Below are 140,368 nucleotides of genomic sequence, written 5' to 3' on the forward strand. Positions count from 1 at the left end.
CTGAACCTCTCATTGTTTTGGACAGAATTTACTTTTATCAATTCAGCCCGATTTACAGCGTATACATACAATTAATCTGTATCCATTCATACGACAAAGTGACCAACTAAAAGATTGATACGTTATGTAAATACTTTGACTTTAGCATCGAATCATAGTTGTAAAATATCTTATACACGTTTTCGTTTCTTACCCACTCTTCCTGGATTTTTTTTATCAAGAAAACGTATTTTCCTATGAAAAGTTCCTAAATGCAGTTCGCGTGTTAATGTTATGAAGGGAAACATCCAGTCAATTGAGGGCAATTGTGACATAGACATGTTACAGGTAATGACCTCAAAACATGTCGGAATTTATATCGTCAAGATGAATTTGACGTCATTCATGCATATAATAAATATATTTGTGTTCCTGCTCCGAAATATAATACTGTTTGATAAAATGAAGACAAGATGCTTCTACAAAATGAGACCACGAGAACAGTAATGAAGTTACATGAAGACTTTGTTATAAAAAATGTCCATAGTTTCAACAACATAAATGCTGCTGGCAAGTGATGGTCACAAGGTCACCCTGTGGCCTTAAATAAGAAAAAAAACAAGGTTAAAGTCCATGAAGTAAAACCACATGCAAAGAACGCAGCCGCCCATACAGCCATACATCCCTCCACTGGACATAGAGATACGTGTACACCCATACAGCCATACAACCCTCCACCGGACATAGAGATACGTGTACACCCATACAGCCATACAACCCTCCACCGGACATAGAGATACGTGTACCCTCAGATACACCCCATTTACACACGCCATACAACCCTCCACGGACATAGAGATACGTGTACACCCATACAGCCATACATCCCTCAACCGGACATAGAGATACGTGTACACCCATACAGCCATACAACCCTCCACCGGACATAGAGATACGTGTACACCCATACAGCCATACAACCCTCCACCGGACATAGAGATACGTGTACACCCATACAGCCATACAACCCTCCACCGGACATAGAGATACGTGTACACCCATACAGCCATATATCCCTCAACCGGACATAGAGATACGTTTACACCCATACAGCCATACATCCCTCAACCGGACATAGAGATACGTGTACACCCATACAGCCATACATCCCTCAACCGGACATAGAGATACGTGTACACCCATACAGCCATACATCCCTCAACCGGACATAGAGATACGTGTACATCCATACAGCCATACAACCCTCCACCGGACATAGAGATACGTGTACACCCATACAGCCATACAACCCTCCACCGGACATAGAGATACGTGTACACCCATACAGCGATACAACCCTCCACCGGACATAGAGATACGTGTACACCCATAAAGCCATACATCCCTCCACCGGACATAGAGATACGTGTACATCCATACAGCCATACAACCCTCCACCGGACATAGAGATACGTGTACACCAATACAGCGATACAACCCTCCACCGGACATAGAGATACGTGTACACCCATACAGCGATACAACCCTCCACCGGACATAGAGATACGTGTACACCCATACAGCCATACATCCCTCAACCGGACATAGAGATACGTGTACACCCATACAGCCCTCAACCGGACATAGAGATACGTGTACACCCATACAGCCATACAACCCTCCACCGGACATAGAGATACGTGTACACCCATACAGCCATACATCCCTCAACCGGACATAGAGATACGTGTACACCCATACAGCCATACAACCCTCCACCGGACATAGAGATACGTGTACACCCATACAGCCATACAACCCTCCACCGGACATAGAGATACGTGTACACCCATACAGCCATACAACCCTCCACCGGACATAGAGATACGTGTACACCCATACAGCCGTACATCCCTCAACCGGACATAGAGATACGTGTACACCTATACAGCCGTACAACCCTCCACCGGACATAGAGATACGTGTACACCCATACAGCCGTATATCCCTCAACCGGACAAAGAGATACGTGTACACCCATAGAGCCGTACAACCCTCAACCGGACATAGAGATACGTGTACACCCACACAGCCGTACAACCCTCCACCGGACATAGAGATACGTGTACAGCCATACAGCCGTACAACCCTCCACCGGACATAGAGATACGTGTACACCCATACAGCCGTACAACCCTCCACCGGACATAGAGATACGTGTACACCCATACAGCCGTACAACCCTCCACCGGACATAGAGATACGTGTACACCCATACAGCCGTACAACCCTCCACCGAACATAGAGATACGTGTACATGTATTCGCTTACACAATGGCTGAGGACTTGTACCATTAACATAAATATGCCAGCGTCTAATGTGACAATGGTAAGTCTTGCAACTTTGCTTGTCAGTACGTTTGCAAAAATCTTTCCCTTACATTGACTGTGCATCTAGTAATAATACGTTTGTTCACAAAAAGCAAGCTCAATATCACGCGGGAAATGCGGTAACGATTTGATGTAATAATTTATATGCAATTTATGTCTAAGTTTGAATAATAACAATTTTGATATTAATCTGCGAATTTGCTATTTTCAGGCTTTGACATGGGTTTCAAGTTCTTTAAAACTGCAATGTAAACCCCAACTGCTGAAGGCATGTCCCTTAATTGGACGAAATGAAAATTTATCCAAGAATATTGCATGTGCTTGAAAGATTTAATTTACAAGCTTTGAGTATGAAGAAAATGTTTCTTTCAAGACTAACGCTTTTCCTCGGTCACACATTAAACCGGAATCCACCTAAAAACCGGAATACACCGGAATACACTTTCCATAACCGGAATAAACCTGTATTTTTTAAGTTAAAGGTATTTTTGAAGGTTTTTTGATATAATTCAATCATATATATCATAAATAATTATCATATGGAAGAAAAATAAAATACGTTCACGCAAAATGATTTTATACGAGATTGAAGTTCGGCGACCGCGCGAGAAATTTCAATAACCGAAATACACCTGAATTTGAAATGTTCCTGTTAAAACACATAACAAATTACCATCATGGGCACATCTCGAATCTAATGATCGGAATTTATAAGCTCGATCGGGATATAACGAGCATGATTCGGATAGCTAAAAATACTACTTTGTTTGATAAAGCATATGGTGTACGTAATGTGTCAGTATTCTGTGCCGTACTGCAGCGGAATGTCGCGTGTCGTATTGTACCAGACACTAACCGAATTCCGTATTGTTGCAAATATATATCTTTATTATAGAGGTAAAGGTAACGCAATTTTCTAATTATGTTGTTTGTTTTTTTAATTCGAAAAATGAAACCACGCTTGGCATTAAAAGTAATTGTAATTTTTAATTGTCATATATTATAGCTTTCTCCAAGAAGAATATATAGAGAAAAAAATGTATTCCTAGTGCCACATATAAAAAATTCGACCTTTAAACGAATTCGAGCAAAATATGCCCGCTTGGCTTGAGGAATATGTCGAACCTGATTATTTCATAACTTTTCAGCCGATTGACTGATTGATAGATAAATTTATCTTGCCTCCTACAAGATTCTTGCATTTCTATTGGTCAATAGACGTCAAGTGGAGACAGGATATATTCCATATCCTGCAGGTACATTTCAGATATGAATTTTGATTAAAAACAAAATGGCTGCCGCATCGCTAGCATAATTGAATCACGTCAGGTAGCCTAGTGGTAGAGCGTCCGCTTCGAGTGCGGGAGGTCGTTGGTTCGATTCCCGGCCGCGTCATACCAAAAACGTAAAAAATGGTACTAGTAGCTTCCTCGCTTGGCGCTCAGCATTAGGAGGATAGTGCTAGGACTGGTCAGCCCGGTGTCAGTATAATGTGACTGGGTGGGGTATCATGCCACGAGTCTACGGCGTGATATTCCAGTGAGGCAGCACTATAAAGTTTGGCATTGTGCTCACTGCTACAAGGAGACACCGTCGTTTATATGACTGAAACATTGTTGAAAAAGACGTTAAACCCGAACACACACACACACACACACATATATATCGTTTCCGAGATAAAAATTTAGTGTTTTCTTGCCGTTCTATTTTTTCCTATCTAAATTAGGTTCGTGAAGTTAGTGGAAATAGAAGAACAGTAACTCTGTATTGGACGGCGGCGATTGCCAGGTTGAAATGTTGTGTTAGTTAAATCATCGTAAAGCAAAGGAATTAAGTATGACTACCCGTAATAGACCTCAATTTCACCAAAAGCGTACATACAACTTGATAATGTAAGCTTTGAAAATGTCAAACGATAGAAAAAAGGTGCATATTGACAAGTTGTATAGTGACAGAAGTTCTCAAAAATTTCCTTTAGATTACCTCCCCTTATAATTTTGGTTTTTCTCCCCTGAAAACTAGAAAAAAATAATTTTCTCCTTTTCCCGACGGGGAATTTTAGATTTCTTTTTGATATTTGTATCAGAATCACATAATGCAGCTTTCTACCGCAATATTTTCTCGAAACTCAAGTTCAGATTATCATAATCAAATAAATTATATATTTCCAATAGGCATCAATGTTAACTTCAATACCGATTATCTCCCCAAACAATGATATAATTTGAAAAATCTCTCGGTGAAACGTTTTTAAATTTGAATGTCTTTAAAGTGACAAAATGTCATTTAAATATTACCATCCAGTTACAAGATATGAAATATGGCTATAACACCATGTTATCCTTAACACATTTGTAAGACAGCAGTTTGTTGTAGGATCATTTAATCTACCTGCAAGATAAAGGAATTAACAGGAAACAGGACGAAAGCCGAAGTTTTAAGACATTTCTGACATCGTGTAATCTAATGATTTTTCGAAAGGATGGAACATAAAAGTTTTTCAAATCCAGTTCATAACCTGTATAAATGAGCTTCTGTGTTTTGTGATTCAGTCAAAATACAGTTCATTTTGCATTTTATGGCTGTGTTAATCAACTATAATCAAAGCATGGTGACCAGAGAAGATTGCAGGATTCCAGTCTGCACTGTAACTGTAAGTAGCTTTATTAATATAAAAATTAAGGCCAATTACAGCGAGACTGTAAAAGGTAGTCGGCAAGATAAAATCGTCGCTCGAGCCTGATATGGATTTCCTCGACAGCGTATATCCCGTATCCTGTCACCAACAAGCAGTGTAACTAATAATATCTCAAACATTATCGCAGGTATACAATGGACAGCCAATTAAAAATAGTGTCTGTTCATACTTATTCTATACATATTACTCACAAATGATCAGTGTATTACATAGGTGGTGGACAAATGACACACTGTCTTCTGCTTAATCGCAAGGCGACCGTGCATCGAACACGCGGCCTATGTGCTCTACCTACTAAACTAAAGGACATACTTGCTGTACCACTGGGGTTTACTTTGTTCTACATAGTTTTAATTTAAAACGAATATTTGGGGACGACCATTTAATATACGATAAAATGTATAAACATTTTGCATTAGAGAATAAAAAAGTTTATTTTTAATCAATTCTCTAGTCTGAATATTTTCTTTTTAGCGAAGATGGTTGTTTACCTGAATGATTAAGGTTTCGATGGAGGCCTTGAGAAACAAAAATCAAACAACACCAAATCATAGAAAGAAAGAGTTGTTTGACATGAAAATTGAACAGCATGTAAAACATGTATATTACTTTACGAAACAAGTGTCAGTATACTGATATAAACATTGAATTCCGGAAAAGGGCTGCCTAAAGGGGCTCCACTTCCGGACAGTTAAACGCCTTTAAAAACTCACCATTTTCAAAGAACTGTTACACATGTTTGTTTTGATGCATTTGCAATAGCGTGCGAGTGGTGAAATTTCACGTAACAAGGTGGAACATAGTTTTCAGCAATTGTTTATCTTTTTTTCTTTACAAATGGCATTCATTTTCAAAGGGAGACAACTTTTTCTCAAAGATTACTTAAAATAATCGGAAAAAGTTGTTTCCCTTTGAAAATGAATGCCATTTGTACTTAAAATAATCGGGAACAGTTGTTGTTTCATTTTTGTTTCTCAAGGCCTCCATCGAAACCTTAATGTTTATGCAATATTTTCAGCTGTAACGGATATGGAATGGTGACCATTCACCCTTACACATGTTTATGGATTCTGCACCAGTGTTGGCTTGTTCTCTGCATGCAACTGGCAACTCCTCCACTCGACAGATAGATGGAGAACAACTGACTTCAAACACAATTGTTTTCTGTCAAATTATCACAGTCTTTTAATCAACAGGCGAACTGGCTGGTCGAACGCTTGAAGTTGCATTACATTCATATAGTTTTTAATAACATTTTGTATGGATCTGCATTGTTAAAGAACTGTTTGTTCGTTCGTTTCGGGTTTAATGCCGTTTTTCAACAGTATTTCATTTAGTAACGGCGGGTTTAAAGAACTGTACAAGAAAATATGGAATAGTTGCAATTACAACTGATAAAAATTCAGCATGTACAGCAATGATAATATTCAAACCTGTTTAACTTCTGAATGTCACAACCTCCGACGGCCCTTCTATATTATACTTGAGTGTACTGTACACGGCCATGCGGTAAATCAGATACTGAGCCTTAGTGTCGGTATACATAGCTATACTAACCTGAGCCCGTGCAAAGTGTAAATATCTCGCCACTTCGCGGCTCGGTATTCACACATTGCACGGGCGCAGGTTAGTATAGCGATGCATATCTCCACTACGGTCGGTATGTATTACATACTATGAGTGGGGTAAGGTACCCATTATAATCTGAGTGGAGCTCCCGACTGGTTTTTATGCTACAGGCCGCCACTGAGCGGTACCCCATTGTGTTGTTTTGTCCTACTTGTCTTGCTTTGCCTATGAATGTGCCTGTGTGCGTATGTGTGTGTAAAGCTGTATGTTAGTCTTGTATGCGTCCTCTATTTTACGGTGTTAGGAGAATGCGCTTTCGGAGCGTCCCTTTTTAATATCACTCTTGCTTTTCTCCAGTTGCCCGAACACTCCACCCATTTCTTTACACAATGCCCATTTTTGCATTTTGAGTATAATTAAATGTACTTCTTGTTGGATTTCTGAAGCAACCCTTCTGCTTTTTCTTTCTACTTCAGTTTCTATCTATTGCGGCCTAGTTTGCGATGCATGGCTCTGGCCGTGTTTGCTGTGCTCTGTGCTTGCAGGTGACCTACTCTTACCTTTTATGACATGCCGTCCTTAACGTTAATCGTAATACATTTAAATTCAATATCTCTTTGTCCTAAACTTAAACAAAACGAGGGGAATACAAAAAGTAGGAACACAGTTGGATACCGTCTTGAAATCGTGGCAAGTAGTTTAAACCTGCTAATTGTTCTATTAACCCAACCAACATCCAAAAGTATGGACAACATCTATTAAAATCCCCGCCGGATTAATCCACGGTAGCAGCAAGCACGACGAGAAATTCACAAAACTGCTAATGTAGTTATTTGTTATACCTTACAATCTCTATACATACGTATTGAATCAGCGCAACATGAACAATATCGTTAGGAGCTCGAGAAAACAGGACTGAAGACAAAGATCAAAGCAGCTCAGTCCCTACCGATTTCGGAGTCTATACAAACTGTCGTCCCGCCAGATACAGTCAAACAGAAAGCTAGTTTTAAAACTGTTAAAGGCCTAACACCAACCACGCGGTGTGTCTTTAAAGTATCATGATAAAGAACTACTGGTAATTGTAAAACAAGCTATATTTACAGGGCATATAAAGTATAATAACATCTTATTTGTTATCCCCGTAATGTTTATAGTGTCTCTGTAACGTAATACTTAAGGGACTAACCCTTCGTGTGAGTTCGAAGCATACCAGAAACAACTATTAATTAATCGTTATTTTATTTTATCATAGTAAACGCAGTTATTCTAATACTTGGTATATTTTGCTATGTAGTTTGTATCTTATTCAACAATCATAGCACTTTGCCTCTAACTATATCAATGCAGTCGACTATGTTTCAAACCGGTAAATTGTAAATGCTGTGATACAACAATAAAAATCTATGACCAAGGAATGAAGTTAGGATTTGCGACGTGTTCACGGGATTGATTAACCAATACAGGGTTCCTCCTTGACCGCGGACATCAAATCGCTTGTCCTCTACTCAGTGTTATAGCCCTGCGCGGGTCGTCATACGGGAAGCCATTCAGCTGATATGGACCACCATAAGAAAACATGAAAGTCGAAGTATGACATCAGTTATGTCGATATGATGGAATTCTCAACAGAAACGTTATATCCAAGACAAATGCTCAACACTAAACATTCCTAATTCTGAAACTCGTGATCGTGACGGGATTGCTATAAATGAATATTTCTATAATGGGGCAAATGCTCCTTTTAGTATTAAAGTATGAGGAATTGTTGGTGACCGAGACCATTTCATGTACGAACAATTCCTCGGAGTTCTGCAGACGTAACTGCTAAAAACAAATATGTATTGTCGCTATTCTTGCATAAAAATATGACACGAAAACAAAAGCATTGTTTTTATACGTGATGACTTAACGATTTTTAATTAAAATTTTGTTTTCTTGGTAATGGTCAAAATGTTTTAAATAACCAGAAACCGTGACGCACAAATTAAAATCACTTACAAAAGCATGTATATAAACGATCAGTTTTATTTCTCGTTATTACAAACATGAGATTTCCATATTTTTGCATATCATTTAGAGTTTGGTAAACAAGAACCCAAGAATCCAATTTTAAGAATGATAACTTTACGTATGAGTACGAACACTTATTTTGAGTAAGAACGTGTTGTGCTGCTTCAAAGCTTTATATGCATTATGTAAGAAATTAAATCAAAACTTATAGATTGATAATTCTTACATTCGTTGATATGAATCCTAAAATAAACAATCGTAAAATTATCAAAAAAAATTAACAGTCTTCTTTTCCCTAACGCTGAATTCGTTGGTGTTTAATATGGATCTCTTAGGAGGTGGGATGTAGGGTTGGTAACTAATACAACAAGACATTCTATGGATGGGATTGCATCTATTATGCTACAAAAGAGGTTATAATGACAGAAACAAGACTAAGATGCCAGATGTACATCTTCGCAAATATGAATATTCGGCACTGGTAAAGCATTTCTAAAATAAATGTCATTTATTAACAACACTTGAATTGACTTAACACATGATTTGCGACCTGTTAATATACTAAGAGTAAGCTCGGATCAAGTGAAAACGAAGTTTTTATGCAAGAATATTACGAAAATCCGTTATTGGAAATTAAACTACTTGCCTCCAAACACCCTCAATTCAGAAAGCTATCTTAGACCACTCACTCACGGCCATAATATTAGTAATCATTATGATGGCATTGGCCGTATTGGGCTTAAATGGCTCGTTTCTTTTACACCAATCACAAATCGCAAATTTTAAAAAAAGACAATACATCAACGCTTTATATCACTCGGTGACGTTAGAACTTTGATGTAAGTATGAAAATATAGTGCAGTGTGTAGTGATAACGAGCTTATTCTTAAAATAAAATTACTCAATATGCAGTCCCAACCTTGCTTGCTTTTATAAAACATGCCTCCCGTTACATCAATCCAGACTATAGTTATGCAGCGATCAATGTCTATTTTTTAAATTTCAGTAACGGTGACCCCGATGTTGAGCAATTGCACTTGAGATATAGGATCTGCACGTCGTCTCATTGATGACCAAAATGAGCATTAAAAATAAGTTTCATAATGTCATTCAAGGGATAAAACGGACTGACAAGGACGAACGAGGGAATATATATTTATTTCATATCAGTAGGGGATAATAAAAACAGGAAACTTATGCGCAGAGTTTATTGTATATACTACAGCAGTTACATGAAATAAAGATTTTGTTGTAGATATATTGATCAAAGAAACTATTTGGCAAAATTACGTATCAATGTTTGACGACATTACCAATATATTTGTATGAAGGATCTAATGACGCAATTCTAGTCAGTCAACACAACGTTGATAACATTTCAAAACATTAAACTCAGTTGTAATTCCGCAAATGTTGTTAAGAACAAATAAATGAAGTAGCAGAATCGGCACTTTTCAAGCTTTTTCACTTACAAAACAATCATACAAATACAGTAAAAGTTATTCATGGTATCTGGTATTTAGGCAAATAATTCTTGCTTTTCGCCCTTGTAAAAGAATTCATATTTTGCCCAAGATGTAATAAGCACTTTTCTTGTCATTTTAATTAATTCTATAAGAAATTGCAGAATCTCCTTATATTTGACTGTGTCGTTTTTCATAACCGAATGATACCCAATATAGAACCAGTGACATGTAAAGTAAAACAAGCTAAAGTCAGTCGGACCAGTCAGATTGTTTGCTTTGTCATATTACAAGAGTTGCAATAAAAGAGTAGAAAAAAGCCCTAAGAAAAAAGCCCTTAGACAGAGAAACTATATCTGAAACAGAAACATCGAAAGTATTCAATTAATGGTAGACATTTTAAATCAAAACACACTGTCCTCTTGTATATATCGTGTTAATAATTTAACGTTGCCGGATGAACACGTGATGACCTCTTTGGGCGAGGTGTTGGTTTATTTCTGCTCCGCGGCTTCCTTATGGCATTCACTACTGCATACACAATCATGCCAACCGCCAGAGTTCCAACCATACCGCCGGCTCCAAACCCTGCAGCTTTAAACATGTTCTTTTTCTCTGCAACTGGTCGTTTCTTTATAACGTACACCTTCTTCCCTTTTACCATACAGAAGCAACTAGCATAACCAGTGGCTACCATACTTCGCTGAAAATAAATGCATATTTGTTAAAGGATCAAGCATATTTATAAATGTATGAAGGAATGATAAAAACATACATTGTTAGTTTTATTAAGGTACAAACTCTAATAACGAGACCTTTGTAAACAACACTCAAACGGAAAAATATCCACTCGTGAACAACACGATAAACCTATAATAAGAAAATAAATGAGGAGAATGGAATGAATAACATAGCAATGGAAAGCATGTAAATATACATATGAATATATGATACCAATTCCCTACTGAATTCCCACTTCTACATGAATTATCACAGACTCGAGTAATACCACTTTTGAATCGCGAACCTAATGTTTAATAATATCATACTTACAGCATGCTGTTTAGCTGAAATATAATTAAAATATCATGTTTGAAAAAGGAAACTAAAATGTAAACTACTGCCAAAAGTAATTTAGAATGATGAAGCAGTTAAAAATTCCTAAGTCCTCAACTGGAAAAAAAATCTCTAATACTTGTCAAAGATTTGAATATTGATGAATACAGTAGATAGTTTAATTGAATTTATTGTTTTTGTATACCACCCTTTATGGTTCTAGCTCAGAATCGCATTCAAAGTAACACTTTTCTGACTATGTTATTATGCATATCATCTATTTTGACATCTGTTTCATTTGTTTTCAACATAGATTATAAATCTTTATGGAACTTTAAATTGTATACATATGATAGAGACTTTGAAGTGAAATCTTTTGAATTAAAAAAACGAAAGAGAGGATTATCGCTGTTTCTTAATGTTGCAATATTCTTTTATAGACTCTATCCTACTTAGTATTTTCCCTATGTTTCTATGAAGCTTTAAACAAATCAACCACTTCACAACACCACTTTTTGAAGAGGCTAATATACTACCCTGCATAAATGCAAACTGGAAATAAGAGATCAGTATCGGCCTAAGTATGGTTCTAAAGGTAGAGTAAACTCGGCCTAAGTATGGTTCTAAAGGTAGGGTAAACTCGGCCTAAGTATGGTTCTAAAGGTAGGGTAAACTCGGCCTAAGTATGGTTCTAAAGGTAGGGTAAACTCGGCCTAAGTATGGTTCTAAAGGTAGGGTAAACTCGGCCTAAGTATGGTTCTAAAGGTAGGGTAAACTCGGCCTAAGTATGGTTCTAAAGGTAGGGTAAACACTATATTTTGGAAGGTTTGAAATAAAAGCATATCTTGTATCCAAGAGTCGAGTTTAATTTCAACTATATGGGTCTCAGTTATATACATCTTATGATAGAAACAGGCGTAGTTATGTAGGTAATAGTGCTGTAATATTATGTGGATATATCATTTAGAATATGCACTTGCAACAAAGTTGGTGGATACATTAATACACATGAAAAATACAACTTAGGATTAGTGAGGATATTTGTCATCGATCTGAGGGGTCAAGAGTCACAGCTACACGATTTTAACACTTGTATATATTATTTTCCAGCTAATATGAGATATATCTAAGACATACTAATGCAGAATCTTCGACCATCCAAAAGCCACCTGGATGGCTTCATCACATGAAGAATTTCGATTGCCAAGCGCGGTATCGAAACAACACTAATGTATCGAAGTTGCAAAGAACATAGGTGTCATTTCTGGACTATATGATATGTGTAGTTCTCCAGAAGACGACTGCACACGTGGTCTACAAAGACTCTTCAACAAAATTGACTATGAGGACGAGTTTAAAAAACTGGTTCACTAAGCTATTAATACAATTTGGGGTCTTGGTTTAAGCTTTGCAAAATTATTGATTACTGTCATGGATGTCATGTCAAATCGAACAATTGTTACAAAAATATAGATCAATGGACATTTAATTATTATTATTTTGTTCCAATATAACTTGAACAGCTCTCGTAGGTCTTCATGTGCTTTAAATTTTAATGTCGCAAAGAGTATCATTTAACATGAGAAATAGAAAATAAACCTATATATTAACGTATTTGTATAAGCATGAAATAGCAACCACGCTAATAATGTTAGCTTGTGCACATGTTACATATTAAATTAATAGTCTCTTCATTCGTTCAAAATAGACCAGATGTTATAGACCTGATGTCAATATTAAGTTATTGATTGTTTTTCTGTTTTAAACAAATTCTATCACCTTTTATTACCGTACTTACCTTTCTTGTTGTCACAATTATCTGAAACGGGAACATTGGTAATATAACAATGTTTTATTTACAAACGCTATTGATCAGACTAGCCAATGTATCAAAATAATATTACCTATTTATCGAAACCTGGACATTATTTCCTCTTCACTACTCGTTTATTTGTGTTTATTATAACCATCAATTTCCTGAATGCAATGTCACTGATTATGTATGATTCGTATAAAGACTGGTTTTACATTATTGTTTAATATAAACGCATTAATTATAAGTACAATTCGAAAGAGTGTCAAATAATTATATATCGCAAACCTGTCGTGTTTGATGTGCCAGCACTCTTCGCAAATGAAGACGCAGTAGGAACAGTTTTCATAATAGTTGGAGAATATGATGAATGTGTTGCAGTAGCTTTATTTGTTTTAACAGCTGAAGGTGTTGTAGCTTTAGTTATTGTAGCAGTTGATGGAGCTGTAGCAGCTTTAGCTATTGTAGCAGCTGAAAGTGCTGTACGAGAATCAGTTGTTGTAACAGCTGAAGGTGATGTAGGAGCTTTATTTGTTTTAACAGCTGAAGGTGTTGTAGCTTTAGTTATTGTAGCAGTTGATGGAGCTGTAGCAGCTTTAGCTATTGTAGCAGCTGAAAGTGCTGTACGAGAATCAGTTGTTGTAACAGCTGAATGTGTTGCAGGAGCTTTATTTGTTTTAACAGCTGAAGGTGTTGTAGCTTTAGTTATTGTAGCAGTTGATGGAGCTGTAGCAGCTTTAGCTATTGTAGCAGCTGAAAGTGCTGTACGAGAATCAGTTGTTGTAACAGCTGAATGTGTTGCAGGAGCTTTATTTGTTTTAACAGCTGAAGGTGTTGTAGCTTTAGTTATTGTAGCAGTTGATGGAGCTGTAGCAGCTTTAGCTATTGTAGCAGCTGAAAGTGCTGTACGAGAATCAGTTGTTGTAACAGCTGAAGGTGATGTAGGAGCTTTATTTGTTTTAACAGCTGAAGGTGTTGTAGCTTTAGTTATTGTAGCAGTTGATGGAGCTGTAGCAGCTTTAGCTATTGTAGCAGCTGAAAGTGCTGTACGAGAATCAGTTGTTGTAACAGCTGAAGGTGATGTAGGAGCTTTATTTGTTTTAACAGCTGACGGTGTTGTAGCTTTAGTTATTGTAGCAGTTGATGGAGCTGTAGCAGCTTTAGCTATTGTAGCAGCTGAAAGTGCTGTACGAGAATCAGTTGTTGTAACAGCTAAATGTGTTGCAGGAGCTTTATTTGTTTTAACAGCTGAAGGTGTTGTAGCTTTAGTTATTGTAGCAGTTGATGGAGCTGTAGCAGCTTTAGCTATTGTAGCAGCTGAAGGTGCTGTACGAGAATCAGTTGTTGTAACAGCTGAAGATGGTGTAGGAGCTTTAATTTTTGTAGCAGTTGTGGGTTTTGTAGAAGCTTTTGTTGTTGTAGTAGTTATAGGTGTTGTAGCAGCTGAAGGTGTTGTACTAGCATCAGTTGCTGTTTTAGCAGTTGTAGCAGCTGCAGGTGTTGTAGAATCTGTTAGTGTTGTAGTAGCTTTAGTTGCTGTAGGGGTTTCAATTGTTGTAGAAGCTTGTGTCGAGGTAGTTGTAGTTGTTTTCAGTTCTTAAATTATGAAAATCGGGACCATTTATTTTTTTTAAAAATCAGTTTACATTCTATAGCTCTGTCTTATTTTAAAATGATGCATTTTATCATATGGATAATGTACTCGACATAAGTGCAGTCGTTGTTATTTATGGAAACACACACAGTTTAGATATTTTATAAAATCATCTTTTCATCTTAAATTATGCGATACATATGCAAAAGTCAAACGGCAGAGATCAGAGCGCATTTTTAATCGAGTATATCATACGTTTTCGGCGAATGAAAATGACAGCCATGTAAATGTTTAAGTAACCCGCATTATGTTCTTGTTTTTTGGGCAGATGTGTTTATTGAAGATTGGGGTGGGGATAACCAGACTGAATGCCACGTCTGGAGTTGTCTGTTAACTGTTAACTGTAGCAACATTCCATGTCAAAGTGAGCAAGCGGAGCCGCCCTTACTATATCGATATATTGTATACCTGCTGACAGATTTGATTAACTTTTACACTATGTCTTAAAGATTGTGTTGCGTCCATAAAATTAATCGCCCGGACTTGGCGTTGCAAAAAGTTTTGGTCTATTGAGATTATAAAGTTGATTCAGTATTATTGTGTAATCAAGGCCCATTCAAGTCGGTACTACTGGAACCTGCGGATATGCAAAATTCATATCAAGTATATGTTCAATCAAATCAAGTCTTGCCTTTATTTTGCTTGGTTGCGTTCTATGTTTACAAAGGATCTTCTTACAGACTCGGAGAAATGACATAATCTGTTGACATTGAATATTAGACACTTTTTATATCTTTTATAAGGATTTGATACATATAGAATTACAACTGATTTGAAATTAGTTCTCACGATTTGACTTAAGTGCTTTCTGTCACTTGATACAATTTATTAATTATTTACATTACAGGGCATTTACACTGGACGTCTGGTAAGCAGGCCAAAGACGTCACACTATATAACAATTACATGCTAATAAGAAGAAGTATTGATGTCTCAGTTCCTGCAGTAAATAACCGGATGCTGAATATACATATACGAAATACATGTAATACAAAAATACAGATCATTTCTATAAGTCCATAACTTCTGCCGAGTCCAATTAACTGTTTGAAAATGTCAGTGTTAACGATGGTAATGATATGAGCTTGTAATCCGAGTCAAACTACACAAATCACTTGATAATGATGATAATTGCAGCAATAAAGATTTTAGTCTTTAGTCTTGGCATACATATTGTCTACATTCTTTATTTACCTGTTTCACAAACAACACCAGAGTAATGAAGAGGACATTCACATACAGCTGATGTTTCAGTTGTAGAGTTACACCGGCCTCCGTTTAAACAGTGCTTCTGCTGGCATGGACCGAACTCTGGAAATAGAATCAGTGTTTAATTATATTTTTATGTAAGCTTCTTCGTTTTAAATATTTTTTATACATGTCGCAAAAAACATATGATAAATATGTATTGTGAAAGATGTATGGAAACAGATAAACACAATTTATGCTGAGATGTAACAGCAAACCTACATTTAAGTTATGATAAATAGAACGTGAGCTGCAACCCATATGCAAAATGGATTGTCAATATAAAAAAAAAACCTTTTAAGAGCTATATCGGTTGACAATGATTCTTTGACCATAACACATGTTTATAATGTAGCAGACTATATATTGTCTTTTTAGATCCTGCAGAGAGCCTCATTTCTACAGTTCACAGACTGTTGGGAACAAACTTATGATTATCAGGGATGTTATTTATTATTTTTTGTTAGTTTGAATTCATTGGGTTGCACAAGCAGGTACGGAAACACCAGTCACTAACTACCCGAAAGAAACAATACTACATTTGCCATTACCTATACACAACAGTAACGTCGTAACTGAGGCAACTCGTAACACAATGATAGTGGTATTTAAAGTTCGTTAATCTTATCTAATCGGCAAAACATAAATCAATATCACCGGGAGTGATAATCAGTAATAAGAGTTAGAAAATACGACATACAATGTTTGATGAGACCGCCAGTATCACAATTAGGATAATATCTTAATAGTATTATGAGGTTTCAATATGTGACTGTAGCGAGGCTAAAATAAGAATACCGGCGATATCCGTGTTAACGAGGTTTTGATCCCCAGTGCCGTGTAACGAGACGGTTAGACACGTGTGATTAGTATACCATTTAAGGTAAGACTTTTTCGTACGATTTTCTCATGTTAAAACAATTGTTTCAGTTCAAAAGTACTGACAAATAGATTAATTAAAGAGAGTGGTTTAAATATAAATGTTTGGTCGAAGAATCCGTACATCTCGGCTTTTATATCCAAATAAGTCAAAACTTCGATTCATTCTTAGGGAAGTTGTATATTTCTGACTATTTCTGATAACACTTTTTTTTTTCTTTTTTTTTAAACTACTAAATGATATATAAAAGGAGATGAAAATGCAAATTACAAATAATGTCGACATTGTATAACATTCTAAACTGACATGTAACACTGATGATTAGTTTATGTGTTCTTATATTTTAGACTGGATAATTATTGTTTTTGACAACTTTTTTGCTAGAAAAATAAAGAGCTCCGAGTTGAAACTTTCTTGGTTTTCTATGAAGAAAGAAGTTAAAAAGGAAGTGGTGTTTTCTTCTGTAAGAAACTAATTTCTGCTTAGAAATAAAGAGCTCTGAATTTAAACTTTGCTGGTTTTCTATGTAGAAAGAAGTTTAAACGGAAGAGGCGTTTCCTTCTGTAAGAACTTAACTTTACTCATTAGAAATTAACTTTAATTAATAAGGTAAAATATCAATTATTGCCACTTACTATTTGACGTTTTCGTAAGCACTTTTATTTCTCTCTCTTCCCCACCAGGCCTATAAAAAGAAGAAGACACAAGTAGGTTGGCAATGAAGCTTCACAATTAAAGCCATCTTAAAAAGGAGAAAATTTTGCAAGGATGCTACATTTTATGTTTGATTAATATTGATTAGACATTTAAGACATAGAAAAACATGTACATTAGCTGGTAGTTTAGAAACTACTTGAAATGAGCCTACTAACATAATGTTGCCAGCTACTGTACATGTGGTTCTTTTATTATCAATTTCAGACGACTTTAAAATACGGCCCATTTAAATCAAATTTAAACGTTTTAAAGGCAGAAGAGAGTTCCGGTCAAAGTGTCCTCTGTACCGCAAAGGTATGTATTTTTCTTTAAATATTTTTTCTAAATCTTGAGACACTCCGTGGCAGGGCCTCTTTTCAACCAAGAGGCATAATTTGAACAATTTTTTTAAAGGACCACAAGGCAATGTTACATATAAAATATCAAAAGCCTAGGTCTTGTGGTTTTAAGCAAGAAGATTTTTAAAGTTTTTTCCTATAAACCTGTGACCACGGGGTGGGCCTCTTTTCAACCCAGGGGCACAATTTAGAAATCTTGATAGAGGACCATAAGATGACGCCACATGCCAAATATCAAGGCTCTTTGCCTTGAGCTTTTAGACCAGAAGATATTTTAAGTTTTCCCTTTCGGTGGCCATGGTAACCAGAGTTCTGCATGGAATTCAATTCTTAGAACTATTTTGAAAGGGGGTTACCCAAAATAATTCCTGTGAAATTCGGTGTAATTCTGCCTAGTGGTTTTCTAGGGGAAGACTTTTTCAGAATATGTTGACGGACGCAGTATTGCACGACAGACAACGGACGACAGACATTGAGCGATCACAAAAGCTCACCATGAGCCTTTGGCTCACGGGAGCTAAAAATAGAAATGGACATCCACCGAACGATTAATAAAGAGATGTCCAAATGTAGTGAAGATGTATCAAGATTAATGAGAAGATGTCGCTTGGAATCTGCTTTTTATGTCGGATGGATAATGGAAGACGATGTAATACCAACACATACCTAAGTATAAGACGGCTATTGGTAACTTACGGGATGAATAGATAAAACCCAAGCATGAAATAACTGTGTTTGGAAGAAACAAAATATATCGCATTAAACAGAGAAGCCGACTGTTGTGTACAATATTTGTAATTCCAAATGTTTAAAAATACACAAGAATGTTATTAGTTTAATCATATTTTATTGCTCTCAAGTATGTTATAGTTATATAACGTAAATTGTTGTATTTAAATTTCACTATCAGTAGTCCCCTTCTTTTCGTCAAGCAAATACGTACCCAGCTGATATACAAAGTGTATCTGTATTTCCATCTTCACTGGTTTTGATTGCCACATCTGTCACACATTTATTGCCGACTTCAGTTGTCTTAAAAACATGGATCCCCGTCATACCTGCTCCACATTCCTTTACCTGCTCACTGAATACAAGAAATACTCAGAGTCCTTATTTCTGACATTTATATAAGTTGACAGATCCCATCCAACCAGGATATATACCGTAACTAAATAAATTCTCTATAGCACAATACGCTTCATCTAAATACAATTTAAGTTACAGAAGCTTGTATTTTAATGAAATTTTCTGTTGTTCTGTTCTGCACGTCTGGAAATCTGAAAGATTTCGGAATAAAGCCACTTACCCTGATAACATAAGAGAAAGCATAGTCTTGTATAAAGAAACACAGCTGAATATATCAGAATATAGAAAATCATTTACTAAGACGATGGAGGCGATTTTGAAGATTATTTGGAAACAAACTATGCAACCAAACAAAATAATAACATTTTCACTTTGACTGAGTTTGTTTAGGGAACAAAATGCAACTAAAATCCTGGGTAAAGTGGAACTCTGTTTTAAAGTAATAATGAATGACCTTAATGATTGATAATGATAAGAATGACTTAAAAGTATCTATTGGCTTTTAACGGCCACCACAAGGCACCTAAAACTCTAGGTTAATAATAACTATATAAAGTCCTTTTGGAAACATAGACTCAACTCTGCAAAATTGTAGCAAGTGTAATTAAAATCGAGCCTGTTCATGACATGTGAAAATATATTAAAATGCTGTCTCAATACGTAACGTTGAGTTAATTAAGAAATAATAAGTTCTCAATCGTGGTTTATCGTAGAATAACCCGTGTTTTGAGTTCTTATGCGTAAGAATGTATCACGAAGACCGTAAACCTGAGTGATATATTGTTTCGCATAAGAACGAAAAACTAGGGTTATTCTTAGATAAATCACACTTGGGAACTTGTTATTTCGATTCTAACACGACATACTAGTATCAACAGTGTTAGAAAAAATCGTAACTACTTTTTACCACCGTGCTACGCACCTTGATCGGATGACGTCAATGCACGCGAGTGGTTTATTGCAGAATAACCCGAGATGGATTTTGCTCTACATGTATGTAGGTTATTCGTTGGTCGTGTTAGAATGTCTTGTAAATATACATAAACGCATTAACCGCTAACAACAGCTCCAAAGCAAACAGACTGAGAAAAAGAAATACGAAAAAATGAAAAATGCTAGATAAATTTCAAAGAGTATTACAATGGTGTTTATTAGTTAAAAGTTATTACCAAGATCCAGACTTCTTGTCTGTTATAACTGGAATATGACAGATCGACTTTGTTTGACATAAAACACTCGATCCATTTGACAGACTGCCTCTAAACTTCGGTTCAGTCTGAAATATTTTAATAATTAATCGTAAAGTCCATTTTAATTGACCTGCCGGGGCGTGGTTTCGCGACGGTCTATTGCATTATTGTGTAGGATATGTAGTATATTCGGCCACCTGAATTCACAGATCATCTACCTTACACTGTTACCATCGTAGCTCTACCTACTTTGCTCGTTTTTTTGAGATCACCATTATTTGCATAAGCCAGAGATTAACTCCGCCCCGCCAGGTCAAATTGAACGCACTATAACATGTCTTAAAGTATGTTCAACATGTATATTATATATCCATATAGTGCTATTCGTTTGCAGTTGTTTGTTAAGTACTGTAAATATTTTTAATCAGTTTTTAGATTTCTGCACCATTTTAAACACATCTATTTACAAACACAATATGACTCACGTGATAGTTTACGAAGAATACACGCTTGCAAAATATTCTGTATTATTACTATGTAGATACAGGATAGGCCACATTGAATTTATTGATTTATCGTTGAATAAAATGCAAGACTCTGCCTGGCATTTTATCAATTTTATTTAACGAGTTTAATAAATTCAATATGGAAAGTCACAAATGTAATATTCTTTTTATCACATGTTAGATTTTCCTGCCGAAATATCAAAACTTATACTTTCTTAAGCTATTATAAACAAGTCAACTTGACCAACGTCTCTTATACTATAAACGACGTCGACGTCAAAGTTTTATTATACCAGTGTATTATCAACTACATGTAATGGCTTTATTTCACCCCCTTGACGTCAAATATGTGATAACATTAATTTATTACACCAACAGGACAAAAGTTACGATTTTTTTCTGGAAGAAAAAAATAACAGTAATAATCTTACCGAAGAATGACCTTGACCTAAAATAGAAAACAAAAATTAAAAGTAAGAGGTGTTGTTAAATTGGTTCGAAGAAGTAGTTCATGTGGTTTTTAAAAGCAATCAATTTGGTTTTAAGAAGTATCTGAATCACATATAAAACATTGCACAACACTAAAGAGAAACGTCTATGGCAAGGGAAAATCAGAAAAAAAGGCAAATACCAAAAAAAAATCAAAATAACGTGTTTGATATATTCTTATTTACATAAAATTATTTCTAGGCACTTTAACAATTTAAATTTGCTATTTTTGACTTTCTTTTATCCGTTTTAATTTTCTTGTTTTATAAAAAAATACCTTTACAACTTAACTTTTCAAACACGGCATGGTAGTCAAATGAGGCAATAATTTGTAATTTGCTTTTTAAGCATAGGTTCTTTTATTAATAACTATTATGTATCAACATTTTATATCTCGACAAATGTCGTATTAGAAAAAAATCTTTCAAATTCAATGAAAACATTTGCCAAGCGAGTAAATAATTAAAATTATCCGAAGGAACCTCCATGGCCAGTGTTTAAGTTCGCTGATTTTGAATTGCGTGTACATCTCTCTCCCTCCAAGTAAAGAACTCACTGAGTAAACCTTCCAACTGGCTCGTATATTACTAGGAGTTCACTTGGGTGCCAGCCCGTGCCTAAAATAATTCTCCAAGGGAGCACCTGTGGTGTTCCAGCACAATCAAAGCCAAGCATATCGCCTAATAATCTATAATTGCGTCGGTGCGACGAAAACACAACAAAACATACAGTTTGTGAAATATACTTGTATACATTCACATTTGTCTAGTGCAAGAATTTTATAAACTTTACTTATTATTTTGATAACTTTATATACCGACCTCCACTTTTAAATTCCACTTCGAAACAAATCTCATCAACATTGATTCTGAAAAAAAGGTGTGATTAACATTTTTGATGTAACATCTACATCTTACGTTTGCTGTATTAATTAAGTTCTGTGCATCTGTTAAAGAGAAATTAGTTACAAACGCAGTGTGAAGACTAGCCGTCATGATATATGTCCTATTTTTTAGAAAATTAATATACTATATTTTAGTAAATGAAAACATATACAGATTGGAATACAGTTGTGAAATGTTCTGATAGATATAGGTTTCGTAAAATAATTATGTTTTGAAAGTTTAATAGGGTTTATGTGTAACAACTGAAAGCCAAAAGTATATTATGTACGGTTTTGTTTATGACTAATAATCCGACATAATGTGACTTTTAAATGAATTGTCTAGTTGAAGAGATTGTGCGTACCCTTGTATTGTACCATTCGTTGTTGTCTGTATACACATTCTATGTTGTTTTCCAGGAACACCTTTAACACAGGTTTGGAAATATTGCAAATCATGCTGCGACTTTTCTGTCGTCATGGTTGTTTTCTGTGTAACTGTTAGATCTGAATCTTTGTATCCAAACAGTGGTCTGAATAGTGAAATGTGTATTCATTCTAATATTATTCCAACAAAGTTTTAAAATAAGAACATAATAATAACAATTACAAGGTTCGTGGCGTAAAGTGTAAATGCGACACCCCTATGAAAATGAACATAAATTTACATCTATGAACAAAATTTAATACTATTAATGGAATATATTTTTAAATTAATATATAAATTTATACCAGTCTAACAGTATCAGATACATACGGTTTATTACTGTCTCCTTGGTATGGAACGATGACACAACATGGGTTTACTTCATCGCATTTAACATCTGTTGGTATGGCGCTATTGCCGTCAAAGTGTTGCTTAATGACTGTTGTATTAGGCAAATTCCTTACACCAGGCAAGTTGTTAGTGCTCTCAACAGCTGAAACAAAAGTTTTTTATTAGGGCAGGCAAACAAATTCTCAAAATCACTTTCGAGTATATATTGTTTCTTAGTAAGGCAATTGAACTATTAAATTAATCTTTTCTTTTGCATTTAGCTAAATTTCAATATTGCATATGTCATTGTCAAAAATACCTTTTTTACAATCATTGCCGGTGAATCCTCGCGAACAGATACAATTCGCTTTAACTGGAATGGATTTCAGGTCTTCAATACATTGTCCACCATTATGGCACGTGATTCCCGTGCAAGGTGCAACTATAAATACGAAAATAATGGTTAAAGTGTAGTTCTAGCTGCTTTACTACCTATTACACACAAAACTACGGAATATTCAGATAATGAGTGTCTGCTATCGCTATACAACTGGAGCATTACTTTTAATTATTATTATTATTATTATTATTATTATTATTATACCAGATTTTTATAGCGCTTTACATATAGCGAACGCAGCCACACAGGGCGCGAAATTCATACTCTACTAGTACAGACACAGAGCGATCTGACCAGAGGAACAGAGTGAGATAAAGCCCTCAGAACAGACAGAGAGAACAGAGAGAGATACAGGCTTGTCCGGCTAATTTAGCCTAGCTCTTTGCTAACAGACAGTCTGGTTCTTTAACGTGCCCGATGGGGCCTCCGTGGCCGAGTGGTTAAGGTCGCTGACTTCAAATCACTTGCCCCTCATCGATGTTGGTTCGAGCCTCACTCGGGGCGTTGAATTCTTCAACGTGAGGAAGCCATCCAGCTGGCTTACGGAAGGTCGGTGGTTCTACCCAGGTGCCCGCTCGTGATGAAATAATGCACGGAGGGACACCTGGGGTCTTCCAACACCATTAAAGCTGAAAAGTCGTCATATGACCTATCATGTGTCGGTGCGACGTTAAATAAAAAAATAAAATATAAAAAAATAAATTTAACGTGCCCGGTGTATAACACCGATACACGCGAAGCCGTCTTTCCTGGGAAGAACCAGTACAGGCCTCTTAGTCAGGTGGGAGACACTCAAGAGCATCTCAGAAATTTCCAGTTCCTGGACCGGGATTCGAACCCCGGACCTCTGGATTGGCAGTTAAGCGTGTTACCACTAGACCACCGGCCCACTTAAATATGAATATTATATGCTGAACAAAACAGCTAACCCGCCATTTGGTATTTTCCCAGCATCGTAAACATGACTGACAGTATTATCTTAAAATTTAACATAAAAAGATTTGATAACATCTCAAAAACTCAATGACGTCAAAATCGATCATCCATTTACGACTTCGGCCCATTTTTGAAAAGTCATAAAGAAAACTTTAAATCTTTAGAATCTACAAACTCTCGATAAACGTTATAAAGGAAGAAAACAACTTAAACAACAAAATAATCACTAGGAAAATATATGTAATCATTTGATAAAATGAAATGAAAATCTTCACATTTGTATTCTTATAATTTGTACCAGTAGTCTCACGTTTTCTAAAAACACAAACATTTTTCGATGTATTATAAACAATATATCAATTAAAATGTATGTATAATTCAAAAAGGGTGCATTCAGTAACTTTAAGGATACTGTCAAAATAGCAAACTGTTGATTGGTTTTGTTTATCACTGAAATGTAATTTGACAAGTAATACTGAATTATTTTATATCATATCAGTAAAACACAAAAGATATATCTCAGCAGAGGATGTATATAGTTTGAGATATCTTCGCGGTAGAAACATTAATCCGGTTATTTGACTGCGTAATAATAAACGAGATATCTCCCGAGTAGAAGACTTATCTAGTATTAACTTTTAACTTAATGTGCATTCCATTACATTGAATAAATAATATACAGCCAAATATTGACACAAAAATTAATGTGGTCCTTACCCGCCGATAGGGAAAAGTAAACGGAGATCGAAGATGCCGTGGACTATAACATTAAATTAATTTCTCATTAATGTCCGTTGTAAATTTTGCCTAAGTGTTCACATGGAAATAATATATTAGTGTCAATACAATGTGCTACCTTCACACAAATTTCCAGAATATCCAGGAGGACATTCACACACAGCTGTTGTTTCAGTTGTAGAATTACACCGTCCTCCATTTAAACAATGCTTCTTCTGACAGGGACCGAACTCTGGAAACATATTAAGTTTTAACTCTTTCAATTCAAATCTTGTTTTATCAGTACAGCCTGCATTAAGAGAGTGACCACGTAAGGGAGGGTCAAAATATTCACCCTTAACTCGTATGGTCTTTAATGTAATTTATCATGCAACTACTATACAAAGTGCCTGATATCACTTGCCTGATATCTTATATCATGTCATTGACCTGATATCAAAATTAAGCACCTCCCATATAGACTGACAAATTTTTACATCAGTTTCCTTCCAGATTGAATTTTATTAGTCCAGTTTTAGTTTTACAAGTTTTTTACCTAAACAGATTATATAATCTCAACTAGTAAAGTATGCTGGTCTTCACTTTTATCACACAGACAGTAGTATTTAATGACTTCATTGTGTAACATTCATCATGACATCACAATGTTTACTTGGAAAGGATTATAATACACTTGACACTATACTTATTCTTGATTTATGCCTAATATAAGTCTTCTATTTTTATTAAGTAGAAACAAAAGAGTTTTTTCTTTTAATTATTATTCTCGGAACAGTGTAAATTTAGTGATTTTAAAATCTTTAAATTCTCTGTGACTAAGACTAGATTTTCAGTGCTTGAGGCATGTGATGTTGCCGGAGTCAAATGTTAAAAATGTGGAAATAAAGCATGTTCTGATTTATTCAAGAGTATGATTTTTTTTATCTTTACGCAGGTAAGTGTCTATCTTGTTGTTAGTTTTTATAAGAATATCAGAAAGTCAATAAACATTTTCCAAGTTGAATTCAAGATGACTGCCATATTGCTTCGTTCAAATGTTTCAGAAGCGGACGAATTTTAAATCAAATCGAATGTACTTATTTTTTGCTTCAGAAGTCAATTTTACAAAGTAAGAGATGAGGACTATGTTGCTCTAGGCAGGTTGTATGAGTTTCATGATGAATAGAGTAACAGACAACTGTCTTTTGATATCAGTGTTATGAGGCTCGGCTGATATGGTTCCCTAACACCTTCCAGCCCATATAAACTTCAGCCTGATAACATTCATATCAAAAGACAGGAGCCTGTAATTCTCTATATAAAGAACACTTAAACACACAAGTTCTCCTACGTTTTAGGCTGAATTATCCTTTCCAGTTAAATTTCATCTCCGAGACCTTAAAGAAAGCAAGAAATCCTTTTAAAAAACGTTGCTACTATTTTAGCTGCTAAATCCTTCAAATGAAAGTAGTGATATTCCTTCTGCTATACAATAACAAAACAAAATAAAACTGTTACATACCAGTCATTTCACTTACCATTTGACACTTTTGTAAGTACTTTCATTTCTCTCTCCTCCCCACCAAGCCTGTAAATATAAGATGAAAATTTGAGAGTAAAATGCTTAAAAGAGCCAAACGAACAAATCTTATTAATATTAATCAAAACTCTGGCAATTAACAAAGCAAACAGTACATTATAATTATGATATATGGTACATGTATTGTGTAAACCTTTGAATATCTCCTACTGATAAATACAATTTTTATAAATGTATTCATTGGACAAGACATTTTATTGACATTTATTGAAACACACCATTTGTTTTCTTTTAGGAAACTGTAACCTAATAGTAATATGTTTTAACACGTAATAGCTTTTAAGCACTTGTCAAACAAAACGTTATGCAAATATCATACCCAGCTGATATGCAAAGTGTATCTGTATTTCCATTTTCACGGGTTTTGATAGCTACATCTGTCACACATTTATCGCCGACTTCAGTTGTCTTAAAAACATGGGTCCCCGTCATACCTGCTCCACATTCCTTAACTTGTTCACTGAATACAAGTAGTATACATTGATAATTGAATAACGCTAAGTTAATAAGCTCAACCGAGGTATTTGTGAATGAATTGTATAAACGTTCAGTTGCAAGGGTTTATTCCAGGAAATTGATCAATACCTTCAAAATTATAGCAAAGAATGTCTCAAAACCTACAATGATTTATAATGGTAAAATATAAATATCTAGATGTGGGCATAATTGGAAGAGCTAACAAGAATATTATTACCAGAAAAAAGTGAAGTCATCCATGTTGCCTTATTCTATATAACAATGTAATAGATTTAACGTTGAAGTAAATACATAATTGCACTCTTTCATTCCTAAAATTCCTTTAAATTATGCAAAATTACTTCATTTTAGACAAGAAGTAATGGAAAGGTTGCAAACAGCTAGTTGTAATAGCTGGCATAATTTAGTTACAATGGTGTGCTATTCTATATTACCTTTTACACCACTTGAATTACAACAAACAATTTTGCACTATTGATGATATGTTACGTTAATCAATGGTCTGGTATATGGAAACTTAATTTAATCTATAAGCAATACATTTGAGGTATACAACATAGAACGAACCAAGCAAAATAATAATCCTTCTAATACAGAATTAAGCGCAACTCTGTTATAGAGAGGATCTAAATGGACTCAATTCAATTCAATTCAAATTTATTGAGGCATAAGATCACAAAACATTATATAAAACTAATGAAATAAAAAGACATGTATACAATAGCTAATATAGATTAAAATGCTTTGATTAGAATGTTATAAACATCTTAAAATAGATATGCTAATTAATACATTAATACAAAGATTACGTCAAGTATACGTTAAGATTTATTAAATAGAATAAAGATATGATCTTAATACCTGGGCCGACCAATCAAAGTAAAATAAATCACTTATTTCTTATGGGTCCCAATGGGGACCACCTGATCTCAAACGTTAAGACGTAATAAAACACCAAAGGCCGTTTACACTAGATTCAAATACATTATATCTAGGAAGCACAAAGCTCAGAAGACAAAGAACAGCAGACGACTTGTTTTGTTCATAATGTGCCACACTCTTACCAACAATAATTTGTATGATATATTAAGGAACCCAGCTGCCTTAACAAGAGCGCTGATCTATGGATCCCGGGTCGGAATTTAATTCCTGGTCGAGGCTAAGTTTTCTGTCACGATTTGATGAAAGGCTTTGCGTTCTCCCCCTCTGATTCATGTGGAGAAGTTGGCAGTTACTTGCAAAGAAAAAGTAAGTACTTGTACTAATCCAGCAACACTGGTTGAGTTGCCTGGCCGCCGTTAAAACACGAAATACTGTTGAAAAATGGCATCTATCAAAATCAAAACAAATAAGCTACATGTTATGCTTTTATTAATTCAAGAGCTATTACCAAGATCCAGACTTCTTGTCTGTTATAACTGGAATATGACAGATCGACTTTGGCTGACATAAAACGCTTGATCCATTTGATAGACTACTGGTAAACTTCGGTTCTGTCTGAAATATTTACATACCAAATCTGAATCAAACAGTATATACTATTATACTTCATTCATATAAAGATTGTCTTTGCTTTTTGATAACTGACATTCGTACCAATGACGGGTTAAGTATTCTACCAACTTACTAAACATGGTTAATATTTTTGTAAATATGCTAATGTTCATCATAACTAAAACTGAAAGATCTGAGAAGTACATATACTGGTTAACAATAGACCGGTTACGCCAGAAAGGAACCACTTTCAGTTGTAAAAGTCTCTTTGGGTTTATATATTGCAATGGCTGGTTCTCAGTGCAATTACTCGTACAGAAAGTAACTTAAGGTAACATAACTTCCAAGAGATCCAAAAGTCTCAGTCCTTTCGTAGTTTTTAAACAATAATACTATCGCAATACCAAGTGGAAACTAAAAATAGCTTGTTTGAAATAAATAGTGTGTACAGTATGGCTATGTGAAATGCATTAATTGTACTCATATCTATGCTGTAAAAGTTTATTTCTTACCGAAGAATGGTCCTGGCCTATAAAAATGAAAATGTCTATTATATTATATAATAAGAATTGTTATTCGTGGTTTTATAGTTTCGCAAGTACATAGAAATGTTTGCATATACTAAAAAAGAAAATTGTATTACAAGTTAACAAAATATTTAAAAATCTAAATATAACTGTTTTAATATATTCTTATTTGATCTAGATAAATCTGTTTAGCATTAAAGGTAAACAATTAAAATTTGCTCCGATTTGTTTGAAACTCACAGGTTTATTTTTTGTGAAGTAATAAATCTATATCATTAGCTTTAAAAATGGTACGGGCACAAATCACGAATTTGTGTTTTTGATCATGTAATTTAAAACAAATCCTTTAATACAAGAACTCAAAATTTCAAACTACATCTAGTAAGATTTCAGTGAGAACATCTGTCATGTGGGCATCTATGTAAGCCGGATTGAATATATGTGCATTCAAGCAGTTCTAAAATGTTAAAGATTTTCAAATGTTTATCTTATTAAGTTATTTTTATGTACCAACCTCCACTTTTAAATTCCACTTCAAAACAAATCTCATCAATATTGATTCTGAAACAGAAGTTTTGTTACTTTAACATATTAATGTAGTATGAAAAACGTTTAGTTAAATATTATCATCTAATCAAGAGGAACTTCAAAACGTCAAGACCTTGTTGTATTTTTTTCTTTTGAACATGTTAAATCCTGTTTTAGCAAATGCACGTCGGACCATGTTACATACACAGAAAAGCTTTAAAGATACCGTTATAACATAAAATGGCTTTAGCAATTTAACAAAGTATATCTTTATGCCTTTACTTTACAGAGAAAAAGCTGAGCAGTCTCAGTGGGTACCTGCATAGTATAGTAAAATGGGGGTTAAAATGTGACGTAAGGTAACTTTTAAATTAAAGGAATCGTCTAATTGAAAATAGCATACCCTTCTGTTGTACCATTCGCTGTTGTTTGTATACACATTCTATGTTTCTTTCCCGGAACACTTTTAACGCAAGTTTGGAAATATTGCAAATTCTGCTGCGACTTATCCGCCGCCACTGTTGCGTTCAACGTACTTATAAGATCTGTGTCTTTAAACCCAAAGATGGGCCTGAATAATTAAATGTATCATTTGTATGAATTTTGCTATCAGATCCGAATAATAAAGCTTTTAACAAATACATTTGTAAAGGTAGAACAAAACTAAAACGATCTAAAATCTTCATTGCAGGCTAGAGGGCGTGAGAGGTGTTGCACATCTTATTACCTCTCATGAACAGACTTAATCAAACCGAGTCTGCTATTATTATTCTTCGGTTGCATTCTGTGGTTGCAAGGGATGTTTTCTACAGATTTTATTAACTACCACAACAGCAATCTTTAAGTACCTTATGACGGCTGTAAAATGGCTCCTCGTACTTGGATCTAGTGTTGTTATATTTTCTGGTCCTTTGGGATCATGGAGTCCATTCAATAAATGTGTAATAGAGTTCCGCTTAAGCCGGTGCTAAGGCGCGTGAGAGGTGTTGCACATTTCATTATCTCTCATGAACAGACTCGGTCAAACCGATTCTGCTATTATTCTTTTTTAGTTACAGTCTAGGGTTGCAAGGGCTCCTTTTACAGATTTTATTAACTATCACAATAATAGCAATGAAGTGCCGTGTGGCGGCTGTAAAGTCGCCACGTACTTGGATACAGTGTAATTGTTAGATCTGTATATTTTTATCCAAACAGTGGTCTGAATAGTGAAATATGTCTTCATTCTAATATCATTTCAACAAAGTTCTAAAATAAGAACATAATAAAAAAAGAGCTGTCACTATGGGTGACAAATGCCCCCGAAGTAGGCCCAAGAATGCCACAGTTGTATGCGCAAAAAATCACTTATCATTTTGTGACCTTAGAGGCCTCGGTCATAAGTGTGACACATCTCAATATGGTTAACATCTGTGTCAAATTATTTTCAAATCCCTTGATAAATGGCAGAGTTATGGACCAGACAAGAAACATCTTTGACTTCTTGGAGCTAGGGGTCTGGGTCTTGCACATGTCACCTCATCTCATTATAGGGAACATTTATGCCAAGTATTTTCAAAATCCCCTCATCAATGGCAGAGTTATGGACCGGACAAGAAACAGACCATGTTAACATTTGACCTCTAAGTATGACCTTGACCTTGGAGCTAGGGTTCTGGGTCTTGCTCATGACACGTTGTCTCATTATGAAGAACATTTATGCCAAGTATTTTTAAAATCCCTTCATGAATGGCAGAGCTATGGACCGGACACGAAACATACCCTGTTAACTTTTGACTTGTAAGTGTGACCTTGACCTTGGAGCTAGGGGTCAGAGTCTTGTGCATGACACGTCGTCTCATTATGGTAAACATTTATGCCCAATTGTTTCAAAATCCCTTTATGGATGCTAGAGATATGGACCGGACAGGAAACGGACCATGTTAACCTTTGACCTCTAAGTGTGACCTTGACCTTGGAGCTAGGGATCTGGGTCTTGCGCATGACATGTCGTCTCATTATAGTAAACATTTATGCCAAGTTATTTCAAAATCCCTTTATGGATGGAAGAGTTACAGCCCGGACAAGAATTTACCGGACGCACGGACTCACGCACGCACGGACGGACGGACAGTGCGATTTTAATATGCCCACCTTCGGGGGCAAAACAATTAAAACGTTCGTGACATAAAATATATGTGCCATACCCCTTTAAAAATGAACATAAATTTACATGTCCTTTATGTGGCTATGAACAGACTTCAATGCTATTGATGGCATTTACTTATATGTATAACTTTATACCAATCTAACAGTATCAGTTACATACGGTTTATTACTGTCTCCTTGGTATGGAACGATGACACAACATGGGTTTAATTCATCGCATTTAACATGTGTTGGTATGGCGCTGTTGCTGTCAAAGTGTTGCTTAATGACTGTTGTATTAGGCAAATTCCTTATACCAGGTAAATTGTTAGTGCTCTCAACAACTGAAACAAAATTTTTAATTAGGCAAGGCAAACAAATTCTAAAACTCACCTTCGAGTATACATTGTTTCTCAGTAAGGCAATTAAAATATTAAATCTATCTTTCGCATATAGCTAAATTTCAATATAGCACTTGTCATTGTCAAAAATACCTTTTTTACAATCATTGCCGGTGAATCCTCGCGAACAAATACAATTCGCTTTAACTGGAATGGATGTTAGGTCTGCAATACATTGTCCACCATTATAACACGTGATTCCCATGCAAGGTGTAACTATAAATACGAAAGTAAATGGTCAAATCATTCCATGTTACAAACTACTGTAGTTCAAGCTGCTTTACTACCTATTACACATAAAACTACGGAACATTCAGGTAGTGAGTGTCTGCAATCGCTTTACAACTGGAGCATTACTTTCAATGTAAATATTATATGCTGAACAAAACAGCTAATCCGTCATTTGATATTTTGCAAGCATCGTTAATATGACTGATAGTATTATTCTGAAATTTAGCATAAACAATATTTGATAACATTTCAAAACTCAATGACGTCAAACAGAGTATTCATTCATTTTTGAAAAGTCATAAAGAAAACACTATATAATCCTTAGAATTTACAAACTATCAATAAACGTTATAAAGGAAGAAAACAACTTAACAAAATTAATTCAATAACAAAGGAAAGTATATCTAACCATTTCATAAAATGAAATGAAAATCTACACATTTGCATTCTTATAATTGGTACTAATAGGCACCAGTTTTCTAAAAGTATTTCAACAACAAATCGATCAAAATGTATGTATGATTCCAAAAAGGTACATTCAGTTATTTTAAGGATACTGCCAAAACAGGAAATTGCTAATTAGTTTTGTTCATCACAGAAATGTACTTTGACAAGTATTACTGAATAGTTTATATGATATTAGTAAAAGTATGTAACATATATCTCTCTAGAGGATTATATATTTTTAGAACGCTTTGCGGTTGAAACATTAATCCGGTTATTTGACTGCGTAATAATAAACGAGCTATCTCCCGAGTAGACGACTTATCCCATATTAACTTTTAACTTAATGCGCATTCCATTACATTAAATAAATGATATACAGTGTAATATTGACACAAAAATCAATATGGTCTTTACCCGCCGATATATGATAAAAATGCCTATTCTACAAATATCAGCCCTCCTTTAAGTGCGCGATATATTTTTTCCATGACTCTTGTACCCCATTATAATGGTATATCAGTGTTAATACAATGTGCTATAAAAATTCTAAAACCTTCACAAACACCACCAGAATATCCAGGAGTACATTCGCACACAGCTGTTGTTTCAGTTGTAGAATTACATCTTCCTCCATTTAAACAATGCTTCTTCTGACACGGACCAAACTCTGAAAACATATTAAGTTTGAACTCTTTCAAAATAAATTTTATTACGTCAGTACAACTTGTATTAAGAGAGTGATCACGTGAAGGAAGGTCAAACAGTTGACCCTTAACTTGTATGGTCTTTAATATAAAGAACACTAAAAGAAAATTATCAAAACGTGGTCTCTTAACGCAGTTGTTTTACTCTTGAGCAAATATTACTAAATATACTCCTTTTCAATTTGAACTGATTACAAGAACTGAATGTTACATTTGTTTTCTTTATGAGAAATTCTTGTCTGTATGTCGATTATAGAAAGGCTATGTCAGAAGATCGACTTTCGGAAATATTTAGCAGTCAAATAGTTATATACTTGAATTACTAAGCTTCAAACTAATTCGCCTTATAGACTCGCTTGATAAAAATACACACGTTTTCCTTCGTTTGAGGCTGAATTACCATTTTCAATTAAATATCACCTCTTAAACCTCAAAGAAAGTCAGAGATCTTTATAAAAAATGATGCTATCATTTTAGCTGCTATAGCCTTCAAATGAAAGTAGTGATATTCCCTCTGCTATACAATACGAAATGAAATAAAAATATTGAAGTATAACAGATCAATTATTTCACTTACCATTTGATACTTTTGTAAGCACTTTCATTTCTCTCTCCTCCCCACCAAGCCTATAAACATAAGATGAATATTTGAGTGTACAAAATAAAATAGCAAAACCGAACCAATGTAATTAATGTTGCCCCATAATTTGAACACATTTGAGTTAGGTATCTAACCGAGCATGCAAGATCGCATTTGATTTCACGAAGCGGTTTAAAAACTTTAAATGTACTCTAGTCTAGTTTAGCTCTAACAACCTCTATGTGCATTGAAGCATAACATTTGGGGTTAAGTTCAACGATTTCACAAGTTTGGTGGAGAGCCATCAATTGATTAATGAGAAGTTATCGTTTACATTTTGACGTTTGGTCTCTGTATACAGTAGAGTATGATACATGAATAAACTGGACAGAGGTTCTTGCAGGAAAGCAATACAAATGTAGTTGAATGAAAATCTGTCGAACGGTTCACTAAAGCAAGTCAAAGTGCGATAAAGATTCATCAACCGGTTTGGGAGAAGCCCTTGACGTTTGACAATGAAATAAGGACGCTAAAGGAACCGTATATAATAGATAAATGATAACACTCTGTTTCGTAAAGGGACAAAACTCTGGCAATCAAAAAGGGAAGCACTACATTATAATTATGACACAAGGTACATGTATGATGCAAACTTTTGAAGATCTCCTAATAACAAATACACTTTTACAAATCAATTCATTGGACAGGACATTTAATTGACATGTATTAAAATACAACATTTAATTTCTTTAGGAAACTGTAACCTAATAGTTTATACGTTTCAGCATAAAATAGCTCTCAAGCACTTGTCCAGCAAAACGTTATGCAAATATCATACCCAGCTGATATGCAAAGTGTATCTGCATTTCCATCTTCATCGGTTTTGACAGCCACATCTGTCACACATTTATCGCCGACTTCGGTTGTCTTAAAAACATGTGTCCCCGTCATACCTGCTCCACATTCCTTAACTTGCTCACTGAATACAAGAAGTTTACATTGATAATTAAATAACGCCAAGTTTATAAGATCACACAAGGTATTTGTGAATGAATAAACGTTCAGTTCCAAGGATTTATTCTGAGTTAAATCCAGGAAATTGACCTTCCAAATTATAGCTAACAATGTCTCAAAGTCAACAGTGATTTATAAGACAGATGTTTCGTCAAACCTTCTGATCTAATGTGTGCATAACTGGACTGAGCTGTCAAGAAAATTGTTGCTAGGAAAATAGTGGAGTTATCCATGCTGTATTATTTTATATAACAAGGTAATGAAGTTTACGTTAAGTATATAAATTATTGCACTCTTTTATTTCTATTTTAATCATGTAAAATTATTTCATCTTAGAGAAGAAGTAATGGAAAGGTTGCAAACAATTAGTTATAGCGAGTGGCATCATATACATGTAGTTACAATGATGTGCTATTCTAGATTAACTTTACACCACTTAAATTATAACAAACATATTTTGCACTATTGATGATATTTTCACGTGTTCTACATGTTTCCTTAATCAATCAAATTCTGTTGAAAAACGGAATTAAATCAAAATCTAAATATATAAGCTATAAAGGGTCATGTTTTTATTAATTCAAGAGCTATTACCAAGATCCAGACTTCTTGTCAGTTATAACTGGAATATGACAGATCGACTTTGGCTGACATACAACGCTTGATCCATTTGACAGACTGCCAGTAAACTTCGGTTCTGTCTGAAATGTTTTCATAACAAATCTGAATCTATCAAACAATATATACTATAATAGTTCATTCATATATTCTTTGTTTTTCTTAACTGACATTCGTACCAATGACGGCTTTGATATTCTACCAACTTACAAAACAAGGCTTATTTGTAAAAGTTAGTCTGTCACTCAGCTAGTGTGCTAATAGTCATCATAACTAAAATAGAAAGATCTTAGAAGTACATATACTGGTTAACAATAGATCGGTTACGCAAAAGAGACAATTTTCAGTTCTAAATGTCTCTTTGGGTTTATATATTGCAAATTGCCGATTCTTCCATGGGATTCGAAAGCTCCGGTCCTTTCCTAGTTTTTAAACAATAATCCTATCGCCACACGACCGGAAAAACCAATATTATATCGCAAAACTGGCGGGCTTGAAAAAATTCATTTCCGACCATACAATTGCATGACATTGAAAAAAGGCATGTTTGAAAGATAGTGTGTACAGTATGGCTATGTGGAATACATCGATTGTATGTATGTAATAAAAGTTCATTTCTTACCGAAGAATGGTCCTGACCTATAAAATTGAAAATGTCTATTATATTGAAGTTTACTTGCAAATATGATTTGTTATTCGTGGTTTAAAAGTTTCTCAAGTACATAGATATTTTCGCACGAACTAAAGAAGAAAATATTATTGTAAGTTAAGAGAATCATTTTTTGTCACGTAATGAATCATATCATTACCTTGATAAAAAATGGTACGGGCACAAATCACGAATTTGTGTTTTTGATCATGCATGTAATTTAAAACAAATATTTTATTACTAGAAATCAAAATTCCAAACTACACGATTCCAGTGAGAACACTTGTCTAAAGGGCATCTATGTATGACGGATTGAATTTACGTGCATTCAAGCAGTTCTAAAATGCTAAAGATTTAAAAAAAATAATAGTTTTATAAAGTTTTTTTATATACAAACCTCCACTTTTAAATTCCACTTCAAAACAAATCTCATCAATATTGATTCTGAAACAAAAGTTTTGCTACTTTAACATATTAATGAAGTATGAAACTGTTTATTTTGATATGACAATCTAATCTAGAGGAACTTGAAAACGTCAAGAACTCATTATAATATGTTTTTTTTCTTTTGAACATGTTAAATCCTGTTTTAACAAATGCACGTCGGACCATGTTATATCCAATATGTCGCAGAAAAGCTTTAAAAATACCGTTATAACATAAAATGGCTTTAGCAATTTATGTTTAACGAAATGCACGTCGGACCATGTCATATCCAATATGTAACAGAAAATAAATTCAAAAGTTTTAAAGATTCCGTCGTAACATAAACCGTTCAAAATAAATCTTTATGCGTTTCTGTTATAAAGAAAAATTAAATAGTCTCATTGGGCAACTGTATTGGCATAATGACGCAATTTTGTGGTTGTGGAATATGTATAATAGAATAAATGTTAAAATGTGACGTAATGTAAATTTAAATAAATTGTCTAATTGGATATAGCATACCCTTTTGTTGTACCATCCGCTGTTGTTTGTATACACATTCTATGTTTCTTTCCCGGAACACCTTTAACACAGGTTTGAAAAAATTGCAAATTCTGCTGCGACTTATCTGCTGTCACTGTCGTATTCAATGTAACTGTAAGATCTGTGTCTTTGAATCCGAACAAGGGTCTGAATAATTAAATGTGTCTTTTGTAGAGTATTTCAATGAGATCCGAATAAAACAGTTAATACCAAATACACAAATGTAACTTAAAACGGTTAAATACTTCATTGCAGGCTTAGAATATAAAAAGCAAATAAACGTTGCACTAGGAATAATTGGACATAAATACTTGTCACTTAAATAATTATCCGATTCTAACAGAAAGCTATTGCCAGCTACATACGGTTTATTGATATCGCCATGGTAAGGAACAACTACACAACAAGGGTTTTTTTCGTCACATTCAACATCTGTAGGTACCGCACTGTTGCCGTCAAAATGTTGGTTAATGCCTGATAAATTCTGCAAATTCTTGATCCCCGGCAAATCAGTAATGTTCTTAATAACTGAAATGGAGAAAACAAACACAAAACACTTTGTAACATCACTTTTTAATGTATTTTAGTCTAACATTTTACTTAATTTGCAAGTCTAATCTTGTACACTGCTTAGGTCAAAAAGGTAACTGCCGTGTATACCTGTCTTACAATCCCTGCCGGTGAATCCTAGTGCACAGATGCAGTTGGCTTCTACTGGAATTAATTTTTGGTCTGCAATACATTTTCCACCGTTATCGCAAGTGGTCCCAGTGCAAGGAGAACTAACTGTGAAATATAAGATTGATGTGTGCGTTATTCATTACCCATTCACATCTATTTTATAAAAACACCTTTAAGATTTATGCAATACACATATGGCGTATTATCTAATAATACCGTATCTTTATTAAGGCGCTAATCTATTTACAGCTGCATGAGAGAAGAAGGAAAAACACAATGTCAGATTGTGAAATCTTCAGCATTTAGATTATTCCATCTTTTACAAAAGAAAATCTAGAAAAATGTCAGTAATTCAAATCCTTCCTTCCTTCTTTCTATAAAAAACGGCAACTTTAGGTCTTATTAACATATCTTTACAGAACATCCGTTTTCTATCACTCCACTTTTTCATCAACGAACGAACATATGGAAAGAAAGTAATAGGATGATTAGTTCCTAGTAAAATGCTAGCTATACTACACCCCCCCCCCCCCCCCCCCGAACATTTGCCCTTGTCGACATTTTAATTCGATCTGCAAAAAACATCCCATTGTTTTTTACTGGCGATCTCAAAACTTGCTTGACTGTGTGAATCATTATGCACACCCTATAAACGACTGTAGCGCCCCCCCCCCCCACCCCCCTCTCTTGCGAGTGATCAAAACAATAAACTGACAGCTAAAAGTTGAAAAAACAGCATTTTAAAGTGACTGGTTTGCTTTGAAGGTATGTATATTCATATTTTATTTGAAACTGAACATGATTTTTTTCTGTATTTTATGTGTTAGTCTGGTTACAGGTAGAATTATAGCAAAAAAAAAAACAAAAAAAACTCGATTGATCACTGATTTTGTCCATAAATTGTACATTGTCGGCGTCAAAAGCACATATTTTCTTGCTTGAAGAATTACCTACATGTCAATTCCACTGTTTCATGGATAAAGAAACGGTACTTGTTTGGTAAAATAAAATAAAATCATTGCTAAAATCTCCAGTTTGTTTATAACCGTCAATGAAAGAAGATTCGGTGTGATTATCTGACTGTATGCATGTTGCTTTACTACTGTTCAAGTGCTTGCGACTTTCAGGAAAAGACTGTATGCCTGTTTGCGACTGACTTATATATAAAATATCGTTGTTTCCTAAGCTCCTGTAGTATTTCTTCATAATTATAACCCGCAAACAAAGTCTGAAGGAGAGTGGTATATATTAGTCACCATGCGGTCTGTCTGTTCGGTCTGTTTGTATATGTGTCCTCATAAATTTGGTCGTGCAATTACTTCGATACTATTACACCTACCTCTCTCAAAGTTTACACACAAATATCGGCAATATTTAGTTAATGTCCGTCTTATTCATTTCCTTTTCTTTTTAAAGTAACAATTAAAGGTGAAACAAGTTCACCATCATGAGACTATCATGAGACGATAGGTCGCACACAAGACTATATTTTCTAGAATTTCAACCCATTGAACTAATAAGCTTTGAAAATATGAACAGTAAATGGGGTGATTTGTAGTGAAACGGCGCCAGATTTAATCCATTAACCCTTTGTGGATCGCTTTCTTGACAGCGTCGCACAGTAAACAGCTCTATTTTAGTTTTGTCTTTGTATTTGCCATAAACACACGAAATTTAACATGAAACTTTTCTTATTTTACTGAAAAAAAAAATCTGCGAATGAAATAAGTCTCCATTTTACAAGAAGAAGGGTCATTAGATGAAAAATGAGGGTGTATTAGGTCACCTGAGCATGAAGTGCTCAAGTTGAACTTTTGTGATTACCCTGTCTCCGTCGTCCGTCGTCAACAATTTGACTGTTAACTGTAGATGTCACATTTTTGGTCCAATCTTAATGAAACTTGGTCAGAAAGTTACCCTCAATAGAATCTTGGACGAGTTCGATATTGGGCCATCTGGGCTCAAAACCTAGGTCATCAGGTCAAATCAAAGGAAAAGGTTGTTAACAGTCTAGAGATCACAATTTGGCCCAATCCTAATGACACTTCGTCAGAATATTACCCTAAATAAAATCTTGGACGAGTTCGATTTTGGGTCATCTGGATTCAAAAACCAGGTCACCTGGTCAAATCAAAGGAAAAGCTTGTTAACACTCTAGAGGCCACATTTGTGACCATATATTAATTAAACTTTTTTTCAGAATGTTATTTTTGATGATATTTAGGTCGAATTCAAATCTGGGTCAGATGGGTCAAAAATTTTGCCACCAGGTCAAATCTAAGCAAAAGCTAATTAACACTCTAGAGGACATATTTATGACCATATCGTAATTAAACTTTGTCAGAATATTAATCTTGATAATCTATAGGCGACGTTTAAATCTGCGTCAGGTGGGGTCAAAAACTAGGTCACCAGATAAAATGAAAGGAAAAGCTTGTTAACTCTCGAGAGGCCATAATTATGAAGATATCTCTATGAAACTTGGTCGGAATGTTAATCTTGATAATCTTTAGGCTAAGATCAAATCTGGGTCAAGTGGGATCAAAAACTAGGTAACCAAGTTTAACATCAAAGGAAAATCTTATTAACATTCTAGAGGCCACATTTATGGCTGTATCTTTATGAATCTTGGTCAGAAAGTTAAGCTTGATGATTTTTAGGTCAAGTTTAAATCTAGGTCATGTGGAGCCTAAAACTAGGTCACCAGGTCAAATCAAAGGAAAATCTAGTTAACATACTAGAGGACACATTTATGACCGTATCTTAATGAAACTTGGTCAGAATGTTAATCTTTTATTTTTAGGCCAAGTTAGAATCTGAATCAGACGGGTCAAAAACTAGGTCATCAGGTCAAATCAAAGGGAAAGCTTGTTAACACTCTACAGGTGGTCGCAATTTTGTCCCAATCTTAATGAAAGTTGGTTAGAATGTTACTTCAATAAAATTTTGGATGAGTTTGATATTGGGTGATCTGAGGTCAAAAACTAGGTCATCAGGTCAGTAACTCTATAACCCACGATGAAATCTTCCCAGTTTTCGAAAATAGCCGAGATCTTATTGTGACTTAACTTGTGTGTAATTGTGGTTAAAATCAAATATAAAATGTGACTTCTATCGTGTTCACAAGGTAAAATTACAAAAATTTGCTCTTTCAGGGGTCAATCAGGGGCCATTACTCCGAAACCTATCATTGGATCTGACAGAATCATCATGAAATTCAAGATTTATTGTTGTTGAATATATTTTGCAAGTTTGTATCAAATCAAACCGTAAATGAAGTCCGTATATGGCTGCAAAAGCCAAAATAGAAAATTTTGACCCTTTAAGGGGCCATAACTCTAGATTCCATAATGGGATCTGGCCAGTTTTCGAAAGGAACCTATACATTATGTCAATACTAGTTGTGTGCAAGTTTGATCATAGACGATTGCAAAATGTGGTCTCTAACGTGTTCATAAGCCAGAAATAGCAAAGTTTGGCCCTTTAAGGGGCCTTAACTCTAGAATCCATGAAGCGATATGGCCAGTTTTCGAAAGAAACCAAAATATTATACGAAAACAAATTGCGTGCAAGTTTGATTAAAGTTGGTTGCAAAATGTGGTCTCTGTCGTTTTCACAAGCCAAAACATAGCATTTTTTCCTTTAAGGGACCATACCTCTTGAACCCATTCTCGGATCAGGCTAGTTTAGTTTTCGAAAGGAACCGAGATATTATGCCAATACATGTTAATTTTAATTAAAGTTGATTGTGATTGCAAAATGTGGTTTCACAAGCCAAAGGAATGGCAAATTTCGGCGCTTAAGGGGTCATAACTCTGGGACACATAATGGGATTTGGCCACTTTTCAAAAAGGAACCGAGATATTATGCCCATACAAGTTGTGTGCAACTTTGATAAAGATCACATACAAAATGTGGTCTCTATCGTGTTCACAAGGAAATTGAGGACGGACGACGGATAGACAGACGACGGACGAAAGGTGATCACAAAAGCTCACACTGTCACTACGTGACAGGTGAGCTGAAAATAGTATACGTTCGTTCACTACATATTGCCCTAAATGTGTTTGTGAAGCATCAAGGTAGGTGCAATCACATGTACATTAGCTATGCTTTGACATACAGCCGTCGTGTTGACTACCCGCCGTAGTTTGATAATCATTTCTCATACATTTATACTTACCAAGGCTAAGTTCACGTCGGAGCTCTAGGGAAGTGTATGCTGTTGTGTAAATGATACTTTCTCCCACCTGTAAAGTAACTGACCAATCAGAAATTTGGCCCTGGAAATATGTAAAAAAATTTCCTGCACATTGAGCGCTGTGATGAAAAGCCAGGAACCAATAAACACTTCCTCGTAGCGGAGTTTGAGGAGTTCAGCTCTTCAACAAGGAAGGTACGAATGGTGTACTAACATACACCGTTCAAGTGGGTTATCGATTATAGAGTCGGTCTCTACTCAACCCCAGAGTTCGTCGTGAAGTTATATAACACACAGCTTTCGATTTGAATGTCGGAATTTGCCGATGATATTCAAACAAAGACGAGGTAGAACTCCCGCCATGTTTAAAACAACGGAAGTGGATTGAGCCAGGCTTAGCAATGAAAACGACTAAATCCGCAATGACAGATTTCCGGCGTGTGCAAGCGTTATCACTATCAAATATAAATTATTTCAAACATATACAAACATGAGAAATAACGGTTAAATCTTAACAGGTAGTAAACACGACGGATGTTGGTCCTCCATGTAAGATCAAATCTCATTGGCAAATATATTGATTCTCTATCCGGTCCGCGCAATCCCTATATAAGCAAGTACATTGGCCTACATTCCATCATTCGTTCACAATGGAGTCCATTGCCGAGCAAATTGAGGAGCTGCAACAACTCGAAGCCAGAGCTGCTGTTCTTCAGAACAGTATCCTCAATACGCTTAGGAGGGAAGAAAAGAGGTGGGGGACACCCAACGAAGAACGAATGAGGCGTTAAGGACCATCCGATCCTTAAGAGATAGAGAACAGTGGAGACGGGCAGAAAGACAGAGAATGGAGGAGAGATACATGGGTCGGCGCTACGTCAGTTTTGTTAGGGTTCACCCCTATGTCCATAGGGCTCCTGCTGATAGCACCACTGAGTAGAGATGCTACCCAGAAACACAAGTGAAACCATTATCCGTGACAAAATAGTTGTACTACTTTTGAATCTTGTTGACTGATTTACCATGAAGTAATCCCTGAATTACTAATAAAGACGTAATCGACTTTTCCGAAAATGTTTTCGTTATCGTTTTCTATTTATACGTCCATTCGCAGGATTCTTGCAGTTGCAATAGTTTTTAAAAAATCAAAGGTTCATTTTGTTGGCAGACGGACAGACAGACGGGGGTCGATCTTTAGTCCCCTCCTGTCTCCTCTCATTGATATTTTGAAATCGTCAGGTAACATTTCTTTGCGTGATTTCCATAAGGAATCGACGGTTAATTTCTTGCATGACCTAGTATTAATATACCATCCAGGACAAGTACTACGTGTGATATGTTGGAAGAAGTCAAACTCTTAAGGGTCGAAGATAGGGCTAAACAATTACGACTGAATCATGTTTACAACATTTTTCACGGCATTGCACCAAAATATCTTAATCAAAATTTTTACAGTTTCATCAATTCACAACCGTACCAGATTTAGTAAATTTAACTTTGTTGTTCCAAAAGTAAAAAGTTTTGGTGCTGATACTTTTTATTTCAGCGCAATTCAAGATTGGAATAATCTTCCCGATTTTATTAAGGCGAAGACAAATAAGCATAGCTTTAAACAGGAAGTGAGGAAGAATTTATTCAAGTGTGCACGTTTAAGAGAAACCTCTGATACCATTTCGTACTGAGACATTCCTGAAGATAAATATCTGTATTTTTATCTGTTTTAATTTTTAAATATTGAAATCATTACTGTGATAATATTCAGGTCATAAGTTATTTAGATAACGTTATGTGTTTTAATTATATACGAATATCTTACCAATTTATTTGTAAAGGTCACACATTTTAGTAGTGGACATAATGATTAAAAATATATCTACCTAATGGGACCCCATTGGAAATAAGTAATTAATTTTGCTTTGATGGGTCATCCCGGGTATTAAGATCATATCTTTTTTCTATTTAGTAAATCATAAAATATACTTGACGCAATCTTTCATGTACCAATTATGAATTAGAAATCTGTTTTAACATGTTTTTTATATTCTAATCAAAACATTTTTCAATCTATATGGGCTATTGTCTTCATTAGTTTTATTTAATGTTTTATGATCTTATGCCTGAATAAATTTGAATTGAATTGAAATAGTAGGGACACTGTGTATACATTCATTTCCTAATTCTGTATTTTATGATAGTATATGCATGTAAAACCAACACGGAATACTTGCATGTAAACGATGCTGAAGCATTCAATTCATTATATAATATATATAAGTAGGATAGCGAGTCACAGATCCTCCACCCCCACCCCAATGGATTAGTACAAGCATAGCAGGAGAGATTCGACATTAAATGACAATATATACATGATAACTGATCAATAGAGACAATTTTGTATGCATTTGTATTTCATTTACGCCCTTAAAGGACATAAATCGCCTACTGTAGTCGCAAAATTGAATACAGTGTCACTCGCAAATACGCGTTCAGATCAAATGTCAACATTGGCAAGTCGGTATACAGTGATTTTTTTTCACCGACTAGATAAAAATTGTTTTCATTCAAAAACGCAACAGATATGAAACATTTCATTTACATATATTTATGGAGTATGTATACTTATTTCAGAAAACATCATGGATTACTGGATTATAAACCAATTTGACGTGTTATTCATCAGTTTCGTGACTTGGTCGAGTGAATTTTCATGCAATGAGTGTGATCAGCCAACATTTTGTAAATATTACCTGTCAGTTTCATCTATTATATCACCATATACACATATTTATGTTAGACTTATGTAAAGCAAAATAACTAATTTCAAGACGATTTCTTACCTTCCGCGTGTCTGTTTATTGTTTTGATCACTCGCGAGAGGAAAAAGGGGAATACAGTCGTTTATAGGGTGTGATTATGCGTAATGGTAAAGAATGTCTATAATACAACACTTTCAGTAGCCAATAGATAAATTTCGACGAAAGTCTGCGTCAAAGCAAAGGAGCTATAATAGGTTTCATGATTTTTCAAGGTATATCATGGTATTGTTTTGTAATTGGCATTTCAGTAATAGTTTTAACCACCGTAACTGAATTGTCGAGCTCTGATATCACCTTAACTAGATGGTTCAGTTAAAATGTCCTACCTTCCTTAGTTATATCTGCTACAGACTTTACTGTGTAGCATCGGGTTTCTCCCTTTTTTCTAGAAACAAAATTCACAGAATGTGAATTGAAAAGACAAAAACAACAACAATGGCATCATTAAAACAACGCGTTTACTTCTGCACAAATTGTATTCAAACTAAATCTTATCGAAAGTTTACGGAATACTACGACAACTTAACTAGATCAGTATTTGTAAATGCAGAATTAATGTAATATCAAACATTTCTCGTTTTGATTTGCAGAGTAAGAGGTAGGGCATATGGCAAAAATATATTTTTATACACGACATTGTTAATATAATTTGATAAAGAATGAAACAAAGTTCAAGCCGAATCCCATTTAAGAGTTTGCAGAACTTGCCCTGGGAGTGTAGCTTGAAAACACAAAGTTCTTGTCTCCTCAACAGCTGCTGTGTATGTCACGTCACTCATACAACTTCTCGACTGGTACTCTGGTGTAAAAATCAGGATTCCAGTATCGTGACTCATACTTGTTTCTATTACCTTTGGGCTGTAAAGCAAAACAAAACCCCGAAATGAGATGTAAATTGTGTTTAGTTGGAAACATAATTTTTTTTATTATTTAATTACATTGCATGACAGATTCGTTCCTATTGGATTTTTATCATTTGTTAACACATTTAAGACCATATTTCGCTGTGTTCCTGGATATCATGTGCCTTTACGCACATACGTTAAAACCAGTAAATTGTATAATAATAATACAATGAACAATTTATAATTATTCAATATATTTATAATTAACGCGTAAACAAAAAAATATGGTCTGAGAACTGTTTTTATTTACGGCTATACAGTTATTTGTTTATATGATATTTGCCATTTTTCTACTATTTTCTTGTCTAAGCGAACACAGTAGTATCTTAAGCTACAATTATAGTAATAAAATGAAAATTATGCTCCACAAGGTTTCACTTTAAGCGTCTTTAAGATAGCACTATCAGAATACATAGATTTTTACCATTTTCCTGGAACGCCAAAGTCGTCTCCTTTTGTAGAATATAAATCAAGATGGCACGGCTTCTTTATTGTGCAAAGTAACGTTGAATCTTTAGGAAGTGTTGGATTGATAAAATGTGGTTTGGACTGTATAAAAAACAGAATTTAACTTTTCCTAACCATTAAAAAAGTTTGAAGTAATTCATTATATAAACGTCTTATATGTTTTTGCCAATACCTTACCTCTTAGGTTTTTACTCCAGCGCATTTTAATCAGGTCTACATTGATAAGCCACCGCTTTCTAGTTTCATTGCGTAGATGTATATCTTGATATGTTGTTTTTGAAGTGAATGTTTTAATGAACTCTTGTAGAAAAAAGGGTATGAGCATATTACTGTGATATCTTCGTTATCTATAACGTATGTAAATAGATGAGAGGAATATATTCAATCTAAGCCTCCGATGGTTAAGGTTTTAGCATATGCAATATAACCACCAGTCTGTTTGTCACTTTACTCGTTGTCTATTGCTTTTCTCTTCCGTCAATAGTATGCCTTTATTTGTTAGACGTAAAATAAGTAATTGTCTGTTTCAGGATGCACATACTAGTAGTGTAGATATTTTATCGACCTTAAAATGTGTACGTTTCTTGTTACCTACTCATCATTTCAGTACATCTTTAGATTTATCAAATATATACAAGATATCATGCAACTGTTTATAATCGAATGCAGTAAAAGAAATTTTATAAGATATCATGTTGTATAAGCACACGCCTACCTAACTTACCAAAACACTTGTTTGAACCAAAAACAATGAAGACAAACAGGCTGTTGCTATAGAGTTAATAATAAATATTTTTTCGACGCATTATTGGTTTGGTGCTGGCTTGAACCCCAGATATAACCAATTTTGTCATCTTTTTTTCGTAGTAACCAAAATTTCTTAATGCACTACAAATTTTTCTAAACATTCTAACATGTTCATAAATCAACGTTTTGATTGTTTGTTATCAGACTATATTTATTAGAAAATTAACCTTTGCAATAGGTTAACTTTAAAATCAGTGTTATCACAAAACATTTTAATCACCTTATCACAGCTAGCATTTTATAATTCACTTACCATATCTATGTGTACTTCGGCATCATCTACAAAATAGGAAATCAGAATTATAAATTACGAAAACGAAACGTTTGAATAAAGAATCAAAATACATGTATGCCGCTAAACCTCAGAAATGCTACAATACGCGGGCATCCGTGGCCGAGTAGTTAAGGTCGCTGACTCCGTATCATGTGTCCCCTCACCGCTATAAGGTCACAACCTCTCGCAGAATACTTCCGCTCGCGGAAGCTAACAACTTGCTTATGAAAGGCCGATTTTTCTACTTAGTACTTGTCTACCTATCATTAAATAGGGTCCGGAGTGACACCTTTGGGTTTTTCTCAAACGCCAAAAACTAGAAAGTCGCAATTATGGTAATATTGTGTCGGTGTGACGCTACAATCATCAAAAACAAACAAAAATGCTCCAATTCTGCCTAATCGAGGACTGCAAATTAAAACCTTAAAGCATTTAGATGATTCACACTATTTCAATATAATGACAACATTTAAGGATTGTTTTAAGTATACATACCGGAAACTTTAACTGCTACACATAACTCCTCCTCCGTTTTACTAAAATATTTAGAAAATAAATCATACAGGAAAATATAGAAAAAATATCCAACAGCAAAAAGCCAAGACATTTATCGTCAATATCACGTCCTGAACCGCACGTTTGTAAAATATTTTATCTAGTATAGGCTTAACCAAACTTCTACCAATCCACATTCTGCTACATTCTGCTACATAATTATTTCTTAAATAGCAGTTTTATTCAGTTTATATAAAACAGATGTTGGGCTCTTCAAATAAAACTTTCTCAAAACGTGTTGGGATTAGAACATTTTCAACTCAAAAGGGGTTTCTCAACCATTGATAGTTCCAAAGCGGTGTCCCTCTGCTTTCCTTGATCATTGATAATTATCGTACTGTATGCATTTTGTGCAAATGTCTATAGGCTGCACAGTTTTACATCACCACAACCTTTTTTTTTAATGATGCGATAATCATTCATGTGCAAGACGCCATGATGTTTGATTCCCAAATTCTACACAGACCGGATAGAGCTAGTTGATTAATGATTACCAAAGGATATTCTTAATGTATTTTATAACATACTGAATAGTCGTACCCTTAAAAGCTTGGCTTTTGATGCTCAAATTTCAAATTCCATATTAAAAATGTTAGTGTACTGACACCTCAGATAGCTGTTTTGTTGGGAATTTGTTCATTATTAATATTTCAAGTCAAACAAGTCAAAATTATGGTAAATGCAAGCTATCCTTACACAAGCCTTTCTCCCCTCCACCCTTCCTATCGCACCAGTGTCTGACAACATGTACACAAGTCCCTACTCACTTTCTTCCGTACCGATTTTTATTGCTAAACACTTAAATAACTTCGCATTTGTACCGTATTTCATTTCATATGTACGAAATAATGTAATATATTCGAATACTGTTAATGGATTTTGAAATACTCGAGTTGTTACATCAATATACATTACGTATGTTCTTTGTATTTAATAATTTACAGCAAAAGAGTGCTTTAACACTTTATGCACGATGGGCGGTTATACGTCGGGCGTAATAATTTCACAAGGGCTATGCCCTCGTGAAATTATTTATACGACGTATTACCGCCCGAGTGTATAAATAGTGTTAAAACACGGGTTTGCTATAAATTATTTCAATTCTATGCCTTTAATCTAAAACAGTAGATGAAATATAGTAGCGCTCTTTCTTGGTCGCAACAAAAACTTTGACGTCACTTCATTTTAACGTAATCGTGATTTAACAGAGACAAACATATTACAGTAAATAATACCAGATTTGATCTTACATGTATTATGTGCGTTTGCGCAGTAATTATCAATATGTTAAAGTACATGGCTGATCAGAGTTCACTACCGTGGAAAATGTATTTGATATTTACCACATATTATTATAATGGTCACTCGGTGGAAGATAGAGAATAATAGGTTAGTGCCGTAGATGAGAAAGTTTATCTGGCGAGGTGGAGGAGGTTATCGGGTGAGCCGAAGGCGAACCTGATAACGTCCGGAGCCGAGCCAGATAAACTTTCTCCATCTTAGGCACTAACCTATTATTCTATTTATCTTGTCATTACTTCATTTTCCGATATTTGGCAATTTATTTTACAAAAAAGTGTGCGACAACCGCTTTAATGACGTCATATTCGTAATGACGTCACTTATATAATGACGTGATTACCGGCAAAATCGCAATAACTTCTTCGTTTTTGAATAAAAACTCATTATTTGACCATTCATTTTCTTAGTTCGGACATTTCCAACACAATGATGATGGTTTCGTTGCAAAATTTCTTATGACAACAATATCGATCATAAGGTCACATGATCAACTGACCGTATATCACTGGTCACATGATCAACTGACTGTATATCAAAAAAGATATACGGCACCCTGATATCGGGTCGAAAATACTGCAAGTGACAGGATAAATTATCATATCTTGTACTGAAACAATCTAATATCCTACTTATCATTTCTTTCAAAATGTATTACCTGTTTACGTTTGTCTGCAGGCACAGTCGAAATGTTCCTACTTCCGACGGATTTATGTCAACTGTTCCCGTGTTTACTGCGTTCGTACTTCCAAATGGAGTATACGTCGGTTCACCCGGCATTAATCTTGGATCAGCATAACCCAAGGAAACATCTGGTCTAATTTAAAAAAAAAAGGAATATATCATTGCTTATCATATTGTAACTTTTTAGATGAGGTATTGCGTAATGTTATTTTCTTCTTCCTCTTAATTCTAATACAAGATTCTATTCTATCACCACTAAGAGTAAATGTTGACGCAAGACAAACGTCTAGACACATGTTGCACAGGTTCTAAATTGTAGTGATTGTGTTACGGCTATAATTTGGATTATTTAAAAGCTTTGCGTCATGATCAAAAGCAAATTTATCCAAGTAATTTGTGACATATTCATAAATATTTTGTTAACTGATCATTCCATAGCAATCAGTTGATCTGATTTCTTAAACTCTGGAAATTAAGTGAGCGTCACAAAAATCTTTCACCTATAGAATTTTAAGTTGGTTTTAAAATGAGCTTACTGTTGTCCAATGGCTGTTACTACCTCAAACGGAATGGCACAGGTCTGACCAACATTACATTTAATTTCTGACGGAATACTCAGATCTCCAATGAAACTCTGTAAGAAATACATATAAACTATAACTGTGATAAAAATAGTCTAACGTTGTCCTAAACTATTTAGCATAATATTCACATATTCGGACAAAGCCATAAATCTCTGACGTTTACCAAATCGATCGCTATACGTGAATGAATTATTTACCTCGTTTATTTATCGTCGATTACGATTTAAAGATATTTTTATTTGTACAATACATAATTGAAAATTCCCTGATAATGTAGCAAGTACGAATGCCCCTCGGAGAGCTCAGTAGGTAGAGAACACGGCTACGTATCGGGTAATTACGAGTTGTGCAAAGAAAGATTCTTCCAAAAACTTTTGTTCATTACTGGCAGAGAACATGCCAGTACTGCTACAATATACAGTTAACTGCCCGCTCTGAACTCGGATAATTCGATCACCAACGTTCGCTTAAGGTCACTGTCCGGTACCGGCAAAATCAATCCCTATATATAGTAAACTGTTTGACCACGGAAAATTCTACCATCGATAACTCGATTAACGGTCCCGGTAGACGTTTTGCAGAGCATTTCACACTTTTCCCTCGAACTGAGATATGATGCTTAAAGGTAGCGTTGTTTGTGCTAATTATTTAATCTTTTGATCGCATGATTAATAATTTGACCTAGCTTATGATTGATAATGAAGTAATTAAAATTTCTAATTATAGAATAGGTTACGACGCACTAAAATCAGAACCAAAGACTGGGTCATAAATACTAAATTTGATAAAATGTAATAAATTACCGTATAGATCATGCAACTTAAACGCCGATTCCTTCACTTTTTTTAATAAGAGTTGTCCTCTGCTGATCATGTGTCTTTATTATTATTATTATTATTATTATTATTATTATTATTATTAGAATATGAATCTCATGTTTATGTTCTGTACATACTGAGAATTTATTAATAAACTTGGAACTTGGATCGTCGTTCACTGTGTTGTTTTAATCATGAATGAAAATTATAGTTTGCAGCAAAGGAATGTTTAAATTAATACACTTAAAAAAAACGTAAAACCTGCGTGTAAATTAGGTTATATTATGCCAGGTATTATCTCAAAACTTTAGCGAGTATATAAGATGCCTTGCATATATTAGTGCCTGAGTAACAATGGCATAGCGTAATTGTCCGAGTAAAATAATGTAAAATATTTCGTTTACGTCGATTTCTTATCAATTGAGCTAAAATAGATTTCGTATTGTACTGAGAAATAATATAGTTATCATCTTTCAATATAGTTTATACTTGTAATACTTGTAGCATTTTACTGTTTTGATTTGAAGAAGGTTAATACCCATGCGGAATACAGATGTCTTTAGTCAAGTAACCAGGCACAAATTTTGGTGAAATGACACAAAACCTCGATAGCTCGAACTTAGATAATTTGAGCAAATAAATAGAATTGACGCCATTGCGTTTTAAAGGCAAATCTCTACAGAGAGTTCCAGTTTAGTTTTGTTACATGTAGCGTATTGTAATGATTGTGTTTTCATATTGTTTTTAATCGAGAAATACTATTATACGGATAATAAAATTAATTGAGAAACATGCAACGAATGACTACAGGGAATTATAGATGAAACATCTGCTTGACGACAACATGTTGGTGTTGAAACAAACGGAATGGATAACCAAGTATATATCTTACAGCAAATACCAAATTAGAAATGATGACACTTGTAAATGTGAATGTCATATTCACTGTCAAATAAAAATCAACAAATATACAATCCAAATAATTGTTTAGCGCTAAAACAAGTTACGATCAAGACTAATATCAACATCATGTGTACAAGAACTTACTTGTGAATGCGTACTGGTCACTGGTGATGTTCCTCCTGTTGAAAAAAAAACGGAGTTAATTATTTGCTATAATAAACTCTAATATACTTTGTAAAAATGAAAATTTACTTTAAAGTTCATTATCTTCAAATATTAATTACCATTTTTATTTAGTTTAAATTAATTCATTTAAACTCGACTGTAATGAAAATGTCAGTCTTATTTGAAGCACTCGTGACTCCGCTTCCTCGGAAACAATAGTTATGTCATATGAGGTATGGTCGTGATCAAAGTGGGACCCGAAACCACGACGTCTGGCTTGAGCGGCCTTCATCTTAACCTAGAGATCACTTATCGAAGTTATCATTTCATAAAATAGAAATCGTCTAGACAAATTTAGATTATTTGTGTAAAAGTGACAATCTCGCAAAAACAAATCTTACCTCCATCACATTTTTCGCCAAAATAGCCTTTCTTACAAAAGCAGACAGGTTGTTTTGGAATATGGCCGTCACAAAATCCGCCGTTTTTGCATTCTATCAACTGGCAACCCTTCTTTTCTGTAAAATTGTTAAAGCTAGTTCTGTTTATGAGTGCTTAAAGAACAGTCAAAACTACTGCCGGAGGTACCAGGTGGCTATTTTATCACTATTGCGTAAGGTAACATGCCGAGAACAACGTATTTGGATGTTGTCCCCAATACTGAGGGACAATGCTCTTGTAATTAATTTCAGAATTTCCACAAAATACTAACTATCTTTTTGCCTTATATTTATTCAAAAAATGAAAAAAAGAAAATAATGAAATAAAGCGACTTCCAGTCAACAAGGGTTAAGACCAAATGTTCCGTATATTTCAGTCGTGTGAGGGCACCTAGGTAGAACAACCGTCCTAGTGCAAATCAGCACCAATGCTCAAAGAACAGAGGTACAGTACAAAAGATTTAAACCATTCGATCAAAGAGACCTTGCCGCCAAGATACAGGCTGATGAAGAGAGCCTTTGTTGAATGTGTCGAGAGTCTTTCCGTGCACAACTTCTGAACATGTCGAAATAACATTGCTAATATGCATGAAGAAAAACGAGCCTGTAGTGTTTATAAAAAGATAAAGGCTTTCTGTTCAATATCAGTTTAACCTTAACCAACCGCGAGTCTTTGTCGTAAATTAATAAACATTTCTAAGACACGACACACTAATAACAAACCTTCTCCTTTTGCCTTCGATACCACACTGACATCAAAACAACGACTTTCTCCGGTCACTGAGGTCCTAAAATGATCCAATTTATTATCTAATTATGAAGTAGCAACATGCACAAGGACGAGTTATTGAAAAGAATTCATCAATGATGTCTTATGTAAATAATCTTAAATACTGTCCAAAAGGTAAAAGAAATAGCCTTTTTCTTGTCTACCCCCTATTTATTTAATAATGGTCTTTGTTAAGTCTCTTTGTTAAGTCTTCATCAAAATACGCATTGTGTGTATTTGAAGCTTATATAAGATATATACTATATGGTAGTCGTACATGAGACGCCATAGATCTGACAATGAAAAGTGAACAAGCAGCAATAATAGTACAATTCGACTGTTCACAGTGCAATACAGACAATGTGATAAAAGACATATAAGTGACGTATATCAGCTAACAATTCAGAAATTTTATTAGGTCTAATGCATATAGGTAAGGCGTAAAAAATTGTTTGTTTTCGGAAACAAGCTAAAAATATTAGGGTAAGTAGGTCGGTAATTTTTTTTATTGTGTGATTTTTTTCCGAAATTATGTTTGTGTCAAAAATGAATACAAGTAAGGAGGTTATGCTCTTAGAGCATCAGTAAGTTGAATTCTAACACCACTGACCACGCTTGCAACTTTTTGTTAAGTAGTTGAAAAAAAATCTCCAAGGCCCTAAAACATTTAGGGAAGGTCGAAATACCAGAAACAAACAATTTTACGTCTTCTATATCAATGTGATATTACATTAAGAAAAACGACTTCCTACTATAATAACAATGTACTGAAGTGTTCAATACTCGTAACGCACCCTAGCATCGGCCTAAGTGGAATTCTGTTATAACAAAACAGAATGTACGCCAAGACCCAAAATGATCAGAAAATATAACACAATGAGCCAAAGTACGGGGACGTCACATGGCACTGTCTGGCATTCATTGAAATCTACATGAAAATTCTTTTGAAGCATAGAATGCGACTAAGCAAACTCCTAGCAGACTCGATTTTATTAAGTCATGAAATGTTAATGAAATGTGCAACACCCCTCACAACCCTAGCACCTGATTAAGCGAAAATCCACAATCCCAAAGGACCGAAAATATAACAACACTGCGTCAAAGTACGTGGAGAACTTTTACAACCGCCATCTGTCACTAAACGACTGCTGTTGTGATAAAACACTTACCAGGAGAAAACGAGCCTTTACAAACTGGATAAAAGAGACACAAAATAACCCCTAAAAAGTATTCACCTTGGAACTGGCCTTTACAATATGGCGAAAAACCCGATGCTCGTGTACAAATATCTACAACATCTATTTACGAATGTTCTATGGAACGCACGCACAGCAGTGTAATATACTTCTCTATTCACGTTCGTAAATGAAGTAATTTACAAGTCATTGAGTCAAATGAAAAATGGATGTATTGTTTTTTGAAATCAATTATAATTTTCTCGATTCTGTGTTGTTATATGTTCGTTATCAATTCATTCACTGTTTCTGTAAAAATAGTTCCACTTAAGTCGGTGTTGGAGGGCGTTTAACGATCTCTCGGATATTGAGTCTGCTATTATTTTATTTTGTTTTGTTCTATGCATCTAAATGATTTATTGATATATTGTTTATTTACCATCAAATAAACCTTCAAGTTATTTAGGTCACCAATAATTGACTTATATTATCGGAAATAGTTCCATTAGCGTATCCATTTCCTCCTGGAGCACAACTGTACATGATACAGTTTATTGTTCGACAAGACACAAAAATAAGTTACCCAGTTAGACTTTGTGTATTGGACTAGATACAAGATACAGAAATTAAAAGCCCAGTAAGAGTATGTTAGATTAGATACGGAAATTACTTGTCCGGTAAGATAAAGTGTGTTAGACTAGATACAGAAATTAGTTACCCAGTAAGACTAAGTGCGACACAAAATGTTTTGTGCTGTCCGACATCAGCCGCATTAGTTTGCATGGAAATATCAAGAGAGCAATTTCCGGTGTTCGACTGGCCTGGTGTACAAGACTCACATGACGTAAACAAATGATAAGTTTGAACTTCAACCTTTCCTGTTGGTTTCGCAGAAACACTGAAATGATTTTCCAAAAATAACAGTTTGTCACTAAAATGTTGAGGTTGGGAATTCATTCGTCTTTCAATCCGATTTCTTACAAGATACACAAAGACCATTTCAATATTAAATAATCAAATCAATTCAAAAAAATAAATGATAAAACATAGTTGTCATATATTTTTGGGGGTGGTATGTGGCATCTTTAAGCTCTATCACAATTACTACTGATGCTGTTTAGACGATAGGCAACATTAACATTTTGCATTATCATTTTGTTGTTGTTTTTGTTTGTTTGTTTGTTTTTTTTCGTCAAGAAGATGCAGCTGGATAAAATCTGTACTATATTCAGTTATCTACCCTTGACAATAATATTTGATTATGAAAGAGCGATGTATTACTAGTTTTTCTAGTTAATATGTTTTTGGAAAGAGTTAGATATAACAAACTTTCCGTACACAGCCATACTTTTATGATGAATTTAAGTTTTAGTTGATACTATTATTCATAAAAACAAACACATTTATATCTACTACCTTTTCGAAAAATCATGGAAATGGAAAAGCGTGCTTATAATGTGTGTTCCTTTATAGAGATCTATAATGATTGCCTAACTACCTTGACACTTGTATACATTGCAAAATAGAAATAGCATAACCAAATGAAATGTAGTCAGGCTTAACCTCCTTAACTAAGTGAACAATTCATACCTGATTGATGCAACTTAAACAGTCCTCATTTAAATTATCCTTTCTTTGACTTTTTCCAAATATTATTCCTCATTTAGTTACCAATCGATACCTATAGCAATCGTCTTTTTAGATTTGATTTCGATTGATAACACTATGGCGTGAATTATGTAAGTTTAAAGGCTGCCCTTTAATAAAAAATGCATCTTGGATAAGAAAGAATACTTAAATCGCAATACAGTCATTATTTGTTTAAATACATAATTTTATATATAATGCCTTACCATTGCTTTTCATTTCCGTCTCCAGGGGTAATTTCGTACAGCACGTGGCAAAGTTCGTTTTCCTGACATTCAACTTTAGCATTGTTGGGCAGACTTGGATAGACGAAATGGGGGCGGTCCTTTCAAATATTTGAATAAATATATCACCGGGTAGAATATGACAGTATAAACATTTTACAATTAATACTTTTTAACTTTAGAAATCAGTGCTTATGTACTTGAATTGTTAACATTGGAAAAATTATATATTAGATATTTATTCATTTATTCATAGGATAAAAAAACAGCTTACCTCGAATCCATAAAGAGCAGATACTTCTGTAAAAACAATAATATAAATATTAAATATTATGAAACAGTATCGCTTCTTATAAATCAATAACAATATAAAGATAAAACATAAAGACACTGCACAATTTCTCATGAATCGACAACGACATGAATATAAAATATGAAACAACATGACTACATCTGCGGATGTCTCTAAATTGCTTTTTGTACTTTCAGCATGTGTAAATGTTGAGTTCTGCTCAACCCGGGGCTAGAGGGCGTGAACGGTAGCATGCATTTCCACTACCGTCCATGAACAGGCTCAATCAAACCGGGCCTGCAACATTTTCGTTTTTGTCGTGTTGAGCGACCTGTGAAGTTTCCACTTTTCTCTATTTTCTCATACATACAACAATGGGCAAACATAAGTGTGCGTGTGTTTTGTTTGTAAGCTTAATTTCCCATATAGGCCACTGGTCCAGAATACTGGTTTTAGTTAAAGGAAAGTGCAAGATACATAAGACGTTCAATTCCAAAATCTTCCCTCAAGCTGGTTCTTTTGTGTGTCAGGTATAAAGCAGCATCTGAAGGACTTATCCCAATGTTTGTAATTTTACTTTAAATAACAATCCCTGTTTTTGTATTCAAACCGTTTAAAAATACTTTTACCACCGAACAGTTTATTTATACTGCATTCGGATAATTTACCTGTACTATACCATGACATGATATTCAAGAGTATGACCAGTGCAACTGAAATTATTGACTTGAGCTCTACTTCATGTAGTTGAGATCTATTACCCTATTAATTCACATATATTTCAATTCAATCAACTTTCTAAATGTCCAAATGTAACTTCAACAAAGGAGATAATTCGACAACTGTTCCAGATAGAAATATTATACTTTTTCAATTCACTCCCTCTCTGTTATTCCCTTCTGTAGATGCCGGAAAGTTTGACTAAAACATATGTACAAAAAGAGAGATCATTTCAATATTATTCAGGACAATGTTTCAATAGTTATTCTGCTTTACACTTTCTGTGGTTATCATACTGTATTGTATCAATTAACTATAAATTTTGTTAGCGGAGTCCAAAAAATGTTTAATGTTAACAGTCAAGTACATGCAGGGAGATAATTCTAAAGGCGTTCAGGAGTAATGGTGCAGACATTTCCATTTCCTGACAAAGATTTCTTCAAAAATATACAGTTATTTCTTAAAATGGGAAAAATAAAGTATACGAGGGGACTCATGGGACGGGAAAACGCGATACTAAAGTAGGTCATAGAAAAAAGTAAAAGAAAGAAAAACTTGTTGTTTGGAGCGGGTATACTAAAAACATGTACACCATATTCATTCGCGTTACTGCAACTTTCTGACTTATCAATATAGAAAGATGTGTTTAAAAGTATCAATGTATTGGACATACCCGTGATCACATTGACTTTGAAGCACAGTTCATCCTTATTTGTACTGAAAATAAACAGTTATATCAAAGTTTAGTAGAATTCAAGGTATAGCAGAAGATAACCAAACAACAGAAGCTAAGATATATGTTTTACAAATAAAATATGTATGTTAAGGTACTTAAACATGAACTTGTATTGACGTATGACTTGGGATAAAGAAAATGGTCACACATCTGGATAGATCAAAGTTTTGTTATGATACTATACTAAATCCTGTGCGTTCTTATGTCCGAAACCCTACAACTGAAAAATAAGTAAGTCTTTTGTTGTTTTATTCAGTTTGTTTTTCTACTGGTCAGTCATATGCAATTGTTGAAATACTGCCATCATAAGTTGCAATTAAAGGCAAAGGAAACAACAATGCAAATCAATTAGTTACTTTCATTAAAAATGGACTAAAATGGACATAATTTATCTATAAAAAGACTTTAAACGGTAAAATTAAACTTCTCAGAATGGTAAGGTATCTCATTTCGACATGCATTTTTCTGCTCGTCTCTCGGTTTTGCTATTTGTAGTTTGCTTACTTTCTTCTTGTTATTTGCATCTTGTTAATTGCATTTTGCTACTTTGCATTTTAAAAACCCATCTACATATCAGCATATAGCTGTCTAAAGATCAAAACCAGGTTTAAGTATATAATATCGTTGATATTCTATTTTTTAGCAGTAGACTTGGTTGCATTTTATGAAATCCCGAAACGATATGTTTCAATCTTTTAGCGTTCTGCTTTTTACTACTTTCTTTTTACGGCTTGATTCTTAAATTTTCTATTTGCATTTTGATTTATGGCTTTTCCATTTTGCTTTGTTTGCATGTTGTTTTGTTTTGTATTTTGCATTTAGCGTTTTTTTTAAGTACACATCTGCTTAAATAGAACAGTTCACGTAAAGCAAGTTTTAAAGATTAAATATCAGGCAATAAAATCTGTAAGTAGAGCCTGCAAAGAACGCAGCTAAACAAAATAATACAACCTCAAAACAAACAAAACGTGATGCGCTAAAGGCAAGGCAAGCAAAACAAATAGTACCAAGAAATTAGCTAGAACCATTTCGCACCGGGATTCCATATAGCTGTTGGTATACGAACACCATCTTTACCAACAATCTGCCTGTCCAATAAAATGTAATACTGCACTGTACTAGATCTACTGAATGCTAAAAGAATTTCAAACAGGTCTTTCTCTTTAGAATAAAATGGAAGTTGTTGTATTTGGAAAGAAATAAAAATAAACAATTTTCAAAATTGCTTATAACGATGTAACACAGGGACTGACATTACTGCAAATACATCAAAACGAATATTTGAAAATGGTGTTTTAAATCTTCCGGAAGTGTAGCTTACCCAGTACTATCGAGTGACTGTATACAAACGTCTTTTATTCCCACTTTCTTAGCTTTCAATTTGATGTTGACTTGGTAACTCCCGGATAAATGTCGGTCTACTGTTTGAATATCGTCAAGAAGGATAGTCGGACTTACGTAACCAGTAGATACTTTTGGTCTAAATAAAACACACAATTTACATCTTCATCGTTTCTTAATATGTGCAAACTATTAAATAATGGTATATATCAATAAATTAAATCAAATGAAGTGGTATTTCAACAGAGGATTTCTAAAATCATTTTGTTCTTGTGTTTATATATGAATTCAGTCTCTATAACTACGTTTTAAATGTTCTACACATACGTATTATTTAGAATATTTCATTGTAACGTCATCATTATGCTTTCCAGGCCTTGTCCAAAATTTACTATTTTCTGCTGTGTACGAGTTCAAAAATATCCATATATTAATTGACAATTTTCTTTATACTAGTTTGCTAATTGATAAAGTAGATAGTGACAGTATTATAAGTTTGTGGTGTATAAACATTGCGTCTAAATTTTAGTCCCTTACTTCCCTCCAATTTGTCCTGTTAACAGTAAAGATATGCTGCATGGCTGATATATCACACACTCAAATAGCTTTGGTTTAGCTGCATCTGTGAAAGTCATCTGAAATAAACACAAAATATACTGACATTATCTCAGTTAATCATAACAAAGTATCAAATTATGACATTATGTGTACTAGTATTTAAATATAAATTTTTACTTGTTAAGTGACCATAATCAACAAAGAGTATAACTTCAGTTTTAGAAGTATTCAATTTCATTATAATAAAATTGCACTTCAGAGGACTATAGGGGTGTTGTACACTGCATTATCTCTCATCAACAGACTCCTTAAAACATATGGTATAATTCTTTGGTTGCGTTGTAGCTTTTACAGATTTTTCAACATTTATAAGTGCTGAATGGCGGCTATTTTATTATTTTCGTACCTGGACTGATGTTATTATATTTTAGTTAGTATCATGAAGTCCATTTTATTTCATTTTAACAATTATAGCCGGAGCTAGGGGGTATTTAGGGCAGGGGTTAGCTCTCATGAACATGCTTAAACAAACACATGCTATTGTTACTTTTCCTGGCTGCGTTATTGCCTTTCAAAGGATATTTTTACTACCATATTAATTTATTTAGAAGTATAAAAGTAGTTTTATTTAAACTATTAAGTACATAATTAAAAAACACATGTATAGCATCTTACCTCGGGTTTATTTTGCGAACTCTGAACTTCTGCAATCGAAAGAAAACGTTAAGAATCAGTGCTTTGCCGCTAAGTTAACATTTATATTATCATAAATATATTCGTAGTTACCTGCTTAAAAATAAAGTTCATTAATTGCAATGTTAAAGTTCTAAACTGTTAAACAGAAACAGCTAACGTAAAGTACTCAAAATGGAACAATACTAACCGCATTTTGGACCTTTAGAACCTGCTTTGCAAATGCATGTCTTGTTCCCATCGTTTATTTTGCAATATGCATCATTTTGACAGTCGCCAATTGGACAAGGACCTGCAATATCGCGCAAGAGCAAATTTACACATGTTTTAATATTCTAATATCTAAAAAAAGAAGTCAGCGTCAGTTAGACTGTAGTCTATAGCATATGAAATGTGTAGACGCATTGGTCGGGAAGGCTAAGACGCTTTCTTACGGAGGTGAATGCCCTTGTTCGAATCCTGGCGATGTGTCCTTGGGCAATGCGCTTTATCATGATTGCCTCAGTCGACCCAGCTGTAAATGGGTACCAGCAAATAGGTAAGGTATAATTGGTTTTAACTGTTCTTAATGTAGGGTCGCTAAAATGCTCTACAGAGCTAAGGTTAATTGTTTCACAACGCGACGGTAAATAAAATTTACCTTTACCTTTTAAAATAAAGTTAGTATACATGCTATAAATACAAGACCTGAGATAAATAATTACATTCAACAATCCAGGAAAAAGATCTTTGATCTATGTAACAACACGTTTATTCTTGTAACTTTTAAAAATCTCACCCATAATAGGACTACAACTACTACGGCAAAAGTAGGCATGCTGTCATTGTTTCTTTCAAATTTTTATAAAAATAAAGTCTTTGTTCGCAGGGTATACCTTCCTGACACTGTTGCCCAACATAATTTACTTGACAAATACACTGAAACCCAGATGTTCCGTTTGGAAAGCAGTGACCATTGTTCTGGCAAGGTGAGCTCAAGCAGGGATCTTCAAACAAAAAAAAGCACATAAAACAGCCTTGATGTCGATAGAAAAAGAAAAATACTTTGTTACTTATTAACACAATGAAATATTCTGAAAAATCATTTATTTGTATTTTTTAATCATCAAAACATTCTATTACTTTTTCTATTTTACTGTAGTAAGAGTACTGAATTTATCAATCATATTTTGCGATGACCGTGAATATCAATTCGCTTGAAATTGAAAATCATAGAAATAATCAAAACTACAAAACAACAATATAAATGTGATGATCTGACGTATCAAAGTCACGTGCTTGGTTGTAAAACTCATGAGTTTACGCGTTTGTGAAATCTCAAAAGACACGGACCTCTTAAGTATCAAACCTTAGAGTTTTATGCGTTTGTTAAGTACAAAGACAAAGACATCAGTTATTAAAACTCACGAGTTTTATGCGTTTGTGGATCAATTTAAGATACGCATTCTACGCATAAATGCAGCATTTGCTTCCGTTTTGAGAAAAAAAAAACTTTAAAGCTTTTGAATTAACAGGACACGAATTTGTTCCTAGAGAATATGGATAGGTTCCTACTGCCTGAATCCTTAGTTAATCCTTCGGCAATGAAGCAGCGTTTCTGAAAGCTTGTCTTCCTGTAATAGATGTTACAACGAGTATGTTATATTTAAAGAAATATAATCTAACCAAAACTTCCCACTAACAGAATTTACTCAAACACTTTAATTATTAGCTGAAAAAGGGTTATCATGACAAAGTTAGTCAAAGGTGATATAAAACTACTAAACGCTAGGTCTTGGTTCATATATTTGTCTAAGATCAAATGTATAAAGGTAAGTAACCATGTTAAAATACATACGCTGACTGAAAGCAAACATCAAAAGTTCCCACATTACTAAATACAAAAGAAGCCTCTGTCACGCATGCGCTAACTCCATCATACACAGGTGCAAATACTGTAACACCTTCAGTTGTTGAAATGACATTTTCACTGAAATGTTTAAAATTTTGAATGTATTCTGTTAAAAGACTCGTGTGTTAGACTTTATAGCATTTATTTGTGATTGATAAGTATATGGCAATTCACTGACAAAGAAAAGAGTCCATTGGATAACCGTGATTTAGGTTTATGCCTCGGTAACAAAACCGTGCGATGTCCGTACGGTTTTCGAAAATCGTACGAGTTCACCAATTTTAGAATCCTTACGGTCTCTGTATAATCGTATCATCTGGTCAAAGTACCTGCGTGCCCCGTGCGATCTTAAAAGGATGCAATCGTAGGATATCGGTACGGACATCGCAGACAAGGCGTGCGGAACTCGCAAGAAGACCGGTCGTACCTCGTACGGTGCTAGGTACGGTGCTCGTGGGATCGTACGGCTCTCGCACGGCACTCGTGCGGTGTCCGCACGATGTCCATGCGATAAGAATCAGTTCGATTCGACTTTGTACGATGCCCGTTGGCTCGTGCAGCGTTCGTAAGGTGTCCGTACGGTGTCCCTGCGACAAGAATAAACCAGTTTGGCGACGTCTGAAAAAATGTCCATGGGATCGTAGCGCCCTGCGAGCTCAGTGCGAACATTGCACGTTCTCCGCACAGTGTCCTTAATATCATAAGGACATCCTACGTTGACCGTGCTAGTCTCCTGCGATTGCCGTGCGAGCATCATCAAGCTTCTCAGTTTTCCAAACCCTTACAGTTCCCATGCGTGACTCTTGCGAGCTGCTTCCGACTTCAAAACTGTTTACGAGCTCGTAAAGATCTCGGGAGCTCGGTGAAACATTTTCACCGAGTTCCTGAGTCCTCTACGAGTTCAAAAAATCCGTACGACGCTTGTACGAGTCAACGATGTCCGTACGGATTCAATACGAATTTGCCAGAATTCGACTGAAAACCTACTCGTACGGAGCTCGTAGCGTTCTTGTGACCAAGGTTTTACTTAGAACACAAGACTTTAATCAGGTGGTCAGACGTTCGCATTCCTGGTGAGGCAAATATATCTCTTATGTTTGCCTGACGACAAATTTCTAAGGCTTTATAACCACCTTTGATTAATGTTGGAAAGTTGTCAGATAGTTACTAGGTAAAGAATCCAGCAGGACTACGTGTCATATCAAACGTAAATACTGTTAAAAATAACATTAAACCAAAATTAACCAACAATCATAAAGAGCACAAGGACAATACAAAATGTAGATTTAGTCTTTACCAGAAAGTTTCATCAGGATAGATTTTAATATGACAGCAAAATTTGAATTTGCCTCAATGACTAGTAAATATAGTGGATTACGAAAACATACAGTTACCTATATGAATGTATTGGCCATATAGCTTACCAGGTCGATGTGTATGTAGTGAACAACATGACTGTATAGGTCTCATTCACATAACTAACAAGTCTACTACCTTCAACTTGTGTTGGGTCAACAAATTTGATTGTTGCCTGTAAAAACATGATAAATACATTCAGATGTAGTACGTGTTCTTTGCATTTTTAAATATACATATATTTACATGTATATAAACGAAGCTATATATATAGCTATTGGCATTTTAAGTACTTTTAAGGTTACAGTGAACTCTCTGGCGAGAGTTAGTTATAATACCGGTTAGTGCGATAAGCACTTTTAGGCTGTTTAAATTGATGACACAGTAGAGAGCCGTGTTAACTTGCCACTAATTGCCCATATGGCCAAAAAGTGCAGATTATTTTAGGTAATTGGAATACAGTGCAAACTTCTCCTAGTTCGTAAACGCTCAAGTTTTACGATCACTTCAGAATTCATATGGAAAGTCCAGTCAACTATGGCGATGTATGCACTCTAGCGATTCATCGATTAATACGGCTTGCCAACGGAAATAATCGAATATTAAAAATGTCATCTATTAAAATTTAAAATGTTTGGTTGATCTCATCTTGAATACAACTATGTATAGCTATGTATATGTGTACACAATATTCTAAATTAACAAGGACTTGAAGTCATTGGTTTACTTACAAATGGCTTGGTACTCATAAAGGAGTATAAGTTAGAACGGCATAAACTACATTATGCGTCACACTTCTAACCAAAAGCTAAATGATCTGAAAATTACTCAAATGATTTTCTAGATTACTATAATCATATCGCATTTGGTAGCTTGCAATATTCGAAAGCCACATACATAACTAAAGCATTGTCATAACTGATTACATAGTAAAACAAACTGGAGTACTCACATTCTTCTGGAGTGGATCAAGTTGTGCTGAAACGAAAACAAAAGGAAACTACATTTTTACATTTAAAACCTTTAATTATACCCCAAGCACATGTGTCAGTACGAGATTTATCATTGGTCACGTGACATCTTAAAATTACATATTTGGTGGTTAAAATAACGACATTCTATTTTACAGTTTTTATTCAAAATTTGAATAACTTCTTGCGTATTAGCCATCTATTAGCTGTAACTTGTCATGATGTAAGTTATTTAGCTCTTGTATTTATTGAAATACTCAACCGAAAATAATCGAAAACAATCGTTTAATCTTCTTTAAAGCCGAGGTATTTTTGTAATAAAACATGCTTACCTGGAATATTTACACATGCTAATACTTACGGGCAATTATGAACTTTAACTCCAAGCATAATTCCGCTTCTGACGACCTGAGTGTACAGATGTATTTTAACTTTGACATGTATATAGATACAACTATACAACTGTAACGTAGCTCTTTAGTGACGACATAGCTAATATCTGTTTCTTTGAGTGGACTATATGAATGCTTTTTATCAATATCTTAATCATAAGAAAAACTTAACTATACAAATTTTAAATTTCGTTCCAGAGTCATATGGTATTATATAAATATTGCATGCCTGGATGTATGAATACCGACCGAGGCACCTGCACTCATTTTCATTTAGATCATTTCCTATCCGATAGTCAAACTTTCATAAAATTTGTTTTTCGAAGTTCTTGGCAAGGAGTGTAAATCATCAAAAAAGAATAATCGACAGAGTTCACACATGCATCATAGAAAATATAATTGAATCCTATCGTATATATGAGCCGTGCCATGAGAAAACCAACATAGTGGGTTGGCGACCAGCATGGATCCAGACCAGCCTGCGCATCCGCGCAGTCTGGTCAGGATCCATGCTGTTCGCTAACAGTTTCTCCAATTCCAATAGGCTTTAAAAGCGAACAGCATGGAGCCTGACCAGACTGCGCGGATGCGCAGGCTGGTCTGGATCCATGCTGGTCGCAAACCCACTATGTTGGTTTTCTCATGGCACGGCTCATATATGCTCTTAGACAAAAATGATCGGTGCAGTCTTTCAGTCAGTGCGGGAGATATGAAATATAATATCGCACATGCATAAAAACTAAAATAGCGCTGTTGTACATGTGATATTAAATTACGGACAATACCAAATGTGCAGAGAAAGAAAATAACGATTTTGCGTCGTTACATATTAATTTTCTTTCAAAGGATCTTTGCGTCAAAGGTAATTTTAATACCATAAGTGTTACCATAAGAAGAAAGAGAAATAAAAGTGTTTTTATAAACAGGTTATTATGTCGTACAAATCTTGACACAATATAGTTGACAACAATTATCAATTTATTACAAATTAAATTTACCCTTCTCTTGCTGTTAAGCAAATATAATGTCCATTTTTGTCCTTCACATTTCCTTGAATCACGATATCTGTGCTGTATACATTATTTATTCCCTGAAGTGCTCTTGATAAGTTGACATTTCCCATTATAGTACTAATACTTAAATCACGTGTAGTTTCTAGATTAAGTGTCGGTGTTGATCTATAATATTTAGAAAGGCAAAAGTAACCTTTGCGAAAAATGTAGTGATATTTTAACTATTAAATTATTATTTTTGCTTCATAACATGTTTGGCCACTTTTTACAGTCAACCAACTTTAAAACCTCTGACGACCACATAGCAGTACCTTTCATCAGCTAAATCAGAATCTATTCTTTTTGCATTTAGTAAGTAATGGCCACATTTCTTTTTGTCTAGATATTTACATGTTTAACAGTCGTGTAATGTAGCAGAAATTATTTTTTTTCGTTTGATTCAGAGTGTTTAAAACATAACCGTTAATAAAGTTCTTTAACGTGTACTGAATAAAGACTTCATTTTAACTATATGACTTCATTTTTTCATACCCTGTTGAAGCAAGGTAAACGGAAAGGTGACAAGGCTTGATCGTATTTGATGCAATAACACAGGTGTACTGACTTCTGTCCTTTGGTGTTGGGGCTACAAATTTGACCCCCGTCTGTAAAACAAATATTTTAAAGTACTTGTGTGCGTCTTACAATTCCAGAAAATAGTCATTAAGTTACTTGTAAATTGATAATTTTTTATATTAGGTAGTCTCAAATGTGATTCATTGTACATTCAAATTTATATAGTCGAAGAATCTATTACAACCATTAGTTCAAGTAAGAAAATCTTACGAAATATCCTGTAGACTTAAACATATTTTAAAATATGGTAATACTTACTACACCAGGATATTGAACGACACCTGCAACACAGAATGTTAAAGATGAAAGAATGCTAAAATTGCCTAGAAGTCCGGTCATGGTACTGTCGGTTAAATGATGCGACATTTATTATATATATTAGAACCTGGATTAACTAAAACTTTTAGAGAAATGAAATTGTAATTAAAAGATATAAATCTTTTGTAATGTTTTCAGTTTGAATATTCTTATTGAACCATATATTTTTAATTGAAAACAAGCATACTGCTCGAACATCTGGAGTCAGTGGCAAAACCCCTACGACATGTACAGTGACCACCCTGTGAACACACACCGTTTCCTGAGCATTGGTCTGGAGAACAACCATCTGAAGAAAAGTCATAAGAACATGATCAGATGACTTTGCTGTAAACATATTTAGCATTCAATATAACCATAAGTATTTTTGTTGTTATCTACATTACAACATGCAATATTTTCGTTGAATAGTATCTTAAAAAAAAAGAAACAAAAATGTTTTATTGAACCTTCATCGAGTTAGATTTACAACATCGGAAGAAAATAAAAACAAGAGGGCCATAATGGCCCTATATTGCTCACCTGTTATCATTGTACTTAAGGACAAGAAGGTCAAACAATCATAATCAAGATCAATCAAAAGAAACTAAAAATAAATCGCAAATGCAGAGCAATATACACTCAAACCAAAGTCTTATGACCTTTGACCCCTAAGAGTGATCTTGATCTTAAAGTGAGTTATCCGAAACATGCGCTCTGCACGTCGTTTCGATGAGGTTAACATTTGTGTCAGGTTTCTTTGAAATCATTCAAGGGGTTCAAGATTTACACAGCGGAAGGGAAATTGCTAACCAACAGACAGACAGACGGACACCGAGGCGATAACATAATACATCCCTTCGGGCGTATAAAAAGGAATCGAGATATTATAGTGATAAAAGTTGTGTGCAAGTTTGGTTAAAATCAAATCATAAATGAAGCTGCTTTTGTGCAGACAAGGTCAAAATAGCTAATTTTAGTCCTTTCAGGGGCCATAACTCTGGAACCCATTAAGGAATCTGGCCAGTTCAAGAAAGGAACCAAGATCTTGTGGTGATACAAGTTTTGTGCAAGTTTGATTAAATTCAAATCATAAATGAAGTTGCTTTTGTGCAGACAAGGTCCAAATAACTAATTCTGGCCCTATCAGGGGCCATAACTCTGGGACCCATTAAGGAATCTGGCCAGTTCAAGTAAGGAACCAAGATCTTGTGGTGATACAAGTTTTGTGCAAAATTGGTTAAAATAAAATCATAAATGAAGCTGCCTTTGTGCAGACAAGGTCAAAATAGCTAATTTTGGCCATTTCAGGGGTCATTACTCTTGGACCCATGATGGGATCTGGTCGGTTCAAGAAAGGAACCGAGATCTTATAGTGACACAAGTTTTGTGCAAGTTTGATTAAATTCAAATCATAAATGAAGCTGCTTTTGTGCAGACAAGGTCAAAATAGCTAATTCTGGCCATTTTAGGGGCCATTACTTTGGAACCCATGATAGAATCTGGCCAGTTCAAGAAAGGAACCAAGATCTTATGGTGATACAAGTTTTGTGCAAGTTTGATTAAATTAAAATTATAAAAGAAGCTGCTATTGTGCAGACAAGGTCAAAATAGCTGATTCTGGCCCTTACATGGGCCATGACTCTAGAACCCATCATGGGATCTAACCGGTTAAAGAAAGGAACCAAGATTTTATGGTGACACAAGTTGTGTGCAAGTTTGATTAAATTAAAATCATAAATGAAGTTGCTATTGTGCAGACAAGGTCAAAATAGCTAATTCTGGCCATTTCAGGGACATTCACTCTGGAACCCATGATGGAATCTGGCCAGTCCAAAATGGAACCAAGATCTTATGGTAATACAAGTTTTGTGCAAGTTTGGTTAAAATAAAATCATAAATGAAGCAGCTATTGTACAGACAAGGTCAAAATAGCTAATTCTGGCCCTTTCAGGGACCATAACTCTGGAACCCATTAAGAAATCTGGCCAGTTCAAGAAAAGAACCAAGATCTTGGGGATACATGTTGTGTTTAAGTTTTAAAGCTGCTATCGTGCAGACAATGTCAAAATAGCTAATTTTGGCCATTTCAGGGGCCATTACTCTGGAACCCATAATGGGATCTGGCCAGTTCAACAAAGGAACCAAGACCTTATGGAGATACAAGTTGTGTGCAAGTTTGGTTTAAATAAAATCATAAATGAAATCACTATCGTGCAGACAAGAAATTGTTTACGGACGAACGCACGGACGGATGCACGTCCGCACAGACGACGGACGAAGGGTGCTATGTGACAGGTAGGCTAAATATACGATTGTAAGTATTCTAAACCTGGACTTGCGCGTGTGTGTGTGTTTGTGGTGTGCGCGTCTGCGTGCTGTGGGTTTCGTATGTGTGTGTGTATGTTTGTGGTGTGCGCGTCTGCGTGCTGTGGGTTTCGTTTTGGGGAGGCTGCGATTTTGGTACGTGGCATTCCCTGTTTGATATTTGACATTGATATTTGTTTTTTTTTTTTTGTTTTGTTTTTTCACATAAAATCAAAATCAAAATTCATGAGCAGTTAATAGCGTTAATAGTATTAAGTTCTGTAATAAAGCACTTAGACAGGTTAACAGCACATACCTGCTGGACATGCAATGATACCACTTCCAGCATTTGGACATTTATCTAAAATAAAATGAAAACATGCTAAAACGTCTTAAGAGAGAGAGAGAGAGAGAGAGAGAGAGAGAGAGAGAGATGGAGTCTTAATGCAATTTCTGATCTATATTCAATAATGTATTTAAACGCTCGCATGTCTTTCTTTTTTAAATAAATTTGTTTGAAATGATTTTTGTTTTTGCAATTAGAAAGAGAAAACAAAGTACATCCTCTGTGGTCATTGTTTTCAAAGTACTAACAGCTCAGAATGCTTTGTAGCTGCCTGCAACTTGTGCTGCCAATTGACCAATTCATCAAACTAGTGATTACCAATTTCGCTCTATAAACAGTTACTTGCTTCTTTGCAATTGTGAATCGTGACTTACTAAGAGAGCATGCTGTACACTTGTATCGTTGATGAAATTACTCGCTTTACCGGCCTATCCCTCTTGTAAAACTTACCAACTTAAAAATATTGTAGGTAACAGTACACTTGATTCCTGCTTGTCCCTCTTGTCATACTTACCAACCGTGCGATTTATTATTTCTTTTGGCAGCAATTTCTAAGATATGCAGGCTCTGTAACCCCAAATCCCATTTTTAAATTTCAGTTTGTTTAGATCTGCCCATAGTTACCTCGTGAAGGGCAAGCCCATTATTCAACTGGGAACCATATGTCGCTTTTCATGGAACTACACAGATGTGTATCATTGAAGGTTCCATGTGTACCGCCATATGAATACATCTGCGGATCCTTAAATTGTTTTGTTACTTGTTACATGTGTAAATGTTGAGTTCTCCTTAACCCGCGGCTAGAGGGTGTGGACGGTAGCGTGCATTTCCACTACCGTTCATGAATATGCTCAATCAAACTGAGCCTGCATCATTTTCACTTTTTGTCGTGTTGAGCGATCTATGGACTTTCTATCTTCAATTTTTTACAAATGTATCATTAGGAACAGTCGTCAATTGTTACACCGTTCCCTAGTTTTAATTTCTGTTCTACTTGTAAATGCCAGCAGTTAAAATCACTGTTCATATCTGACAGCGCCCACTTAAGCTCTGCAGGATTTTTATCAATAATACCATTGCCACCACAATCATGTCCATCGTTTATCAGATTTTAGTTCTTGAAATTGTAAAAGTATTTTCCGAGACTTGAATAAGACTCTGATAGAAGAATATGATATGCTTATTTCAAAGGTCTTGTGATTTTCATGGTCACGTTGTATTTGTGCCGTTAGCGATTAATGTAGCACTAGGGGAGATAATGGCTGTTGTGTGTTTGCATTTTATCGTGGGTAACAGTTGCACGTTACACCGTCACTTCTCACCTATGATACTCATCTAATTGCAGTTTGTAAGATAAGAAAATATACAGTCAGTTTGAGGCTCAAATCCGGGACCTCTCCCTGACAGGGCGAGTGCTCTAACGACTGCCTACATACACTTTCCTATTTTTAGTTAACAAGTCCTATACCGTGACACACTCTCATGCTACATTTAAATTGGTCGTCGAATTTCTAATGGTACAGACAGCAAGATGAACATAACCCCGGAGCAAATTCAATCATGGTCACATGGTAGACACGCAATGCCACTGGGCGAGATGAAATAATTAGTTAGTCCGGGACTCGGACCGAGACCCATGTCCTATAACACGTGTGCTCTACATACTGAGCTAAATGGCGTCTTAACACACATTCTCCTCTGTTTAACAATCAAGTTCTATTTCAAGACAAAACAATAGCAATCACATGTTACACCGTCCGCTAAATCCCTACATTTCCCTCTATATTACTTTCTATGCGTATAATTTCTACCAACTAATTGTGTCGTAGGTAACAATCACATATTGTACCAATAACTTGATCCGTGAATGGTTTACCGCTAAAAATTACCAAGTGTGTAGACTGCACAAGTGACGTGAGTAACAATCACATGTTACACCGTACACTTGATTCCTACATGTCCCTCCTGTAAAACTTACAGCATGTGCATTTCGTACCACTGTATCGTGGTTAACAATCACTTATTACACTACTAACATGGTCCATGAATGTTTTACCTGTAAAACTTACCAAGTGTGCGGATTGTTCCAGCGTCATGGAAAACAGTTATATCTTACATCCTCCAGTTGATCCATATATGTTCTTCCTGTAAAACTTACCAGTTGTACAATTGTCGCCACTGTATCGTGAGTAACAATCACATGTTACACTGTTCACCTGATCCCTGCATGTCCCTCTTGTAATATCACAGGAATCATTCCGGCAGTCAAATATATCTGAAAAAAATACTTCAATGTATCATATTATATATCATGAGATAATTCGTAGAATATGTAACCTCTCCATGAATGTTCAAATTATCTGTGCAGACGGCAGAACGCGAACGGGAGGGCGAAAATTGAAGACGATCATTCAGCAAGCTTCAACAATGAAACCTAAATCGTCTCAATAACTTGTTGTGACATTTATGCAGATTTAATACATATGAGATGTACGAGGGGTGTTCCAAAAGTAATGTCACTTGCATCGGTTCTCCTATACTGCAAATGTTCTGATCATTTTAACTTGCTCTGCCCTTCAAAATACTCTCCGTCAGCCTGAATACACCTTTTGAGCCGGTCAATCCTCTTTTGGAAGCATTGTTCATACTCTTCTATGGGAACACCCATCAGATACTGATAAACAGCAGATCCAAGGGCATTTATCGATTCGTATCTCTTTCCAGACAGATGATATTTAAGTTTGGGAAACAGAAAATAGTCGCAGGGGGCCAGGTCTGGCGAAAACGGAGGGTGTGGAAGGACGGTAACCTTCTCTGACTCCAAAAACTCGGTCACAATGCGTGCCTTGTTAGCGGGTGCATTATCATGCAAAAGTCGGAGGTACCTAAGTCCTGTTTTTGGGCGGCGGCTTTTGTAGTAGTTCTTCAATTTTCTTAGAACAACTTTTTTATAGAATTTTCCTAATACCGTACTGCCTTTTGGTACCGGAATTTGAATGATTGGACCCTTATGAGTGAAAAAATACATACAAAACCTTCTTCACCGTTCGTATTCGTTTGGCAATACTTGGGCGTCTCGCATTTTTGGTGACCCAAAGTCGGTTGGAATACTTCCGCTTTGGTTCAAAATAATAAACCCAGGTTTCATCACCAGTAACTATTATCAAAAACCTTTTTGCTGTATTTTGGGTATATGTTCAGAAGTTTTGTTGCCATTGTTACACGGGTCCTCTTTTGTTCATCTGTTAACCAATGGGGTATCCATCTTGCATTTATTTTTCTAGGTGTTTCTTCAAAATCCCATGAACTCGTGCTAACGACAAGATTGTTATTCGGGCCAATTGACTTACGGTGAATCGGGCATCCTTTTTTAGCAAATTGAGGATTTTTTCGATGTTACCTTTCGACGTAGTTGTTGCAGGACGATCTGTGCGAGCAGCATCTTTGAGTTGCTGCTGTCCGGTCCTAAATTTAGCTACCCACCTGCAATTAGTCCTGTTAGACATTTGACCCTCCCCATAAATGTCGCACACCTCACGGTGAATATTTACTAGCTTCATGCCGAGTGGCGACCTACCTTTTATGTAGGCCCTAATTTCAAGCACATTTTCAGCTCTTTTCCCAGTCATTTTGTGTAAAGTGTAATGAATATGCTATAAAAAAATGTACACTGTACCAAAGTCAGTGAACGTGTGAGCGCGATATTTACCTAAGTTACGATTCAGTGATCATTCTATCGACACGAGGTGGTTTTGTGTACACATGACACGATTTCCGCGAAATAAAACACAAATGACATTATTTTTGGAATACCCCTCGTAAAATTCGCATTAAGTTGCTACAAGTGAAAAGTATTGACAAATGTTTATAAACTCCATGCATAATTGAAAATAGGAACAAAAAAAGAGACTCAAAATAGAGTGATGGTCCACACTCAAATCTATCATATTCCCATCTATTACAAGTAACATTACGTTCCCTTCAGTGATTTTGTGTTAGGGCGTGTTTCATCAAAGTGAGGGGCGTGGGGGAAGTGAATGAAATCCAAAACAGACTACCAAATGCACAAATTCATATGTTATTTAATAACACTCTGATGTTTCATGGCTCTAGGTCAAACACTTTTTACAATAGATGCGGTACAAACTTTGAGTTCCATTTGTACACACTTTTTACGAGTCTCTTTTCTGGCTATACGAAATCCCATCCAAAAACAAACACACGTAACTACATATGCTGAATAATATTCATATTAGGAATAATAATTTGAGGCCAAATAGATACGTGCGACACAGTTTTAGGACCTTTTAGCGAACTGGAAAGTGAGCATGCCTTAGAAGTATGTTAAGTTACAAAATAGTTTATATATCGGTTCTAGAGATATTTATGAAAAATGTTTTGGTGAAGGAACGGGAAGTTTTTTAAAAGAACAATATTTTGCCTAAAGTAAAGTCAGAGTCATGGAACCTAGTTATGAATTTTTACCATGGTGAGACCAAGTAGTCCCTGGTTATTTGTCGAAAATCAAATGGTCTACCGACCGTCAGACAGTCTCGTAGAAAACGAAATGCCCTCCTTAATGCAATGTGCACTGTACGTTTGGCGTACTAACCACAAATCAATAATTATGGGTGGTTTACTAGTCATCCGTGACCTCTGTATTAAATGTGATCTAGTTCTCTAGTTATTCGGCAGAAAAAGTTCTACTGTTTAGGGTCAATGAGACGTTGAACTTTCACCGAATCAATAGTGGTCAAACGCTGGTCATGATCAACACCCTATTTAGTTTCGTTATCCTAGGCCCAAGCGTTCTCAAGTTATCACTCGAAAACGATTTAGCTGTTCCGGGTCACTGTGACCTTGGCCTTGATCTACTGATCTTAAAATCATTGGGGTCATAACCAAACTCCCTATCAACTTTCATGATCCTAGGCCCAAGCGTTCTTGAATTAGCATCCAGAAACGGTTTAACTGTTCCGGGTCATTGTGACCTTGACCTTCGGCATACTAATCTAACAATCAATAGGGTCATCTGCTGGTCATGATCAACCTCTCTTTTACGTTTCGTAATCATAGGCCTAAGCGTTCTCGAGTTATCGTCTGGAAACCGTTCAACTGTTCAGTTTCACTTTGACCTTGACCTTTGACCTACTGATCTCAAACACAATAGAGGTCATCTACTTGTCATGACTAATCTTCTTATGAACTTTCATGATCATAGGCCATAACGTTCTTACGTTATCGCCAGGAAATAATTTAACTGATCCGGGACAGTGTAACCTTGACCTTTGACCTGCTGATATCTACTGGTCATAACCAATTTCCTTAATAAGTTTCGTGATCCTAGGCCAAATCATTCTCAAATTATTGTTCGGAAACGTTAAACTGTTAAGCATTACGTAAGTGGCCTTGACCTTTAACCTACTAATCTCAAAATCAGTAGGTTCATCTGCTGGTCATGACCAACCTCCCTATCAACTTTCATGATCCTAAGCTCAAGCCTTCTTGAGTTATCATCCGGACACCGATTAGTCCATGAACCGACCGACCGGCAGATCGACCGACATCTGCAAAACATAATACCCACTCCTTCTTCGAAGGGGGAGGGGCGTAATAATACACCCCTATTCTTCGAAAAGTAGGGACATACAAATTATTTGGAATGTAGAGAAACAATATGAATATAAAACTTGACTGAAACTTTAAATTCCGAAACAATTGTTTATGCAGAAGAACCCCCCCCCCCCCCAACCGGATCCCTCTTCAAACCGGACGTTTCATTAGGTCCCGAATATTCTTGTATATTGCACCCTTGAGGGCCGGATAAGCCTTAATTCTGGATACCAGACGAGTTGTAAAAATTACTTTATAAAACTATATTAAAATACCCCTGCAAACTGCTCATGATATTTTTGGTGCTTAAAAGATGGACGCGAAAATCTTGCTAGACTAACTGGACTGTCCATTTGTGTGTTTGTCTTTAAAATACCCTGATTGCTCACACACTTCTGTGGATAATATCTATGGTCCTTGATAAACAAGGGACATTTAGTACTTAGTTAACTGTCCGTTTGTGATTGTCTTGCTAAGTGTAAGGTTCGTGTTACAAAAGCAAAACTTGTATAAAGTAGCTTTTAGCAATTTCAAATATTTTAGAAAAAAAACCTTTAAATCATATAAAAGATAAAAGTTGTTGTATAAGTGTGAATAATTTTTAATCAAACTAAAAAGTACGTTATTTCTCTTAACATTGAATGTTCGAACAATGATGCTGAAAATGTGTTTAACAGTGATATAATTATTAATGCTGAGTGTTAAGACGCAATTGCATCATTACTGTGTACTTAATCTAAGTATATATCCACAGAGCTGGAATTCTGGTCTTATTGTCCTTTATTGTCATTGTCTTAAAATGTTTTGAATAAAGCAAATAACAACAGAGGTTAACTAGAAAATGCTTTTGTAAAAACGCGCATGTCTCCCCCAATGCAAAGTCCTATAGGCAAGAAGTCAATAGGAGTCAGGAGCGAAAGTCAAAGAGACACTGATGGTTGGCTGCAATAGGGATCATCTACTTGGCATCTCCAGTCATTCCCGCTAATTTCAACCTCTTGCTAGTGGTTCTCAAGTCACTGTTCAGTCCTGTGACCTTGACCTTGATCAATGACCGCAAATAAATAGGGGTCATTACTGCATGTCCAATCATCTATTAAGTTTCAACATTCTAGGTCAAGTGGTTCTCAAGTTATTCAAAATGATTTACATGAACAGGCCACTGGACCTTGACCTTTAATAGACTGACCCGAAATCAATAGGGTCATCTACTTGCATGTTCAATCATCCTATGAATTTCAACATTCTGGGTCAAGTGGTTCTCAGTTATTGATCGAACTGGTTATCAATGTTCAGGCCCTGTGACCTTGACTTTTAACAGAGTGACCCCAAAATCATTAGGGGTCATCTACTCTGCATGACCAATCATCCTATGAAGTTTCATCATTCTGGGTCAAGTGGTTCTCAAGTTACTGAGTGGAAATGGTTTTCAATGTTCAGGCCCCTGTGACCTTGACCTTTAACAGAGTGACCCCAAAATTGATAGGAGTCATCTACTCTGCATGACCAATCATCCTATTAAGTTTCAACATTCTGAGTCAAGTGGTTCTCAAGTTACTGACCGGAAATGGTTTTCAATGTTCAGGCCCCTGTGACCTTGACCTTTAACGGAGTAATCCCAAAATCGATAGGGGTCATCTACTTTGCATGCACAATCATTCTATGAAGTTTCAACATTCTGGGTCAAGTGGTTATCTAGTTATTGATCGGAAATGATTTTCAATGTTCAGGCCCCTGTGACCTTGACCTTTGACGGAGTGACCCCAAAATCAATAGGGGTCATCTACTCTGCATGATCAATCATCCTATGAAGTTTCAACTTTCTGAGTCAAGTGGTTCTCGAGTTATTGATCGGAAATTGTTTTCAATGTTCAGGCCCCTGTGACCTTGACTTTTGACGGAGTGATCCCAAAATCAATAGGAGTCATCTACTTTTCATGACCAATCATCCAGTTAAGTTTCAACATTCTGGGTCAAGTGGTTCTCTAGTTATTGATCGGAAATTGTTTTCAATTTTCAGGCCCCTGTGACCTTGACCTTTGACGAAGTGACCCCAAAAACAATAGGGGTCGTCTACTCCAGCAGCCCTACAACTCTATGAAGTTTGAAGGTTCTAGATCAAATGGTTCTCCAGTTATTGCTCGGAAATGAAGTGTGACGTACGGACGGACGGACGGACGGACGGACGGACAGGGCAAAAACAATATGTCTCCCCCAGGGGAGAGACATAAATACTCGGAGTAATAAGCTAAAGACAATAGTATGTTCAGCGATATAAAATTTGGATTTCGTAAAGAAAAAAAAAAACAATATTGACTGCTTTATTATTAACGGTGTCATTTTGCAAGAAAATTTTACTATTTTGTTGATATTCGAAAAAAAAACATGTACATTTGTAATGCCATCAGGAATAGTATATGGTATAAATATTAAAGTGTGCACTATTACAAAATAATTCACGAAAGTGTTGAAACATAGAAAACTCTCCGTAAAATAAATTTAATGAGAATGAAACAAGGTGAATCATTGTCTTCTTCACTTTTTTTCACTTCTTTATTAATATAATGTATCAAGATTATTTTGTTTTTGTTGGGTTTAAAGTCACACAAGCACAAATATAGGCAATAAGGAGTCTTTCCACTTTTGATGGAGGAGGCAGAATTATGGAGAGTTTAGTCTTCTCCCGATACAATAATTCGTAAATTAGACATGGTAAATACTGATTTAGAATTATGAAAGCCCCAGGCCTATTAGTTTATACAATTTTAATCAGCGTGATGAACATTGTAATTTTATTAATAAAGATCTAAATGTTTAAAAACGTTTCTACATGACTTCAGATTTTCTTCTTTCCCGAATAATGTCTAAATCTGGAATATGCAAAGTTCTATGTGTAATTATATGTACACGTCCGTTTCGAATGTATACTTTTAAGTCAAATGTCCCGTATGTCGGACCACATCATGATCATTCTAAAGCGCATATATTATCCTTTCGATGAGTTAAAATGATAAATCTTGCTAAATAATTTCTGGTGAATGACAGAAGCAAAACAAATAATATCCAGTTGTTTCCAAAACATAAATACATAACGACTCAAACTTCACTTGTGTTCTTTCTCTACCATTCAAAAAGGAATCATTCCTTTTGGTACCCTTATATCCAACAATAAACTACAACAATAAAATTTCTTACTTGACTTTATTTAGCTCAACAAAACAATTTCTAGCGCAAATGTTGTTATGGAAATTATTGTAACACACTACAATGTCTTACCAAGATCCCTTATTTTAACATGTATATAGAGGATTCATCTAATGAGCTTTCATACTGGCAAAAAATAATACCTTTTGTGTACTTTAATACTAACTTATCTCAACCGTGACCTGTCGTTAAGTCGGTAGAACTTTTGATGAATACATACTTTTGATCAGGAAATAGAATTTTCGCTACGAACGGAAAACCAGACACGAAAATTTTACATCAAATAATAGGTGAGTAGCAAAACGGCTTTACGTTCACAATAGTTATATTTTAAGGTAACACTAAAACTAATTAAATTTCTCATCCTTATATAATCTTCTACATTTGATCAAATTTCACGAAAGTTGGTTTTCAGAATGTAGAAAATTTTCAAAATTAGAGACATATTGTTTACTTAAGAAAAATATATACGTATAACAGAACCTGATGTATTCAAATAAAATAAAAGAGATTCACGAGGGCATAGCTATATTATTTCAACCATGATATGCCTTTTATGTAAGAATGAGAAATACTATTTCTTGGCGCATGTATCGCGCCAAATTGGACGTCGACGTGGTGTTAACGTGACACGTTTTGACAGTAATAAAACACTGCAAGTTTAATGTCTGGAGAAAGAATTTTTGCGAGAGTTTAGACGTGTAATTAATTATTTTGCGCACTTAATATAATATATAGAAACAGAATGTGAGACTTAAGGTAGTTCTGCACGTTTGGATCGAAATTTTTCTACAATGTAGAATTTGATTAAACACTGATTTTTCAAAACTTCAGAATATACCTAGATAATTCAGCAAATAAAAAGTGTGCTTGATTGTTTTCTAGACTGATTTGAAAAATTTGCGCATGTTTTCATAATGGGAGTCTATGGGAAAATCACACCTTTCAAAACATTTTCGCGAATTGAAATTTTTCTACAATGTAGATATTGATGAAACTTCTCAAAGTTGTTAATAAACATATGACCTATAATTTGGTGAAATAAAATGTATAGGTCCTTGTGCTTATTTTTGAGAAATTTGACCATGATTAAAGTAAACCGAATATTTCACGCTAATTTTAAGACATTTCTTTGAATTATTTAACGTGCCATATGTTTTGATATCAAATTTTGACTTTAGAAATAAAGCAACAGTGCCAGTTTAATAAATTTACTCACAAGTTGTCATTAACTCATAAAATGATTTTCAATTCCTTACACCGAATCCAGGCTTTATTCTCGGTTTTTGCGGATAAATGACGTTACGCCATCACTTCCGGTTTATCAAACGTGCAGAACTACATTAAGCGTAATGCTATTCTGTTCTGAAATGTCTTCTACATGAAACAGTATTACGTAAAATAATATGTGTGGCGACGTCAATATTGTCTCGTTTTAAGGAAATTTAACAAGACATTTTTATATTAGAAATTACATTATATATATAATTACTTACCTTCCTCACAATGTTTTCCTGTAAAACCTGACTTGCACAAGCAATAACAGGTCATACTAGCGCCGACGGCTTGGGTTATGTGATCTTTATTGCATGGGTTTGGATCGCAAGGATCTGACTCTGAAAACGCAAAGAAAACAAGTTCTTTCATGTTTATTATCCCCCGCCGATGAAATCGGGAGGGGGTATTGAAATAGCGTTGTCCGTCTGTGCGTCCGTCCATCCGTCCGCAGCCATTTCTCAGTAACAAGCAGGTAGAATTTCATAAAACATGAAATAAACATGAACCAACATACTGCGATGATGCCCGTCAAGTTTTTATCTGGGTCCGCCCCTTATTTCCAGAGTTATTGCCCCTGAAATAGTAAAATATGCACATTTTCACTTTGTGATGCGCCTAGGTCATAAAGTATTTAATATAAATTTATTAAACCTTGCATGAGTCTTTATCATGATATGAACTTGCGCACCTCCTATGTTTCATCTGGTTCCGCCCCCTATTTTTAGAGTTATGGCCCCTGAAATAGTAAAAATGCACATTTTCACATTGTGACACACCTAACCTAAAAAGTATTAAATATAAATTGATGATACCTTGCATGAGTCTTTATCATGATATGAACTTGCGCCCCTCCTATTTTTTGTCTACCTCCGCCCCCTATTTTTAGAGTTATGGCCCCTGAAATAAAAGCCAGACGGGCTCATCAGCGTTCTTTATTCTTTTATTTTTGTTCTGATGAGCCCGTCTGGCTTTTAACTGACGTTTTACTTTGTGATGCACCTAGCTCAAAAGGTATATGATATAAATGGATGAAAACTTGCCTAAGTCTTTATCATGATGTGATCTTGAACACTGGGCATTCTTCTTAAGAAACTTAGCGCTTATTACAGAGTTATTGTCCTTGAAATAGCCAAAATAGTGTAATTTTTGTTTGTGATGCTCATAACTAAAGACGTATATGACCTAGAATAATGCATCCTTTTCATAAAATGTTTGTTGAGGCCATACCCCGTTAAGAGTTTGCAAATACTTGAATTATTATCCCTCATCTGTGACAAATGTACCAGTGGGGACACACCCTGTGTCTTACGGACACATTCTAGTGTTTTTCATTTTTAGTTTTCCATCAATATTTATAATCAACATGAAGTTTGAATATTTTCATTTTTAAAATCTCAGTATGCCTTACCGATGTAGGAGCGAATTTTTTCCAACGTTAAGATTTTTTTCATGCTCTGTGAGCTTGAAGAACATTAGTTTCTAAGACAAACAAGAGAAGAAAAAACACAGGTCACCGAACTAGTTTTATTTTTATAGGGCGTTTTCTTCATATCCCATTTAATGTTATAGGGATTTAATGTCTTACAGGTTAATATGCATACAAGGTGATGTCAGTATTATATAAATATAAATGTCACTAATAAATCTCTTTCATTTTTACATATTGACATAATTACCCCACCCACTTTATTTTCAATGGAAAAATGTATTTAGATCTACAAAAAAATTCTGATGGTAAGATTTTCAAAATATTTTGCAGCTTTAATCACAAACAAAAATACTTCAAAACGGAAAGAAAAAAGGTTGGGGTCACCGTGCATCTAATCGATTTATTAAGAAAAAAACACTGTTAAAACTGGTGAATAATGATATTTTTTGTTCTTTTTGTTTTAATCTATATTTTCTAGATAGAATAAAGTGCTATCTTGAAAACTTTTATTTCAATTATAGCTTATTGTTATATGTATCAATCAGAAAATTTCAAAACCAAAAATGGTCTACTTTCATAGATATTTGAAATTACCTACCCCTACCCCATTGTAAATCTTACATCAATTTTAGGAGCCCTGTTTTCGCGAATACAAGTTTGTTTTTGTTGTTTCCTTCTTCAAATCAACGTAAATATATCGATAAGATATTTTTATGAGGATAACAATGGAAAACCAATAATTTTGAAATTTTGGGTCATGTTTCTAAACAGATTTATTGCACGGCCCATCAGGGCCGGGCATATAGAGGTGGTTTAAGAATGTGCCATGGGTTCGGATTTGCCCATTTTTTCCTTCGAGTCATATTTTCAGATAAATTTTCGTTTGACTCTCGGAAAGTGAATATTCTAATGTGTAATCGCAACAATAATGGAATTGATATTATTTTGATTGTTCCTTCTGGTTTATATTTTGCAATATTTGCAGAATCTGCATTGTATTGAATCGGATTTGATCATTTTCAGGTTATTCGCGCATACTCAGTGAAAATCTAGGAACCATGGGCTACTGGGCCCCTGTTAGGGGTGTAACGATACGCTAGTCTCACGACACAATATGTATCGTGATACAGATGCAACGATATCTAACATACGAAATGAGTACTGTAAGTAAGCATTCAAGTGACAAAATGAAAATAAAAATCAATGTCTCTACTCTTGGAAAGTACTTAAAATTTTGCTTTAAAGTTTAAGAAATTGTAATAAATGATACATTTCTTTAGTTACTATCTTTAACACTGATTGTATGAAAGATACCATTCAATATTTCTAGTTTTGATGTATCGTTTTTGTATTGTCAAATAGGCCTATGATACGATACGTGTATCGCCAAACTAATGTATCATGATAAAATAAATTTCGATATATCGATACACCCATAGCCCTTGCTAATTTGTCCCTGAGTAAGTTGATTTCTAACATCACTGACCATGTTTAAAGCATATAAAGTGCGGGGTTTTTTTGCAACTTTTTGATAAAACATTTCAGGAAAAAAACTTCTCAAAGGCAATGAAAAAATATAAGGGTCCGGCCAGAACCTTTAATCCCCATTACCATTTTTCACAGTTTAATGCTCTCTTTCAGCTTTAAAAAAACAGAAATCGAAAAATTATCTTAAGTGATATTGCTAGCATATTGCAGTTCCACTGGCCAGATAGCTCAATTGGCAGAGCAACCCAAAATTGAGGAAATTACGTATGGTAATTTGTGTTTTGGTAGGTTCCAGGTTCGAATTCTGGTCTGGCTGTGCAAACTCTCGCATTGTGAAGTATATGGGTCACCTGGGGTCAAAAACTAGGTCACTAGGTCAAATCTAAGAAAATACTTGTTTAAACTCAAGAGACCACAGTTTTGGTACAATCTTAATTAGAATTGGCCAGAATTATTTGTTTCCATGAAATCACTATTTAAAACATGTTTACACTGTTCTGGTGTGTTTCTCAGGTAAGCAACATAGAGCCATCTTGGCCCTCTAGTTTTTAATTTCTTCAGGTGACAAGTTTTTAAATCTGGCATGAGTAGCAGTGTGCCACATTTAAAGATCTAGCTTTAACAGCTACAGTTTCTGGTTGTTCTGTTATATTCTCTATCATTCCACTTTCACTATCATCTTTGGTGAAATACAGAAGACTATTACAAACCCTTTGTTTTTTTTTTGGGGCCGTGCGACCATCTATTTGCTGCATCTTGCAGCAATTTTTACTTGTATTTCATATTGTTCAATCATTTAAGTTAAACACTTCTAGTATTAGAACTTTTTTAAAAACTACCCATGCGTTTCTTGGCCATTTAAAAAAGCCATGTGTGAATTTAGATTCAAACAGCTGGAAGAGAAAACCTGTCTAATTCAGTTATGAGTTGGTAACAAGAGACAGGTATCTGTAACGGCTTTGAAAAATATTTGAAAAGAAAATAACAGAAATTCAAAACACAATACGGTCATAAATAAGAGTTACAGTCCAAAGAACAAAAATAATATGAAAGTTGAAATTAATTGATCAAACGTTCCGCAGATATTTTAAACCCAAAAGATTAAAAGATAATGAGAAAAAAATCAAAATCCTCTTTTTGTATTTCTGCATGCGAAAAAGTTTTAAAAGGCGGTTGTTTTTTCCTCGAATGTTATGTAGTGTGGGTAAAAGAAATAGCATGATTATTTCATACCATGCTGTCAAAAGCTTTATAATTAAATTACTAAATTAATTTCTAAACCTTCTAAATACTAATACTAACAACGCTGGACAGAGCAGAAGCCTGGTACCAAGACAAAATAACCGGAAGCGGGCAGAAAATCGACAGTGGACACACGTGCAATCTTTATTTTGTTTATGTATATAAAAAAAAAATTCATTCAACGGCAGTTGCAAGTCGGATGTGGTTATAAGCACTGCAAAGCCTATATTGGCATAGATTTAGTCGTTCTGTTGATATTAAAAAAGCGATAACAACCTTCTCACAGATGAGGATTATGGTGGCACATTTCTGCTTCAAGCTAGCGCAATAATTCGTATGGTGGCATGTTTCTGCCCCGAGATAGCTAGATAACCTAGCAGTGTTAACGATAATTCTAATTTTTGTTGAAAAAAAAAACATTTAATCTAGATTACTCGTACCGTATCTTTTTTTCAATGGTTCAAAGTGAATAGGAGAAATGGTGTTCAATCTTAATAATTTTCCATGTGATAAAACAGTTTAGGAAAAGAAACTCGAACGTTATCATATAATCTATAGTGTCCCATACACCAGGATTGTGCAAATTAATGTGTGCCTAAAAGAGTGGTTTATTTTTGCGATCAATCAATTCAATGAAGTATAGCGTTAGTGCAATTATACTCACGCTTTTCACATAGGGATCCGTGAAATTGGCTAGACAGACATTCGCATATGAAAGTGCCCGTTCTTCTGTTGCTTCTACAGGTAGCCGAGTTTCTACAAGGTGCGGACAAACAAGGATCTGTTATGATACAAATACAATGTCTTATTTTCAAGTAAGGAAAGTCGAACGCTATCACCATATGTGCACAAATACCTATCTTACGAACAAAGGAATTTACAGTAAGAACAGTATCATAATCGTTATAGTAACGATACTTCTTCGATTTAGTTGACATACGTAGCTAAAATAAAATAAATGAGTTATGAAATTTTCATAATCTGCTAACCATACGAGGGTTGTTCTAACTTTATTCCCTCTATGTGCAATTTAGTATAACTCAGTAAAATATGTGCCGTCATATGTCTGCTAGCAACTGTAATTTTTAAAATATAATGACGTCACACAGTTCATAACTACAGATTATTTGATAGCCACAGCAATGTCTTAGACTTTTTGTCGTCAGTAGCTACAATAAAAATTACATCAACATCATGAATATATTTTCATGTTTAAATGGTGTCTCAGTACGACTTTAAGTCAATCGATCATCCTAGCTTAAAAGTCTTACGTGGTCTATAAAAAATGACGTCCCACAAAACATCTAGAAATTTGGGCAAAACATTAAATAGTACAAAAACTTGGGAAAACCAAAAGAAAGCGTTTTATAATAATAATCTCAAAAATAGCTCCGTCATCTATTAGCGTTTAACTTAGTAACTTCACAAGTCATTTACACCATTAAATAGAGTGTTTCATGACTTCCAGCGAACTGAGTGACAAAAGAAATTCCAATATCTACATGCTTCAGTTACTTTTTTATTAACCAAGAGTGATACCTGGTTTAAAATGACTCTTCATATGACACACTTATTTTTATCAAAAAAAGTTGTTCTATATGTATTTAACAAATTTAAAAACTTAATTAAATAATTACGAATCATTTTGTAAACAAAGTCGATGTTATGAAGATGTAACAGGCGCGGGCCGCACATCATACCCCATAACAGTTGATCATAGCACAAACATACTGCATGGACACAATTTCGGGTCTAGGACATACGTAGCAGTGACATTATATTTTAAAGTGATACAAACTTAAGACGGCTTTATCGGCTTCTTTTGAAGTTATGGAATCAGTCTACTTATTTATTGAACGACCCTCAAAGTTAATTCGATCTTTTCGTTACCTTTAATTAACAGTAAATCATGGACAAATTTCATGAAAATATAAGATACATTTTTAATGATATACACACAAACCTGGAGGTTCAATCTCCGAGCTGATACATACTTCTTCGCTCGTTATACTGAAAAAGAATCGTAAAGACGTTTTAATATATTGATGTGCTGTTCCTCACCTACTTTATGTAATGAACTAATACTTCTCGGTGAAAATAATTAGTAACCATGCTGATACCATAGTTACTATTTGAATAATTTATGTATTATCTCGTATTTATTGTTTAAAGGCGCCCCTGCAACAAAGTTATGAATGTCCTCCATTTTGTTTCCCAGAATTCTGGAGGGCGACCCAGTTTTTACGGAAAAACCCTGATTTTGACTGACATCACAATGTAAACAATAACATTCATATGGTCATCAGTTGTATGGAATTAGATCTAGAGGACAGATGTAAATTGAAGATAGAAATAGATAAAATAAAACAAGGAAAAGATACATATGTAACATGAATAATACACAGAAATTACAGGTATTTGTCCGTGAAGTGATATTTATAGTGCTGTTGTATAGATAGTGACATACTTTTACACCAGGTTGAGATAGTAAACTTTTGGTGTTTTTCTTACTTAGCTTTTAACCCTCAGTCAATTCTAACAATATGATACTTCTGTAGAATTTCATTCCTTCCGATACCTTTGAATTAACTATATCTAAAAGTTGTATTTTTACGCAAAAGCAAACTTCATAACATTCGTCATTGGCACTGGTCAATCCTGTTTGTATCATTTGAATTGGTGAAATAATAATAAAACCAATTTCTGTTAGGTTTTGTTACGGGGTGCGTTTCAGCTCAGAAATGGAAAATAAAAGAATGTAATTTTTGGGAAGAAAAGCAGCAAAAATATCTACAAAATACTTGTTTATATCTGTAGCAGATAAGCAGATCTTCTCAACTCCCGGCATGAAATGTGTAAACGACAATATTGCTTTATAAACGGTTTCTCCACTATATGTAACAGCTTCCACCTTGCCTATTGCTGTTTCATCTGTGAAACTTTCAGTAACCTGAATCGTCTTTACTTGACTGAAAAGAGAAGTGTCAAAAATTGCTTAAGTGTCACACCGAAACCAGCGGGGAACAGTATATAGGGCATGCGAAAATGTTAAATGAATTAACTCCATAAAAATTTAACAGATTATTCTTATGTTGCTTCAAAAATTACCAAAAGTGTCGCCTAGCGGCTTATTTTTTTAATATCTGAATAAGTATATATATTTGCTTTCAAAAGGCACATATTTATTAGGAATAACTTACTAATAATAAATATAAAAAGACACTTTAAACAAGATTGATATAAACACAGTGCGTAGATGTGTAGAATGTACTTTCTTACACAGGCTGCATTGTTAGGATCATGTAAAGCGTATGAGACTACCCCTAGAATAAATTTTCGTTTTGGAAATTATATCTGACCAGACCCTTAACATTTATAACAAATATAGAGATGGTATATACCCAAGAAAGTCTAAGGGGAACAACTCTGAATTGACCAATAAATTGAAGCCAACATAAAACATTTGTCAAAAGTAAAGAAAAAGTCAAATCTGTCCTTTTCCCAACAACTGATCAAGCAGACAAGATATGACCTACATTTGTTGAAATCTCTTTTTATTCAATATACCACATGCACACTTTTCTCATGGTTTACACTGACAGTTATTTTATAAGTTGTAGTCAGGCCCTGATAGAAAATTTAGAAGTGCATGAAAATAAAGTAAAATAATGCTTAAATTCTTTTAAAGAAATTTTTAGACGTTAAGGAACGTTATTAAGTTTTGATCTTTTAGCCAAAGTTATTTATTGTTCTAAATGATTATACATAGGTTTAGTTTGTAATACAAATGATTTAGAAGACGAGTATCATTTTATATGTATATGCCCATACTATTCTGATTTAAGACGAAAATATGTCAATAGACAATATCATGTTAGACCATCAGTTTTTAAATATATCCAATTGTTAACTAGTACCAACAGAACCGAACTTATTTATTTGGCTTTATTTGTGAAAGAAGCATTGTGTGCACGTTCTAATGTTCTAAATGTTGAAATTTAAATTTGTTCATCTCCATCGAATATCCATATACAATGTTTATAAAGGTTTATACAATTACTTATTCATTTTCCATTTATATTTGTATAATGTCTTATCCAAACTGTTTATAATTGCACGTTGATACTATTTACGAAATTTATGTGTAGTTTCACGTTGATATTATTTATGTAACTTATGTGTTATAGACAATGTACAATGTACAAGTCTTCAATAAAATATCTGTCTGTCTGTCTGTCTGTCTGTCTGTCTGTCACAATTATTAAATATTAAAATATAAAATGTATATATCCGACAATAAGAAATTACAAAAAAATGTTAAATTGGTATCACTTTTGAGTAGCAACGTAGCTATTGCTACTGCTTACATTCATCACTTCAGTGAAGCATTTCGAAAATGTTTCTTATGCTTTAGTCATTTTGAAGCATTTCTCTTACTGTTCAAGAGTACTTTGCTGCAAATAATGTAACACAAAAAGTCATTGTCATTAAATGAAATTACAACATATTAAGGTAATGGTTGTAATTACAACATTTTAAGATAGCTGATAGGTAATGACCCTCTGCAGTGTATTTTAAGCAATTGAACATTCTACGGAACTACTACGATCATTGCTTTCCATGAAAAACGAATAAATGTTGTAAAAGCATATGGAGATTACTTTATTTGATGATTTTCGTTACAGGTCAACTACCTTAAACACACTAAAAGGTGTTTTATTTATTGTTGTAAACGATTTTAAAGTAAGCGGGTAACTTCAGATATCAACATTAATATACAACTTAAACTGTTTACACAACTTGAAAAAAAAGATTTTTGTTGGGGCCTCTCATTTACAATTATATCAACAATTATCACCTGCATAGTGGAAAATATTGATGGTAAAATGGTATAGGTGTTTGTTTACATTATCAAATCTTTAATAACTTCTTGGGTAAATTTTTGGTATGGTTTTGTAAGTTAATAGTTAATAGTCTCTTTATCTCTGATTTTTTTCAATAGTTTTTAGACTCTTGGCTAGTCTTGAATTTTGACTTTATCAAATGATAAAAGGAAGTTCAGTATAGGTCATTTCAAAGTACTGAAAGTAGACTAAATTTACTCTATAGAATTTATTTTGTTATAGAGACTTTTGATATAGACTATAATTGGGGAAATCCTAAAATCATTGAAAAAGTCAATACAAGAGTTGTCCATTTTGCTTCAGATATTTTGAGAAAGTCATTTTTTTACATGAAGAGGAGGAAAACCATAAATATATTTAGTACATTGATGCACTTAGCTACCATTTCACTCTAAAAAATCTGTAAAGATGAATTTAAATGTTTTAAGTAACATCTCTAACAAATATAAACGGAATTGTTCAGATGAAGTAGAAAATGCTTTCTATAAATGCCACCTTGTTCGGAAATATATGTTTTGTCTTGCAACACATATACTTTGACTGACCACATTCTATTTTGTAGAAAATATTAAACTTTTTTTCAAACATGTATACCGAGTACATCTTGAAACGCAACACTTGGTCTACAGTCAATATTTTTTAACCTGAAAATTGACAAGAAAACTGCACTGACTTCATTTTTCGGGGGTGGGGGTGGGGGTAGTTTTGGATGATAGTCAGGTTTCTAACGATTTTACAATACTACTACACAAACTTCAAATATACATTTACAAGGAAAGTATGAAAATATCGAGGAAAAAACGTTGCGTTTCTAGATGTACTGGGCATATTTTCTCTAAATGTGTTTTCGTTGTGTGTCTAACATACTTATCTGGGTACTCCGGTAAATGAAAAATAATTAAGACTGATGTTTTTTAAACATTTTATTTCTTGTCATTTTGACAGCTCTCCTATACTTTCACTATGCAATATTTGCATGTATTTTAAATGTGCACGGTTTGTAACGCTTTCAACTACCGGAGTACCTGGAGAAATATGTTTTTACACACAATAATCATAAAAGTGATGACAAAATACTTCTGAAAAAAAAGTTTAATATTTTCTACAAAATAAAATATGAACAGTCAAAGTACATGTGATATGCGGCAAAATATGTTGTTTGATAGAGAATAACCGGTCTTGAAAGTGTCTTCAGCCTATCATGAACAGTTTGGTATATTCTTTATGACAAACCAAGGCCTATGTGGTGTAAAAAAAGGAAAACAAACTTTCACACGAGGGGAAGTTTCAAGAAGCTTTACACAAAGCTTAACAACATACAAACAAGTTTACGCTTTCCATAACAACTAAAAATCAATACACATTAAATTTTAATTTCATATATATATCATTCACTTGCTTAAATAGGAATACGAAAAAGAAATTTATTTATTAGAGGCACTTTTAAACACGCAAAATTAATCCAGCAATGATGAACTTGAAGTATTTGTGTGCATGTTCGTTTTACATATTAATATAATTGCAGTTATTAAAATTTGAACTTACATACCATATATTAAAGAATAACTGGTCTAATTTTTCGAATAAATAAGCATTAGCCTATACAAATTTTAAAGTTATCTTCAGATCAAATGTTCAAACATCTGAGCAAAATACAAAGGAAATACGGCTGATACAATGTATTTAAAAGCCTGTTGCTACATAAAATACTGTATTTGTGCTTGAATGGAAGCGCTTACAAAACGTGTGACACAAAACTACACACACAGTCTGTTTTATAATATAAAGATAATAACAGGATACAATTTAACAAAATATTCAATTTTTTAAATGACAGCTGAGAAAAATTCTGTATGATATGAACTTACGCAGCAGACTTCACAAACAATGGAATTAAACACGTTGCAGCTATTTTACAGTTAACAAACTGATCAACCGATGGTATGTCAATGAAATATGGCTTTCCCTGGAATAAAGTAGTTACAAATAATGAATATACGATTAGATTCCGTAATTAATGTAAACCAATATGTCACACGAATATTGAAGAGCGTATGTTATCAGCTCTCCTGAGTCAAAGACTCAAGGTGAGATTTTGTGACCGCTTCATTTCTGTCGACCGTCATGCGACCGCCAACAATTTTCAAAAAAATCTTCTTCAAAACTACTGGGCAGATTTACACCAAACTTCACCGGAATGATCCTTGGGCAGTTCCTTTTCAAAAATACCCAAAGAATTAAAATCCATTTAGAACTGTGGTTTCCATGACAACGAAAGAAAATTTTTCTTCTCAGAAAATGTCACCCAGATTTCAAAAATATTTTTTAAAATTATCTCTAGTAAACCCTCCTCCAAAATTGCATAAGCCGTTCTATTTCCGTGAAAAACATGGCCACCAGGGAACGGGGCTTATTTTCCTTCAATGGCTTTATTGTAAATTTATAAATTCTTCTTGTTCAAAATCACTGGGCAGATTTAGACCAGACTTCGTAGAATGATCGTTGGGTAGCCTCCTTTAAAAGTGGACCAAATAATAAAAATAACCCATTCAGAACTGTGGTTGCCATGGCAGCCGAAAGGAAAATCTTTAAACATCGTCTCAGAAACTATTAGCCGGATTTCAAAAATATTTTGTAGAAATGATTTATAGGTGACCCTCTACCAAAATTGCTTAAACCGTCCTATTTCGGTAAAAAAAAACATGGCCGCCAGGAGGGGGGGGGGGGGGGGAGTTGGCTTATTTTCCCTCAATGGCTATATTGTACATTCCAAAAATCTACTTCTTCAAAGCCACTGGGCAGATTTACACCAAACTTCACAGAAATTATCATTGGAAGGCCTATTTTAAGAATTACCCAAAGAATTAAAATCAATTTAGTTCTTATTTTCCCTAAATGACTACATTGTAAATTTCAAATATCTTCCCTGAAACCTAAAGACCTAGAGCTTAGATATTTGGTTTGTGGCATTGTCTAGGTGACTTTTACCAAGCTTGTTATGATCCCAAGGTCAATATTGAGCCCGCACCGCAGTGCCTTCAATTTTCAGAGTTCTTTGTAGGAAAAAGACCCATAAAAGAATGTTTTTCTCTGAAACCGAGAGGCACCTTGCTTAGATATTTTACATGTGGCATTGTCTAGTGGTGTCCTTTACTAAGATTTTTCAAATCATGACCCAGAGTCTACTGAACTATCGACTTTTTTTAAGATAAGCCTTGAAATTAGGATGACATATACAGTTTTGAACATTGATCAGTGACCATGAATGTGACCTACTGACCTACTTTCTTAATATTTTAGCATCGGTTTGACATTTGAAACATGTAGCTCATATTCCTCAGGTGAGTGAACCAGGGTCATTATGATCCTGTTGTTTTAATTAAGAATAAGCTAAACAAATCTATATAACAGAAGATGATCAAAATATGATATACATATACAAACCTACCGGATGTTTTGTAGACGAGTGGTTGAATGTGTCCGCTGAAGAGGAAATATTGTATTTCATTATTGTTTGCCGTGTATACACTGTTGATATTATTTACTATACACTTATTGAATGGTTTGCCGGTCAATAGTCAAAACTACTGCACCTCATCTGAAGGACCGAGGGTCAATAGGTTTAACTAATGACCGACAAGCTATTCATTTAGTGTTTATTATAATTATGTGACATTAGAAATAATTTTTCATGTGTTTTTTCTTCAAGTTCTTTACTTTCGCTCTGTAAAATTTAGAATTGAACTTTAGACAGCTCAGCGGCAAAAACATTGGACCTGCGACTTATGAACAGAACAGAACAGAACATAGGTTTATTTTGATTTAAGCATGTACAGCTTATCATCAATAATACATACATATGACAATATTACACAAGCATGCAAGTGGCAGGAATTGCATATTAATAAAAGGTGATATCTGAGAGGGTAGTCTTTATACCCTAATATATATATATATATATATATATATATACATATATATATATACAAAGAAACGTCAATAGCTCACGTCAATACCAAGAAGTCTTATCACGATATAACATTGATCATACTGTTCCGAAGTTGTAATGCCTTGATGGTGTAATTTGCTAAACGGTACAATAACTTTTTATTTTTGCTGCTTAATAGTTCTATAAATTTAATCATACTAGGTCTTCGTGTATAATATGTAGGTATATATTGTTTTCTCACGTCTTTATAAGATTCACATATAAGAACAAAGTGGAATTCGTCTTCTATGTCGTTCTTTTGACAAAGTTCACATTTCCGTTGTTCACGTGGTATGTTTCGGTGCCTTCCAAGTTCAATATTAAGTCTATGCGACGACAAACGTAGTTTTGATAAGGCGTATCTATGTTTACTATTGTCTAAAACACTTAAGTAGTCCGATAATTTAAAGTTTGGTTGGATCTCACGAAACAACGATAGCGAGCTAGAAACTCGAACACTTTCTCTCCATTGTGAAATATAAATGTCCTTATGTAAGGAGTTATGTAATCTTACATACTGTGATAGAGAGAACAGTTTTCACATTCCCTTACGCAAAATAGAATCCGCATGAATTAAAAGAATACGCTTGAAATTGAAATTTTATCATATTAATAATACGGTGTCTCTGCTACATAAAACAAAATGTCAGTAAATACGTAAAAAATCATCAAAATAAATTGCTTTATATAAATGGCGGTAACAAATATTTACTTAGTGCAGAAATAAATCAAGAAATAGCAGAATATTTCCAAACACATCATAGATACCAATAAAATTTGTAGTGCTTGATTTTATTTTTAACAAATTATACAGCACCAGACATTCACTCCGTGTATTGTACTGATAAGAACAGAACAGAACAGACTTTTATTAATACCTATAAAAGACTATAATTATATTACTTACCTGAAGTTAAAATTGTAAAACTGAACATTTTAGCCTAGCACCTCTTTCAAGATAACTGGCTAAAAGTCAGTTTTGTTATAATAGATATATGCTTTGTCATTATTCATTAATTCCGAAACCTTACCCTTTACTTCTAATACAAAGCATCGAAGTTCGTCTGCATCAACTCTGAAATAATAAGATTGCTTGAAAATTTCTGGTTATTGTGGAGGATACTAGTATTGCACGTATTATACTGATATTTCTTAGAGAGTCTCTAGATCATTCAAAACCGAAGAGTTTACATTTACATTGTGCTACATAACGTCTGATTAAACATTTTGCAGATTAATAAAGGTATTTTTACAGTAGCATTGACTGAGATAAATTCTGTATTAATAATTGTATGATGATAGTATGTGGTCCACACGAATGTATTCTATTTCATTTCTTGAGGTCTACCTATATAGTATTAAATAATTAATACTTCTTCGTGTCTCAGTCACGTGACCATGATGTTAATCCAAATATCATATTTTCGGATAAACTATAGACAAACGTTTAAGATAAGAGAAGTCTTGAAAGAAGAAAAGACTGAAATTGATGAATTGATGATAAAACTATGGTGTACATTATCTTATGCAGAAAATAATAACGGATACATTCAGTACCGCCTAACATAATTGTCTGTTACATCTTGTGTTTTTCAGAGAGTCTATGGACAGTATTGGTTAGGCCTTGAGATTGAAGTCAGAAGGATCGGGACTCAGTAGGAAATTGCCAATATGTCATGGAAACATCTTTCAAAATAATTAAACTTATAAAAGCATAGATTTATGAGCCCAGACATTATACAATGTACATAATTAATAATGTGTTGTTGTTGAATAAATGTAAAATTTAAAGCGGAACACATTTTTTTTTATTTTGATTTAATGCTTAGCCTTACGTTTTGAGAAAAAAATCAAACAACACCAAATCATAGAAAAAAAAGTTGTTTCACTGTTTCACATGAAGACTGAACAGCATGTAAAACATGTATATTACACTAAGAAACAAGTGTCAGTATACTGATATAAAGATTGAATTCCGGAAAAGGACTGTCTAAAGGGGCCTCACTTCCGGACGCCTTCAAAGAACTGTTACTGTAACGTATATTCGTTTTGATTGCAGTTGCAATAGCGTACGAGTGTTGAAATTTCACATAACTAGGTGAAACACAGTTTTCAGCAATTGTTATTTTTATTTCTTTACAAATGGCATTCATTTTTAAAGGGGGACAACTTTTTCAGAATATTTTAAGTATCGGGACAGTACGGCAGAACATGTAATGGTCAGGTAAAATATTTGTAAATATGTTGTTCGTTTATCAAATATTTCTGTGTTTTGATGATAAACTCTTAAGCCTTGGTTATGTTCACGGCTAAGATACCGTGCTATTCGACAGTCTGAAGTCATTCCTTCGTCCGCCAAGCTCTCGATATAAATACAATGTATTACAGTAAACATAATTTATCTTCACTGTTTATTCGTTTTTAACTCTGTCTAATACATATTCATATACACCTAGACCTCTTTCGCACCTCTCGTATTGATCTACATATCCGTTTTGAACATATCTATGCTAAGAGAACAGATTGACATTATCTCCTAATGTTATACTCTAGCAACAGTGACCGCACGTTTATGATAAATCATTTTTGGTGTAATTATGTATATAAATACGAAGGTTAGATCATTTTCACTTGTATTTTTTCAATTATTATAATACAGGTAGATATTGATTTTCAAAGTTAACCTAATAAAAGCGTTTTCACTACTGGTTTTGCCTATATGGATTGCGTTCTTAATATGTCTGTTTCCCTTTTGATATTATATTCATAGGCCAGTGGATAAGTATATAACGGATCTTACTCTCTAATGTTTCTGCTTTGATGTTCTTCACTTTTTTTTCAAATGAATTTTAAAGGGGAAATGTTTTATTAAAAGAAAAAAAGCATCAAGCGTAAATTTTGTGCATACCTACACTCACACCCCACTAGGTCCGAAAAGTAATGAAAAGGACGTTATTATATATTACTATGTTTATCTCAGGCCGGATTACCCACGTGACTTTTTGGTACCGAACAAATGGGAAAATAGCTCGATTAAGGTCACATTTTTCTCTTTCATTAATACTCGAATAAAATCGTCGAAGGCAAGAAAAAGAGTGCTTTCCTCGGCTCAAAGGGTATGCTAGAAATCTCAGTACTTTTCGCAAACACTTCGGCCAAATTCCAGTGTGCATGCATCCTACTTGGTGTTGGGAGAAGTGTTCGAGACAAAATTGTCTGGCGCTTTGTGTTGAGGCAATCACTCGTTGCCCTATCTTCGACGCTTTTTTTTTTCAAATCCGTCAAGTAATAAGGAAATTATGAGTAAAACTGTTACCTGCATCGAGCGATTTTTACCGTATTTTTGGCACCGAATAGTCAGGTGGACTGGTAACTATAATGCAAGTGTATGAATAGGTATCTGATTCTCACAACAATAATTATATCACTCTTGTACATAGGTTTACCCTGTGCTATCAACAACTCTTGTACATAAAATGTGTTGTCCGATATCGTCCAAAGAAGGTTCCCATGACATAGTTGCGTATTTCACACGGTCACGTGTTTTTTCCTCCTTAATTGTGGATACAGTGATAGGCTCTCGATTACGTCCTAACGGAATGAATTCGTAGATAGTTCTGCAAAATGATTCATCTTTATAAAGAAGAAAGTAAGATACAATGTGATTACCAGTATATCAGTAGTAAATGTACATATCTATACTTTATTTAGCTATACGTGTAATTTAATACAAATAAAGTTTATTTTACTTAGCATAAACCATATAATTATGGTAAATGTACATATTTTCAAACATGCAATTTCGGTCTATCATATCTCTAAGTACAAAGATGCGTGTGCTAGATAGCGCTATCCAAGGTAAGCAATATGCATTTAATTATTTATATTTTGTATTATTATGATTGAAAAGTATGATAGTTACGTATTAACTGGAGCCTGAGCATATATATCCACCGACCATACCGAACCAGTATATGCAATAAATATATGATCTCCTTCCACAGTCGGAGAAACGAACTCCGGTGTAACAAGATTCTCAAGGATTTGAACGACAAACTGAAAAATAGCGTTAAGTTTTAATACAAGACAAAAACACTTATTTGGCAAAAAGTACTTGCTTTATCAAATGGCTATGAAAAGAAAAATGTAGGCAAATAATTTCATTTAACGGCTGTTGCATTTTTATCCAATTATAGATGTATCTTATGTTAAAAATTGAATATTAATGTGGTATACTAAGTTTAATTTACAGCGGTTGCCAATATTGGTGACTCCTCTGTAGTCATATTTTGTTTGAGAGAATAGCACAAGATACTAAATATCTTCATACGATACTAATCATATTCATACTTCTGGAGTTTTGCCAGATTTTTAAACGTGCAAGAGGTAAAAAACGGAATTCCGATTTAAATTTACATTAAAACCTACATTAAAACAAGCCGTAAATTAAGATCACCTCATTATTAGGGACACTTTTTTCCAGAACGTTACTACTTCTTCTATTAACCAATTCAAAAATACCATCTCTCTAGTTTTCATTGGTTATGGATTCTTTTAGCGCATAAAATGTGTGTTTGGAAGCCAAATGTTAAACCAAACAATTTGAATTCATGCCTTAATGGATAATACTCTCTCCGGCAGAGGTGCATTCCGAAGTAAGTCGAGTCTCAATGATAACATCAGACAACATATAAGCGACAATTGCTGCAGTTTCGCTCCGTGTGACCATGTTTATTCTATTATTATATGTTACAAAGAATAAAGGGTAATGGTAAATTTCCCGAAAGTAGAGAGCATTCTAAACACAGCCATAAAGTCATGCATCACAAAGAAGGCCCGTTACGAAAAAAGACCGTACCGGAAAAATATAGCAGACGGGTTTCTTCAAAAATTTAACAAGTACATTTCAAGTATACATGTATGCGAAATCCAAAAATGGGTGTAAGAGATAGATAAAATGTTTGGGTGTACGCACGCACGCGCGCGCGCACGAACGTACACACACATACACACACCCGCCTCCCCCCACTCCCCAAACACACACGAACAAACACGCTGAGAGAGAGAGAGATAGAGAACAAATCAACAGACATGGAAAAGAAAAATAGTAGGGCACCGCCCAGAGACGTCCAAAAATATGACGCGCGCTTTACCTCACTCATAGTAAAATTAGATTGTGCGTAAACGCAAGGGGGCGTTAGGGGGACACCAACAACAAACAAGACAATATATGTATCATGAATACGAAACGGACAAAAACATCTTGAAAATAGGAGCACCGCCTTGGAACAGTCAGTAACCTATATAAAGGAATATGGGGGTTAAACGCATTTAGGGCATGCTAACCTCGCACTTACCCTACTTTCAACAAGTTAGACCAGACTGCATAAATAAAATACCTCCCTCCCCGATACACTAGTGACAAAATACCAGAGTACATATAGTAAAACATAAAGTAGGGTCTATCTAGGCATTATTACGCAAATGCTCTCAACAAATTGTCAGAAGTCAGAGCACAAAAAGCCTTACTTTTAAGTGCACAACTAAGAAAGCTGCAAGACAAGCTGCACTTACTCCATCCGTTTTTGTAAAATTGGGGAGAAAATCATCACGTAATTATCGCATCATCAAATTGGAAAGCGTAGCGACTAAACATCGAGGAGCAAACACGAATTGTACATAGTAATTATCGCAGTGCATTCTCTTTTGATAAACTCGAGTTACATCATACGGTGTCTGTATGTTGTCTTGTTTGTCGTTAGCGTTTTTTCCCTTCTTCTCCCACTCCCTCATCGCCCCATCCTTTCCCCTTGCAATTGCGCTCCTTTGTTCTGGCACCCCTTCCCCCATTACTAAGAGTATGTTTTCGTACACCTCTTTTATTTTGGCTGCCAGAATCCTAAGGCGGTACACGATTTATTTTTCTGCTTTTATGTGTGCGTTTGTGTGCTTGTGTGTCTTGGGCGGTGCCCTATAGTGTTGTTTTATCTTACTTGTCTGTGTATCTATGTTAGTTCGTTTGGTGTGGCTGTGTGTGTTTATCTGTGGTACATGAATGTCTGCGTTATTGTGGTTTGCGTTGTAGTTTAACTGTGGCTAAGGAACGTAGTATTCCGTTTGTATACTCATCCTTGTTCTACATTCGCCTTCGACCCCCCCCCCCCCCCCCCCCCCACTTCAACCCCTTACCCCCTCGCCCCTCTATCTATATTTTGCATAAAATTTAACTGTACTTGTTGGACTTTTGAAGCAACCCATCTGTAATATTTTTCCGTTACAGATTCCTTTTGTTGTGGGCTTACATTGCAAATGCGTAGCTCTAAGGCTGTGTTTTTAGTGCTCTTTGCTTCCGAGAAATCTACCTTACCTATTATCTTTTACAAATATATGATAAAAGTAAGCATTCTGTTTAATTTTTCGAATTTTATAAATTACATCCCCACAGTATGTGGGGTGTGAAAGATCAAGTCTTAGCAGTGTTATATATCTTAAAACGTTTGGACGAATTGTAGCAAAATTTGGTGAAAGCCTTTTTGTAGTTTATGATATCGGTAACCCTGTTTTAAGAACTGTTTGGTAATTTAAATATTTCTATCAATCCTCTTACTTTGAGCAAGCTCTTGCAAAACGAGTAAGTTGTGAAATATACAGACCGTATGATGTCGCCCGACAGACATTTCCATCTAGGCTGGGGAAGTTGACATTTTCAAAATTGAAATCGTCTCTTTTATCATAATTTTTTGTTTCTAAAATACTATCACAATTTTTAAATGTAAGTCAAAAAACGACGCTTCTAAATCTGAGGAAGTAGTCTTGTAAAACATTCATTCTACGTTTTCGTAAGTAATGATGTGATTTTAAAGTGAGACAGCTTGATATTCTATTATTAGAAATTTGGAAAATCGAAACAATTTACTACGAATAAAATGATAAACTCTGCACAAATGTTGCAAACTCGTAATGACAGCAGAAAATATGTAATAGCGTCTCACATACAGTGTTACAAAGTCAAAACATCATATGGAAGAAAATACGTATGTACATCTTTTTACATCGAAACCATTTCTTGGACACTTGCATAACTGCTCGGACTATGTTTGAGCAAGAAACAGCAGTTTAATCAGTAGGACAAATGTTTTGCCGTCCGCAAGCAGAATTGCTATTCTACGTCATAGTCTTACACAGGCAGAATAAAAAGTATTTGTAATGGACCATACATATATATATAAATATTCAATTCCAGCATGAAATAAAACGTATAGTTAATCCTCTACACTAAAAAACCGAATATCTGCAGTGGTTCGTAATTTTGCCAAAGGTTTCCTACTTGAACGAACCTCTAATTGATGAAAATGGCGTTTAGAAAAAAAAATTGAATTTTAAATGCCACGAACTGCTACAAACATTTTCGTGGACTCCTTCACAAAGGTGTTATTATTCAGAAACTTCATTTGTACATTCAGTTTTAAGAAGTGTGTAATGCATTTCTATGTTTACATATTATGTTATAAAGCAGACAGGGAACCTGAAGCACAAGCTGTTTAAGGTTATGATATTTGGAATATCAAAAGTGTTTTTAGCAATTTTTGTGCGCTTTTTTACACATTTTTATCATATTTTGACATTTCGAATTACAACATTTTCAAGTTTGAATAATACGTCTGTAAACAACTAACTGAACTATTAAATTTTCAATTTTGGTATCAATGTACTATGCATAAGGAGTTAGAATAAACAGTACTTTGTCGTTGGACAGGGGAAAATAGTATTATGTCACAAGATGTGGAATTTCATCCCGTACTTTTTCAAATGTAATGAGGGTCGGGAAGGTTGGGTAAGAATGCAAAATGAAGTCTTATGCCGCATGTTTCTTGTCCAGACATGATACGGTCACATGTACGTACTATATCTTTAATCCTCATACTATTTCTTATAGTTGCTATTTCGGGGGAAAAGCAGAATGACTGTTTACTACATACCCTGCATATAACATATCGGAGACACCCATGGGAAAATTGTAATAGTATTATAAGTCCTAATGTGTATGTTGTGGAAACACCACGGCTGTTGAAGTATGCGAACATTGTATTTTCAAGATTTCTCCTAATCTACTGGTCCATATCTTTTTTCAAACCAGTTAATAACAAAACTTATTCATTTACTTCAATATCAATTTCGCAGATATCTACATGTTTTTCTTTCGTTTTGAAAAAAATCGTTTCTTCTTGTAGAAACTCCTGCACTTATTTGAATTTAAGACTGATTTTCTTATTGCATTTCTCTACTTTCCTTACACCCTTTAGCAAAACTTTACAATTTTTCTAAAATATTCAATTAGAAAAGAATGTAAATTTTCAGCATGATATTAAATACATTTAGACTTCTTTGTATCTTTAACTAAAATATGAATAATATGGTTAAACGCAATACTTCGATGAGACTTTGTAACGCTTGCTTGTGTATTCGTTTAGAATTTGTAACATTATCTGTTATTTAGAGTGTGGAACTAATTATCAAATAGATATTGTCTGTGTTGAGAAGCAGTTGCAGAAAAATATTTTCTAGTATGTTAAAACCGACATTGCATTTGATTCCACATTGACTGTCTATAACTACGTGTTGGAAAACATATGATATAAACTTTAATTCTGGAGAATAGCAAACTGTTTGTGTTTACACAATAACAGACGGATAATTTTTTAATCTTTCTGTTTGAATTAATGTTTGCGTTTACTTTTATAACCTTAATACAACTTGGTGCAAAGACAAAAATAAATGTAATCAATGAAATAAGTATATATGTAAATAGTCTCAGGTCATATTGAGAGATACCGTTGTACCAATTGTCCTTGAGATGTCGTCATTTCGACACGATTTACGTTGGAACTTTCGTCTCCCGGAGTGTTATTCGTCAGCCATAATCATTGATATCTATTTTTAATACTTTTGATTGAAGTATTCAAACTTAGCGATGTGACTACAGATAAGCTCCATTTTTGTGTTTAAAGTATTTCGTCAGGATTTGTCTCAGGATTATAGTATATCAATATATAGAAGGAAATACCTTTTTGATATCCGTGAACGAAAGAGAACTTGCATATATAAGTTCATATATCAACTCATACCTGTGCACTAGTTGAACTAAGTGAGAATTTGCCAGGAATTTTGTCGTTCTTTCCGAAGTGAATCTTTTTGGTATTGTAGTCCCTGAACGTTAATGGAATGGCTATCCACGAATCGTCAGTGTAGCCAAAAGATATGTCGGCATTTATTGAGACTTTGCAAACATTTGTCCCGGACTGTTATCATAAAATAAATACCTTGCATTATCTGAACCAATATTTGCTTTTGTCATGCTATAATTTTAAATACTGTACAAACTACAGAATAGTTGATATGTTTTAAAATACCAGTACAGTCTGTTAGCAGCTATTTATATTTAAAACAAATAAGACGAAAATGAATCAAAATGCGTACACTTCAGCCTAGATGGTTTATAAGTTCCAAAATACTTACCTCATTCTGGACTTTTACGCCTGGAGCCTCTTTTAACTTCCCTCCTTCAACAAATGCTGCCATGAAACATCGAACAATATCGCCGTCCGGATCCATCATAGGTATTCGTATTGTTGAAACAGTGTTTAACTTAACGCTAGATTTAAAAAAAAACATAGATTATTCATCATTATAACTGTCAGTATCAATTTAACATAAGAACTTGGTAAGATTTATTATCTTTTCGAATTTGAATACCCATGATCCCGTGATTCCATAGGTCTCTCCTTATTGAGCTAAGTGAGTGGGAGTGAGGCGCAATACAAATGCCCTTTTGAATACATATCAATGTGGATGTAAGTCAGAAGTAACTTGCACGGTTTTAATTAAATGTGTTGACTTATTGTGATTCCTACAAGTGTAATATTCATATATATATATATATATATGGAAGATATTAAAGAAATAATAATAATTATTTAATGCAAAGTTAACACTTGTCAAAAGTTCTGTATGTAAGGTATTTGCTCTGCATCGTATATCGTAACACTCACGGGAAGAATATTTTAAGTTAGTTACAACTTGAACGGTTTGTATCACTATGCACACTATGGACTATTTTGCACTATATTTATCTTTTTGCAATAGTCGCCGATAGAATGCCTAAGTTACAACTTGTTGTAAATTTTTTCAAACGGTTTGCATCCCGATAGACACTAGTAGGAACTACCTTGCGCTATATTTGTATTTTGAAATTACTAACCGATAGCAAGTCTTAGTTATTTCTTTTGGGCAGTTATTCATACAGGTTATATCCCTACCGACACAATGAAATACCTTTAATTGTATTTTTATTTTGCAATACTCATCGATAGAATGTCTTCGTTACAACTTGGTACGCTTTGTATCACAATGAATACATTGAACTACCTAACACTGTTTTTATATTTTGCAATACTCACCGGAGAAATGGCTTAGTTACAACTTGCCAATTTGTATTTCGCAATACTAACCAATAGAATGCCTTAGTTATTGTTCATATTCTTTGTATCACTTTGAACACCGTGAACTTCCTTGCGCTGTATTTGTATTTCGCAATACTAACCGATAGAATGCCCTAGTTATAACTTGTAGACAATTGTTCATATGCTTTGTATCACTATGAACACTGTGAACTGCATTGCACTGTAGTCTTATTTTTCAATACTCACCGATAGAATGCCTTTATTACAACTTGTGGACAGTTGTTCATTCGGTTTGTGTCACTACGAACACTGTGCACAGCCTTTGTCTGAAAGTGCCACTTGAAATTATTACCGTACATAAGTGGCCTCCAAAAGCTGCCATCGTAACTAAAAATACATAAAACAATTTCTGTTTAAGTGAAAATAATATGAAAAATAAAACGTTTCCAAATATCAATTAATATAGAGTAACAGATGTATAGTTAGCACTAATGAACTGCATTCATATTTGTGGATCATAAGGGTTAGAATAGATTTGTTTATATTGCTGTTTCACATGTTGTCATGTATGTAATATATATTAATTTCTCCTTACTTCTTACTTATTACTTCAGGGATTATTACCTAGGATATTTATTACATAATTCATGTAATATGTACATGTGATTAACTTAGTAAAGTATCATTGAATCCTCTGTTGCCTATAACCTCCCTTTATAGATAATTATGCAACATTGAAAATGGCGCTTTTATGACCATGTATTTAAGCTTATTTTCTATTCAATTGGTTCTTGCCACTTATTTTTTTTTTTTTTTTTTTTTTTTTTGCTAATTGCTTTTTGTGTTTTACTGCTTACGTTGTACGTTTACATCTTTTTTTTTCTTTTTTTTTTTCCTTTTTGTTAGCTATTTCCGATCGTCATATGTGCATGTTACTTAAAATATATTACGCAAAAATCAAAATAAAAATAAAAAAGCAACAAGAGACAAGAAGCAAACAGCAAAAAAAATACGCAAAAACTCTGAAGGATATAGCGTCGAGATATCATAAAATGCAGCTGAGTCTACTGATTAAGATTTCTTTTATTTTATTACTTTGAACGTTAGAACGGTAAAATACACAAAAGTAAAAAAAAGATAGATATCAAAAAGGGAATGCCACTTTCCAAAAACAAAGCCTCCCCAAATCGCAACTCCCAGCACGTGGACGTACACACGACCATCACACACACACACAAACACATAGACTCACGCGCGCGCAAGCAAGCACATGTACATCACACACATACAAAGCAAAAAGGTCAAAAGACTAAAACGAAAACAGTTCAGTGCCGATAGGACATATGAATTAAAATGTTTAATAGAAATGATAGCTTCAGTAAAATATATTGTACAAAGTTTTCTTTAAGTTTATTTTACAGTTGAATAAAACGTCGAAAGTTTAATCTATGAACGTGCATTTACAATGAGCAAGTTCCTATATCGGACATATTCTGTACACATATGTGAATGCTTTTGAAACTGCAAATCTAAGCTTTAGAAGTGTTTTACAATCGTGCACGTGTAAATTGGGTTAAAATTTTAATGCTCTGACTTTTGAAGTAACGGACGTTTGTTGAATAACAATACACCATAGGAATATGCAATTCTATCTCTCTTCACCTCAGCAGGAAAGGTTTTGATTCATCTACATCGTAACAGGGTTATCTATACATATAAATAGATTTGCGTGGTCGTAAAATATACGAAACCCAAGGATTTTTAAAGTTATCTTGCTGTTCATGTAAAATGGTTGTGAATTTCAAACTAAAGTATCAAATAATTTAAAGACACGGATATTGATCAGGATTTTATAAGATTAAATAGATCATAAAGAGATATCTTAGAATTTTTTTAAAAAAATCCTATTTTTACTCCTGGAGACCTTTATAACAATGTAATTTTTCTGCTTGGGTTTTGAAAAAGAAAAAAAGAATTTTTCCAAAAGCCTGTCATAGAAGTGTTGAAACTTGTAGTAATGATCCCATTTTAATTATTATTTTGCAACAGTGTGGTGAAATATGTGTAGTTATATTCACGTTGAAAATGGCAAAATACCTGTACCACGCTGATTGCCAATATTTTTTAAAAGAAAGAGAAAATGATCAATTTGACCAAGGGTGACACAAGTCTCAGTTTTATTTATTCTTCAAACGTACCATAATTTTCGAATCATTTAATTTCTTACTTTCCCGATATACAAAGAATTACTTAACTGATATACGTATGATATTGAACCATTTTAGAGTAAAAAAAAATAAAATCAAATAAAATCTACACATGTATTAGTATAAATTGTAATCAACCGTAATGTACTTTTGTGACTTAAAAATGGACGTGGTTGTAAAAATCTAACAAGGTCATTATCAGGATTTTAACCTGGGGTCTGAAACATTTGATAGCATATACTATATGTCACACAGAAAAGAAAGAGCAGAATTAACTATTATAAATCGACATGATATGTCAATGTCAATTCTAAAATTTATTTTTTTTAATTATTGATATTTTGAGACTTGAAAGACAAAAATTTAAGAAACTACATATTAAGTATTGTTTTGGTAAAAATGACTTTTTTAAATTTCTTATGAAAGGTCCCTTCTTTTACATAGTTTGTAACTAAAAGTGCATGCAATGTTTGTTTAATTTCTTACGGAAAACCTCTTGAAATTGAAATAAACATCCAGGTGATGATAGATATCGACATCGCAATGCCGGTCATCCGTTACCAATACCATATAGCTGTTGTCTCTCCTGATATCGATTTTCTGCCATATCGGTCATGAGGTCAATTCTACCTCATGCATGCGAGTATGCACTTCTTCATTATGAATGTTTTGTCAGTTCGTAGAAATTCTGAATCAAAACCTAAGTCTAAAACGGGAAATATGTAGAGCTTTGTATGTGTTGCGAATTTTATGGGCTCAGTGTATTGTCTAAATGGTGTGTGTTAAATTCAATGTCAGTAGTAACATTTTTCACTTTTGTCCTTATTCATATTATAGATCTGCATTTAGAGTTTCCATACAAATCGAAATGTACGAGAAGCTATGGGGTCTATGTCATATAACAGTTTCCTAAACCTGTATGACTCGATGATATGGCCTGTTAATATATACGAAAATGTCATTTGGGACAATATATCGTTTCCGTGCATCAATTCATCAATACATGGTGGCTTTTGCTAAATACAGCTGTGGGGTTGCCCTCATCTGAGTTTGACTGACCGTTAAGAAAACTGACCCATTGAAATTGCCTCCATTAAATGAATCTAAAGTAGCAAAATGGAATGCTACTTGTTTTATGGCGAGCACATGATTTATCATTTTTATTTAAATTCTTTCAACACAATCACTGTTTCCATGGCAACTGTTTGTTACTGGAAATGACAATCATATAGACGTTAAGTTCATCATAGCTTAGCCAGTTTTGATTATAAAGCGATAAAAATGTTTCCGGGAAGGAACTTTTAGTCATTTATCAGCGTTATTTCATGTTAATGAATTAATTAGCACATTCACCAATATTTACCATAATGTTACAAAATGACAATATGTTGAAAAGAAACCATTTACTAAATTTTAAATTTATTGTAATATATCAAACAGTTTTAATCGGGCCTTAAAGTTCCTCAGTATTTTCTACAATAGTATTTTAAATTCTGAAATTAAATAAATTACTCTACATGTTTAGCTAGTTTGCATATAATGAAACAATCCTAAATATCATCCCAGGAAACAAGATTTTACTAAACCTGAGTGAAATGAAATTGTCAATAAATTGATGATTATGCGACATATATTGATTGAAAATATAAATAAAGGATCATATGTTTTTCTTTATGTAGAATTGGATTAAACCCAGAATATACTTTGACAATTGGCAAATAAAACAGATAGGGACGTGTGCTTGATTTCTTGCTAGACTGAGAAATTTGGACCTAACACAAATTTATTTTCATAATGGGAGTCTATGGGAAAATCATAAAATCGATGGCACTTTCGCAAATAGAATTTTTTCTGCCATCTATTTTTTTTATAAAACTTCTCACAGTCGTAATTATTCATGTCGTCTACAATATTAATATGTTCTATAATGTGGTGAAATAAAATATAAATGTTATATCTTATACGTTCCAGTAACGTTTATGGCTGGGTCTAATTAGGTGACATCCTCGAAATCATTAACATGTCCAATGGTGTAGTCTTGATCACCGATGTGACCTATGTTTTATCGTGTCAGTTGCTTAATAGTTACATAGTAAATTCCCGTATGTATACATGTATTCATGAGGAAGAATTGACCTCATGACTGATATTGCAGAAAATCAATATCAGGGGAGACAACAGCTATATGGTATTGGTAACAGGTGACCGGCATTGCGATGTCGATATCTATTGCCTCCGGGTATTGTCACCTGGATGTTTATTTCAATATCAAGTGTAATAAAAGAGAAGGTTTTTCATAAGATAATTAAACAAGCTTAATTGAAATGTCACTGGAGTTACAAACTATGGAAAAGGGATTTTCCATTAGAAATAAAACAAGTCATTTTTATCAAAAGAATGTTTAATATGTAATTTTCTGAACCATAGCACTTTAAACATGTTATTTTATAATAATTAAATTAATTTTTATATCAATATAACATTTCTATCAGCAATAAAACCCATATTTTCATATAAAATCATATTTTCATATAAAAATCATATTTTCATACATATTCTTATATAAGAAGAATGTATATTTTAACATGTTTTCGAAAAACAATGTAACAAATCGGGTGAACATTGCTCTCTGTAAACCATTTAGATTCAAGTTATAGGCAAATATCGATGAAGTCTTTTTTTTTTTTTTTTTTTTTTTTTTTTTTTCATTTTCAACCAAATCTGAAATGTAAAGGACCCTTAATCTCTAGAAAAAAGGAGGTTCGTACACTTCCTTTTATATATTTATATAGCACTAGCATTGATATTTTTACGGCGTCTCCCATCTATAAAATACGCTGTCGTTGAAAAATAAAATCCGACATATATATTTAAGAAATATGAACTGATTTTACATTTGTTTTAAATAACGCTGTCTTTAAGTATAATATGTGTAAAAGACCTAAGTCTAAAAAAACAGCTGTTTACAATTTATAATTACACAGGTGTAGGTTTTGATTTTTTATTCTGAAATTGTTGAACATCATACGTATATCAATTCAGTAATTCTTAACATATTGGCAAAATAGGAAGTTTAATGAATGGAAAATTATGGTATGTTTGTAAAATTTAAAAAAAAAAAGATAGTGGTACAGGTATTTTGCCGTATTCAAGCAGACATTACTCATTTTAATATTATAACTGCACATATTCCACCAATATATGAAAACTGTTTGCAAAATAAAAAATATGCGAAATATTAAAATCGCATGATAATTATACATTGTAATTACAAAAACAAAATACCCGTAATTCAAAACGCAATTATAGCCTTATCAGTGTTATAAACGTCTATGTTGTTTTAACGTTCCTTATTTAGAGGTAATTGGCAAGTTTTATTACAGGTCCAATAAAAAGGATTTATGCGTGATGCATACAACATTTTATTACTTCTATAAACTATCATTCAATAGGATTACAGTATAGAAATTGGTTTCATGTAAAAATTATCTTGAATTGAACATATACAATAAATTATGAAAGTAAGTTAATCACGACGACATTTATGATAACTGAAAAGATCATGAAACCAGGTAAAATTTTCACGAAAACAAAAATATATCATTAAGTTACTGAAGTAAAATTCAGTTCTGTTTTAAATGCAGATATTATTTACATTGCAAAAACATTCTTTTACACAAAAATACTCCGGACATATTTTCCACCTTTAACTTGATCAAGGCGGACCTTGAATTTATTTACTAAAATTTATTAAGTAAAATATATACAAAAAATTCTATATTTTACCTTTTTGTACTGTAACTGAGTAGAAAAATAGCGACAGTTTGCATTTGTGATCCAAGGGCCGATAGAAAAGCTATCTCTTTTAATGTTTAATTGACATAATTGGCATAATTGACACTGATATTTAAATGTATATGAAATAAGGTGAGAACAACAACATAAGAAGAAATGGGTATCTCTTTCTTTTTAGAACCGAAATATTAATTGCAATATTTAATTGCATTTCTTATATTGTTAATGTGTGATATTAACATAAAATGAATTACTCGCGAAGTAAAATTACATTAAATGATTAAATCATTACTTTAACCTTTTGATCACAATACCGCATGTTCACGCGGCATAATAATATCGTCTGCTTATGACGCTACAACAACAACTTCGCGCTGAAGTTAATTTTTCTTCCAAATTAGTGGAAATAAACCGTCTGAGAACGAATCAAATTTTTATTTCACAAAAATGAAATAAATATCATTCAAAACATAAATTCAATGAGAGTAGGAAATTTCTTGCACCTAAGCTTTCATATCAATGGTTTTATACCAAAAAATGCTTTGAAGAAACGCATGTATGAGATTTTTGCACATTTTATATGGAAAAAAGAAGGGAAAAAATGACGATATGATGGCATTAAACTTCATGTGAAGAACGAATCAAAAATTAAGATAAAATTTAATTTAAAAAAACCTTGTGATGAATCAAATGTTGAAATTTGGTAATCTTTTTGCACCTAAGGTTTCTTATTTTTAGTAATTTTGTTATTAAGTAAAATGTGTACATGCCCTTCTTATTTCTATATAGAAAATCTGACCGCTATCGATTAGTGGCCGGAGGAATATTCTTCGGTATGACTAGAAAATAACATCTTCAATGCCGCGTCCCTTACAAATTATGATAAATATCATTCAAGTCGTAGAAAAAAAATATACTACAAATATTTTTGACAGTTAAATTAAAAAAAAATATAACATTTTCAGTTGTAAGAAACAAGTTTTATGTTTGTTTTGTGAGTGAACCCGTGCTTGTGGATGGACCAAAATTAAGGTAAAAACGGAAACATAGGTAAGATATAATTGATAACATATCTAAATCACTAATAAGGCATTCTGTAAAATAAATTGTGTTTCCAAAATCTTATTACTGTGGCTACACAATTCGTGATATAATGATGATTTATGAAGGTTAACTTATTGTTGAGCGCATGCGCATTAAAATCAAAACAACCGGTTAAACAACCAGGCAGCCAACAGTGTTGTTAGTTCGTCTATATTTCTATACCTGTCAAGCAGCGAGAGTTCTTCCGTGGCGGCGCTTTAAATAGGTTACCACTGTATTTTGTTGTATTTACTAATATCTAAGAACTTGAAAACAGTGTCATCAATATAATAATATTAACGATTTGTTTTTAACTTTAATGTATTAATTCTAAGGGTTTTTTTTTCTTTTCTTTGTCAATTAAGGAATCGTCTGAAACATACATTACACATTTCTAATGACGTAGCTATCAATTTATTTATACTATCAGTTTAATAAATATGTTGTTCTTTTATTTGACGGTTTCGTCATTGTCGTCAATATGTTTTATTTTAACTTAATAATGTACATATCTATGCACACATCCATACACTGTTATAGAGGTACTATATAAGGGGCTGCCTTCTTGGTTTCTCCTAATGGATTTTATCCCTTGTTTTGAGTGTTCTTAAAGTATATATATATATATATATATATATATATATATATATATGAAGTCATTCATGTGAATAATATAGCATTTGGTTTTGAATTTCAAAAACACAGGTGTTATAGTGACATATTAATGTTCTCATAAATAAAATGTTTTCGGTTGAAAAGCGGCACTAAACAAAAGGAAATATACAGATATTTCAGTAAGATCCTTATATTTAAACGTATGAAAATGGAAAAGGCTGTCAAAGATATAAACTATATTAAGTGATACTGCTTACCTTAATGAATATAAAATGAAAAACCTTAAAGTTATCATTTTGTAACAAAATACCTACAATATAATTTGAAATATTGAAAAACATATTGTTAATGACTACACTTCTAAGACAACAACAGATAGAAATTATGTGTAAAAATACTGCATAAAATTTGAAAGTATTAAGATGTTTGCATAGTATTAAAATAGTACAGTTTAAAAAAGAATAATTGGATTTATACTAAAACATTAAAAAGTACAAATATACAAATATTTTCTGTTCAAAACTTTCGAGAAGATTCTGAGTGCCTACGGGACGATATTTAGAGTTACTGAAAACATTTTGCCATATGAAATGATAAGTTCTTTAAACTTTGAGTCTAAAAACAAATATGAACTGTAGCACTTGTACGGGAAACACATTCCGCAGTGTCTTGAGACGATCAATTGAACATAATCAGTTTGCTTTGAGCTAATTTGTAACTGGTTAGTATCCTAAAACTATTTTAATTTTGTCAATTACAAAAACTTCAATTCTCTCTTCCTACTTTAACGCGTGCAAGCAGCACGCACGCTTGAACAGTGTTTAGGTTAGGTACAGAGGATATATATAGAAAATATTCTATTTATTTTTATAGTCAAGAAAATAAATGGAATATTTTCGATATATACTCTCTGTACTCGAATATCTCCCGCCATACAGAATGCCTCATAGTGCGTTATAGTCCAGAAGTAGTAAATTATACGTTATAGAAAACAACTGATACATTATAAGTTATAAATAATACGTAATATCAAATAATAATAAGTTAAATAATCATGACTGTAAGTTTTGAGGAAACGATCAGCAAACCTAATATAACAGCTTGTCGCCCTGCTTATTCATACTCTTTTTGTCTACTTCATTCAATTTCCTACCATAATGCCATGGGAGCATACTGCCAGTTACATATGTATAACTTATAAATCATAACAAATAAATTATAACTTATAAATAATAAGTTATAAATTATAAATAATAAATGTCCCTCCAGGGTTTCCGTACTATCATTTATCGCTTCTTCAACATTCAATGTTAGACGTAAATGAAAAACAACAAAGAGATATAATTAAAACTCATACTTTATATCTTCAGCGGCGTCAGCCATTTCAAAGCTGAATTTCATGAGCTCTTGTTCCCACATTGCCTGCTCACTAACAGCTATCACCCATTCAGTATAATTAAAGCGAACGATCGTATTTAGGTCTCTTTCTATTGTTGCTCTGTTCTGATCAGTGTAATCTGTTGAAAAGTTTCCGAAATAGTTTTGAATTCCGGAACTTTGTTCTTTTTGACTGCGTCTTTCGTTGACCACTTTATTGACATCTCTCTTTGAACAGTTGGCGCCGCAAGGGCCTTCCCCCAACTTCCATCCTGTTATCAATTCAATATGGGCCTGTAAAATCAAGTCTAAGTTTTGTTACTGTAGCCTTGTATTATTCAAATTTTCAAAAATGAAATTTGAGCAAATGAAATGGTGTTAATGACGTATTTTCTAGACTAACGGCATAAACAATCATACAGTAATTTTATTTATGCTTTCTTTATAGTGTTGAAGTGATTGTGATTGTGTTAACGTTTCATGTCACGTGGTATTTATTTGATATCAAATAAATAGCATTAAACGCTGTTTTTCTGCATAGGCCTTGTCATTTCCGTATTTAAAGATATATACTCACATTTCATATCATTTATCAACCTCCAAAAAGTATTTTTTCTTTTTTTGCCTTGACTGCTGAATCTAAGATTTTGATACATGGCCAGCAACACTTTCAGTTGTTATTTTTTTCAGTGAAGAATTAATATGTACATGTATCAAATTAATCAGCTAACAAAACCAAACTTACTATTTTCTTTCCTGCAATCTCCTCTAGTTTATAGCTTATTGATCCGCCATAAAAAGCACCATCCTCTGACTTGACAGTATTTAAACAAAGCAGACACACTAGTATACTACCTTTGACGAGGAAAACCATTTTCTGAAGAAGAAGAAGAAGAAAACACAATCGCGGCCACTCCAAATGTAGCGGACAGTTGCCTTTCTCGCATAATGTTTACACTTTTTCGTCTAGATGTAAAGACAATTATATAATTGTAATATTTTAATAAATTAAATATAGGTGAAAATGTATTGAAACTTTAGCCACAGAAATACCTTGCAACATATGTGTTCTTTGTTTAAAATTCCCTTCTTAATGGCGAGCACATGAACGGGACTTGACTTTTGTATGAACACTAATCAATGACAGGTTTTTTGGTGCCAGTTCAAAGTCTACATAGGTACAAAAATGATCACATAAAGCCAAATGATAAGTATTTAAAGCTTTATATCAAAAATTGTGTACGTTTTGAGTAAAGGATTTAAAAGTTAAAGGCATGTGTCTGATCCTTAATGACATTTGAATTTCCAATCTGCCAATAAATATGTTAAGATTGATTGCAGAAAACCTTTGGTTTTATTAGCTTTAGATAATACCCAGCTGAGTAGACAACAGATTAACTAATACGTTGCACATTGCAAACAATTTAAAAGAGGTGCGCTTACAGTATCATCGATTTGAAACAAATAACGACCGATAAGAACTTAAATATTTGTCAGTTCACGGTCTACGCATCACATATCGATGGGTCAGTGCAACATGGTCCTAACTTTTACCAAATACGCTTTTTTACATAATTTGCCCTATTTAACATAAATACACCACTGGTTCAAATATATAAATCACATTCCTAAAATTTAAGTGAAAAAAATAAAATTGTCAAAAGGTTGTTTCTAAGGAAAACACTTTCAGTCAGTGCAACATGGTCGTAACTCAACATACGTCTTTGTTGCACAGAGTAAGTATGCAATTTCACTTTGAAAAATTCTGTGCGACATGGTTGTAACTCACATTAAAGTGTACAACAGTTAAATGATAAATAAGGATGATTTTTTGTTTCTAAACAACTTAGAAAATGGTATAATACTACAACACTAATATTGTAACCATATTTTATCAATGCAAAGTTGTGTTAAGAAATCATTGACCTGTGTTTAGGATTTTTCCAAAACACTTATTCTGTTAGAAAATTACTCTGTTAACTATTTCTCAGCAAAACTTCTTCCAAATTCAATATTTTTTAGCATCAGAAGTCCTATTCTTGACTTAATTTTAAGGGGGGAAATGCACCTTTTTATACTTGTAATTATTAAATAAACTTTCTTTATGCAAGTTTCATAAAACTGTGAAAGGATAACAATGAAATAACATTTTTCATATTTGAATGCATATTTCTATGAATTGTGCAAAATACAAAATGGTGTTAATGTAGATTTTTTTCTGTGCTATAAGTGAAGCATGACTTCTGCTTGTAAAGCCCGTATTCGGATAAGTCTTATTTGGATATACAGAAGAATTCGTTGGGTATATCGAATATTTGTATAAGTCGTTAAACCACTCAAACATAAATTAATTGACCAGCATTTCCATTAATGACTGATTTACTTGATTTTTATGTTGCAAAACACCAACATCCAGGCCTGGTTGATCAAGGGCCATGGCCAAGAGAGCCCGTGTTCCCCCTCCTCCCCCAGTGACTTATACTCATCGAAGTTGCACACAACTTATTTGGCAAACAAATAATATTTTCTCAAAATATAGACCAACACTGCACCAGAAGCCCCATTTCATGCCTGTATTTTAAAACTTCCAGGAGGGGAGATGCCCCAGAACCCATAACAGGAGGAAAGTATCCCCTCTTATACCTCAACATATAGACAGAAAAATGCACTAGAGGCCATCAACATATCTCCCACACCACTGTGGTGGGAGACATATTGGTTTACTCCTTATGTCCGTCCGTCTGTCACAAATCTTGTCCGCACTCTTAAATCGAAGATTTCTCATCCAATCTTCACCAAACTTGAATAAAATGTTTGCCAATAAGTCCTCGGCCAAGTTAGATAAATATCCAAATCGGCCCAGGCACTTCGGAATTATGACCCTTGAAACATTGTTTTTTAATAATCCAAGCACTGAAAGTCTGATTGGGTTGTATCAAAGCACTGAAAGTCTGATTGGGTTGTATCAAAGCACTGAAAGTCTGATTGGGTTGTTTTAGATAATCAAAGCACTGAAAGTCTGATTGGGAATTAAAAATATATAAGGAGTAGAGTTTACGCTCGAGCATTTCTCATCCGATCTTATACTTCTATTCCGATGATTGGGCAGTTGTGGGAGACATGCGCTTTTCTCAAAAGCAGCTCTAGTTTCATACCTTAATTTCAAAAATGTCCAGGGTAGACCCCAACCCCTGACCCCCATCCCCAAACTGGAAGAAGGTATCCCCTCCTGTACATCAAAATTTAGACCCAAAAATGCACAAGAGGCAACCACTTCATACCTAAATTTCAGAAATGTCCAGGGGAGAGCCCCCACCTCACTTGAGTCTCACTCTTGTACCTCAAAATTTAGAACCAAAAATGCACCAGACGCCCCTGTTTCATACCTATATTTCAAAAATTTCTATGGGAAAACCCTCTGAACCCTTTCCCTACCTTTGTATCCCCATTTCTACCTTTAATTTAAACCCAACTGCACCAGAGATCCAGGGTTCAAGCTAGCCCAGAAAAATTGGGAGAAGTGACTTTTCCCTCCAGTGAAAATAGGGAGAAGTTTTTTCAGAACAGGGAGAATTGGGCTGCGGGTCAAAACAGTAATTAATTACACCGTATATTACCGTTTTGATGGTACAACACAAAAGAATAACATTTCAAAACAACACATATTTTATTTATAAGTACAAAATGATCAAATGATATGCAGAAAAACTGTACTTATGCAGTAGTTTGCAACATTTATCATACTAAATTACCATCAGTATTACAATGTCTGGTGTGATTTGTTATTTTGGCTCGTGTGTCATGACCCCTTGCACATGCATTATCAAATTTTGCAAGTCTACATACAACACAGTGCAATTGGCCATACTCATCTTTCTTATACCAATCAAAACTAGGCAATAGAAAATTAATTTTTAGATTCTCATCCCGTCTGACGCTGTCTGAAACCCAACGCCTCAAATATTTTTATTGGTCAAAATCCGGATATATTTTATGTCCGGATACTGATACACTTTCATAAACAGTAAATTCTCCAGTTTAAAGAATATGTTTGACAAACTGCGATGATGCAAAGACAAATTAACAGCTTTTGACAATATCTGATATTAAAATCTACAATGACAATACCTTTTATTCAAATAAATTAGGAGAAATGTTCATGATAGAATAACGACAGTATGTCACCGCGAGCAGACATTCTGACAATCTACTTTCAAACAAAAAGGTAAATCCAATGTTTTCTTATAATAAATTGATTGTGATTGATTTTTATTGATTGAAATTAAATATCTTTGTCTGAATTTCAATTTCAATTGTGTATAACACGAATATTTACGTCTAGCAGTCGCAATTAAAATCATACATTACGAACAGCTCTTGTTGAGTTAGAACCATAATTATTCAGAGCTTTGTTTATCGGTTACATCAAACAGCTTCATTTGCGAGGGCTTTCATCCTTTAATCAGCTAATGTCCCTTGCGCCGACATACTTTTGTTATTGTTTTTCGACCTTACTGTTGTTTGTTTTCATACGTGATGCACACAATATTTATCGGTGATGCACAAAATCAGTTATAGGCCATTTTGTTTCGCCGCGTTTGATTGGTGTTTCCAAAGTTTTCGACCAATAAAAATCATCGTAACTATATTCGGTGATAGGCGGAGCATTCTTTGTTGACAGACGAAGTTCACAACCCGTAACGGTATGGTTTTCGCTAATTGATTATGTAATGTTTTACAAGCTGATTAGAAGCGGATAGGTGCGATATACACATGTATGATAACAGCCTCAGGCGCCCTTGTTTTCGCTTTTCTGTACAAACAGAGCGGCGTCATGAAAAAAGCGACCACTTCGCTCACGTCGCCCAAAAGCGTGGACCCTGCAGAGGCCATCATTTCATACCTATATTTAAAAAAAATCCAGGGGGGAGATCCCCCTGACCACCTTAACAAAAGGCAGGTATCCCATCATGTACCTCAAAGTTGTGACGCAAAAAGGCACCAGAAACTTCCATTTTATACCTATATTTCAAAAATGTCCAGAGGGAGACTCCCCTGACCCACCTAACAGGAGGTGGGGACCCTTTCAATACCTGACAATTTAGACAAAAAATGCACCAGAGGCTGCCATTTCATACATATATTTCAAAATTTTCCAGGAACAGACCATACTGACATTCAAATCTCAAATCAGGTGTGTGTCATCATTTTTAATGCATGTCCAGAAATGAGACCGTGTTTTGAAGAGTACTGTCCCTTGATTATTAAGCCAAATTGTTTAAATTTGATTGTTTCCCTTTATACCATCTTAACGCGAGTATCGATTTTTGTTAATCTTTCTTATCTTGATAATCTTGACTTTACGCTGGTTATCGTAACGACATGGAATTAAACTTTTTAAACAAGTGGAGTTTATAACTTGCCCGAGGCTATTTGCAGTATATATAACTTTGTAATTTCATCAAATTGGTGATTTTGAATGATAATCGGGTTTTTGTTTCAAAACTGAGAGCCGGGAAGGTTATTCCGATTACTCAGCGTAAATTTTAGATATGTTTTTAAATTAATAAGTTAATTTCATGTGACTGTGTTGTTGTGTTTATCATGTTCTTTATTATGACATTTTAAGTTTTACTCTAGCTAAAGAGCAAATTTATACCAGTAATGATTTTTATGTGTAGATTTTTATGTAATAAAAATACATTTAGACTTGTATTGAGAAGCATGCACATGTTCTTCTGCAGAATAGTATTGTGCTCCTGGGGCGTGCATTATTAATGCTGCAGAACCGGTGCATATTTCTTGATGTAAATCTAATAACATAGAAATATTTAAATACCTTAGACCTTAAGGCTCATAATGCCTGTATTCTATAAAATATGCAAATATCTTGTATCTAAAGGCACTCAGTGTCTACATACTGTAAAATATTCAAGTACCTTAGACCAGGTAAGCTCTTATTGTCTATTTTCTGCCCATAAAAGCTCTCAGTGCTTATATTCAGTAAAATGTGCAAATGCCTTGAACCTTTCAAGCTTCTATTGTTCATTTTCTGTAAAATACTGAATTAAGTTTGACTATAAAGGCTCTCAGTGCCTATATTCATTAAAATATTCAAGTACCTTTGACAAGTCAAGCTCTTATTGTCAATTTACTGTAAAATACTGACATTTTTCCCATAGTATTGTAGTTATTACTGTATTTTGATAAAAATAATATAGATTGTATAGTTTTTCATTACATCATTTGAATACAAATATTGTTTTGCTTCTCTTGTAAAGTTTTCAAAAACAGTTACGTCCGTGTTGCACTGACCCATGGGTATTTGGTGTCTATTTAGTGTCTGAAAATTTGAAAATCTTCCACGCCATAAAATACTCAGACGTGCATCTACACTTTTGATTAAATGACAGTTTTACCACACTATGATAAAATGTAATCATTTTAATTCAGGCTTTAGATTACACTTATTGTCGAGGTTATACGATGTTGGAATATTTTTGCTCATTCTCTGCCATTATAGGATTTTCTTGGCCAATATAAGGTGATTTTTATTTGATTGGTTAATCAACTTTTGTCCGGTTCTCTGCTAATATCAGGATACGTTCATGGACGGAAAGGCATACGTTATTTTGAAAATTACCTTTTCAGTTTTGTCAATAGTTAAACAATTTCACTAATATCATTTGCTTATGAGTTCACGTGATAAGTAATTTAATGCGGTAGACAATGACCAGTATCAAACAGGGAAAGCCACGTTCTAAAAATGCAGCCTGCACAAACGTAAACTTAGCACGTGGACGCACACACGACCAACATACACACTCACACAAAGCAAACACACAAGGACAAAACAAACAAATAAAGGAACACAGTGGGGCTCCGCCTTGGAACGGTCAGTGGCAAAACCACAACTGGGGAGCTTAAACCGATTTATGGTGCATCTAACTTCAATCGTACACCCACCATGTTCCAAAGTTACAGGACAGTGTAAATAAAAGTTATCCCCGCCAGGTAAAGCCTAACTAGTGATTATAATGTTTGAAATCAATGGAAGACAAAATTTACAAGGAATGCTTCCAGCTGTTTTATTAAGCTGTAGAAATTTACTCGTGGCAGAATAATCTGTTAACAGGAAAGATGTTAAACTTTGCAGGGAAATACTTTTAAAAATTATCTCTCGCGGAGTATAATTCTTTTCAATATGAACCAACAAGAAGTTAATTTTTTGTAAAAATGAATAAAGTATGTGTTGTATTGTAAGTTCACAGTTATGCAAATATTTGGTTTCAAGGATTGAACCATTGTTTCATCCATCTTTTCCATAAAAAGATTTTTGCTTGATTTCTCTTTGAATATCAGACACGGAAATTCGAATTATACATCAGATTACGGGGCTCCAAGATTCAAACTTCAAGAGATTTTTCCTTCCACCTTTTTACCTTCTGGATCAATGTAAACTATAGCCGGAATATTAACGAAACTGCTGATTACGGATTTGCTTAATGCAGTTATAAGTCTTTCAGAACGAAGCCGGGAGGTGGTGGCATGATACTAAATCATTATCTTCTTTTTATAACATAAATGATTACTTTCACTCTTATCATTTCAGCAACAGTAGGAAAAACATATTCTTGTATAGCCGGTAAGTATAATAATACTTACCGAATACCTAAAAATGGTGAGATGTTATGTTTATTAGCTAAAACTGTGTAATGAAAGAGAATGCGTTTGCTTAAATTTAGACTTTCTTTACTTTCTTTCAATGTTGTACAACAAATCTTTATAGTATTACGAGCATCTGTAAGCTGTTTCTGACGTGCTCATGGTACCCATCGAATTGCTCAAGGTATTGATCATAAAAGGTACTCTGTTAAATTAGAATTAGGTTCAATCAAGAAAACTGACGCTTCAGATTTAAAGAGGAAAGATAAAATCTTTAATTTAAAATCAACTTGTTTTCATCGACTTTGATGCATAACATCAAAATTCTACTTGGCTCTCGTTGAATTCACCTTATTCTGGCCGGCGTATTTATTAAACGTGTATTCATCTTTTTTTTTAAATCTGGGAACGCTTTGACCGGTAAAATTAAACCAGGTATTGCGTTTACTTAATTGTGCACAAGATCCAGATTGCAAATTGACCTTGACAGAGGAGTGTTTCATCACATGCAAGAGATAAGTTTAACAATATGTTTTTCTTCTTCGAAATAAACTATGGTTAGAAATCACAGCAAAGGTGAAATCATGAAACATAAACAAGGATATTTTATGGGGAAAACTTAGCCATGTAATAGATGATAAGCTATTAAGTGCAATTAAAGTTTATATAACAATGTTATGTGTTCTGTCAAAGTGAATAACTTCTTCACAGATTGGTTCTATGTGAAAACAGGCTTAAAACGGGGCTATTCATTATCGCCAATGTTATTTAATTTATATATTAACGATTTGGCCATTAGAATAAATGCTCTAGACAAAGGTCTTGATATTGATGGTGTGCATTGTACCATATTATTATTTGCAGATGATATCGTATTAATAGCAATGCACACAAAATTCATTGATGAACTAGATTCATGGTGTACAGAAAACTTTATGCTCATAAATGATGATAAATCCAATGTTGTACACTTTAGAAATCCGTCTGTTCATAGGTGTGACCATTTGTTCAGATGTGGAAACTCGCAGATTAAATATGCCTCTCAGTATAAGTATCTAGGCCTGGTTTTGTCTGAACATCTGGATTATGCTGTCACTGCTAAATTTGTAGCACAATCTGCTGGAAGGGCGTTGGGGTTACTTATTGCGAGAGCCGAAAGTCAGTCGGCGGTTTTCCGTATCAGGCATTCACCAAGTTATTTGAATCTACTATTGTTCCACTTACGGAAGGTCGCTGGTTCTACCCAGGTGCCCGCTCGTGATGAAATTGTGCACGGAGGGGCACCTGGGGTCTTCCTCCACCATTAAAGCTGGAAAGTCGCCATATGACCTAAAATTGTGTCGGTGCGACGTTAAACCCAACAAAATAAAATAAATAAACTATTGTTCCCATTATAACATATGGCTAATGATGAGCATATTGTATTAATGCAGTTCAACATAGAGCAGCACGATACTTTTTAAAGGTTGGCAAGTACACACCAAATGCTGCGGTGAATGGCGACATTGCTTGGAGTCCTATGATATGTAAAACTAAGAAATCTATTGTTAATCAGTGGTCTAGATTTGTTTATATGTCTGATGAAAGATTGAATAAAAAAGTTTTTACATGGGCACATAATGTTAGAAGTAGAAATTGTAAGAACTGGAATTATAAAGCAGACATTTTGTTCACAAAGTATGATTTGAAACATTACTTTAATACCGATTTGTACTCGAGCAAACATCTTATTTGTCAAGCTCTTTTGCCTAAATTGCTAGAAGAATATATTGCAACATGGAAATCAGAAGTTGACAGAGTGAATGCTCGTAGAAGAGGATGGTAGAAACAAACTTAGATTTTAATATAGATGTTTTAAAGAAAATTTTGAAACTGAACTATATTGTAAAACTGTTTTAAATAGAGCCCATAGGGGAGCAATCGCCAATTTTCGAAGTGGTACAGCTCCGATTAATGTTGAAATAGGTCGTAAGCAATGTTTCCTTTGAACAAAGGCATTGTATTTACTGCCAAAACATTGGGATTTGTAATATTGTTGAGGATGAAAAGCATATAATTTTGGAGTGTCCGTTGTACACAGAGCTAAGAAATCCACTTCTTGATAAAGCAGAACAGTTCTTGAATGGGTTATCATAGAGAAAAGAAGTAACTCTATTTCTCATATTAACACTTAAGTGTATAGTAATTACTTAGTATATATTTTATTGTAAAGTGGTGACTTGAGCAGTGTCAAGTGAAAACCAACTATAGTACGACTGCGATTTGTTGGCTTGCGCTGGGGTGTGGTCTGGTCGGGATCCATACTGTTTGCCTGGCATCTCAGTATATCTTTGCTGGCTGAATGGCAAATAGTGTGTGTGCGGTTCGGGCTGGGCTTTGGTGTGGCTGAATTACTCTGCACCTGTGCTGGTTGCGGTCGTCTTTAGGCTGGGTTCTGCTTCACTCAACCCATGTATAGTAAATTTTATTATTCTGGACTATGTGATCAGATAATAGAACGAAAGTTTGCCTTTGTTTTCTAAATTGATTCAAGTTGCACTGGATTGTGATAACTCGATGTGTTAGCAGTAAGGTAACAAGCTCATAACTTAGTTTTTCTGGACAAGTTTAACCATTATTTGGACAGCATCTCTTCATATCTTCATACTTCAATACATTTGAGAACGTTGGTTATTCTAAAGGACAATATGACAAATTTTCGTTCTAGAGATTTGTATATTATGATTTTAGATAAGTGATTTTATGTAGCATTATTTATATAACATAAATGATCTTATATAACTCTGCTAGAGTGGCGGCAATGCACATACACTATTTTATTGTGTTTTTAATATATTGTGCATATCTATGTCATGCCGATGAGATCTGAATAAATAAATAAATAAACAAAAATGAAATTTGTCTTCCTTAATCGCTTGTGGTTCATGTTAATATTAAAAGACGTAAGCTATCGGTCCTCGGCAAAAGAAACAAAACCAAACATGAAATTGCTTTTATAACATGCTATTAATAGGAAGAAGTTAACACGTCATACAAATTAAACATAACCATGGGACAAGAGTAAAGATTAAGAATTATGTAGTAAATGAAGCAGTACACTTCATGTTTCAAAAAGTGAAAGCCGCCAGAACCGTGTTCATAGGTACATATCAAACACTTATTTGTAATAAATGTAATTGGAACAGACTTCTCCGTTAACAGGCCCGCAATATTTTCTTCTTTAATGGGTATACGTCTAAATATTAAGGAATACTAGTACTGATATCGTTAAGTACCCCCTCGTATCAAATATTATGACAGATCAAGTCATCTTAATCTATGTAGAGCAAACTCCAGAGGTCTAAGATATTGAACCTGGGCCTAAAATCTCTTCTAAATGATTATATCAACTAGATTAAAGTGGATATACTGGAATCAAGAAAATCCATGTCCACCTAGGCGATAGCGATACTGATTGCATTTTACCAATAAGTAAATATTACAGTTAAGCTTTAAGCATAAACCTTTATAACATGATTTGGTCTCTGTCAAACACAGTGTTTCTTGTTTCTGAAACATAAACAAAGCAACTGAGAATTATTTCTTTTTTTTTTACCCTTTTTAGATACGCATCATACTACATTAATTGCTGTTTATGATTTTTAATTTCCGTTTCTAGACTATTCAGGGTGTAAGGTATAATACTCAGTTTACTTGGTGTACTTGTCTGAAAATTAATGTTTACTAAATATAAACGCTTGCGTATAATGTACTAACATATCCATTTAGTAACATAAGCTTAGACCATGATATATATGTTAGTAGTGTTATCGAGCATGGGTATGATAGACCAAAATTGATATATGAAAATATGACCAATTACATCATAGTATCTATGTTAACATAAAATTAATGTTTGTGTGGTTAAACATTACAGTGTCATAAAATAGGAGACATCTGATAAATTTACAACAAAGCACGTATAAATGTGTAATACTAAAAACTAATTGATTTTGCTGTTCATGACATTTAATTGTGAATGTAGCTCAACAGGCATAGTTAATTCATATCTTTAGTCTATTTAATTCGTTTAATGAGTGTTTTTACTTTTAAAGTTAGCATCTGTAAATGATCCACAATATATACATTAAATGTAAGCCATATACCTAGAAAAGTAGCAATAATGAAAAAAATGGCTTTGGCAAAACAAATTAACTTTTTTAACCTACAGAAAAAAAGTAATGAAAAATATAACAACACAACTATTCAAATCCCTGTAGTACGATAAACTTGAAACAATTTAATGGAGATAAATACTTTAGTCTTTTCGGATGAAATCTTATCTGTTAAACAAAACATAGAAACCACTTACGCATTATGAAAATATGTCTTAAAATTAAAATAAAAGTGGAAAATCGAACTATTATCTATCTATTATCCGTCATGAAGACTACACATATAAATACAATGCCAGGCAATACAGTAGAAAGCTATATTAGCGCAATAAAATGATCTTTGGTTGCTAATTGTAATAAATTTTATATATGTACATATACAACAAAAATTCTAAATATATCAAAATCATGAAATTCAGTTTTTCAAAAGTTAAACACAAAGAGTTGACACCTGGTGGCTGTTCTTCACAGAAATTCTTTTGTCATGCAAAGGTAATAAATATTCACGCAAACAACATGTCCTCAGTTTTAAAACAAACTAAATTAATATTTCAAGTTAATACTTTTATGTTTGCTTCTCTAATATGCCTTATACCGTAACGATATGTAAGGGGTGCATACGTGAAGTCATCCACAGCATATTTCTATGCGTATCAAATTATACGTAATAATAATCAAATAATGGAAGATTAAGAGACAAACACAATTTTGATAACATTTTCACAAATATTCTTTTCTACAATTTTTTCTGAAACGTCTTACACTCGTAAATAAACATACGGTCTATAATATAAACTGTATTGGTCCATGTGTTTGTTGTTGAGATGCTTGTCCAAGTTTAAAGAGATTCGCATATTTCAAGACGATTTCGAGAATAATTTGGACTTATTTAACATGTCAAACGTTTCGCATCATAATTTAATTAAAAAAAGATAGTAGCGTTGCCGTTTTAAACAGTTTACAAATGCGTTGCCATTAATGTATAAAATGATTTTCTTTTTCATGTCCAGGCCCCGTGTTCACAAAACATATTCCGGTCTCAGCTGAGTCTGAGTTTGAAATTTCAATATCAATTTTACTAAAACTTCAATGTTAAATTCCAACCGAAACTGACCATCAATACAGAATAGTCACTTGAAAATAGTTATTTACTTAAAATTTAGTTTAAAACATGCTATTCAGATAGGTAAATAACTAATAAAGTTTCGTTATCAAACTCAGTTGAGACTGAAAATGTTTTGTGAACATGTTTGATATCTGACCTATATATGCCTCTATTCTTTCTTCTCAACATTTGTGCGTCTTATATGCTTTAAGTTTTATATGCTATGCTTTGTATTTCGCTAAATTGCTTTAAGTCTGATGTGCTGCTTTTATATGTTTTATGTTTTGTTTCTTTTGTTGATGATTTTATTGTTGCTGTCATTATCATTATCATTAGTATTTTGCTTTGTGTCTTACATCATTTGCTATTCATTGGTCTTGGTGCTCGTATTTTCCTTTGTTGTGTACGTAACGCATTTTATTTTACAGTTGCTTTTATTATCTTGTACATATACGCTTTTTTGATAATAGTCTACTAAAGACCTGTCATTAGCTTACGGTGCATTGTCTGGACACTTGCCGACTCCAAATAAAGATTATATACTTATTTACTTTCTTATTTTTGACTCTGTCAGAACACAACAAACACTCTACGCCTTAAACAAAGCCCGGGTGGGCATACGGGATTTCCTCCACAAACAAAAGCTGGAAAAGTTGACATTTTTTTAATCGTGTCGGTGTTGCTGAACACAAAATATATAATAATATAAATAAATCTTTTAAAAAAAACATCAATTCTGGGTATGGTAGAAGGTGTGTTTTTAAGCATTTCTGTCTTAACCGAACACCTTAACGATGAGTTTATCAATTGCACACATTCTAGAAAGAGACAAAAATACAACTACCAAGTAGATTTGAACGAAATAATTACAAAACTACTTCATCGATTCGAAAATAGTACAATACCTAGAATGGTATATTTATGAAAAAAAAACTAGGAAAAAGTAGAATAGTCATGGCTTGACCTTGAATCAATTCGGTTTGCCCTACTGGTTGGGAACCAGTTTCGGCTTCATTATTTCCTCAAAAAATATTTGACCTAAATGAAGCCCAAATTGCACAAACTTCAGCTCCTTCTGCATCCGATGTTGTAATCAGCATCGCGTTGTGAGGTAAAGTATGGGTTCTATGGGGCCTCAAATGGGGTCACAAAAAGAACTTATTTTCCCCGTGAGGTAAACCAGTAGCCGGACAAATATTTTGACGAATTATATGTAACTATTACCATTGAAATTAAAAGTAGCAAATGTTACCAGCAGACAATCAATATGTAGTTAAATTATTTCTTCCCCATTTGATACCTTGAGAAGTATAAACTACTGCGCATGCGCAATGCTATCTTCATGCCCCGTTAAGTCAGAAAGTTGTTTTGTAAACACAGGTGAGATATCATCATAAAACCTAATATTATACAGCCCTGTAATATAGTGGTTTGTTGAAGACATGAAGAAGTAACATCCAAATGATCCAGATGAAACAATTACGTGAATAACGCGGAAATTTATAAAGCGATTATTACATGTGTCATGAAACTGGTCCAGTCCGGATACTGATTCCCAACCAGTAGTATTTTTTTTTCTTTCAAGAAAAGGACAGAACTTGCGATTTTTATAGATATGCTAAATGTATCAAAAATGTAATCAGCGAGAAAGCTTTGTCGATATGCCACATTATAGTTTCGACACGGCCATGTTCAATTTTAAATTCATCGCCAAAAAATAATTTTAACATATGGTTCTTTCCATTGTAATTTTCAGTTATTGTGGTGGAGTATTCAGCAGGTAACCCGTGAGCTTCTGAGTTTTATGATATTCTGGAGGATAGGACCTAGACGATTTTCCTGGCAGGTGAAATGTCAAGAAAGAGTTTGCGACCTTCAGTGTCCCCCAGGACAGGTTACTGGATCTTGTCCTCTTCCTAAGCTGTATCACTGACTTCTGCCGGTGTAACGTTGTAAACTAACCCCCATAGAATAATGAACCCTGGTCATTATTTTATATAAAATAATGACCCTTTTCTATAAAATAATGACACCCCTTATAAAATAATGACCCCCCGATTTTATCTATAAAATATTGACCCCCTACCTAACTTATTACTAACATACCCTATATCAATTCAAGTCACTGTCGTGTTTCAATTGCTTATATTTGTTGTTGTTGTTGTTTCTGCTGCTGCTGCTGCTGCTGCTGCTGCGTCTACAGTTGACACAACAGCAGTATAACTTAGAGGCCCCGCTAAGAAATAAACGTACATCTACTGAAAAATGAAATTTAAAAGGTTTTTCATTTGAATTATCACTATTGTACTAAAGGAGAAGTATTACAATAATAGACCGATATTTAGGCTGGAGGATAATTTGGTTTTGTTTACAAACAGTGTATTATAATCTTTTATTAGTCATCTGAAATGATTCTGGTCATGTTTTCTTGATAGAAATTGAGATCATCCTTTAGAAATAAAACATTAACGAAAATAGAAACATTTGGAAATATATTTTATATGCTGGTTCGTCATCGATTTTGGGCCTTTATATAGCCTATTTTACGGAGAAGATTTGTGTCTTTGCCTCTCCAGATATGGCATTTGATAAACACTACCCGAAGAGGACCAGACTAGAAAGATTCACATCATGTGCTATCAGCGATCTGACGCTAATCACATTTTCACTGGTCACTCATTCTAATTGTTTTTCCTCCCGAGCAAGTTGTGTATATTTAAATCTTTTTATGTCGTTACAAACATTATTGCATATCAGCTAAAATATTTGTTGATAAATACTTACCACTTTTGTGAGCCTCGGTGACGCAATGGTAGCGCGCATGCTTATTAAAGTGGATAGGTCTCACCAAAGGGATATTGTTTCGCCGTATCAAACCTTTGCCAATAGAAACAGATGACCTAATGGAAGGGGGATAAATAAAGGAATCCTTTTGCAACTTGGAACCCCTGCAACTTTCAAGGTAACGGTGGAACATACTGAAAACATAGATCATGAAACTCCTGCTTTAAAGGTGTATATGACTTTCTGTTTAGAACATGTTTTAGATCTAAATCTTTTTGTTACCTATAAAGTTTCATGCTTCAAGTATTTCAACAGGCTTAAGTTTTATTTTTCCAAGATTTTCCAAGATTCGGTGAGATAGTACTTTTAACAGCCTCGTATCTTTGTGACATCACATTATATGCAAGGTATAACGTATAATTATGTTACGCATACATGTATATAATTATTAATTTAGCTTCTGTACAATGTAGTGTAAGCATTCTGGAACTTATAGTAATGGTGATTTTGTCCGAAATTTTAGAGGAAACATCATTTTGTTATTGCATCCTACATGTTGCACTAATTTTGCAATAGCATGGGCTTGCGGGCTCATTACGAAAAAAATGCTACTGACGGTAAAATAGTTCATTTTCTGGAGTGCAAGATGTAAAAAGGCAATTTATACGTGGAAAAACACAATGTTTTATGCCACCTCTGAAAGTGATGTCAAATACCCTTAACCTTCATTATGTGACCTATATGTCACTCATATATACCTCCAAAAATAGGCGAAACGGGTGTGAGGTAGCCCAATGGTTTTATTACCTGTGACGCTCCTCGTCGTTAGAAACCATTCAAATTTCAGTATATTGTTGAAGAGACACCCTTCTTTGGATTTTGGGTACTTTTGTCACTTTTCAGGCGTTTTTAAGTAGAAAAAGTCAACAATTATATCAATATAAGGCATAAAATACGCAAATCGGTTTTGAGGAAGTCCCATGATTTATGACCTGTGACGCCCATGACAGTAAGATGTTGTTCGAATTTCAGTATAATATTGAAATATAGTCATTCCCCTGGAGTTTGGGTGACTTTTGTCACTTTCCAAGAGCTTTTAAGTAACACGTCTTGAGCAATAATTATACCCCTTTATAATAGTCAAAGCTATTGCACAATATGCTAAGTTTCTGTTACGATACCCGTCACGACTTATAAGAAAAATGTAACAAAGGGCCATAACTCCCGAACAGGTGGAGCAAATCCAATTTTTTTCTTCCTGAACAACTAGGCATCGGTAGTAGTAATCCCTGAAAGTTTGAATCAGTTCCGTCGAATAATGAATGAGGTCACAAAAATGTTGCACGGGCGCACGCACGGACGGGTGCAATTACCATATTCTCCTCCGATGCCTATCGGCTGGGGATAATTATGTTGTAAGTGTACCTCAGATGGGTTAGAGTTAGGGTTTGGGTTAGGGGGTCGTTATTCTATAGGGGGTCACAATTTTATGTGAGGGTCATTTTTCTACGTGTGGGGGAGTCATAATATTATGAACCCCGGTCATAATATTATGACCGGGAGTCACTATTCTGTATAAAATAATGACCGGGGATCATAATATTATGACCGGGGGGTCATTATTCTATGGGGGTCAGTTTACAACGTTACACCGGCTATATAATATGATCATTTCGAAGCATAGAATGCATGCAAACAAATAGCAGACTCTGTTTGACTAAATCTGTTCATTTGAGGTAACGAAATGTTCAACACCCCTCACGCCACCCTAGCACCGCCTTGGGCGGAATCCTGTTATAGTAAAATTGAATGTACCAAACAAACAAACAAAAACATTACTGTAAGACTCTTTGGAACATGGTGGGGGTAAGAGTGAGGTTAGGTGCGCACCATAAACCAGCTTAAGCTCCCCAGTGGTGTTTTTGTCACTGACCGTTCCAAGGCGGTGCCCCACTGTGTTCCTTTGTTTGTTCGTTTTGTCCTCTTGTGTAGGCTTTGTGTGTGTGCGCGCGCGTGTGTGTGTGTGTGTGTGTGTGTGTGTGTGTGTGTGTGTTTCTTTGTTCGTTTTGTCCTCGTGTGTTGGCTTTGTGTGTGTACACGTGTATTTGTGTGTGTCTGTGGTGTGCACGTCTGCGTGCTGTAGGTTTCGTTTTGGGGAGGCTGCGATTTTGGTGCGTGGCATTCCCTGTTTGATATTTGTCTTTGTTCTCGGAGGATGATACTATAATATATAAGAGAAACTATAACTTTAAATGATTCTAAACTTCTTCATTTAGAAGCTGCTGGTAAAAAGGAACAAGTTTGGTAGATGCATGCATTTATATCCCGGTAAATGTAACATCCTTAGTATAACACAGAAAAACAATCTAACCAACTGTATCATCACAGTTTCGAAAAATTCAATTATCAAAATTTGAGATATATATGTAAAATAAATAAAAAACAAACCAGATCAGTCTCTTGGCTTTCGGCATAGAAATGTTAGAATTTACTCTTCTAAAGTGAAAATAGACGCACATAAAGCATTAGTAAAAACCAAACTTACAATATACATCTACTATTTGGGACCCATTTATTAAAAGTTCAGAGAAAGATGTTAAAGGATGTAATTAATGAACATGCAACATTAAAGGAAAAAGTCTCAAAACGTACCCCCGCCCCTACATGAAGTTCCAGTACCGTAAAATAAAATATATACCTAGAAATGCTAGATAATACCAATTTAAGACACAGGAAAAATCAAAAATGGCAAGAACAGACCCGACTTAGATATTTCCACTACCGTCCATTAACAGGCTCAATCAAACCGAGCCTGCAACGTTTTCGTTTTTGTCGTGTTGAGCGACCTGTGGAGGTTCCACTTTTTCTATTTTAGAAAAGTTTAAAAAACAGACTGAAAAGAGAATCTAAAACTATTTAATTTAAGGAAAGGTGCGACGGTGGACCAAAGTCAAAGGAACTGACTGACCAACCAACAAACCTTTCCTTTTACAAAAGTCAGCTACCAAGTCTGATAATCCAATCTATCTTAAAAATCATCAAGATAGCACTTCAATGTCCGATCAAAATACTAAGGAATCCTGTTAGTACCATGTCGTATGTCGTTAGTCGCGCTGTGAGGTCGACGCACGACAATATGACACGACATCACGACAATGCGATGCGACGCTCGACAATGTGAAGTGATATTTCGCATTGTCATCTTGAAATGTCCTGCGTCGTGTCTGTGTCAGTATCATGACACACGACAATGCGAAACAACACACGACAACGCGACGCGACAACGCGAAGCCACACTCGACAATGCATCACAACATTTTAATAACATCGTTTCAAATTGTCTATGGGGCGGTGAAATAGTTTGACACCACCTCCTGATTGTCTGCGAGTGTTCCTTTATGTATCACAGACCACTGCAAATAAACTGGAGCCTGCTGGTGATGTCAACAGGAGGAAGAACTTGTTTGACAACACCTTCTGAAAGTCTGTGAGTGTTCCTGCAAGCGTCGAAGACCCGTGCAAATGGATTTGAACCTTTTGGTAATGGATAGAGGAGGAAGAACTCGTTCGGCACCGCCTCCTTAAAGTCTGCGAGTGTTTGTTTGAAACAACTCAACGTCTTACAGAGATTGAGCAAGTTTCTCAATGAAAACACAAAACTCATCATTTTTAAATCTTTTATTAGGTCAAATTTTAATTATTGTCCATTGATATGGCTTTTCTGCAGGAAAACTAATACAGAGAAGTTAAAGAAGATAATGCAGTGTCCTTATGATCGTTTTTAATGATTTTAACTCTTCTTATGAAATTCTTGTTAGTGAAGTATATCCTACAATATTACACCTAAGTAGACTACGTACCATTGCCATTGAGACCTTTTAATGTATACATAACTTATCTCCTGAATATTTACAGTAAATGGTAACAGTTAAATCTTCTATTTATGATTTCAGGTATGAGGATATCTTAAAGGTTCCACAAGTCAGGACAACAAAATACGGCAAGAACCCCTTCAGGTTTGGGGTAGCAAAGTGTGGAACAACCTGCAAAATGACATGCGTACCATACATAAGTATAAAGATTTTGTCAGGCTGATGGTCCTGCATGTAAATGTGCTATGTGCCATCGATCTTTTGCTTTATTTTGCTGTCCTGCTTAAACTCTGTTTTTCTCTTGGTTACTTTTTATGGGTTTTTTTTTTTCATCTGCTTGCTGCCGTGTTTGTGCATTTTTAGTTATGAAATTCATACCCCCCCCCCCCCCCCCACACACACACACACACACCGCCCCCATTCCCCAACGATGTTACTTATGTTTTATGTGCTATGATAGTCAACAATTTAGTTTTTATGTGCTGATTTATTTAGTATAGTCAAGGTCAAAAGTCACAGTGTGTGCATGGATTTTTCGCTCTCGGAAAAAAAAACTAAAATAAAATGAATTTCCAATGGATTCGAATAGAACATTTTGGATATATGTGTTGTGGAATGTTGTTACTAATGCCAGATAAGACTGAAACACCAAATTCTCAAACTGGGACAAAGAAAAAAACGAAAAAATAAACGGTCAGCTACCTCGCCATTGTTACCTGAGAATTCAGTCATCACAAGCCATGACGGTGGTGATAAAAGCGGGCAGAAACAATGACAATCTATAAAGTGTAAACAAAATAGTAGTGGACAATACACAGGTAAACATTCTGTAAGTGATAATCTAGAACAAAATTTACAATTTTTCTATCAAAATATGGCGTTTCAACAGCTGCCCCAATTTGGTATGCAGTCTCCATATATACAGCATACAGTTCAAAGCCCGCCACCGCAATCCCAGTTCAACAGCCAATTTATGCAGCCATCATCTGTACCCCCACCCTGGGCCACAGAACTTCTTGAAGAAATGAAGGACATAAAACAACAACTAAAGGTCATGGAAAAAGTTGGGAAAACTGTTAACAGCATTAATGTCAAAGTGTCCGACCTGGAGTCAAAAATGCATTCTCTAGATACAAGGGTTACTGAAACAGAAAAAGCATGCGAATACAATAACAAAGACAATGAGCAAAACGAAACAGAACTTAAACATGCAAAAGATGAAAAGCAACTGAAGAAAACTTGTAAATCCCTAGAAACGGACTCAAAATTAGTCTCGGATACAAACAAAAATCTCGAAAAAAAAAAAAGTGTTAGACCTTGAATCAAGGTCTATGAGAGACAATTTGATGTTTTATGGGATAGATGAGAAGGGGAAAGATGAAGACTGTATAATGCTAGTAAAACATGTGATGAAAAATAATCTTAATATGAATGAGGACAACTCAGCCAAAATTCTAATCGATCGCGCCCACAGAGTTGGAAATTTTGATAAATAAAAAAAAAACGACCAATCGTCGCAAAGTTTCATTACCCTGCAGAAAGGGAACAAGTGAGAAAAGCTTCGTTTGGGATTGCGGACCAGCTGAGTACGGCAAAAATAGGAATCGACGCACAGCTTCCAAGGGGGATAAGAGAGGCTAGGAAACTTCTATATACAGCGATGAAAGCCGCCAAAGGTAAAGGGAAAAATGTGAAATTCGTCGGCAGTAAACTTTTTATTGACGGGAAAGGAGTTCAGCGAAAGTGAATATCCAACAATGGAACATTAAAGGTGTCAGGAGACAACCCTTAACATATTATCATGGAACATAAATGGTTTGAAACGGAAAATTGTAGACCGAGATTTCATTGATTATTTATCAGATTACAATTTGATATTTTTAAGTGAAACGTGGTTACCTAATGTTGAGAATTTTAATTTTGAAATAGACGGTTTTTGTAGTGAACACATTCCTGGAAACAAATCAAACAATACCAGGAAAGGACGTTACAGCGGGGGTATATCATTTTATTACAAAACATGCTTACGAAATCACATTAAGATTGTAGAAAAGAAACAAACTGGTTTTATATGAATTAAGGTTGATGCCGAATTGTTTCCCTTTGACCAAGATGTGTATATTTGTCATATGTATGTACCTCCAATCGATTCGATAATTCTTAATTCTACGGATTTTGATTTTTTTTAACAATTAGAAACAGATGCTGTAAAGTATTCTTCATTAGGTAAAACCTTTATTTCAGGCGATCTGAATAGTCGTACTGCAAACTTAGACGATTTTTTAGTATTTGATAAATATTTAGGTAGAAATCTGCCTATGATTAATACAGGTGATATCCCTGCACGCACAAATAAAGATCACGTGATCGACTGTTACGGGCGACGTCTGCTAAACCTGCCAGTCAACTGGCCTACTAATAGCGAATGGCCGCTCAGGTGCGGATAATAATGTGGGTGGATTCACTTTCTGTTCGAACAGGGGAACAAGTACAGTTGACTATTTGCTATTAGATTTGTCTGACTTTAAACATATATCGCATTTTTCTGTTCAAGGTTTTAATGTACATTCTGATCACGCTCCACTTTATTTTAGTCTGAGATTAAGGAATAAAACACGTGATGATCATCGATGCAATAAATGGAAGTCAAAATCAGGGTATTACACGTAAACTTAGTTGGGATGAAGACAAAATTCCCCAATTCAGGGCCTGCCTCATGAATAATAATGAAGTTATCGGACAATTGACCAATGATATTAAGCTACCCACTCAACCGATAGACCACGTGGTACAACAATTTACACAATTGTTATTGAATAATGCTGATGAAGTATTTGGTAAATCATATAAAAGTAAAAACTCGACGCATCGCAAAAATAATAAATGGTTTGATAAAGACTGTTTTGAAGCTAGGAAAGCTTTTAAAATTGCACGTAATGCTTTTAATCGGCAGAAAAACGCTGAAAAAAGATAGGCTTTTGTAAACTCGCGAACTTGTTACAATAAGATCAAAAAATAAAGCAAAACGAAAATTCAAAAATAATGAGGGTAGGAGAATCTCAGATCTAGCAAAAAACAGCCTAGAAAGTTTTGGGAAAATGTAAAAAAGCGCAAATAAATCAAATTCAGTTAAACCAGAAACACTGACAGTAGATGGTCTGTTTGAAAATTTTAAGCATTTATTTGGCGAAGATATTCCGGGAGACGGAAACGCCGAACCTGACTTAGAGCAAAACGTGTTAATCGATCATGAATTAGACGGTGAAATTACGGAATCAGACCTCCGCAGTGCAGTATTCTCACAAAATAACAATAAATCTGCCGGCCCTGATAACCTCATAGCAGAATTTTTTAAATCATCGTATGATATTCTATCACCATTTTTATTAAACCTTTATAATAGATTATTTACAATAGGTGAATATCCAGAGTCATGGGTTAGAGGCATCATCACACCAGTGTTTAAAAAGGGGGACGTAAATGACCCAAAAAATTATCGTGGGATAACGCTTATTAATGTCATAGCGAAAGTATACTCACAAATTCTACTAAACAGATTGATCAAGTGGACCGAAAAGTATGAAAAAATCTCAAAAAATCAATTTGGATTTCAGAAAGGGAAGTCAGTGGTAAACTGTATTTTCTATTCCACTCAATAGTTTCAAAGGTTTTAGACAGTGGGGATAAACTTTACTGCATTTTTATCGACTATGAAAAGTGCTTCGACAAGATAGATCGATCATTTTTGTTGCAAAAATTATTAATGGAAGATGTAAGCAGTCAATTCGTCAAAGCTGTCCGGTCAATGTATTGTTCAGTGAAAGCGTTTGTAAGATATAATTCCACTTATTCAGAATTTTTCATTCCCGATTAGGCTTAAAACAAGGAGACCCGAGTTCCCCTCTGCTCTTTATGTTTTTCGTTAACGATATCATTGATAATATTAACACGAATCTTGACAATGTATTTACGATAAATGAACTAAAGTTGTTCTTAATATTATTTGCAGACGATCAAGTCCTTTTCGCGAAATCTCCGGAAACACTACAATCAATGCTTAATGATGTAGAAAACTTTTGTACACGTTGGGGTTTGAAAATTAATACTTCAAAAATGAAAGCAATGATTTCGAAAAGGGTCGACATCACACTCAATATGATTTTTATATTTATAATTGTAAAATAGATATTGTTGAGACATTTAAATATCTTGGACTCACGCTTTTCAAAAACGGTAATTGGTATAGAAGTCAAAATAGAATTGCGCAGCACGCTTCCTTTGCTTTACATAATCTTTTTTCAATATTCAATAATACAGAACTGCCGATTTTTCAGAAATGTAAATTATTCGATTCACTTGTGTGATCAATACTTAATTTCAGTTCTGAAATATGGGGCAATCACGAAGCCACCGATATCGAACTAATTCATACAAAGTTTTTACGACGGGTTTTAGGAGTTAAAAATCGACAAATTTAGCAGCTTTATATGGAGAATTGGGACGTTTTTCCCTTTTTGTATATCATAAAATAACATTAATCAAATATTGGGTAAAGATATTTAAACAAGAAGAGTCATCATTAATTAAAAAAAAAATATTAACTTTTAAAAGTAGATGCTGATTCTAATAGAACTTATAGCGGTAAAAATTGGACGTCTCAAATCAAAAGAATTTTATCAGACCATGGATTTTTGTACGTCTGGCAAGAACAAGCTTCTATGGATATCCCTATAAACGCAATTAAACAAAGAATCATTGATACTTATCTTCAGAAGTGGTATTCAGAAATATGTAAGTCTAATCGACTACAGTCGTATTGCATTTTAAAACATAATTTTTACTTTGAAAAGTATTTACAAATAACCCCAGAGAATAAGTATAGAATTGCATTATACACTTCACTTCACTTCAACGCCTGTGCCACAAAACCAGCTCCGATACGGAAGCCAGTTTCTTTCCGGAAATTACGCTCTATTGACGTAAGCTCTTACAAACAAGACATCTCAGCGTCCCTTGCACTAAATACGTTTCCAGAGGGCACAGACGTAGTTCAGCTAGTAAATGCATGTTCAAAAGGATTATCCTTACTGATAGATAAACATGCTCCCTTAGGCACAAAACTATCGTTCGACCTAGCTGTCCGTGGTTTACAGACGAACTTCATGAGGCTAAACACTTAAAACGCAAACTTGAGCGCAAATGGCGTAAATCTAAACTAACAATCGACCATCAACTTTATAGAGACCAATGTGCTACCGTGAATAAACTCCTACTTCAGGCCCGAACCGACTACTTCTCAGATAAGGCGAAGTCGTGTGGCACTGACCACATAAGTTTGGCCAAGATAACCAAACATCTACTAGGAGACAGCCATGATACTTCCCGTCCCTCTAACTCATCATCAAAGGAATTTGCGCAGAAGTTTAGTGACTTTTCCATCGAAAAAATTGAAAACATTAGGAATGACATTATTTCGCATAGCCAAACTGATTGTGATTCAGTAGACTTGCATTGTTCAGAATACCAGGAAGTAGAAACTGTCTTATTGAGTTGGCTCCTGCAACGATAGAAAGGGTAAAACAAATCATACAAAAATCTCCAAAAACAATCCAGTGAACTTGACCCTTTACCAACATGGCTTTTAAAGAAATGTCTCGATGAGCTCTTGCCGTTGATAACAAACATCATAAATACATCAGTGGAATTAGGTTATGTACCAAAAGAGTTTAAAAGTGCTAGGATAAGACCCCTGCTTAAGAAACCAGGTCTTGAATCAAACATTCTCAAAAACTACAGGCCTGTGTCTAAGCTCCCTTTCATTTCAAAAATCTTAGAAAATGTAGTAGATGCGCGTCTTGAGCGGCACTTGAGTGAAAATAAGCTACATGAGGGACTGCAGTCTGCTTACAGAAAGTTTCATTCAACTGAGTCGGCTTTGATAAAGGTACAGAATGACATCCTCACATCTCTCGTCCAAAATATTGTAACAGTCCTCGTGCTACTCGATCTGTCTGCAGCTTTCGACACGATTGACCACCAAACACTGTTACATCGACTCGAACATCATTTTGGAGTCACAGACAAAGCACTTGCATGAATGTCATAATATCTTAGTAACCGCTATCAAACTGTGTGCGTTGATGGTGAGCCCCAGGGATCAGTGCTTGGTCCAAAGAACTATATCATGTACACTAAACCCGTGGTTGCCATATGCAGACGTCATGGACTTCTTCATCATTTCTACGCTGATGACTCTCAATTATACTATCCTTTGAGCCGATAGAGGCTGTGGCTAGAAGTGAGGCTTTGCGCCGCATTGAGAGCTGTCTGGCTGAAACTGTCTCGTGGATGCATTGCAACATGCTGAAGCTCAATGCTGATAAAACGGATGTAATGCTATTCACATCGAAGCGTAACTCCAAGTACATTGATGACGTCTCTGTGAAGGTCGGTGACTCTGTGATTAAGTCCACAAAATGTGTTAGGAATCTTGGCGCAATATTTATCAACAGTATGGATATGGAACAAGTCAACTCTGTGTGCCGGGCTGGATATGTACAACTACGCAAAATAGGTCACATCAGACGGTATATTACCAGTGATGCCACAAAGACCCTTATCAACAGCCTGGTAACTTCACGGTTAGACTACTGTAATGCCTTGTTAAGTGGTATCCCAAACATTACACTTAACAAGTTGCAACATGTCCAGAACACGGCAGCTCGCGTCATCACTAAGACGCCCCGTCGCAATCATATAACACCGGTTCTGAAGGAGCTCCGTTGGTTGCCAGTGAAATATAGGGTGCAGTATAAGGTTCTGATCCACACCTTTAAGACTTTACTCAATCAGTCCCCTGCATAAATTAGGGATATGATAGAAGTGTATAAACCGGTCAGAAACCTAAGATCACAAAACACGCTGTCACTGGTTATGCCAAAAACTAAAATCATGATGTATGGCAATCGCAGCTTTTCGTGCACTGCTCCAAAGCTTTGGAACTCCCTTCCCGTAAAGATCATGGAAGCTGACACGCTAGCTACATTCGAAAGCCTGCTAAAATCCCACTTCTTTGTACAATATTTTGTTAACTGACCGATACACTGATGCTTTTTTTTCTTCATCATAAAACAGCGTAGAACAGTATTTTATCCTAGGGTCACTTAAATACTTTTAAATATATATGTATGTTTATCTTGTTTAATCTATACGTTTTACATTCATGATTCAATCATGAACAAAGTTTGTTAATGTTGAATGCATTATTTTTTGTATGCGTATTTGTTTGTATTTTTGTAATTTATTCTGTAAATCACTTTTGAACGTGTACATGTGCATGAAAAGAGTGCTATATAAATGTGGTATAATAAAATAAATAAATAAATAAATATTATCTCGCTTTCGTGTCTCTTCTCATAGTGTGTTTATTGAAACAGGGAGGTATAATAATACTCCTCGAGAACAAAGACTTTGTAAATCATGCAACTTACTACAAGTGGAAAATGAGTACCATTTTTATTGGGTTGTCCCCATTATCGTGAATTAAGAACAAAGTTTTTTAAACCTTATTAATGTCACTGGCCCACATTGAATAAATTTGATCCTATGATGTCTGCAACATCAAAAAAAGTTATTTGAAACCTGGCTAAATTCATATATTTTGCTAACAAACTTCGTATTTCTTAGGGTTTTCCAAGATAGTAATAATTCTGATATAGATCTTGTTGTCTTGTTAAACATTGAAACATATTGCTATTGTATTACTGGTAATGTTTCACTGAATATATCTCTCCTGAAAATTCTTTTTGTACCATCTAGTTCCAGATTTTGATAGAACTATGTTTACACTGTACATATTTTTGTGTAGGCTATAAACATTGTAATGAATGTTTTATGCTTGAATAAATTATTCGTATTCGTATTCGCATTTAATTGATTTCTATGGTTTTTAGCAGCTTTACCCTTGTTTTCTTTATACTATGTTTTTTCGGAAAAAAGTTCTTGAGATAATGC

The 140,368-nt window shown here is 34.4% G+C and overlaps 1 protein-coding gene across 3 annotated transcripts; it reads right to left on the reverse strand.

The window, feature by feature from the left end:
* Window positions 1-9,844: 9,844 nt before the first annotated feature.
* LOC123563934 (uncharacterized) lies at window positions 9,845-113,943 on the reverse strand. 3 transcript variants are annotated; one of them, XM_053518845.1, is made up of 76 exons: window positions 113,829-113,943; window positions 113,521-113,652; window positions 112,756-113,069; window positions 103,945-104,085; window positions 102,755-102,890; window positions 102,364-102,537; window positions 97,161-97,294; window positions 96,685-96,855; window positions 94,270-94,313; window positions 92,699-92,733; window positions 91,119-91,216; window positions 87,148-87,315; window positions 86,310-86,356; window positions 85,011-85,127; window positions 80,406-80,525; window positions 72,251-72,367; window positions 70,063-70,107; window positions 67,648-67,749; window positions 67,401-67,423; window positions 67,059-67,171; window positions 66,513-66,692; window positions 65,484-65,530; window positions 65,104-65,129; window positions 64,220-64,326; window positions 62,742-62,873; window positions 62,459-62,517; window positions 61,780-61,890; window positions 61,095-61,196; window positions 60,887-60,915; window positions 60,191-60,288; window positions 59,634-59,792; window positions 58,250-58,293; window positions 56,839-56,864; window positions 56,547-56,665; window positions 55,412-55,591; window positions 53,473-53,537; window positions 52,711-52,827; window positions 52,289-52,323; window positions 50,376-50,473; window positions 49,814-49,972; window positions 47,797-47,837; window positions 47,281-47,306; window positions 46,177-46,301; window positions 45,556-45,705; window positions 45,174-45,232; window positions 37,810-37,935; window positions 37,515-37,677; window positions 37,129-37,296; window positions 36,578-36,624; window positions 36,154-36,170; window positions 35,508-35,614; window positions 34,738-34,878; window positions 33,897-33,946; window positions 33,169-33,282; window positions 32,031-32,153; window positions 31,718-31,880; window positions 29,813-29,980; window positions 29,396-29,442; window positions 28,867-28,883; window positions 28,251-28,357; window positions 26,703-26,843; window positions 26,322-26,371; window positions 24,923-25,036; window positions 23,050-23,172; window positions 22,731-22,893; window positions 22,339-22,506; window positions 21,912-21,958; window positions 21,033-21,049; window positions 20,075-20,181; window positions 18,763-18,903; window positions 17,400-17,449; window positions 15,831-15,947; window positions 13,271-14,578; window positions 12,968-12,988; window positions 11,167-11,180; window positions 9,845-10,816 (listed from the first exon to the last, which is right to left on the reverse strand). In XM_053518845.1, the coding sequence occupies exons 2-76, from the start codon at window positions 113,647-113,649 to the stop codon at window positions 10,550-10,552; spliced, it is 8,928 nt and encodes a 2,975-aa protein (XP_053374820.1). In that variant the 5' UTR covers window positions 113,650-113,652; window positions 113,829-113,943; the 3' UTR covers window positions 9,845-10,549. The 3 variants fall into 3 exon arrangements, with proteins under 3 accessions (XP_053374820.1, XP_053374822.1, XP_053374828.1); XM_053518847.1 differs by lacking the exon at window positions 23,050-23,172; XM_053518853.1 differs by lacking the exons at window positions 31,718-31,880; window positions 32,031-32,153; window positions 33,169-33,282; ... (4 more) ...; window positions 36,578-36,624; window positions 37,129-37,296.
* Between the last annotated feature and the right edge of the window lie 26,425 nt (window positions 113,944-140,368).

The sequence above is a fragment of the Mercenaria mercenaria genome, chromosome 1 (assembly GCF_021730395.1).
Source record: "Mercenaria mercenaria strain notata chromosome 1, MADL_Memer_1, whole genome shotgun sequence".
Classification (NCBI taxonomy): Eukaryota; Metazoa; Mollusca; class Bivalvia; order Venerida; family Veneridae; genus Mercenaria; species Mercenaria mercenaria.

Bases quoted from the DNA above. Each gene is read 5' to 3' on its own strand.
- LOC123563934 (XM_053518845.1), bottom strand. From the start codon at position 113,649: ATGGTTTTCCTCGTCAAAGGTAGTATACTAGTGTGTCTGCTTTGTTTA. The intron at 96,856-97,160 runs GTAACTATCATA...ATCATTTTGCAG, and splicing joins GCTCAGGCTCCAGTTAATAC to AACTATCTACGAATTCATTC. The intron at 86,357-87,147 runs GTATTTTGTAGA...ATTCTTTTTCAG, and splicing joins TCTGCTACAGATATAAACAA to TATAACGAGCGAAGAAGTAT.